Here is a 144179-nt window from a genome sequence, read left to right as displayed (position 1 = left end):
AGATTGAAATCTTTGGCACTGCATACTTTTTGAAACTTATTTAAATTTATACATTGGTCATGTGATTGCTTTATGTTATCGCCATTGTTAGATAGATGTAAATTTTTAATCTTGGAATGTGTGAGAGTCATGTTTCTCCCATGAGAAGTTTCGTGTGATATGGATCTTGATCCAAGTCCTAAAAAAAAATGGATTCAGTGTTTCTTTTTGTTTTCTTCATGTAACTCGCCTAGAATTTTTTAACTTATTTTAAAACAACTTTCAGTTATTTAACGATTCCATCTTTTGAGGTGCATCATACTTCTTTAAAAAAAATCATAATTTTTTAAGTTAAAATTTTTGGGGTGTTACATGCATACTTGCACATGTGAATACTCATGAATGATTTAGTACTATGAGAGCACAAATTTGTTATGTTGCATATGCTTATGATTGTTATGATGTAAAACATGAAAATACATGCATGCACATGTTGATGAATGAATATGTGGCTCATGCAACCAATGTAGTGTCATGTGTATATAAATGAATGTATGTAGGGCATGTGATTTCAATAACAAATAAAAATATGTCATGTGTCGTGGTTGTTCATGAGACTTTGAAATCCTATGTATGCATATTTATGCTCATGAGTGCATATTGTGCATTTGTTCCAAAAGAGAACCAGGACATACTGAATGAAATAAGCTATCCATGTGAATAAGTCACATTGACCCATGACCTCAATAAAGATAGCCCTAATTTGAGGATTTGGGGTATACCTTGCAAGGGTATATGTTAACAGAAATCCCAAGTCTACCTTGGAGAAGGTAGGTGGTATAACCCTTATGTGACCAAGTAGTATGTTTGGTGAGAGTATTGTTGTATTGCAACTCACCTAGTCTCTAGTCTGTAGCTGGTAGAAGACCCGAACTACCAATATTTGTCCTAAGTGGTATGCCTATATCTTCTACACAGGTTTAGGATGCATCTTGTTTGTTTAGTGGCCACTAGTGAGTTTTCTCTCAGCATTGGACCGCCCTAAATGGATCTGTCTCAATAAGTCACTCGTGAAATCTCTTTCGATTCATGACAGTGGCTTGCGAGTACCCACATGAATGGTAAAAAGAGAAACAATAACCTTATATTTGAATATATTTATTCTGTGAAAAATGTGAAAACATGCTCTGATAATTCAGATACATATTCATGAACTCATTCTTATTTTGTGACATGTTGCATAAATGCATTGGCTATGCATGCTCAGTTTAATGACCTATAATAATTATTAGCAAAATATGTTTTAAATGTTGTTAGATGCCATGTAATCTTAGTTTCGTATATGCATACATGGTTATTGTGTTTCCTACTGAGACTTATTAAAGTCTGACCCCTGTGTTTTATAAATATACAGATAAGGAGTGAACGAGTTCGAGTGGTTGTGGGATGATGCGGGAGTGCCATTGAACCAACCATTTGAATCCCAAAAAATTTGCTTTAATGATTGTCTATTATTTTCAAAGACTTATTTTATGAATAATTTATTTATTGATGAATGATATAAATTGATTTTTGAAAGGGTGATTATGTGTTTGAATACCTGTAAGTCACCCAAAGTTCTAACTCAAACCAAAATAAATATTTTTGTTGTGTATTATAAAAACACATATTTTGGGGTTAAAATTTTGAGGTGCTACAAAAAATCCTTTAAATTCCGCCCATTATAGGCTGGAGTTGACTCTTCAGTCTCTGAGCTCGACTCTTATTCCTCGAGAGTTGACTCTTTCTCTATAAGGGTCAACTCTTCTTATTTGAGAGTTGACTCTTGCTTTAAAGGGGTCGACTCTAATTTCGTAAGAGTCAACTCTTGCTTCATATGGGTCGACTCTTGGTTGCACAGTCATAATGTTTATATTTTGTTCTTCGAAAGTTGACTCTTCTTCCTAAAAATCGACTCTTGCTCTATAGAGGTTGACTTATGATTGCACATAAGCCATGTTTTCACTCAGTTCTTTGAGAGTCGACTCAGATGCTCTTTAAGAGTCGACTTTACTACTCAAGAGTTGAATCAAGAGAGTTGGGGGTCGACTCTTAGAGTGTTCAAAATGAAGTATGTTCATGTCCCTTTTGGGGTCGACTCATACGAATATGAGACTTTTCAAAGGTCGACTCTTGAGCATTAAGAACATGTATCTTTGTCAAATTTACTCAAAACTTTTTCAAATTTCTCCATCGATTATAAGTAACCTTTTAACACATTTTGGGATATTTTAATTACATTTTGAACTTTATAAATAATACAGATCAAATCCATGCACACTTAATTTTCAAATATTAGCCCTTGGAGAGTTTTGTAATCATAAAAATTGATCTAGAAACTCAACATAGTTATCATTAACAAAAAGCGGAAGGCATAAGAAGAGTTCCCAAGAAAATTTTGGTAGAACAGTGGTGCTAAGATCTACTGGATTTATGCCAAGTATCATATTGCTTTGCTCTTATTTTCTTTAGCTTGCTGTAAATAATATATTTGCACTTGGATTTTTTAAAAATAGCACTTCACCTAAAATACCAATGAAATTGCCAATTTTTGTTTGTATATAATTTTTGAAACTAGTTTACATTAGGCAGTCAAAAATTGGCTTGAAACAATATGCTTTTGTTGTTGATGTATGTTTATGTGCCATACTGATTTGACTTGTACATGTCTATAGATTCCTTTTTTTTAGGAGCATTGAATCAACTAGTGTGATAGGCTCTCGTTGATGGAAAAGCTGGCATCCGTTTTTAAATGCTCAAACAAATCCTCTTACCAAGTATTGTATAATTGAAATGTAAAATTGATTGAATGTGTGTATATTTCAGGTTGTCCAAGGGATATTTCTATGATTAACAGGTTTTTGGTACACCTAAAGTGAGCTATATATATATATATATATATATATATATATATATATATATATATATATATATATATATATATATATATATATATATATATATATATATATATATATATATATATATATATATATATATATTGATTATTTCAATAGTTCTTATACTTGTCTTCACAACATGCTTGGAAGTTCATATAAAGGGTTCCTAACGAGATTCTGGCATTTTCAAGACTAAATTGTTGCAATCAATGGTGTAAGGTTTTACACTAAACTTGGTTTGTGTAAAGTGACATAAACAACAACATTAAACCTGGTTTATGATGTACAAGTGATCTTAAGATGACTACTTATGATAAACAAGTAATGATGTTCTCACAACATCCATCAAAGAAATCCGCTCTGTTTGCGAAAAAAAATCATGAAAAGATCTAATGTCATATGGCAATGATACAAAATGCTTATTTAGTCATGTATAATGCAGCATTGGCTTGTTATAGGGGTAAAAACATGTAAGGCCTTTCCAATTATAAGACCTTGTCCATTTGTTTATCTCTTGACTCTTTTAGCTTGCTTATTTTATGCTCTATGTTGTTGATAATTATGTAACTAAAATTATATTTGGAAACTTCAAATCAAATGCATGTAGTGGTTTCCCTCGATGCTCTCATGTTCTCTAATGTTGGGGAGTAGTGCTGCTGAAAAGCACTGCATTGGAAATGGGGTTGGCAGCCCCAACACCACATTTCAACGCCTTCATCCTCAACTAGGGATGCACAACGAGCCGAGCAAACTCGGGCTCAACCCATTTAAGCTCAGTTCGAACTCGTTCGAAAAAATATGTGAGCCGATCTTCAATAAGGGTTTGGGCTCGGTACACGTAAATGACCCTTGCTTGAACAGGCAGTCCAGCTCGAATAAGCTCTGTAAGCCCGATTAAGCTCAGCTCATATAATTGTATAAAGAAATTAAGTTTTACATATGTATTACTTTGTTTATAATATGTTTATAAAAGGGGGTCCTACCTTAATGGGTAAGTCGTTGGTCTTCTTTGGAAGTGACGTGGGTTTAAATTAGGGGTGGCAATTTCTGACACGACCCGCCAACCCGCTTCTTATCCGGGTTTGGGTTTGGCTTAAACGGGTTTGTGTCATAAATGGGTCAACCCACCTAACCCGTTTATTAAACGGGTCGAATTCGTGTTAGGGGTATGCCAACCCGCCAACTCGTTTAATAAATGGGTTAGGCGGACGGGTCAACCCGTTTACCCGAATCCAACCCACCAACCTGCCCGCCAACCCGTAAACTTTTCAATGTAAAACCCTGAACCCGACCTGCCAACCCGCCAACCCGTTTACCCGAATCCAACCCACCAACCTGCCCGCCAACCCGTAAACTTTTCAATGTAAAACCCTGAACCCGACCTGCCAACCCGCCAACCCGTTTACCCGACCCGTTTATTAAACGGGTTAACCGTGTCATGTCGGGTTACCCATTTAATAAATGGGTCGGGTTCGTGTTTGCCACAGCCGACCCGTTTAATAAACGGGTCGGGTTCGTGTTGAGGTATGCTGACCTGCCAACCTGCCGACACGACCCACCAACCCGACCCGATTGCCACCCCTAGTTTAAATCCACCGTTTTCTTCTCTTTCAAAATGGCTTAATTTTGACACAAACTTCAAAACTTTGAAAACCTTTTTAAATTAAAGGTATTCAGGTCGAGCCAATCATGGGCAAAGGTTGTTCAAGCTGGGCTTGAGCTGAAGCTGAGCTTGAATAGCTAGATTTTCTTCTCAAACCGAGCCAGCCCAAGCTCAGCTCAAACCCAGCTCCTGTGCATCCCTATCCTCAACACTTACATTTTGGCAAAACCATTTTCGGCAACAGGTGGACATGGTGTTTCAATCCCAATACAAGATTTCCAATGAGAGACTAAAATACATGCCCTCTGTGATCACTTGAAACCGGATATCATGTAAATACCTTTGCTTCAGTGACCTTGATAGGAGTAAAAACTTGATGCATAATGGAATAACTTGATCAACTTGGTCTTCATTTATTTGTGTTTTTGAATTTTTTCTACTTAAAAGGAACCTACAATGTAAGAAAATGGAAAACCTCTGAATCAAGCTTGAGATTCCAAATTCACATAAGAATAATTTTTTTCTGAAAGTGAAGCTGGGTTAGGCAGATCCCTACCAGTTACACAACGATACCATTGGGTTTTGAACCTGCAACTTCCCATCACAAGGTGACATGCACTAGCTGCTCCTACCAGACAACTAAAATGTTTTTGTTATCCAAACAAGAGAAGATAACACCGAACTTCATACCAGAGCACCAAAATATTTGAGGGATATTATACATATTTTATATAATTTATGTTTTTATATTTACTGATATCTTTTTCAGATTTGCTTTAAGAACACTAGGATTTTGAAAAGACCAAGATTTTTTCTGGCCAATTTTTTCTTGTGACTGGTTTATACCATTTGCAGCCACAAACAGATCGAGCTGGGAATGGGTTTGTTTCACGCTAACCTGATTGTGGCAAGCTCCATTGCGTAGGGATGTAAACGGTTAGGATGCAGGTCTAATCCGGATCCATTTAGACAGATTGAGAAGCCATATCGGATCCCAACTTGGTATTAAGTTTTGCACCTGAATCCGAGTCCCAGTCTGAATAAAATCAGAATCCAACTAAGTTCCAAATCGAAATACGTTCAGATTTCATAGTAGTCGGGTCTGGATTTGGTTTTATCTGATGCCCATCTGACTCTGAATCTGACTATGGATCTGATTATGATAGGTTCGATTAGGTCAGACTTGGTATTGTCTACATCCAACTCGAGTCTAACCCGTTTACATCCCTAGTTCTTGGTCTACTTTCTTAATTCAAACCAATGACGCAAAACTAATTTCAACTTCGGGTTATCTTATTGAGGGAAAATCATGCGATAAATTAAAAGTTTTTTTGTGGGAAAACATCAGTAAAATATGGGTATATGTAAATTTTAGCAATCATCTGAAAATATAAGATATTAAAAATAAAATTATATAAGTATGAAATAGTAGAAGTACTCGATCGTGCCCAAATCCATGTATGTTGGACAGTGATCCAAAGGTCTTAAAGAAAACCTAAATTGTCCATTGGCACGAACCGAGTTTGAAACTCAAGCCAAACTAGGCCGGCTTGCAGTTGGCTGGTCCGAACAGCTGACCTTATTGGACTATTTTATATGTATTCTCGGGTAATAAACGTACATACTTTGTTACTTCTTAAACTATGTGTTGGGTTTGGGATTTTATTTTTCCGGGTCAACCTAACCTGGACCCAAATCTAAATATATGTTGTGTGTAAGGATCCAGGCAGAGGCAAACGGGATTTTGGGTTCCTTAGTGAAGGCAAAGTCATATATAATAAATAGTTGTTAATGTTGGTAGGTTATGTCTTAATCTAATTGACACGAAATCTCATATTGGATGGTAGTGGGGATGCAAGCGGATTGGATAAGGGCTGGATCAAGATTTGATTCCAAATGCGATCCAGTGAGCTATGGTTGAAACCCGTATCCGGATTTTATATGGTCACTCTAGATCTGGTTAAAAAGAAGAATGGTCAGAAATTAACAAGCTTATGAATAGAAGCATCATGACCTCCAGAAAACGAATAAAATTTACATATGCTTATAGATTATTTTTATTATAGATATGTTTTTTTTTCTTGATATTCTTCCAGACATTTTGTTCATGAGCCGGAAAGTTAGGCATTTGACTTTTGAATCAAGTGCCCATTTGATGCAGACAGTTTGGATCCGGAGCAATTAAATACATAAGAAAGTCCGATCCGGAGCAGCAAAAATATGCAAAACCTCTATCCTGGATCCTACACGTTTGCATCCCTAATTTGTTTCATAGGGTGCAAAAGGGAAGGCATGCCCATCCAGAAACAATAGGGCTTCCAACTATCGGCCCAAGTTTTCCCAGCCAGGCTGCGCACCCTATGAAAGTGCCCTCCACTGTGACAAATATCGCGAGATTTATGAAAATCTCGTGAGAATATCGTGAGAATTTGCCTGAAAGTTTAAAACGGCAATTTCTAGCGAGATTTACAAAATATTGTGAGATTTATGAAAAAACATAAATACTGCAATTTAAACGTGATATTTACGTTTTAAATGGCTATTTATCGCAATGTATTTTTATTTTTAAAATAATTTTTATTAATATTTTCTTATAAAAATATTTTTTAATTTTTTAATTAATTTTTTTATTGCCGAGCTTTTGCCAAAAAAAACACAAGATTTATGGATTTTTTTCAATTTCTCACAAGTTTTTTAAAAACGAGAAATTGAAAAATATTTTGCCAATAAATACATTTGTCACTATGGTGCCCTCACAGGGGGAGGGGGGGAATCGTGGGCCCCACATGGAGCCTTTTGTTTGATCGTATGCGGTCTTTGTTTCACTCATTGTGGATAAACGACCCATTTACATTAGGGATGCAAACCCTTCGAATCTGGAACAGCTAAATACATGGAAAAGTCGGATCCATTCGAATCTGGAACAGCAAAAATCTACAAAACCTTGGATCCGACCCATTTGCATCCCTAGTTTTCACACCATGAGTCGTGCTTCCGTGAAACAAAAGGAGTTGTAATTTGAATGACAAGAGTACATATGTTGTTTCCATTCAGCTGGATTTTTTTTGAAAGGCAAGCTGGGGTTAGGCAGACCCCACCAGTTATTCAACGTACCATTGAGTTTTGAACCTGCAACGTCCCACCACAAGGGGACGTGCACTGACAGCTCCTACCAATCACGCGGAGCACCCGTTGGTTCCAGTCAGCTGGATTGATGATGACTGGATTCTCCCCATGGCTTGTTTGATTGACCCAGTTAATGATTGACTCTTCAACCCAAGTTTACCAAATGTACGTGTTCAACCAATGAGCTCTTTGTTTTTGAGACAGGATCAGGTCAGAGTGTGTCCCGACCGTATTCTGTCAGAGCACTTTTGGATGCCGTTGATCTCAAGATGAACGACATCCAGAAACTGTTATGCAAAAGCAACCCATAACAAAAGCCATCACTTGGATCAGCCCCAATAACAAAATCCATCGACGGATTACCATCAGATCTGCCTCTGACCTCTGATCAGTTGTGTTGTTTTTTTGGCCAAGTCAAGAGAAAATAAACCTCTGCCCACCATCAGCTTAAGCCTTACAACAAGGAACACCTCTCGTGTGTTTCGAAATGGTGACTGTTTTTCTGTTTGATGATGTTCACAAGTCACACCTACCAGATGTGTGGACCCCTCATAGGCCAATGAAGTCTTTTTTGGCTTCTTTGAAATGTTCTATTACAGAAAAACTGGGGTCCATTGATACAGCTTGACCAACTTGGTCAAGCTTCAAATCATCAACTCGAACCACAATTTGGAATTGGTCGCAATCTGACACGGAATGTTGCCCGTGTAAGACTAAGATTATGAAGATTCTACTGAGCCAGAATGTGGGCCCAGTCCGGTTGGAGGCCCAGCTCAACATCTTCAACTATTGACATGAATCAAATTTTGAATGAAGACATGCAACTTAATGGACTGCACTCAAGTGGGTAGTAACCTGATCTGTTCGTGAAGGTTCTGCACTCAAACGATGAACACGTTGGCCAACTAGGTTTAGTTCTTAATTTTTTTTTAGTTTATGAACTGTGAATTGTGTCCCACCGTGCAAAGCCCACAGCTAAGTCACTAGACTTGTTAGGTTTCCAGCTCCCAATTATTACTCATCGCATGCAAAACGCTCAGATCTGATTAGAGTTCCTCTCTCAGAATTGTTTACGATAGGTGTAACATTCTAACAGTTCTCCTCCCGTCACAAATATGTAAATTAGCAAAATATGTAAACTAGTATGAACCAAGATTTTCATAGGTTTTTTTAATAAATTTAACTCTGCGGAAACATTCAATATGGTCCATTTGCTTGGAATCGACTGTTAGATCATCGTAACGGATCAAGAAATGTGATTTTGTATGCTTGAATATTTACGAAAATTCTGAGCTATTGATTTTCAAGCCTTAAAGGATCATTCTTATACATCGTAATAAGATGCTCTAATTAATATAAAATCAAACATACAAATCACATTCTTATGGTAAATATTTTAGAAAAAAATTAAAAAACCTATGAAAATCTCAATGCATACCAGTTTACATATTTTGTTGGTTTACATATTCCAGTTACCCATATATGCCCCATTTCTCGTTTTGTCCCATATGTTTCAAGTGTTTTATGATAGATCTGAACCGTTAGATGTGTTTAGCATGTTCGTTTTAGTGGGAATCAACTCTTGGATCATGTTTGACAAAAAAAAACATAATTTTTTTAGTCAAAAAAATTGTTACCTTCCTAGCCATTGATTTTGTATCACTTGGATACAGTAAGATTCTGGCGATCCAAAAGTCGATTCACACTAAACAAAACCTATAGATCATATCTATAGATGTGAGAAAAAAAATACTTAAAACTATAATTTTTGAAGGGGGCTCAACAAGACCTAACGAAAAAAGAGGCCTAAGGAACACACACACACACACACACACACACACACACACACACACACATATATATATATATATATATATATATATATATATATATATATATATATATATATATATATATATATATATATATATATATATATAGGGTAACTAAAATATGTAAACTAGTCAAGTATGTAAATTAGTATGAACCGATATTTTAATAGGTTTTCTTTATTTTTTTTCTAAAATTTCACTTTACAAATACGATCTACATGCATTGTTTTATAGAAACAAACTCTTGGATCATCTGATTACAATGTATAAGAAGGTTCTTTTAAGGGTTAAAAATCAACAACTCAGAATTTTCATAAATATGTAAGCATAAAAATCACTTTTCCTGAAAATCTCAGTTCATACCAGTTTACATATTTTGCTAATTTACATATTCTAGTTTTCCTATATATATAACATGTGAAATGCATCATTTCTCTAATAAACTTATTAGAAGCTGTGTTTTGAAAGTCTCAAATCTAAAATTCAAGGGAGATCTTTGGTTTTAAAATCACTACGTTTTCAAATTCAAAAATCTGGATTTTATTCACTTTATTTATGTTAGGGATTTGAGTGTCATGGGCATAGAATTTTTTGTAAACTCGTGACGTGGTAGACTGCTCAGTCTGGCCAACCTAATGGCCAAAGTCTATACACCAACACTTTTCCATGTGCTACCAACACTTTACCATATTCTGAATCATTTTATTGATCCTATGCACCACTTCGTGTGCAGCTGCCTAGCGAAAGCTGATCAAGCGCATCTCCAAAGGCATATTCTATTTGGTTCACGCACTTCATGCACAATCGTCCTCATACCGGCTATCACTTTCAAATAGTGCATAGACTGCCCTAGCCTCACTTGTCATGAAGCATATTGTGACTCCATACGCACGCTATAGCAAAACCTCACTACTGAAGGAATAAGACCTTGTGGCCCCTAGTCCGAAGACCAATTGATGATTGAATACATAGCGAAGAGTACCACCCAGAGTTGTTCGTCGGTGCCTAGGCATTCACTCGCCTAGCTCCGACTCACCTTACTCAATTGAAATCACCTAAGGTGATTCTTGGGAGAATTGGCCCTAAACCACGTGCACTTCCATGCGTCTAAATGCGACGTGTAGGACACTCATCCAAGTCTAGAGGTCCTTAACCAAATCTCCAAAGGCAATATCCTTTGATCCGCTGGCACTGCTTAACTAAACAATGCTCTACGTCTATGCCATCACACAGCGATGCATTAACGATGATATTGTTGCTTATCGCGTGCCATGATATCACTGCATATCACCAATCAAGCCAACGCATATTGCATGTTCCTACACTTGATGCATTTTTTACTTAGTAGAGTGCCACACTATACATTATCAATTTCGAAGGCTCAGTCTGAGACATTCTACCACATTAGAAATTGAATAATAGACGTCGGGTGCATGTCTCACAGAATGTGAGGTTCCTTCGCGTACCCGAAGGAGTAATAAGAAGAACTTAAAGACTAACCAATCACAGTTGACGTATTGTAGATGTTACCTTACTTGCTCTCTTGTTTCAATTCTTGTTACGTTTCTTTACTGCCTTAGTTACTTGTTTTGCAATTGCTCTAGTTCTGTTACCTGTTTCACTTGGTTAGCACTTGTCACATATGCACTTACCTGACACCGACACATATACTTGTTATTTCATGCTACTGCTTCATGTTTTTCCTCATAGAAGTGAGATATATATCGTTATTGTTTCTTCACCACCTCGCAAGAGGACTGATCCCGTTTTATGGGGAAGGTGATGAATAGGTACGGTGTTGATGCGACGGCACCCGGTGGAGGCTTGGGGACCCATACTTAGCTGCAGATCTTGCTCCTTTTGGTTTTGGGTTTTATAGGGATACATTCTCGATTTTGAGACTTGTCGTACTGTCACATTTTGTAACCTTTAACTGTTGGGTTGTATACCCCTCGATACATGTGATTGTACCCTTAATTTGTTTCATAGTCATGTATGTTGTACTTACCTGTGGTCGTCCAGACTTGCGGCCTAGCTACCCTATTTACCCTTTGTTTCTGTTGTTTTCAGTAAAACCCTTTAAAAAAAAATCCATAGAAAATCTGAGGTTTTTTTTCCAAGGTCGGGGTTTGGGGCGCCACACATTCTCCTCACTCAAACCATTGTCATCCATGACAATGCCGGTGTAGGTAAGAACACGACCTTAACTAATATGTCAGTTTCTCTTTGCACTTATTGTTAGTTTTCTTTTCACCCTACTCAACTTGTTCTGGTTTTCATCCACCATCGTTGTAACCTTTAGCACATCAAGTATCATTCCTCAATGTGCATTAATCACTTAGACAACAATCTTTCGCTTAAACATCTTCGAGCATTTTTCACTCGTAGGACCCCAGTATAGTCTCATACACAAATAGGCCATTCTTGCCTGCACGACAAACTTGTCATCATCATGCTCATGGTTGGGGTACCTTCCGACCTCAGCAAGAGCAATTTTAAACCCTTTGTGGTCTTCGCAGAGAAGAGTGACTATCAACGTGTGCCACAAGGATATCAACTCCCTTAAAATACCATCTTGTGGTTTTTCAATGGTCCAACCTAGTCCTCAAGTGAGGGATGCCTACTTACGTATCACTCCAAAGTGGTCCTTCAAAATGTCTTACTAGGCACTCATCTACACAAGGGGCAACATGACCCAGCGTTGCAACTCTCATCTGGAGCTAGCATGCTGCAACTCTCATCCGGAGCCAGCAAAATATTCCTGCATGAACCAAACTGATAAGCCACGAACAATAAATTTTTTTGCACACACTATCACATAGGAACTTCCAAACTAAAGGGACCTAAACAACGAGTATTTTGCTCAAGATGGACATTTTGCTAACCCACAAACTTAGGAGATAACATAAAAGTTTAATTAAGTCTCTCATACTTAAAGGTGCAAATCTATCAAACTGAATCCAACGTGCATTTTTTTCATACACAAGGTAAATGTTATGCTCCAGTTGTGAGTCAAACGCATAACTGGTATGAATCTTTGGCTTATCTGCGTTCCCTTAGCCAATTTAAAAGTAACCTTACACTTCTGTTTACCATCAACAAAATGACTCATACCACTTTACTAATAATTTACTTCTACACTCGGTTAATCACACTTCAGCTACGCAAATTTGCATAAATAAGACAAACCATCATTGTCCTCTTCAATGTCACACTGACTGAACAATAAGGTCGCCATGAATCTTTCTGCACTGATGACAATTTGTCATGGGCATAGAAATTTTTGCAAATCTGTGATGCACCAGACTGCCCAGTCTAGCCTTTCTAACGATCAAAGGCTGAACACCAATACTTTTCTATGTGTTGAATCATTTTGTTGGTTATGTGTATCACCTCATGTGTAGCTGCCTAGTAGAAGCTGATTAAGCACATCTCCAAATGTATATTCTACTTAGTCTATGCAGTTCGTGCATAACCATCTCATATCAACTATCACTTTTAAACAGTGCATAGACAACCTTAGTCTCACGTGTTATAGAGCGTATTGTGATTTCATGCATATGCTACAACAAAACCTCGCCACTGAAAGAACAAGACCTTGCGGTCCCCGGTCTGAAAACCAATTGATGATTGAATATCATAGCGAAGAGCATCATCCAGACTCATTTGTTGGTGTCTAAGCATTTACTCGCCTAGTCTCGAGTCACCATACTCGGTTGGAATCACCTAGGGTGATTTTTAGAGGAATTAGCCCTAACTCATACGCACTCTTGTGCATCCAAATGTCAATTCTCAAAAACACTCATCCAAACATCTTCGAGCATTTGTGGGACACTCATCCAAGTCCAAAGGTCCTTAACCCAATCCTCAAAGACAATATCCTTTGATCCGCTGACACTGCTTAACTAAACAATACTTTATATATGTGTCGTCATATGGCGATGCACTGATGACGATATTGTTGTCTATCGCATAAGCTAACACGTACTGCACATTCCTACGCTCAATGCACTTTCTACTTAGTAGAGCTCTGCACTGCACATGCCCCGTTCTGAAGGCTCGATTCGGAACAATGAGATCCTTTTCAATAACCATGAGTTTTGGCATGATGTTGACACTACATCAGCTTGCGCCACGCCACCTCGGTCGCCCAAATATGAGATCTGAGGCTTTCAATCGTCTCAACCCTTAGATTTTTAATGCATAACCGGAAAATAAAAAGAAAAAAAAAGCAACCCACGCTGGACAAACACTGCCTGAACAATCCAGGCAGCGTTCTGTTCTCAACGCAACAGTCTCACATGTGGAATATATGATTGCACAAATATTTGTGCACCCTCCATCTTGGAGACCGGGCCTGTCAGTTGTAGGATCCAAGGTCTGATGGAGGGCAGATACAACACGGCAACTGTCTTTTTTTTTCATGTATCAAAAGCTGGACAGCCTGGGCAGTAGGGTATGCCTCCGCCTGAGCATGTCCCACACATCAAACACCCCCTTAAGAGCTTGACACACCTAGTTACAGTTAACTGGGTCAGCTTAAGGCTTTCAACCAGATGAACAATCAGAGTTTAGTACCCGGGGTGGCTGGGAGCCTGAAATAGCCCTGGTTTTAACCACTTGAGGGTGGGCCACATGGCAGAGCATCATTTTTTTCCGGACCCACCACCTGAACCATAGGTTTCTGTATCTTAAAACACAAAGAATAAAAAACGAAGTAACTCTATTTGAGATTGGTAATGATAGAGTGCTCTCAGAGTACCTACTCTAGATTGTAAATTTTTTTAATCTTTTGTAGTTGATCAGATCCTATACAGATATGATCTATAAGCTTTATTCAGGAGAAAACAAGTTTTGGATATATATATATATATATATATATATATATATATATATATATATATATATATATATATATATATGTGTGTGTTTCAAAACCTTTAAAAGTCAACGGCTCATAATGTATCAAAATTTTATGACTTCAAAAAATTTATTTTTATATCAAAAAACATGATCCAAGGCGTCATTCCTATCAAATAAGCTATGTTGAATAAGGTTTAATTGAGAAGATACAACCATGATTTATAGTATGTTGGAATAGGTACACCACCTAAACATTACTCATTTGAGATTACCAAAATCTCTTGTATGCTTACATATTTTCTCGCCGTTTTCCATGGGTCATTGATATAGGGTGACGTCTACCCTTTGATGAGAAGAATAGCAAGAAAGGTTATTAAGTTTTTGCAACAACACCAGAGTCCAATGCAAAGTTATGTCAACATACACGGGAATACGAGCCCCATGTGCTTGTATAAGTAGTGCTCATTCAAAGCCCCGAACACCGTGGGATTCAGTGAATCATGGGGGGGCGAACATACACCACCCTCTCCTTTAATCCGATCACCTACTGTATTCATCCACCTTTTTTAAGAGAGAGAAAAAAATTGAGGAACTACAAAAATTCATCTTATACAGTTTACTTGGACAGATGTGTTTATCAAATCACACCAAAGAAATGTCATCACTCAACACACGAACAAAATAAACAAATGAGATAACACCATTCAGATAACTAATAGCTACAATGAGAGCCTTATTTTCTACATAACACTAACGATTTCACATATTACAGAAACAGGAAAAAAAAAAGAATCATAAACAATTTGATTTTCTCAGAAACAAGCACCGAGAAAGAAGAAAGGCAGCAATTCGACTTGAAACCTCAAAATCGCTCACCACTACCATCTTCTAATGATGCCAGAAATAGCACTCCTCCCTGAGAGCAAGCTCATCTTAGCTCTGAACGCTATAGACTTGCTTCTGAGTGTCTTAGCTACACCGGTTGTTCCTCTCACGTCGTCAACCAATACCTCCTCCAAATTCTCTTTACTCTCCTCCTCATCATCAAATTCAAACTCCACTTCCCTCCCACCAACCCTCCTCCGCTTCAACACCTCCATCCCCTCAGCGCTCACCCCTTTGCACTTCTTCACCTTCACCTTCACCAATTCCGGGCACCCGACGGCCAATGCGATCACGCCCGCGTCCGAAACCGGGCAACCCTTGATGCAGAACTTCCTCAACGACCTAAATTTTGCCGCCACCACCGCCAATTCTCCGTCTCCGACGGTTTCGCTCCCACAGAGGGCCAACCTCTCCAACCCGGGGCACCCTTCCCCCAGCTCCCCCAGGCTCGAGGCCGTCGGATTCAACCCGATCAACGCCAATTCTTTCAAATTCCGGCAATTCCTCGCTAATCCGACCAGACCCACATCGCCCATCCTGCTCATCCTCCACCCGTCCAGCCTCACCCGCCTGAGCCCCCTGCAACCGGCCACTAATCCGGCGATCCCAGAATCGGTGCATTCCGGCGTCTTGATGAGGTGAATCGATTCGAGGCCCGCGCACCTCGCCACGGCCAAGAGGCCGCGATCTCCGACGAAGGATCGCTCGAGATGGAGGTGAACCAACCCGCGAGCGCGAGCCGTAGCTTCATCTAAGATTTGGTCCCAATCTCCGGAGCAGCGGATGACGGTGAGGGACTCCAATTGGGTGGAGCCGACGACGAGGGGAGCGAGGGCGTCGGCGTTGAAGAGCTCCTGGAGGTGGATCCGGCGGAGGTGGGAGGAGGTGGAGACGAGGAGGGAAGGGGGGTCGGAGGCGAGGCCACGGAGGCGCTTGAGCGAGAGGGTGTGGAGGGAGGGCGAGGCGGAGAGGAGGGAGTTGAGGGAGGCGGCGCCAAAGTTGCAGGAGGAGGCGGAGAACTCGGACAGGCGGGGGAGGGAGAGGGATACGAAGGCGGCGTCGGAGAGGTGGCGGCAGGACTTGAGGCGGAGGGAGAGGAGGTTGGGGCAGAGGAAGGAGAGGGAGAGGAGGGTGGCATCGGTGATGGAAGGGGAGGAGCGGTCACAGCGGAGGGTGAGGCGGGAGATGGAGGGGAAGCGGGCGGCCAGGAGGGAGTGGGTGGGGAGGGAGGAGGTGGCGCGGAGGGTGAGGCGGTGGCGGGAGAGGGAGTCGACGGCGAGCCAGCGGCGGCAGACGAGGGAGCAGCGGTTGCGGTCAGGGGTTGGGAGGTGGTGGAAGATGAGGGCCAGGCAGTCGTCCGGCAGCTCCAGGGTGAGATCCCTCTCTGTGCTGCTGCTGCTGCCAGTGGGAGTAAGATGATTTGTTGATGGTGGTGGTGGAAGTGAAATTGTTTGGCCCATTTGAGCGAGAGAGAGAGAGTTTTTTTTTTAAGTGTTGATAGAGTGAAGATGAGGAAGAAGAAAGGTTGGTGAAGAGTTGTGACACAGAGAAGAAGAATGAGGTGGGGGAAGACAACTTAGAACCTCTTGTTGGTGTAGCAGGCGGAGCTCATATTATATAATGAGTAGCAAAAATTGGCATCATCTCCCTAGTCTAAATTTATTGGCAGAAGCATGGGTTAGTTTTCTGTTATTTACTGTTAGGGGCTTTTTGAGAGAGAGAGAGGGATTGTGGCAGAAGCATGGGTTGATTTTCTTAAGGAAAGTGGATATTTATGTAACAAAACAAGCAACAATGCAAAAAGTGATTTTACAGCATTAATATCATGATTAAAATGTGATAATTTAAAAAAACAGATGATATTTTGAAAATATTGTATTTTCTTAATAGGCTGTAATAGGAGACCCTTTCGTTGAAACTCATAAGTAGGGATGGCAGTGGACCTGGGCGGGGACAAGGTCTCCACCCCGCCTTGTTTCAAAATCCAAACCTCCATCCCTGCACCGGGATGGATTCTAACCTCCACCCCCGCCTCCATCCCCGTTTCATGTCCTCCATCCCTGGTCCAAACGGGGGCGATGAAGGGCATTCCCCTTAGTCTATAATAATTCCTTAAAGGGTTGGGGATGGGGCTAGGCGGGGATTGGGATGGGGGCGGGGCGGGGAAAAGCGTAAGTCCATCCGCGCTTCCATCCCTGCACGGGGATAGATTTTGACCTTCATCTCCGCCTCCATCCCCGGTCCAAACAGGGCAAGGCGGGGTGGAGCCCCGATGTCCCTTGGTCCACTGCCATCCCTACTCATAAGCGGATGTTGTTTTGACCAAGCCTGACCTAGTAGAAGTGTTTAGCATGGACAAAATGATAGGAAACAGCCATTGGATCGTATCTTTTTGACATACAAATGCAAATTTTTGATGATTGAAAATTGGTTACATTGTAAGCTGTTGATTTTTCAACCCTCAAAAAATCCAACATATGCATCAAAGAACATGATTGTAAAGATCAGTTTCTACCAGACCAAATATGTAGATCATATTGAGGGAGTCAAAGTGCAAAAAAAATTAACTCGTTTTTAACTGAAGGGTTTGGGACCCTGTGGTCAAACAAAAAAATAAAAACTAGGGTTTTGGAATCCACCAGGACAGCCATTTGCAACTGTGGTGCAATTTCATATACATGGCGGTTGCTGGTACACGGTGCAGTTGTTTGATAGCATGGAGAGTGGAAATCCTTTTTTTGTTAAAAGTGTTTGGTCAAGCAAGTTGACTCAAAATTGTTAAACTCGAAGGACGCCTTCAACGGCTGGGACACGGCTAATCGTTTTGTGGGCCTTCAACTGGTCAAAGTAGAAAAAGTCTCACACTTCCCACAACTCTGACCGGTTCCAATTGGTAGGTCCCCCGCTCCTGCAGTTGCCTCCAACCATTTACAGTCAACTGGTTGGTCGAGCTAATGTGGCGATCGGCTTGGATTCATGGGATTCAACTTACTCGATCAAATTAATTAGGTCAGACTGAGACTACACTGGGTTTGCTTCATTATCAAGGTTGGAAGGGTTATGGGTTTGGAGCTGAATTCAACGCCTGGGTCAAGTGAATGTTCAGAGTAGGGGTGGCAATTTCTGACACGACCCGCCAACCCGCCTCTTAGGCGGGTTCGGGTTGGGCTTAAGCCAACCCGTTTAATAAACGGGTCGACCCGCGTAACCCGTTTATTAAACAGGTCGGGTTCGGGTTGGGGGTATGCCAACCCGCCAACCCGGCTGACCCGTTTAATAAACGGGTTAGGCGGGTGGGTCAACCCACCAACCCGACCCGCCAACCCGTCTGCCAACCCGCCAACCCGTCAACCCGTCAACCCGACCCGCCAACCTGACTACCTGACAACCCGATTCAACCCCTATTAGCTAAAATCAGGCTCAACTGAATCGAGGTTGAAGCGGTCCTTGTTTCATTTTTTGTAATTTTTCACTTTTATGATTTTTTTTTTAATTTTAAAAAATTAAAGGAATCAATTCAGCCATTCAATTCGAGCCTGAATTGGCCTATCCTCTAATTCTTTTTTAAAAAACAATCCAGGTCTGAAACTGACTCTAACGTTGTATAAAGAAACGAAATCAGGGCAAGAATGAGATACCTAGATGGTTGGGTCGCACTGTCATAATTCATAAATTGAGGGTTCTTAGGATTAAATCATCCCCTAAGGGTATCAAAACTAAAACTAATAATAATAATATCATTATTATTAAAAGAATGGAGCGTCAAGAAGAAGAAGAAGACCAAGACATGCAGAGTCTTTGAATAATGGGTAAAATGTGGGCTCCACCATGTGGGAGGACATGAAGGAGGTAATGTTTAGAAGCATCTCGGTTCTTGGCACAAGCTTCTCCTGGGGACGGTGTTGTGTGTTCTTCCTGGAATACAAATTAGTGTGTTCCTGTGTGTAAGGGGGAATATCTTGGGACCCACGATAATTTATATGCCAATGTTGCTCACGATGATTTTAGAATAAAATAATATATATGAAAGGTAGATATGCTTTTGACAGAAATATCCGCTTGTAAGATAGATATGTGTTGGACGAAAATATCCTTCTGCTCCCCGTATATAGATTTGCACGTTTTGCCTTTGTTTTTAGCTTGTAATATAACACATGGCTGCCTTCTCGTTCTTACCTCGTGGAGATGACTATAAATCGAATGACTGGTTTGATCATTGGTGGGCGTCAAAAGGGGATTTGTCGGCCATCTCTTTTTACAGTCTTCTCTTGTTTATTTTCGTTAGGTAGTATGAAAAAAGCAATGACGCACAAACATTCCAACAAGTGTCATTAAAATGTGGTGAGTACATTTCCATATCATCATGCTATTGTTGAAGAACGTATGTCATCGTGAGTGTCATTAAGGTGTTGTTTTGTTATTGCAAGTAGATTTTTTTGTTTTAGCGGTTGGAAACTTGAAGATATTTGTAAGACGGTGGGATCTGTTGACAAGAATGCCTGGTTACAGATACGAGCAAGGGCCTCTACCCCATCCAGTATCGTCCATTCACTTAGTATATGCAATATAACGCAAATCGCGATTGTAGTAACATGTATATCGATTTGTGAGATATTGTTTTGGTTGTTAATATCGATTTGTAAGATATTATGCTGAATTGTTGTATATCGATTTGTAAGATATTGTGTGTTTTCTAGTGTCAATTTGTGAGACATTGGTTTGTTTGTTATTGTCAATTTATAACATATTATGTTGAATTGTCGTATACCAATTTATAGGATATTATATGTTTTCTAGTGTCAATTTATGAGATATTATTTTAGTTGTTAATATCGATTTGTAATATATTATGCTGAATTGCCATATATCAATTTGTAAGATATTATGCTGAATTGTCGTATATCGATTTAGGAGATATTATGTGTTTTCTAGTATCGATTTGTGAGATATTATTTTGTTTGTTATTATCGATTTGTAATATATTATGTTGAATTGTCGTATATCGATTTGTAAGATATTATGTATTTTCTAGTATCAATTTGTGAGATATTGTTTTGTTTGTTACTATCGATTTGTAATATATTATGTTGAATTGTCGTATATCGATTTATAAGATATTATGTGTTTTTTAGTGTTGATTTGTGAGATATTATTTTGGTTGTTAATATCGATTTGTAATATATTATGTTGAATTGTCGTATATCGATTCGTAAGATATTATATATTTTCTAGTGTCGATTTGTGAGATATTGTTTTGGTTGTTAATATCGATTTGTAATATATTATGCTGAATTATCGTATATCAATTTATAGGATATTATGCTGAATTGCCGTATACTGATTTGTAATATATTATGCTGAATTATCGTATATCGATTTGTAAGATATTATGTGTTTTCTAGTGTCGATTTGTGAGATATGGTTTTGTTTGTTATTATCAATTTGTAAGATATTGTGATTCAGGCAATCGTTTCTTTGACTTGCTTAACTAATCGGTAGTCGTTGTTATATGCATCCTGAATAAATCGTAGTAAACGTATGCGCTGGCTAACGCAAATTGATATTTTTCTCATAACAGTGTTGAGCATATCAACTAGTTGCAGTGAAGATGGTGTAACTCAATCATTGGAAAGTCATGGAGCAACAGACATTCATACTATTGACGCACCTGAAGAAGTGAATATGTGCACTAATGATGTACATGATAAGAATGGTGCAGGCATTGGAATCACTCTTGACTTGAATATTTCAACAGACGAAATGCAATTCGATAATGCGGTAGATGATCATGATAGTGCACTTGACAAAGGTGCAAGCACCTCAAGTCTACATGATAGTACACTTGACTTTGTTCCCATAGAGGGAATGCAGTTTAATAATGAGGAAGCTGCATACAAATTTTATAATGTTTATGCTTTAAAACTTGGCTTCAGTGTTAGAAGGTATTCTTGGGCAAAAAATGCACAGGGTGTTGTGGTGAGAAAGGCATATGTTTGTTTTGTTTGTTAATACCGATTTGTAAGCTATTATGTTGAATTTTTATATCGATTTGTAATATATTTTGCCATATGTATATCAATTTATAAAATTTTATGTGTTTTGTAGAGTCGATTTGTAAGCAATTATGCTGAATTTTTATATCAATTTGTAATATATTATACGATATGTATATCGATTTGTAAGATATTATGTATTTTCTAGTATCAATTTCGTTCACAAAGAAAGAGTTTTTGGATGAAGCCATTTTCATGAATCGTGAGTCACAAAAATAGAATTGTTAATATTTTTTTGGATTACCATTCATGAAAATGGCTTCATCCAAAAAGTTATGGAACACAGAAATGGCGTATGAATTTTGTTTAATAATGTATCATTCACATGTATAAATTGTTGTAATATGTATCATTCACATGTATAAATCGTTGTCTCATCTAGCATACAGAGCTACAATTTTGATATCATAGGTAAATCGCCATTGCTCAGTGCTTATACAATTAGTGAAAATCATTTTTTCATCTAGCCTTCACATATACAAATCGCTATACATAAACTATAGTTGAATCGTTGCTTAAAAACCATACTTTGTAGTTGGAAAAATATATGCCTAATTTTTGATATACTTCATGACAAATATGCTACAGTCGGTATCGTCATTCACTTAGTATATGCAATGTATCGCAAATCGCGATTGTAGTAACATTCTATCGATTTGTGGGATATTGTTTTGTTTGTTAATATCGATTTGTAAGTTATTATGTTGAATTTCTATATCGATTTATAATATTTTTTGCCATATGTACATCGATTTGTAAGATTTTATGTATTTTGTAGAGTCAATTTGTAAGCTATTATGCTGAATTTCTATATCGATTTGTAATATATTATACAACATGTATATCGATTTGTAAGATATTATAGGTTTTCTAGTATCGATTTCGTTCATAAAGACAAACAAAGATATATCATTGTCGCGGTAGCTACTTAAATCGATTTGTACTTTACTAAGTCTAAACATCATGTCGATTTGGGTACACATGCGTAAAACCCTATAAAATATAAAAACCTAATATAGATATATATATACAACCCTATCTGACCCGACCCGTTGTCCAGGTGTAAAACCCTAGTCTATTTAACCTCTCTTCATCTTTTATGCGGCAGCGGAACATTTTTCTTCTTCTTTTTTCTCCTCCACCTTCGTCTTCTTCTTCTTCTTCTTCAACATTTTCATCAAACGCATATTTGTCTTTTAGAGACTCTTGTTTTTATAGAAGAGATCACAAAAACATCAATATCGTTCATCGTCAAATTCATTTATTGTTGCAAAGTGATTCTATGTATAGCTACGGATACATCCTCTCCAAGAAAATGAGCTTATTAGTAATGGCAGCCCATTGTACCATTTTTCTCGGACTGAGGATAATTCTTAGAGACTCTAGCATTGGTGCACTCTTGATAATATGCTTCACCAACTTCAGCTCAGGCATTGTTTCCTTGAAGGAGCCGATGAGCTACATCATAAATCACTTTTAGGTATTTGTTTTCGATATACTTCATGACAAATACGTAAAAGCGATTTATGATATAGCCCATCGGCTCTTCAAGGCGACAGTGTCTGAGGTGAAGTTTGTGAAGCATATTCTTAAGGTGCACCATTGCTAGAGTCTCTATCAGTCTCACTCCGAGGAAAATGGTGCAGTGGGCGGCTATAACTAATGAGCTCATTTTTTTTAGAGAGGATGTACCTGCAGCTGCACATAGAATCGCTTTGCAGCAGAAAATGAACTCGACGATGAATGATATGGATGTTTTGGTGATCTCTTCTGTAAAAATGGGAATCTCTAAAGGATAGATATGTGTTTGACGAAAATATTCTCCCATAAATAACTTTCTACATTCTCGCACCTGGATTGCATTAGAAGCACATCACTATTTTGGACGTGGGTTTCATACTGGTGATGATATCTCTTTTCTTTCTTTATGACGGTCATGTATTGTATCTAAGCTAAACCATTGGTCATGATATATTATAACTAAATACTAATATTTTTTCTATATGAATGTGGTTGTAAATCATGTGGATTTGTAGTTACGAAGTTACAGCGAGAACGATATATCTTTGTGAACGAAATCGATTTATATCGTCGAAGTAAAACCCAAAAATCCTTAAACCTAAACCCTAAACCCCAATCACCCATAAAAGCGATTAGAAAATATCGTTGACATAGACATAGTCTGTAAAAGCAAATCGCAAGAGCACGTAGCCTTCATACGTTCTTGTGTAAATCGCGATAGTACGTGTCATTCACTTAGACAAAGCTCATTGTCTAAAAGACAGATGCCATTGTATAAATCGCGATTGTATAACGATTTACACAATGGCGTCTATGTCAACCACATCTGGATAAAAATTGCATTGTGCATGAGTACAAATCGTGGTAAAAGTGCACGATCAATGTTTGTGCAAATCTTTTCAGACGTTTATCAATCATTGTATAAATCGCGTTAGAAACACAACTCGTAAAAGCAAATCAATGGTATTTTTACTATACACAATGCTAAACACTTGTTTGATTTTTATTTACGAACGCCTATCATTACAACAATTTGTTCAGTGGCATTTGTGTGCTACACTTATAAATAAATCGATATTAACAAAAAAATCATATCTCACAAATCGATAGTAGAAAACACATATAATCTTACAAATCAATATACGACAATTCAACATAATATATTACAAATCTGTATACGACAATTCAGGATAATGTCTTATAAATCGATATACGATAATTCTGCATAATATATTACAAATCGATATACAGTAATTCAGCAAAATATATTATAAATTGATATTAACAATCAAAACAATATCTCACAAATTGACACTAGAAAATACATAATCTCTTACAAATCGATATACGGCAATTCGGCATAATATATTACAGATCAATATTAACAAACAAAACAATATCTTACAAATCTACACTAAGAAACACATAATATATTACAAATTGATATACGGCAATTCAGCATAATATATTATAAATCGATATTAACAACCAAAACAATATCTCAAAACATGTGTGCCATATTATATCAATTTTTAAGATGTGTTGATTTGCAAGATATTTGTATTATGATTTTAAAATGTGTGCCTGCAGAATTTACATTGTTACAATTTGCACGCTTGAGATGGCAATTTGCGTATTCAAAACACATGTCCCAGGTGCGTATTTTTGGTTTACAGTCGAGGTTTAGGGTTTTAAGGTTTTAGGGTTTAGGGCTTAGGGTTAGGGTTAGGGTTTTAGGGTTTGGGGTTTAGGGTTTAGGGTTAGGGTTTAGGTTTATGGTTTAGGGATTAGAGTTTAGGGTTTAGTAATATATTAAGGGTTTAGGGTTTAGCGTTAGGGTTTAGTAAGATATTAAGGGTTTAGGGTTTAGCGTTAGGGTTTAGTAAGATATTAAGGGTTTAGAGTTTAGGGTTAGGGTTTAGGGTTTAGAAAGATATTAAGGGTTTAGGGTTTAGGGGTAGGGTTTAGTAAGATATTAAGGGTCTAGGGTTTAGGGTATAGGACTAGGTATAGTAATATATTATACGATATGTGTACCGATTTATAAAATATTAAGTATTTTCTAGTGTCAATTTGTTAGATATTTATAGTATGTAATTGAAACCTGTGCGTGAGGAATTTACATTGTAGCGACATGAGGTGGCCATTTGCGTGTTCAAATCGTTGCTCATTTAGCAATTTCTATGAAAATTGCTTCAACATGTCGTACCTATAATTAAATAGTTGTCACATGAATCGTTATCGTCAACAAGTATAAATCGCTATTTCATCAAATGTATAAATCGTTCTTCTTTAAACGTAAATAATAAATCATAATCTCAATGTTCATTATATTTTGGTATTTTACATAACCCTCATATATATCGGATTGGTGGATGATTGGCGATAGGTGAGGTGGGAGAAAGAGAAACTTTGGGTGTGAGATGAGGGGTGGGAGGCACAACATCGACAAGAAGGGATGGTGGTGGTTGGAGGCTGAGGGGAGGCACAAGAGGCGCCCTTGCTTCTCAAAGCTGCCGCAGGCGACTTGTGTGGTAGTGTTGCGGTTGTCATCTCCATTTCAGACATCATTATCACTGGACAGAGAGAGACAAGGCGGTTGGGGAGTGATAAGAGGAAATGTGTCTAAAAAAGCCAGTGCGATATAGCCGTTACAGACAGAAAATAAAATATTGTGGCTTTTCTCCCCTGCTAGTTCAAAATTTTAAATCGATGTCATGTTCTCAACAGAAAACACATAAATTTAACTGCATCATTATATGTTACAACCGCCTTCCCAAGTATGTATTATTACAAATTAGCACATTCGTTACACAATCACCAACATTAAAAGTCGTCGCAATATTTGGCTTCATAAGTAAACATCGTAGTACGATTTAGCAAAATTAAGTACAAATCGAGTTAACTTCATAATTACACATTGCTACTGCAACAAACGTATAAATCGTTGTTGCTTCAAATGTACAAATTGCACCCTTCATAAGTACATATCGTTGTAACATTTTAGCTTCATAACTAAACATCATAGCACGATTTAGCAAACTTAAGTACAAATTGTGGTAACTTCATAAATCATAAATACACATGACTACTGCTTCAAACGTATAAATCGTTGCTGCATCGAACGTACAAATTGTTGCTTCAAACATACAAATCATTGTATAAATCGAACCCTTTATAAGTACATATCATTGTAAATCATAAATCACTACTGCATTAAATGTATAAATTGTTGCTGCTTTAAATGTATAAATCATGAATCATGAATCATGAATCAAAAATCGCTACTGCTTCAAACGTATAAATCGTTGTTGCATCGAACAAGTCGCTATTGCATTAAATGTATAAATCATTGTTAAATTCGAACTTACAAATTATTGTAGAAATTTAGCCTTCATAAGTATATATCATTGTAATGTTTGGCCTTCATAAGAACAAATCGTGTTAATTGTTTTTCGATGCCCAGAAGGTGGATATGTACAAATCGATTTGTTTCAGTATGAAAATAGGTATTATTTAGCATGAGTAGTACAACCAGTTATAAGATTTAGCATTCAGATTTACAAATCGATTTGTTTACATAAAACTCACCGAAAGGCCAGAAGTTTTGTTAATCCGACAATGGAGGAGAAACACCTATAAGGTAGATGCAGTCGATGGTGGCAATGGTGCTCTGAAACCACTCCGACGATAGCAGACGACGACAAAGGGGTTCTCCAGCGGCAATAAACGATGACAAAGGGTGCTCTAGCGGCAGTAGACAATGACAAAGGGTTCTCCTGCGACAGCGGACGACGTCAAAGGTTGTGTCATCAAAGGGAGCTCTTGTTACAATAGATGGTGCGTCATCAAAGGGTGATCTGAAACTATAAGGGATAACCCTTTCTAGCTGGAGGATATTTATGTCCTTTACTTAAAACATTGTTTTATGGCGCTAATGGCGGGAAAGGGTACTTAGGTCTTTGCAAATGCACCAGACTCTGATGCTAAGTGATGTCGACACAAACGGGGAAACAAGCCCCACGTGCTTACATACATGGCGCTCATTCAGACCCAAGAACACGCACCTGCGTGTTTTGGGGGGAAACATATAACCTGCTTCGCTTCTCTTGTGTAGGGATGGCAGTCGACCCTTAAAAACTGGGCTCCCCATCCCATTTGGACTGGGGATGGAGGCATAGATAAAGGTTAAATCAAAACTCATACGGGAATGAAGGCAGGGATGAACTTATGCTTTCCCTTGCCCCGACTCTAACCCCGTTAATAAAATAACTAAAATACCTTTAGGAATGGCAGTGGACCGGGTAGAAATGGGGCCCTGCCCACCTCGCCTCATTTGGACCGGAGATGGAGGACATGAAACGAGGATGGAGGCTAAAATCAAAACCTGTGCGAGAATGGAGGCGAGGATGGAGGGCAAAATTTTGAGACGGGGCGGGGGTGGAGGCCATGTCTGCTGCCCCCGCTTCGGTCCACTGTCATCCCTACTCCTGTGCATGGTGACAAATATCAGTGATATTTTGAAAATGTTACAAAAACAATGTGATATATTATCATATTGTTTTAAATTTTAAATTCTTACAATATTTTCAAAATATTGTGATATGTTTGGCAAAACCTAAATATCAAGGTCTTATAATAATATTTATGCTTTTACCGCACAATTTAAAATAAAAAAAGAGACCCTTGCTTTAAATTCATTTAAAATGCATTGAACAACATTATTTTTAAGTGAATAAATTCTCATTAGTTTAATTCATCTCTCTCTCTCTCTCTCTCTCTCTCTCTCTCTCTCTCTCTCTCTCTCTCTCTCTCTCTCTCTCTCTCTCTCTCTCTCTCTCTCTCTCATTTAATAGTAACAAAATTTCCTCTCATCCAACAAAAACATAGGAGTTTCTCGACAAGGCAGCTTTGGAAAGTGTTGATAATAGAAAATGTTTTCTTAAAATCTATCTTGAAAATTAAAAGCTTTAAATGCATTGAGAATATGTAAGGCCTCCTAAAGTCCAACATGTAAATTAAACTCATATTTTGAAGTTTTAAATAATTTTATTTAGAAGTTTCAATTTTGGACAAGACCTTAAACTCATATCATTTTCTAAAATATTTATTTTGCCTTATATTTATTAAATATTAATTAATTGATTTTTAGCTTAGATTTTTTCAAAAAAACAAGATAAATAACAATTTTCAAAATATCACAAGAAATTTTTTTGCTATAACTTGCCGTTTTAAACTTTTGTCACTATGCTCCCATGAGATGTGGTCAATCCAAAAATCTAAAGCTGCATGGTTAGTAGCTTTAGAGTTATTTTTTTTGAAAGGCAAGCTGGGGTTAATTAAGCTGACCCTACCACAACAACAGCGGCCCCACGTGACAAAGGGATTAGATCCTGGGCCTTCAGCTTGACACAGGACACGGCTTACCACATGGGATACCACCTGGGTGGTGTTAGTAGCTCTAGAGTTGCAGTGCAGCGTTTCTCAAGAATTAATTTTACACATGCGTGGGCTTACTCAGTAACAGAAGCCAGTTTATATAGCTTGATTTTACACGTTAACAAATTTCATGGAGATATACCGACGGGGGGGGGGGGGGTCCGCTTCTCTGGTAGGAGCAACTACTGCACGTCACCTTGTGTTGGGACGTTGCATGTTCAAAACCCAATGATATAGTTGTGGATCTGCCTAACCCCAGCTTGCCTTTCAAACAAAAAATCATGGAGATATTGAAAATCTGGCGATATAAAGAATATTCACTAGACGTATATCCCAATAATGTAGTACGGTTTTCAAAGGCGCACCTATTTCCAACATATAGCAGCATTATAAAAAAAGTATGGTTTTCTAATATTTGGATATTTATAAAAATTTCATACCATTAATTTTCAAACCCCCCATGAAAATAAGATGCAAATTACATGTTGATGGTCAGATTTGAACGCCAGACCACAATTATCATAAAGCGAAATGGATGCAGGAAGCGATGCGATCCAGAAGCGGAAGCAAGAAAGCGAGTATTAAAATCTTTTATGAAATGAGAAGCGTAATCCATTTTGAAAGCGATTGTGGAAGCACGAAAAAGAAAACATGAAGGAAACGAGGAAAAAACAAGTGGAAAGCAAGGAAAAGCGCAAAAAATAAATATTAACATAAAATACACACACAAAAAAAAAAGAGAAAACGAGGAAACAGATGGGATGCAAGGAAAAAACGAGTGAGAAGCGAGTCAGAAATGAAAGGATGTGAGAGAAGCGTGCTTCCCACATAGAGATAAAACACGTTTTCCTTCTTTATAGGAAAGTGGGGTGCTTCCCTCCCGCTTCAGAAGCGCGCATCTTTGCTAAACTGGAAGGTGAAACACAATTATCACACCTCAAGGTGTGCGATAATTTTGTCTTTGGTGCAACGGTCCAAGACGAGTTGTCTTAGACTTAACCTGTGTATGACCATGAATGACATACGAAAGTTCCTCGGACAGTGTTCGGTTTAGGGAGAGTTAGACCTAATCTTCTCTCTCCATAATGTAGGTAGAGAGGTTCATATTTGTTCTCTGCAAGGGAAAAGCTCTTAAAAAGTAGAGGCTGGATAAGTTGCAATCACCTCATAGGACTCCTTTGCACGAGACCTCGGCCCACCCCCAACTGCACGGGTAGCAAAAAATGGAGCGTTGCATCGAGACGCTGCTTGCTCATGTCATGGTGAGCAATTTTGTGTTGGATATTTTGGATCGGGTCACCAGGTGTGACCCGGTTTAACACTAATGAAGGCTTTAGTGGGGGATTAGTGGAGAAGGGGTTACGTAATTCAATATGGCATGTGAAGGGTTCAGGTACATGAATGCCATGTAACCCAACCCCCCCCCCCCCCCCTCTGACACACACACACCATTTTCCTCCCACTGTAAATTGAGGCATGGCTGCTTGATGAGAGCAACCAAGGTGTCATCATCTCTCATTGGATTCAGGTCTGGCTCACCATCGACTTGATAGTCTATGCTCATCACGAGCATCGATAAGCTGAGGAAAACACCGTGCACCTGCACCAATGCACATTTCATCTATGGCAACTACTGGTATGTATTCTTACTTTTAACATTTCGATTATCAGTTTTTATGAACATCAACATTGGGTTATGGGCCCACACCGTGCATCCAATCCACGTGTGGGTGCATCGGCGTTCATGCAACGCTCGTCGAAACTCTTATCGACATTTTTTCTCCCTCGTTGGATTCTCCACAACCTCAACCCATCTGCCGCCCAACTGGGCAGCCACCTGCTCGACTGCACCCACGTCGTCGTAGCTGGTCACCTGCCTTCAACAGGCATAGCTCACACGGGTGATAGGCTTGGGCCAGTAGACCCACCGCGTCCATGCTCAGCCGTAGAAGATCATCGGTCGTGGTGGGGGTCACCGTTGTCAGCGGCATTTCGGCTGACCATTGATGCCGATGACCATAGGTTAACGATATTGTGATGGGGAACGACTTGATGCAGGTGTGCTCGAACGGATCAAGCTTGATGAGGTCGTCGTTGTGAACTGCGTCGGGAACCTCCATTGGATCAAGCCAGGTGTAAAACCGTAGATTTTTCTTTGACAATTAAAATGAATAAATGATGAACTTTATGTGCATCTATGACATGAGTGCAATTTTTTGGTTTTCTTGAATTTCTTGATTTCAAATTATTATAAAATTAAGTTTCAAGTTATGAAGAACATTACAAGAATAATTATAAAATTTAAATATGTGGACTAAACAAAAATATAAATAATTTGTATATTTTTAGATTATGGATATTGGATTTGGATCTAAATCCTAGAATTCGGGTCCAATATGGATTTGACCTGTAAATTAAGTAGTGGATTTAACTCATGATATTTGGATTCAACCAAATTAGGTTGAATATAATTCATGACATTTGGTTCTAATTATGGATGAATTGAGAGTTTGATATAACTTAGGATATTTGAATCTAATATCATTGGATTTGACGCAAAGGGTGAGGCACTCCGAACAATATCATTATTGTTTCAATAGAAATTTCAACTGATTGGTGCCTCACCTATTAAATCAGAGTTGATCTTGACGTTCTTCATTTTGAGGGTATCAAAATTGACTATCTACATGCCCAAATTAGTGTTGATTTGAGCTTTTTATCATCGACCAAAGTTCATAGCTTATTGTAGGTTGAAAGTCAACATTTTTCAGCGTCGACTAAATTTTCTTGTCAATCTATGTGTGTACTGGTGTAAGTTTTATGAAATGAAATTTTAAAAGAGATATTTTTAATAAAAACAAACTCCGCCTGTGTATAACTGTTTAGTTATACACTGCCGGTCCCAAGCCCGGATAAAGGAGGAGGGTTGCGGTAGGCCTGTGACAGCCAGCATAAAAACTTAGTCATACCCTATGAATATGAACCAATATGAGAATTTCGTTGGGGTGTTCCCTACTGAGCGACGCGTTGTACTCTATAGGCCCGGAGGCAGTGATAAATGGGCAAGGGTTGCTAGGTCGTCGCCCGGAAGCAACGCGTCACACTGACGCCCGGGTGTGGTGTCAAATAGGCAAGGGTTACCTCACTTTGTTGGACGGGTGGGGGTAAAGAAGTTAGTCCAAGACCATAAAATTAGGTTAGCCACTTGGAACATAGGATCTTTAACTGGTAAGTTGGTAGAGTTAGTAGATGTTATGTGTAGGAGAAAGATTGATATTTTATGTCTACAAGAGACCAAATAGGTAGGTGAGAAAGCAAAAGTGATAGAACCTTGGGGATATAAGATTTGGTATACAGGAATAAATAGGAATAGGAATGGAGTAAGGATTGTTATGAGTCGTGAGTTTATAGATAATGTAGTTGAGGTCAGTAGGAAGGGTGATAGGATTTTACTTATTAAATTAGTATTAGGTACGAATATTATTAATATTATTAGTGTTTATGCACCTCAAGTAGGTTTAGATGATTCCATTAAGCATCAATTTTAGGAAGATTTAGATGAAGTAGTACAAGGGATATCTTATGGAGAAAGGCTTTTCATCGGCGGTGACCTTAATGGGCATGTGGGCATTAGTAGGGATGGATTTGAGAGTATCCATGGAGTCTATGGTATAGGAGAAAGAAACGATAGTGGAGAAAGGATTTTAAATTTTGGTTTGTCCTATGATATGATCTTAGCAAACACTTGGTTTAGGAAGAGGGAGTCTCACCTAGTAACATTTAAAAGTGGGGTTAATACGAGTCAGATAGATTTTTTCCTACTTAGAAAGAGAGATAGGGGTTGTTGCATCGATTGTAAGGTTATACCGGGAGAAAGTGTAGCTACACAACATAGAGTCTTAATTTTAGATCTTAGAATTAGACAATACCGCAAAAGGGATAGACATATGATAGATCCTAGAATTAATTGGTGGGCACTGAAAGAAGCTAAACAAGGAATGTTTGTAGAGCGGGTAGTTAAGGAAGTTGATTGGTGTTTCGAGGAGGATTCAGAATCTATGTGGAATAAGATAGCGGGTGGCATGAGAAAGGTGGCTAAGGAGGTATTGGGTGAGTCTAAAGGCGGTGCACCGCTAGGTAAGGATACATCGTGGTGGAACGAGGATGTCAAATTAGCTATTAAGGTTAAAAGAGAGTGTTATAGAAATCTAAGTAAAAATCGTGATAATGAGAATTTGGAGAAGTATATGATAGCAAAGAAGGAAGCTAAAAAAGTAGTTCAGAATGCGAGGGATAAGGTATATAAGGAGGTTTATGACAAGTTGGATACCAAAGAGGGTGAGAAGGATATTTATAGGCTTGCAAAGATGAGAGATAGGAAATTGAGGGATGTGGGTATGGTTAGATGTATCAAAGATGAAACACAAAGGGTTTTAGTCAAAGATGAGGAGATTAAGGAGAGATGAAAAGATTATTTTGATAAGCTATTTAATGAAAGTCATGCTCAGGATCTTGGAGACTTTTCAATTCCTTTTCATGAGATGAATCGTGACTTCATGCGCAAGATTCAAAAGAAAGAAATTGCAGAGGCTTTGAAGAAAATGAAATCAAGAAGGGCAGTTGGCCCAGATGGTATACCTATTGAGGCTTGGAAATGCTTGGGAGAGAATGGTTTAGAATGGTTGACAAATCTTTTTAACAAGATTTGGCGGACAAATAAGATGCCTAATGAGTGGAGGAAGAGTACTTTGGTGCCTCTATATAAGAATAAGGGTGATATACAAGATTGCACAAACTATCGTGGTATAAAACTCATGAGTCATACTATGAAACTTTGGGAGAGGGTGATTGAGTCTAGGTTGAGGAAGATTGCCATGATATCGAAGAATCAATTTGGTTTTATGCCTGGAAGATCAACTATGGAAGCTATACATCTTCTTAGACAACTTATTGAGAGAAATAAAGAGAGGAACAAAGATTTGCATATGGTTTTTATTGATTTGGAGAAGGCTTACGATAGAGTACCTAGGGACGTTCTCTGGTGGACAATGATGAAGAAAGGTGTTTCTCTCAAGTACATTAGTATAATTAAAGATATGTATGAAGGAGTAGTAACCAATGTCCGCACTTGTGGAGGGGTGACAATCAATTTTCCTATAACGGTTGGGTTACATCAAGGATCTGCTTTAAGCCCTTTCCTATTTGCTATAGTGATGGATGAGCTTACGAGATCAATTCAAGAAAAGGTGTCGTGGTGTATGTTGTTTGCTGATGATATTGTTTTGATTGATGAGTCTAGAGCTGGGGTTAATGCTAAGTTAGAATTATGGAGACATACATTGGAAGCAAGAGGTTTTAAGTTGAGTAAGAGTAAGACAGAATACATGGAATGTCGATTTAGTAAGCAACAAAGTAGTGATGGGAGTGTAGTGAAGCTTGGTGAGCACGAAATACCGGTAGATGATTCTTTTAAATATTTGGGATCTATCATTCAAAAGTTTGGAGAAATTGATGGAGATGTAAATCATAGGATAAAGGTTGGGTGGATGAAATGGAAGAGTGCAACTGGAGTGTTGTGCGATCGTAGAATGCCATTGCGGTTGAAGGGAAAATTTTATAGGACGACTATTAGGCCCGCTTTACTATATAGTACAGAATGTTGGGCTGCCAAAAGACATCATATTCAAAAAATGAGTGTAGCTGAGATGCGTATGCTGAGATGGATGTGTGGAAATACAATAAAAGATAAGATTTGGAACAAGGAGATACGTAAGAAGGTAGGTGTTGCACCCATTGAAAATAAGATGAGAGAGAATCGTTTACGGTGGTTTGGACATATTCGACGAAGGCCTAATGATGCTCCAGTTAGAAGGATGGAGAAATGGGAAAATATATTAGTTAAAAGAGGTTGGGGTAGGCCTAGGAAGACATGGATGGAGGTGATAAGAAAGGATATGAATGCTTTGAACCTCACCGAGGACATGGCATTGGATAGAAATGAATGGAGGAGAAGGATTCATGTGGAAGACCCATAATGATTTTCTTTGTTGGTTCATATCGCCGACCCCAATTGTTTTGGGATGAAGGCGTAGTAGTTGTTGTTGTTGTTGTATATTTTTAATAAAAACAGTGTGAAAGTCAGACTCCAAATACTAAAAACAGGCTTGCATGAGTGGTGGAGTCTGGGTTGATCTTAGAGAACGGGAGAAACACTTTGTATTCTACAGAAAACTAATTTACTCTTTATTGTCTTGAAAAATAAAAATAATAATTAATTAATTAACTAAAATTATGGCCCTCTGAGAAGGGCTTAAACAAATAATAATTATAAAGTGGCCTTATTATAAACCCAATAAATTAAAATAAAACCCTAAACTAAAAATGAAAGAAAAAGTCTTCAGTGCTTTGAGCTTCTAGTCCCTTCATTGAATTTGATTGATATTCTTTCTTGTCTATTTGGATTTTTTAAAACCCTTGAGGAGCTCTCCGAAGGGCTTGAAGGGCCTTTTGAAGTGACCTTTTAGGAACCTTAGAGGGCTCTTCAGAAGAACTTTTGAGGGCTTACCTCACGTCCAACCGCTTCTCTACAAAACAAAAACACAAAACATGAACAAAACACAAAAGAACTCGACAAAAATTCAATGTTAATTCAAAGAAAAATCACAAAAACAAGAATTTAACTACTAATAACAAATTAACTACATGTAACAAACTAAAGCACTAAATGACAAAATAACAAAACTAACTAATAATCAAGAAACTAATATGTAACAAACTACTAACAAAATGACTAAAAGACTAAAACTAATAACCAACTAAATGAATCTAACAAAAACTATATGCTATACAAATTTTCAGAATCAATCAATAAAACTGAAAATAATATAATAACTAACTTATGCCATTTACTCTAATTAATGACAATGAATAAAAGGAACAAAAAAACAAGAATCAACTATTGTTATTTAACTACCAATCTACTTCTAAAGGCTAGAAAAAAAAGTCAAAGCTACATTAAAACTAACGTAAATACAATGAGTCTAATCTAAATTAATATATTTAAACTAAGGTTATCTACAGAAAATACGATTAAGAGAAAAAACACTATCAACTATTCTAAAAATTGATAATTAAGAAAAACAGAAATTTGGCTAAATAATTTAAATACACTTACTTTGTACTTTCTAATTAATCTAATCATATATAAGAACATTAAACACTATCAATCTAATTACTGTAAAAAAATAAGAGTAAATGGAAATTAAACCTACTAATTAAAATGAACAATTAATTATCTAGTTCAGCTAAAACTCAAATATTTAATTAAAAATAATATTTACAATTCAACACTATTTTCTAAACTAAATAAAAGAAATATATGCTAGAATTAAAATAACATAAATAATTGAAAAAAATAGAGAATAACGTGCTCTATTAAAATCGGCTAAAATAAATAAATAAAATCCAGTTATTCTAATCTATCTAAACTATCGATTAATCTAACTATTCAACAAATAAATGTTAACTAACGATACTTAATCAAAACTAATTTAACATGAAAAACAAATACCCATAACATGATTCACTAAATAAACAAACTAACTTGGTAATAAATTCAAACCGGAAACATTAGATAAAAAACAAAAATTAAAAATAGTAAAAATTACTAAAATCCCTAATCGAATAACATGATTAAATCTAAACTAACTTTTAATTAAACCAATTGATGTCTAGTGAAAGTAACTATCTAATTCTGATAAAAATATCACTTGACATGAATTAAAATTAAGAACTAACTATATAAAAATATACTATTATCTAGCTCAGCACGTAAATCAAAGAAACAATTAAACTAAACTATTATATATATTTTTTTATATACATTCAGATGAAGAAAATCAAACTAATCTAAACTAGATGCGATGAATATGCAATGATTAAATAAAGTATATACAATGATATGATGTATGTATGCAGGAACTAAAACTACAAAACTACGGAGAGACGGGAGGAGAAGAAACGTACATTCTGATCCATTTTCGACAATGGGGTTGAGAAGAAGAAAGTTGTCTTACCTTTGAGTTGCACTTAGCTTCGTTGAGTGGGGGTAAGAAGAATCAGTGCCAGAGAAATGTTAAAAGTAAGATGAAACCGGGGAAGAAAGGAAGAGATTGAGGGAGAACTGATTGGAAACGAGAAGGAGGAGGAAGAGAAGAGAAGAGGCCTACAATTTCTCAAGAGACAAAAACATCCCATATGGCGAAAAAGCTACTATTTATACTAAAAATTAGGTTAGAAAACATATTTTCTAAAAGGCCCAATTAATTTTTGGAATTTTCAAAATAGTGCCTCTAAAAAAACATGTTTTCAAAGAGTGTACAGTTCTAAATTGAATGAAATACTAATTAAACACTTCTAAACTAATTCTAAGAATTAAAAAGTTCTAAACAAAACTAAATACTAAAAAATGCAACGAAGAACTTGAAATATGTGATTTTTTTTTTCAATTTAAAGCAGTTTCTTAAAAATACAAATAAGATTGAGTTTTTAATACAATTGTTCACTGGATCATGCATAAAATAGTATGAATAAAATGCAAAACTTATGCATGATCAAATTCTCCCATGCATATCGTTTGCTAGTCCTTGAGCAAACTGACCCTAAATAATAAAAACAAAACAAAACCTAACTCACTTTCATAGGAATAACGGTTGCATTTAGCATATGCAACAAACCCTTAAACCTTTGGGTTACCCCAGTGGACGAGTAAGGTCTCGTGAGGGTTTGTAGTGATGCTACCCACAAACATCTCTGTCATGTATGCATAAAGATTTCAATTTAAGAATAATTAGGCAATTAAGAAGTTTGTTTTCACAAATATTTCAAGCCATTACACTTTCAAAATAAAATTAGAGCCTTTTACATGCCACCATAGAGTAAAACTATTTCTTTTACTTTTCTAAGAAAAAGCATAATTATTTATGCTTTATTTTCAGAAAATCAAATATATACATGTCATTGTTTACTTATCCTCACTCATATGTTTTCTACACAGGTTTTCTTAATACTTATTCCTAAGCAGTGAACTTTTTCTTTATTGCTCTTAATTTTCTTTCTTTTTCTTTTTCCAGATTTTCAAAATTTCCACACTTTTGCTTTCTTTTGTTGAGCACTATACCAAATTTTCAGTTTTCATGACCCGTGCAGCAAGCTTTAGGTCACCAGATACAAAGTATCCCTCGGACATAATTGCTCGAGTCACTAGACCTTCAATTTTTATAGTTTTACGTATAGCTTCCTTCTTGTCACGTGCAATATCAATATCTCTTAGGCTCTCTATAAAGTTCATGTAACAGGCTTTCGGGTTCATGACTTTCAAGCTAGATGGCTTTAGGGCACCAGGTGTAAACACCTCTCTGGCTCTACTTGCTCGAACTAAATAGGCCATAGATATCAACTTAGACAGAGAAGTGATTTCCTTCGTTATCCTTTTCGGCATGGGAATCAAACACTTCAACTTGTGTCTGAGCCCAGCTACTAGAAAATACGAAGACATCAAGCAACTAAATGTATGCTCATTCTCACTTTTTGAGCTATTATTTTCAATATTGTTTATTTGCTTAGTTTTCAAAAATAAAATTATGCATATTCATACTTATGATTCAAAATAAACTCTAGCATGCAGTTATTGCTATTTATTTGAAATCCACATTAATAATCACGTTTTTCCATATCAGTATAAAAAAAAATTGTCGGGCTTAGAAATTCTCTAAAAATATTAGATTGTACAAAGCATTCAAATAAGGTCAAACTCATTCCTTAAAAACCTAATTTTTATGAGTTTTGAACAATGTGCAAGTACAAAGACAAAAAAAGATTTGGATGTGCTAACTACACCCTCCCCCATGCTTGAATGACATTGTCCTTAGTGGCACTTCCCCATGCTTGCATGAAACTATATGAATACACATGAAAAACAAAAGAAATAGGAGGAAAGTAGCATAACCCACCTGATCCACACTGTAGAATCTTACATGATGGTGCCTTGTACTAGCTCTACAGAGATTTCACATGTCTCAATGTTTACAACTCATAAAAATACACCAAATGCAATGCATACATGATCTAACATTCATGCTCATGAACAAAGAAAATGACAAAAAAATAACAAAACTACTAATATCACAACACTAATATGGGTTGCCTCCCATAGAGCGCTAAATTTTATATCTTCAGTCAGACAAATCTCTGGTGGCCATTCATCATCCATGAGATCAATGGATGCGAGGTCATGCTCAATCGGGAGGTCTGAGAAAAATGGTTTCATCTATGACTCTGCCCACAATATTTCCTCCGACTCTACCCCTCTGAGCCCTGCAATGGCTCTCTAGTCTGCTAAGAACGAGCTTAGTCTCCACGTGAAGACTAATCTCACATTATGGTGAACCATAAACTGAATTTCTATCTATGTAAGCATCCAACAGCGGATCAGATCACTTCCATTTAATGTCCATCACATGAAAGCATTTATCATTTCCTCTCGCTCTCGTGGCAACATCAAAAATGTTTATTCGTAGTCGCTTGTTGCCAAAAGAAACATCCATCTCCCCAGTACGATAATCAATACGAGAGTTGGCAATGGCCAAGAATGGTCTGCCAAAAATGATGGGGGTCGGGTGAGCGACATCAGTTTCCTCCATGTCTAGAACGAGAAAATCAATAGGGAAGTAAAAGTCTTCAACCTTGACTAACACATCTTCCAAGATTCTTCAGGGGAGCTTGGTAGACCTATCAGCCAACTGTAAGATGGTCGTCGTGGGATTTAAATCCTTAATCCAAGAATATCATAAAGAAAACCCGACAGTATATTTACACTAGCCCAAAGATCGAGCAATACACGCTTGACGATCATGTTTTCTATGACACAAGAGATGATTGATACCCCAGGATCCTTCAGTTTAGGTGGGGCTTGGTGTCAAAACACATAGCTCACCTGCTCAGTCAAGAAGATCTTCTTAGGCAGCGATCTTGACTTTATTTTATGTGTACAAAGTTCCTTAAGAAACTTTGCATAGTAGTGTACTTGTTGGATGGCATTTAGCAGGAGTTGGTTTATGTAAACATGCTTGAATATGTCAAGCATTTCGTACATTCTAGCCTCTTGCTTGCCAAAATCATTTAGTTTTTTCAAAGCCTAAGGAAAAGAGACTCTAAGAATATACGAAGGAGAAGGCATAAGTCATGGGCCCTACCCGCTTTCCTTGAGCCTGATACGGGAGATCAACTAGTCAATAGGTATGTCATTAGACTCTTCAGTCTTCTCCTGAGTAGAGTAGAGTTCTTTTCCACCCTGGAGGGTCATAGCAAAGTTGGCATGCTCTTGATGAGACTTTGTGAGATGCAGGTTGTGGTGCATGGGTTATTTACTTCCCGGGTTAACAACAGACTGACTTGAGAAGCTTCCCTCACTTCGCCTACTCAAGGCTTTAGCCAATTATCTCATCTGGGTTTCTAGCTTTACTATTGACTGCGTATGGGAATGGAGGTTGGCCTTGATGTCAAAGAAGGCATCGAGAAGCTTTTCCTAAAAAGATTGACTCGATGTGGGCTCTTAGGGAGAAGGCAAGCTAAGCTGGAAAGGGGCCTGTGGGTATGTAGACCCAGTAATCTTATGAAGGGTTACCCGGTCTCTGTTGTGTTCGGAAAGGCAGATGGGGTGTGGCTTGTGGATGGCTCCACATAAAGTTAGGGTGATTTCGCCATCCCGAGTTATAGGTGGATGTATATGGATCGTGCTCCGATCTGGTGAAACCTTGGGCATCACTCACTTGCTTCTAAATGAATTCAAGATAGAGTGGTACTGCCGAACAGTCTGAAACATAGTGTGCAGGACTAGCGCATAGCTCACACACTTTTCCTACATGATTTAATGAAACTGGATTGGCCAGTAATTGATCAACTTTCCTGGTCGACTGGTCCACTTTGATTTGCAATTCATGATCGGACCCAAGTTCATAAATCCCTTCCTTTTTATGACCATGTGGTCCTATCAAGTCTCAATGACAGGGTATGGTGCATAGCATTTTCACTCAATGTTTCGAATAGGGCATATGCCTCATCCTCGCTCTTGAGTATGAACGTGCCCCCACACGAAGAATCAACCATATGCATGTCCTTCTGTAAACACCCCAAATTTTTACTCTCATTCGGTGTTTACACTTCATGTGTCATTGCATATCATTGTATGTATTTGGCATATCATTTCATTGCATTTTATGGCATTGCATGTCATTGCACCTCATTATCGAGATCCAGTATCTTATTTTCAAAATCTTTTGAATCTAGATTTAAGTTTTAAAACTTTTCTTTCGAAATCAATTTCAAATACCTGGGTTTTAAATCGACATTCTACCATTTGCCAACCCCCAGAATCTCATATTTTAAAGTATTTTTCTCAGAAAACAATCTGGATTTGTTTTAAACTCAATTTCAACTTATTTCAATCCTCAGATGAGACCCATCTAGGTGGTGTCACTTCTGGATTCTTTCATTTATAAAATTTTTCAAAAATCACAGAGTCCTAGTTGGATCAGGACTCTGACTTTTCATCTTTTTAAACCTTTTTCAAAACTCCATTTTAATTTTAAACCAGATCTAGTCATATCTCTTGCCCATTCTTGTCATTTTTTGCCAAAATCTCAGAATTTCAGTCTGATCAGGACTCTTTTTTTTAGTCCTAGTTGGATCAAGACTCTTTTTCTAGAGTCTCAATTGGATCAGAACTCTATCTATTACTACCATTTTACCTATTTTTGAGAAAATCTTTCAAAATCCTTCATTTTGGCCAAAATTCTAGAGTCACAATCGAATTAGGACTTTTTCTCTGTGTTCTAATTGAATCAGGACTCTATCCCGATTTTATTCTTTACTTCTGTTCTTCACCTATTTTTGAAAACCTTCTCATCTGATTTTCAAAAGAGCCAAAATTCTAGAGTTTTAGTCGAATTAGGACTCTTCCTCAAAGTTTCAGTCGAATCAGGACTCTATCTTTTGTTGTTATTTTACCTGTTTTTAACCAAATTCCTCAAAATCTTTCAAAAGAAGTAAAAAACTCAGAGTTTTAGTTGAACCAGGACTCTGTTCAAAGAGTCCCAGTTGGATCAGGACTCTGACCCTGATTTCAATTTTGAGAGAATCTCTCCAAAATCTCTTCATTTATCTTTCCAAATTTCAAAATTGTTACACTTGTATCACAGGTTTTCAAAATTTTGGGATTCTATTCCAGAGTCCTGATCGAATTAGGACTCTATCCCGAGTTTATTTTCTCACTTCATTTTCACTGGTTTTCAAAAGTCATTTTTAAAATCTCATCATTTGCTTTAAAGAAAACCAAAATTCTCAGTGTTTTAATTGAGTTAGGACTCTTCCTTAGAGTCTTGATCGAACCAGAACTCTAACCTGACTTCAATATTTACCTCATTTAAACATGTTTTCCAAAATCCTCTCATTTGTTTTCTCAAAAAATCCAAAATTCTGAGAGTCCTAGGCAAATTAGGACTCTGCTTTCAGAGTCCCAGTTGGATTAGAACTCCGTCTTGATTTCACTATTTTTTTGCTATTTTCACTAGTATTGCAAAATCTTTCATCTGTTTTTCAGAAAAGACTCAAAATCTAGAGTTTCAGTCCGATCAGGACTTTGTCGCAGAGTTCTAATCTGATCAGGACTCTATTCTGAATCTTGTTTTACCTTCATTTTCACCTTCTTAACTTTTTTTTCAAAAGAATTAGGTCATTTTGTGGAGTTCTAGTTGATTCAGGACTCTATTTCAGAGTTCTGATTGAGTTAAGACTCTAACCCTCTCTGTATTTTCTGACTTATTTTATCAGTTTTGATAAAATCTTTCAAAAACTTCTTCATTTGGCTTTCAAAATCTAAAATCTCAGAGTTCTAATTGGTTCAGAACTCTGGTTCAGAGTTTCAGTTCGCTCAGAACTCTATTTTCAAAACCTTTGAATTTCATCTATCGATTTTAACCCCTTTTCAAAGCCATTTTTAGTCTTTATTTTGAATTTTTCAAAACCCTGATGTGAGGCCCACCCAGTTGGCGTCACATCTAGAGAAGTTCTGACCCAGTCAGGACTTCGTACCATTTCAAAACTTTCAATTTCAAGTCTACTTTTGAATATATTTTGAAAAAACTCTCATTTTCAAGTTTTAAAATTCCTTTTGAAAATTCAAGTGGGGCCCAGTCGAGGTGGCACCACATTTGAAGAGGTCAGGGTTAGACTAGGGTTAGTCAGTGTCCTACTTAGGTTAGATGTCTTGGTGAGTCAAAGTTTGTTTTTAAAACTTCCATTTTTACCTTTGTTTTTAACCTTGATTTTAAAGCTTTAAAAATTAGGATTTTCAAAAACCCAAATGGGGCCCACACTAGGTGGCGCCACATTTGGATCTTTTAGGGTTTCATTAGGAGTCATGTTAGGTATTTAGGAATAGGGGTAGGATAGTCATCTCCCATAGAAATCCCCCCCCCCCCCTAAGAAGTCCAATTATTAAAGAGTTTGGAATTTTTCAAACTCTTTAACTAAAACCTAAAATTTGCTATAAATAGAGCCCATAGGGGGGGTTGACCCCTATGCCTCTCTCTTGGATTTTCTTGGAGCTTTTCTCTCCTCTCCAGCACCTCTCCTTCCTCCTTAGCAGCTGCAGCCCCCAAGGTAAGACTCTTTAATGGTTTTTCATAATTTTTATTATTTGTTTTTCTGTTTTACCATGGATTTCACCATGGGCACTTCGTATTTCATGGATTTAAGCATGGGTTTCATCCAAGAATCCCAAAATCAAATCAAGAAGATGATCTAACTCAGTTTGAGGGTGTTTTACAGGATTCTAATCCATTAGAATCATTTATATTGTTGTTTTTTATATTCTTAACCAATGAAATATGTGATTTACCTGTTAAATGGGCTAAATCCATATTTTCAAAGCGTAAATCAATTCCATCTATGGATTCCCTGTATTTTTTTATTTTTCTTATTATATTAATGTTTATTTCATGTATTCCAGCATTAAATTAAGTTTTATTAGGTTGTTTATGTATGTTTTATTAGTTTTCATGTTCAAATTAGTTTTTTTAGTGTTTTATTAGATTTTTGTATGTTTTGATTCTAAGTCTGTAGAAATCATACTATTTCATGTTTAAATCTTCGTTGTAAAAATTTAATTTTTTTATATTTAGTCCATGGATTTATCGGTAAGTCCCTGTAAAAAAATCAGAAGGTTTTGGGTTCGGGAACTCTGTTAGAAAAATACAAAATCGAATCGTGATTCCTGTTATTTAAAATCGCTACTGATATTTAGATATAACTTGCAGATGAAATATTTCTACCATTTGATGTTTTATTTATTATCCGTAAATTGTAGTAGCTTTGTATTAAAATATATTATTTACTATAATTTTCTCATAATTTTCTGTTACTCCTGCTGTTTTTTCCCTGTCAGAAAGTAGAATCAACTTCTCATAACTCGTTATGATTTATTTAAACCTTAAGTTGAATTGTGTTGATCGTATCTCCCTAATCGGAGATTTGATCAATGATCCGTAAAAAAAGAAAATCTTTATCTGTCTATTTTCTATTCACTGATAAAATTTTAGAATTTTTTGATGTGGTTTGTTATTTTTCCTTGTATTTGAAATCAGAAGTATCTATTTTGATAGATTTCATATTTATTAAATTCAAGTACGGATTGTCGGAACAATATCTCCCTAACCGAAGATGATTTTTCCAATCTATAAATAAGAGGATCTTTGTTTTTTTATCTATTATGTCTCTGTAAAATTTTATGAATTTCTATGGTGATTTGGCCCCTGATTCGGGTCTGACACTATGACAGATATGTGCCCGCGGGTAAAAATAGCATATTTTAGGGTTTTTATACAATTTTCGTATTGGAAAATTGCCAAAAATAATTTTTTATAATTTTAATTTAATTTTAGGGTTATTAAAAATGCATGTGTCAATTTTTATTAATTTTAGAACTCATTTGATGCTTGAATCAATTATATTGCAAAATAGAGTGCCCGCAGGATCCTGAAACACTGGCAAAATCATGTTTTTTTTTCATAAAAGTTCATGTTTTTAGGGTTTGTTCATGTTTAGAATCATGCTAGGACAATGCATATTCGATTTGGCTTTGATTTGAGTCTTTTTGAATTCTAAATCCAAAGTCTTACCAAAATATTTTCTGAAAAAACCTGATTTCAAGGCCATAATCTTGCTAACACGAGCATTTTGGTTATTTTAACCCTAATTTTGAATTTTCAAACTTTATTTTCGTATTTTACATTTATTTTCAGCATTTATTTCTTATGTTTATTTCAAGGAGGTATGAATTGGGTTTATATTTGGATAATATCTGATAATTTCCCAATATTTTCGGATAAATCCAGATAAACCTACATTTATGTGCTAACTTGTTTTTTAGTTTTGCAGGAGGTATTCAAGAAGAAGATTTCATTTATTTTTTTATTCAATTCAATGTAATATCAAGATGTAATATTTGGAATAAGATTTTCAATTCCTATATAGAATAGGGTGCATTGCATATAGTTTGATTTCGTATAATTTCAATAAATGATGAATGTATAATTCATGCATATTTTTTCAAATCTACTATGGTTAACACAAATGGCACGTGCACAAGCTTTTAAAAAGTTGACAAACTCGGTGGAATTCGTATTTATGGTCATAGTCAGAATACGAATGAAACCCAGATTTGTGATCTTCATATTAGCCACATTCATCCTACACTCTTAGACTAACTTCAAAATGCACTGCATTTCTCAAAAGCTTAAAAGGATTTTCTCAATTCCCTCAGAAAGCATCTTTCAAATCCATATCCATTCATTTCAATCAATCATATGCTTTCAATTCAATTCAGAAAAATTGATTTTCTCAAAATTTTCTAAGTCTTGCTCAGAAATTGGTTTTCTCAGAACTATGAGTTTTCAAATGATATTTCAAGTATTTTCCAAATTCAAATCATGATTTTCCAATGTTTTGACATTCTCAATTTCATTTTCAAAGATCACAAATCGATTTTCTCAAAGTTATTGAAATACCTTTGAAACTGATTTTCTCAAAACTCTCAAATCCTCTTTAGAAATCGATTTTCTCAGAAAAAGCAGTTCAAATCTCAAAAATCAATTTTCTCAAAGTTCTAATCTTCTTGAGAATCAATTTTTCCTTCAAAAATTATTTTTTAATGTAATTCCTGATTTCCAATGAATCCCTTTTCCAAGAATTTCAAAATCTCAGAAGCAAACATCATATTATTCAAAATATGCATCTTTTAAGAACTTCATAGCTCTGTGCATTTTAGAAAAATAGAGCATGATTCAGATAATTGAACTTAGTTAAAGCACACTATTGATCATTGGTTCAATTACCTCTGATAAAGGCGCCAGGAACGGTTGAACCTCATACCGACAGGCGGATCCCATTCCATGGAATTTTCCCTCAAATTTCAAAAACGGAGGCGAGTAATTTTCAAAAACCGATTTTCAAAACTTTGGTCGAGTTTGACTCGCAGAATCATTTCTCTCTCTCACAGAGGGAGGAAAAATTTTTGTGATGATAACACCTTCTCAGTCAGACCATCGTAAAAGTATTGCACCAGTTGCCAACGAGGCACCTGGTGGTGGGGCACTTCTGGACAAGATCTTTCATCATCTCCCAAGTCTCAAAGAATTGTTCTCCCTCAATCTAAGAAAAGCTGGTGATGGCTTTTCGAAACTGATTCGTCTTACCAATTAGAAAGTATTTCTTGAAAAATTCTTGATGCTTGCATTCCCAAGTGGTAATTTGAACTGTATCTAAGGCCTTCAGCCAGTGTTTGGTTTTGTCCTTGAGGGAGAATGAAAACAACGTCAACCTCAATACGTCATCTTCAAAATTATTGATCTGCACCGTAGAGCAGATCTCGAGGAACTCATCGAGATGATAGTAGGGGTCTTCATTGCTAAGGCCATAAAAGGATGGCAACATTTGGATTATACTGGCATTGATCTTGAATTGTGGTGCTTCTATAATGGGTCTAGCGATGCAGGAGGCGGGAGTATATTCATTAAGAATGAAATACTCTCTCAGAGGATGGGTCAATTATTGATCCTCAGCCATGGGGCCAGGTTTGCGGGCTTTTCTAACAAGGGACTCGGGGTCCTCTAGAGTGTCCACAAGCTCGAGGTCAAGTGAGTGTTGCCCTTACATACACCTGAGGGTAGACCGGTGTAGAAAGCGTCCTAAAGAAGGGTTTTCTACCTACTTAATGTGCAAACGTAATCAAACCACAGCAAACCACAAAGCGGGTAAAATAAAATAAAGTAGAAAACAGTAAACACGCATCACACACTTGCACCCAAACAAATATTTTGTAAAAAAACAAATTATGGACACGATACCAATTGTGCATAGTCACCTCCTAAGAGGAAACCTACTAGGTGGGTCATGCAGGAAAAGTAAATTGGTCTCTAGGGGTCACAAGCAACGTGGTTCTAAAAATCTGAAATATAAAAGCAAACTAGCAGTCCTAGTTAATGAACAGGGAAAATAAACAAACAATCCTAAATATTATGCAGAAAGGAAACTAACAATCTTAAGTAAAACGAGAACACATAGAGGAAATAAAGTGAATACTCATTTCAATCATTGTTCCCCGGCAACGGTGCTAAAAATTTGGTATAAGTTTTATAAAATGATATTTTAAAAGAGATATTTTTAATAAAGACAGTGTGAAAGCCAAACACCAAATACTAAAAACTTACTCACACTAGTGGTGGAGTTCGGGTCGATCTCAGGGAACGGGAGAAGCACTTTGTATTCCATAGAAAACAAATCTACTCTTTATTGCTTTGAAAAATAAAAGAATTAATTAATTAATTAACTAAAAGTATGACCATTTGCGAAGAGCTTAAACAAATAATAATTATAAAGTGGTCTTATTATAAACCCAATAAATTAAAATAAAAACTCGAAACTAAAAATGAAAGAAAACGTCTTCAGTGCTCTAAGATTCTAGTCCCTTTCTTGAACTTGATTGATATTCTTTCTTGTCTATTTGAATTTTTGGGAACCCTTGAGGGGCTCTTCGAAGGGCTTGGAAGGACTTTTTGGTGACCTCAGAAGGCTCTTCAAGGGTATTTTTGAGGGCTCACTGCACATCTAACCGCTTTTCTGCAAAACAAAAACACAAAATACGAACAAAACACATAAGAACTAGACAGAAATTCAATGTTAATTCAAAAAAAATCACAAAAACAAGAATCTAACTACTAATAATAAATTAACTATATGTAATAAATATGAACTAACATGTAACAAACTAAAACACTAAATAACAAAATAGCAAAACTAACTAATAATCAAGAAACTAATCTGTAACAAACTACCAACAAATTGACTAAAAGACAAAAACTAATAACCAACTAAATGAATCTAACAAGAACTATATGATGTATGAATTTTCAGAATCAATCAATAAAACTGAAAATAATATAATAACTAACTTATGCTATTTACTCTAATTAATGACAATGAATAAAAGGAATAAAAAAACAAGAATCGACAATTGTTATTTAACAACTAATCTACTTCTAAAGGCTAGAAAGAAATCAAAGTCACACTAAAACTAATGTAATTACAATGAGTCTAATCTAAATTAATATATTTAAACTAAGGTCATCTACAGAAAATATGATTAAGAGAAAAATCACTATCAACTATTCTAAAACCCGATAATTAAGAAAAACAGGAATTCGGATAAATAATTTAAATACAATAATTGCTCTACTTTCTATTAAATCTAATCTAATATAATCTAAGAACATTAAACACTATCAATCTAATTACTGGAAAAAAACAAGAGTAAATAAAAATTAAACTATTAATTAAAAGGAACAATTAATTATCTAGTTCAACCAAAACTAAAACATTTAATTGAAAATGATAATTATAATTCAACACTATTTTCTAAACTAAATAAAAGAATACATGCTGGAATTAAAATGACATAAATAACTAAAAAACAAAGAATAACATGCTCTATTAAAATTGGCTGAAATAAATAAAAAAAAAATCTAGTTATTCTAATCTATCTCAACTATCGATTAATCTAACTATTCAACAAATAAAAGTTAACTAACAACACTTGATCGAAACTAATTTAACATGAAAAGCAAATACCTAGAACGTGATTCACTAAATAAACAAACTAACTTGTTAATAAATTCAAAGTGAAAATGTAAGATAAAAAAATGAAAATTAAAAATAGTAAATATTACTAAAAACCCTAATCGGCTAACATGATTAAATCTAAACTAACTTTTAATTAAACCAATTTATGTCTAATGAAAGTAGCTATCTAATTCTGATAAAAACAGTATTTTATGTGAATTAAAATTAAGAACTAGCTATATAAAAATATACTATTATCTAACTCAGCATGCAAATCGAGAAAAATAGCTAAACTAAACTATTTTATATTTTTTTCTTTTTAGATTTTTAGATGAAAAAAATCAAACTAATCTAAACTAGATGCAATGAATATGCAATGATTAAATAAACTATATGCAATGATATGATGTATGTATGCAAGAACTAAAACTACGAAACTACAAAGAGACTGGAGGAGAAGAAACGTACCTTCCATTTTGTTTTAGACAGAGGAGTTGAGAAGAAGAAAGTGATCTAACCTTTGAGCTGCACTTGCCTCTGTCGAGTGGGGGTAAGAAGAACTGGTGCCAGAGAAATGTTAGAAGCAAGACAAAACTGGGGGAGAAAGAAAGAGATCGAAGGATAATCGATTGCGAACGAGGCGGAGAAAGAGAAGAGAAGAGCGAGAAGAGGCCTTTGATTTCTCAAGAGACAAAAACATCCCATACTAAAAATTAAGTTAGAAAACATATTTTCTAAAAGGCCCAGTTAATTTTTAAAAATTTTAAAATTGTGCCTCTAGAAAAATGTGTTTTCAAAGAGCGGACACTTCTAAACCGAACGAAAAACTAATTAGACTAAGAATTAAAAAGTTATAAACAAAACTAAGCACTGAAAAATGCAAGGAAGAACTTGAAATATGCGATTTTTTCTTTTATTTTAAATTTAAAACAATTTCTCAAAAACATTGATAAGAATTAGTTTTTAATGCAATTTTTTACTAGATCATGCATAAAATAGTGTGAATAAAATACAAAAATTATACATGGTCATGAACGATTAAATCTAAGACTACCACGATGATCTATATTTTGAGGGCTATCGAATCAACTATTTAAACATCAAATTCTGATGAGTCTTTGGGTTTGTAATCCTCTCGAAAGATTACCATGTCATTAGAGCCCAAGTCAGGGTAAGAAGTTTTCACTTTTCTTCTCTAGATTAATTAATTTAAAAATTTAATGAATTGGGATTCAAAAATTATTTTTTTATTTTATTAATAAAAGAGATTAATAGATATTAACCTTTTATATTAGATATGAGACTCTTACCTAAGCCCATCTATAAATAGAGACACTTATGAAAAAGATTAATAAGGTTAATTCTCCCTCCCTCTCTCATTCTCATTAGAATTCTTCTTCTTTCTTAGAGCTTTTTCAGCAGCCATTGAAGTTGCTTCAAGGTGCTTGGACAAGAAACGAAGGTGTTGGTACATCTGCAAACACAATTCAAGTAGGATTCATCCTATGTGTAGCATAGATCGAATGCAAATGCATAAATCGTGCATCTTGCCAATTCTATGGGCTGATCCATGGTGGATCATATCTAGAATAGGTTTAAAAAAGGTTTTAAAAGTGTTTTTAATTCAATACCATACTTTAAAATGGATTTACAAAATCGTTTTTGGTAAATGTATGCCCGAATGGCTAAACCCGAAACACATAGTTTTATATTCCTACATAATTTTAGACAGTTAAATCTTTGTTTCCAGTATGAATGGATGTATATTTGCTTTCCTGCATGTGTTTACAATATTAATCATGTTCCTACAAATTTATTTCATGCATTTTATGGTGTTTTCGCATGCTAGCACCTTAAACTAGTTATTTTGTTCAAAAATCATGATTTATTTTGATAGTTTAGATTCTAATGCATGTATGATGATCATATGACATCTCTTTATGAATGTAGATAGAGTTTAGATAATGCTCATATGTTGGTGCATGATTAAAAATCGATATTCTACATTTTTGCTTGAGTTTTCTAGTTTTTCTCATGATTTATATTATATTTTGGATGCTTTCTTGATTTTCTTGATTGATCCATTGTGGCGAAATAAATATACCTCTCAAATCGGATCACTAATGGCCAAACCCTTTTATGAAGACCTTCCAAACATCTGGAAGGTGTCTCAAAAAAATATTTGGCCTTATTGGTGGTACGAAAGTGAGGGTTATGGCAGCTGCAACTCAAGACAAAAATTTTGTCCTACATGTAGAGCGATTCTTGATAGTCGGTTTTGCAGAAAATTTAATAAATCAATGGTTTTGAGTTGATGACTAATTTTTGGATATGTTATGCACATCAAATGAATAGATCTGAGAAAAATAAAATAAAAATATGTTTCATTCTATAAATCTTGAATACTTACACAAATCGTAAAAAATTCAAGATTCTTTAGAAAACCTCGATCCAGAACTATCTCATATAGAGTCTGGTCCAGATAAAATAAAAAATCCTTATGATGGATTTTTTGGCAAACTCAGATGATTCTGAAATCTAACAAGATACCTTTCACCAAAAAATTTGGGAGGACTAAATCACTCTCGGATTGGATATGGTGACTACTTTAGGAAGCAAGATTCTAGTTAGTTTTGTAATATCGCGTATTTTGGAACTTAGTCATTTTACAATTTTTGTCAAAAATTTGGCTAAGTTTGAGAGAAAAATCATTTGAAGCTCTATTTTTAGACTGATGTCTTTGAGTCTGGGCTTGGCACAAGTTCCATCGACAAGGTCGTAACGAGCCAATCGAAGCGAGATAAAGAGTTTTAATTTTGACCTTTAAATTCAAGTGAAATTTGAGTGCAATTCAAATTATTTTTAGGTAAAATTCAAAATTTGATATTTGTGTAATATGTCGTTGGATGCGTCTTAGAATTCTGAGCACAACGATATTTTACTTTCCTGAATTCGAGTTCCGGTTGTCCCAGAAATCACATTTTTTTTTTAAATTAAGTAGTTTATCGAAATGGTTCTAGAGTTGGATCGGATGGGATCCAAGGCATATGATCCGATTTATTATGGATTTGAATCTTATTTAAGACCTACTTAAATCTGAATTTAATCTAGACCTTGATCCATTTTCGTTTTGGGCATGGGTTTGGATTTTTAGATCTGGATCTGGATCCAAATCCAAGCCCCATAATTTTCCAGCTTTAAATTGAATATAAAGCTTTAATTTGTGGTCTAATAATGTTAGGAAGCCTTCTGGGTTAATTTTCGATATTTTTGGATGTTTTTAGATAATTTTAATTAATTAATATTAATTCTAAGTTTCTATTTTTGGGCTGAGTAGGACTTCCTAAAAGAGTCCTTATTATTACTTAAGAGAGGTTAAGAAAGAGTTTTAGAAGTTTTAAAAAGAAAAAAATACCAAATATGAAAAAAGTCAACCTTTAAAGAGTTTCAAAAAAAAAAGCTCGAGAGAAGAGTTTCCTAAAATGAAAACTCTCTTCTCCAGCCCTTTTAGAAAGGGCTGGAGAAGCGGGGGGCGTCACCCCCTCTCCCGCTCATTATATAAAGAAAAAAAACAGAGAAGGGAAAAGAGAAAGAAAAAAGAAAAGAGGAGAGAGAAAGGGAAGGAGAGGAAAGAGAGGAAGAAGAAGAAGGATCTTCTTCTCTAGCCTTCCAACCCCTTTTTCACCATTGTTTTTCTCGTTTCTTTTGATTCACTCAAAGGTATGGGTCTCCTCTTTTGAATATAAGTGAGAAATTGAATGTTGGTTCCATTTTATATAATATCTTGAATGAAATCCATGGGGAAAACGTTTTTATGGTTGATTTCTCAAAAACGCATGGGGGATGATCCATGGATCTTCCTCCATGGCTGGATTCTTGTTTTCTTGCATCTTTTTTATGGAAAAAAATTATACAGGTTATAACAGAATTTTTATTTATGTAGGAGTGGTTCTTTTGAACCCTCTTGGGTGAGAATCGATTTTCATGGGTGGATCTTGTTATAGGTTGATTAAATGTGTAAAGATAGATGTTGAAAACACGTTGTATGTATGTATTGCTCAAAAAACATGTAAGTAAAAGCATGTTGGTACAAATCTAATGTTGTTTAATATTTGTTTTTCATGCATATGATTATGTATAGTGCATGCATAGTTTTTTTTACAAAAGAAAAAGGGGGGGGGGGTTGTTTTTAATACTATTGTGCTCCAGCCGACCCACGGTCAGTTGAGCCTTTGAGCAGTCAGCCCCATCTAACCCAGTCGGTTGGGCTGCGTGACTGACCCTCTCAACAAGGTCAGCTTGGTGGAGTTTGGTTGTATGCCAGGCCCAGTCGACTGGGTCACATTTTTATCCAACAAAAAAAAGAAGGTTAATAATAAAAAAAAAAATGGTGGCTGTTCAGCCCTGACAGCACACACAGGCCCGAGCTGGGTTTGTGCCTAGGCTGTCACGCCCAGCCGATAAGGTCGGTTGGGCTGACTCGGCCAGCCCGGCCTAGCAGGGTTGGTTAGACCTGATCCAGCTGACCCAGGTCAACTGGGCTTGTTGGGAACCCCAGCCAACTATATCGGCTGGGTGTGAACCCTTTAGAAAAAAAAATATTGAGGGTGCTGGATTCTTGTTTGTTTACAAAAAAAAAATGTTGTATTATATGTTGCTTTTGTAAATTTTCAGATTTTTCCATTGTTAAGGCTTCAGCTATGTGTATGCTAGAAAGCAATTTTCATATGCTTATGATTGACTAATTTTGCATGATCAATATTCAAATGCAATGTTAATTACATGGGTATTTTGTGAGCATGTACAAATCTAAAATTTTAGATTATGTTGCATATGTATGGTTGCACAAGTAGTCACATGTTTAAAGAGATTCATGAATGAAAGCTTGCATGTGACTTAAGTATGTGAATTAAAGCATGCATTTGCCATGAATAAATACATTAAATGAAATCATGCAATTGACATGAATGTGCAAATCAAATGAAAGCATGCAATGAATATATAGTTGTGAATTCATGCACATGCATATTATTGTTTTAAGCACATCTTTAAATGGCATTTATGAATGTGCATTGAGAAGCAGTCAAAAGTAATGCATTGTGGTATGTCATTCATGATTTTTTCATATGGTGCATCGATGATCCAAGTGAATCATTGCAAGCCTGGAGAGCCTCAAGCATTGAATGTTCCTTCTTTATTTACTTCTAAATGCATCACAAAAATTATATTTATTTTTATTACATTGTATTGCATTGTTCTATGCTTTTCTGCGGGCAGTGATCTCGTGATGGCCCTCGCAGGGGTAGATGCGAGCTTTTGCCTTTGCTTTTGCATGCTGAATTGCAAAACTTAATAATTGGCTTTTAATAAAAGATAATGAATAAGAATAGTTAATATTGCATTCTGAGATCTCTCATCAAAAGAATGTGCATCTTAGAGGTTCGGTTTTGGGGGACCACGAGGATACAAAAACTTTGTGTACTTTACTTATTACCCTTGAACCCGATATTAAGGTTCTTTCTCCTGGCCACAGTTTTAGGGAGAGTCTGTCACTTGACCTAGGGGTGGTGTGTTAGACACAGTTGTTGTTTTGGTATACTAAGAAGTAGCACTATTGGATGTGGAGGTCCTTAGTGTCCCGACATTAGATGTGGAGGTCTAATATTCTGAAGGTGATTCGGTTGAGGGCTAAGTTTGGAACTCAGTAATAAAATACAACTTGTGTGTTAAGTTACCCTGGAAACCCTACTTGACCGCGAGAAATTTTACCCATTTGGTGTATCTGCGGGCAACGGTAATTAAAAAGAGAAACTTAAATTATGTGCATTTAATTGGGACATGCATATGAAAGAAAAACTATAATAAAAGATAATAATTTACTCATGCATTGCACTGAAGCCATGTATATTCCTGTTATGCATTACATCATGCACATTTACTTGTTCCCTTAATTGTTACATGTTGGTGAATACATAGTATTATTTTCCTAAAGTATGCTAAATAGTTGTGTTGCTAAATTTGTGATCCTTATTATTTATTAAGTGTTCCCTCATGCTTAATAATTGTTTCTTATTGCATGAATGCTTAATTGAATTATGAATTGTCATAATTGTATACTTTTAAGTTATTGCATGAATCTTATCTGTATTCTTTATGCTAATTTATTTCATTAGAGGGATTCGTATGCAGAATTTCTCGAATTTCTGACACCCTACTTCTGTAGTATTTTTTTGCAGCCGCAGGGGACCAGTGAAGCGTCTGACTTCTAAGAGAGCTACGAGTGTCACACTTTTACTAGACAGTTCACAGAAGGACAGTGTGGCTCAGTTTTTCTTTATTTACTTTTATGTCATTTAAATAACTCTAATATGTCTCTTGCAATTATTGTTTAAACACTCTTCCTTTCATAATTAATAAATAATGAGTTGCTATGGTCTAAGGTGATAAATGTAAGATCTCTTGTGGTGTGTTTAGTTATCCAATTGGGAGTGGAACTGTAAAGGCCAAGGGACTCTGAGAGTATTTTCGCAATGGTTTTAAAAAAAAAGCGCATTTTTAAGGGGTATGAGTTGGGGTCGTTACAGTTTCTCTCGTAACAGAAAAATAGTCTCAGGTCCGTGAATTTTTACCGGCAAACAAAATCGTCTTTCTGAGTTTCATCACTTATATTTGAAAGTTAATAGCCTCTGATATTACTGTAAATTTTTATAGAGATATATCTATTCATTTTGATGATCTGTCAGACCCGTGAACAACATACAAATTTTAACTTTATACAATTCTTGATTTTTTGATAATATCTTGACTTATAAACTTATTTTGCTAAAATCATATGTTTGTTTATTGAAGCATGATCATGTTTGCATGTGTATGCAACATTTATGTATACATGTGAGCATATGATATGAGATATAAATCATGTATATTCTGATATGAATTGTTTTATAAATATGTTGTATACAAGCAAGTTGATTATTTGTGCATGATGACATATGAAATTGCATGTTAAAACATGAGATTTAAGTATGATGATTGGGCCATGTAGTGCGCATAGGCATACATGTATAAATTACGTATGTATGACTTGAATGACATACATAGAAAATTGTATCACCCCAATTTTTAGATTCTGAAAATCTTAGCTTTTTTTTAAATGCTTTTATAACATTGCAGCGGAAAAATCAAATGGGACTAAAATTTGGGCACATTACTTCTTATTTACATTCACATTCATACACGTATTTGAACTTAAAAATTAAACATTCATAAATAGAATAAAAGTCCATACACGTCCAAAAGTAATTACAAAAGTCCATTTATCAAATTAAATAATCAGAGTCTTTAAGCAACTAAAATTGCTCTCAATCCAAACCATTTGGAGGTTTGGGAAATGTATGGCTCGGTCCCCGACGCAACCTCCCGCCATTGCACATGAGCTCACTCACTTCCTAAAAAAAATATTAAAACCATAGGGTCAAACAAAAATTTTGAAAATACTATGAATAGTTTTCGGCTTTGTAAATTGATACTTTGATCTTATGTTGATTCACATTTATAACCCGCTTAAAAGTCGTTTAAACCCTTGCATGATAAATATCAATTTCCGCTCATTAAAGTTTAAAAGAAAAATCTTAAATTTTTGCTAAATTTTCAAGTTTAGATTTTGGGGCATTACACAGATGGAAAATAGAGATCATTAATAAGGTAGTTGAGACCTATTTCCATTGTTTGGTGAGAGACCATCGAACTAAGTAACTCCAATTCTTACCCTGGCAGGATATGCCTATTCCATGAGTCATCACTCCTCCATAGACATAGCTCCTTTAAGGCATTGTATGGGTCCCCGCCCCCGTTGGTGGTTGCTTATGAGCATGGGAGTATTACATCTCCTAAAGTGGATAGAGACCTAAGGATGCGGGATTCGCTATTTTGAGACAGAATATTGTCAAGGCTCGGCAACGCATGAAACAGATATATGACGAAGGTCGATCAGACAAGTCATTTGAAGTGGGAGAATAGGTATGGTTAAAGATAAGGCCCAGAGGTCAAAAGACCCTCTTAGGTTAAGACTACTACAAGTTCTTGCCCAGGTATTATGGTCTATACCTGACACACACCCAAAATGGGTTGCTACACTTGAACCAGAGAATGTTGGTTTGACAGTGGAAGTGATGGGTTGTGAATGGGATAGAGGTGGAGAGGTAGGGGCGTGAGAGAGAGAGAGAAGGGGAGAGAGAAGGTTGGACATGTTTTTTTAAAAAATCTCTTGAGAATCCAAGAGACTTCTCCTTCTAAGGAGACCTATCCTACCAAGAAGGTGTTCCAAGAAATGCTGAAACCTCTCCAAATTAGAATTATATTCATATGATAATGAAATAACAACAAGAACTTAAATAAAAATGAAAGCACAAATGGGGGATCCAAGCTAGATGTTCCTATCCAAAAGAGATCTTCTCTCCTTTTCCTTCTTATTTAGCCCCTTAATTGGTGTCACCCCTCAAAAAGACCCATTTTGCCTTGGGAACTTGATAAGGCATAAAATATACCTTTTTTGCCCTTTTATATCCTTGCTTGCCGCTCTTATTTGCAAAAGTTTGAATTATTCTTTATCCTAACCCTTATTTCTCATACACTTACATAGATCATAATACTCATTTATCTAATAGGAATGTCTAGATCCAATTTCAACTTTATTTTAGGTCGGGTTGTTATCAATCTCGCCATCTTCAAAATGGCCTTGTCCTTAGGGCCAGTAATTAGGGATGTCTCCCCAAGTTTTGGTCTGTCCCATCCTCCTAGATAAAAAAAAAATTAGTGTTGGTCCTTCCTTCAGGTTGTAACAATAGGGCCTAACATTTGTCGATTGAGCTTCCAGAATAATATCAATTTGATGGAATATTACTTGGGAAAACTCTTTTGGTGCAACAATGAAGTCTTTAAAAGTATTGAGAATCTGTTCCAATTCATTTTAATGAGTTCTTGGGAACTTCTTCTTAAGGCATGAAGAAGGAAGACATGTACTCCTTGTTGCATGGATTTGGTCATGAACTTGGATTCCATGATTTCTAAATTAGGTTGGGGAGAAGTGATCTCAACCCGCTTGCCTCCTTGAACGAATTTCATGCCCATGGATTTGAAATCCCATATGTTTTGTCCTAGGGTCTACAACCACTACATTTCCAAAACTAGGCCTGGCCCCTTTCATGCATTGGCCAAAGGCATCTAAGTGGAAGTTGGTGCCCTGGAGGTTGATGGTTAAAGTTGGGCACTTGGCTTGGCACTTAAGCTTGCTTCCACTACCTTCTATCACATTGAATAGACTTGTGAAGCGGTTGAGAAATTAACCTTTTGGTATGTTTGGGGAGAATCATCTACTTGAGTGTCTTTGAAAGTTCTTAGAACCCGCTTTGTTTGTGGAACATCCACTCCAACAAGTGCATGGAATGAATTTATTGTGACTTCTTCTTATGGAAGCTTCTTATCTTCCTCTACCTCCTTTTTTTTATTTTTACTATTTGAGATACAATACGCATGCAAGGTCTTACAATTGTGGTTGGGGTGGCATATTTCCTTACAGTTGTAACATAGCCCATTGTTTTGCCTTTTAATCATTGCATCATTAGAAACTCTATTTACATTTACATACACATTGAAAGAAATGAAAGGTAGAATAGAAATAGGTTTGGATCCATTAGCATCAATTGAAAGCATTGGATCCACTTGATCAGCTCATGTAAGGAGGATGAGTTTGGTTCTGTTCGAATTCGAATCTGATTTAGATGCTTTTAGACCCTTGCTTTTGCAAGTTCTCCTATGCCCATCGTGTTTGCTGGAAGCACTTCAAAATGTTGGTTGGCTAATTAGGATGCACATTTTTAGAGGTTTCAAATTGTAGTGTCAGTGCTCATGCAAAGGCTTCCTAAGTTGGTAAGCTAATGTTCTTTTCGATCTAGTGGTAGCAGCGGGCTGCATCTTTTTCCAAATGGATGGAGGTGACAAACACATTTTCCATTTTTGGGGTTTGCATTACCCGAAAGTAATGTTTGGCCTTAAAGATCTAGTTGGTTGGATCTTTATTGATGAAGTTGGGAAACTTTAGACGAGGTTGCTTCATATGGTTCTCCCTATTTTTAAAAACTGAAAAGGTGTGAAGACTTGTATTGATCCTTTCTAAGAATAGACAAAATGTAACCTAACTTTCAGAAGACAATTCGGATTAACCTGATAATGGATTTTAATTATTCAAAATATAATTTAAAAGTCTGGAAATCGAAGAATCTAATACCATGGTGCAGATGTCAATGGGATCTCCTTAGAATGCCCAGAGAAAAGATCTGAATGCAAGTAGTTGTGGTTGGTGTAGATCACCTTTGACTGCGATTGAATCGAATAAACGGATACGAGAAGGGCTTGGGCCATTGCTGCAGAAAATTCTTTCAGTTGACAGAACGATTTCTAGATCTCAAGATGAAACTACTCTGATACCAAATGATACACACCCAAGGTGGGCAGCTATACTTGAACTAGAGAATATTGGTTTGACAATGCTAGTAATGGGTTGTAAATGGGATGGAGGTGGAGAGGTAGGGGTATGAGAGAGAGATATAAGAGATGGAAGGTTGGACAATTTTTAGAGAAATCTCTTGGAAATCTAAGAGCCTTCTCCTTTTGAGGAAGGAGACCTATCCTTCCAAAAAAGGATGAAACATCTCCAAATTAGAATTCTATCTAGATGAAAATGAAATAACAAATTACAAGAACTTAAATAGAAAAGAAAGCACAAATGAGGGATCCAAGCTGGATGCCCTTATCTAGGAGAGATTTTCTCTTATTTTTCTTTTCGTTTTGCACCCTCAATTGGTGCTATCTCTAAAAAAGACCTATTTTCCCTTGAAAATTTGATAAGTCATAAAATGTGCTTTTTCTGCCTATACATATCCTTTGAATTACCTCTACTGCCACTCTTATTTGCAAAAGTTTGAATTATCTTTTATCCTAACCCGTGTTTATCATACACCCACATGGATCAACAAACTCATTTATCTAATAGGAATATATCCAAATCCAACTTTATTTTAGGTTGGGTTGCTATCAATGCCTCATAGAGGAACGAGTAGGGAAGCTAGCCTACCACTTAGCCCTACCTAGTGAGGCGAAGATAGATCGAGTGTTTCATATATCTCACCTCAAGTCATTCCATGGTGAGCCTCTGACTGTTATGAATGTTTCTCATGATGAGGACTAGGAGCCCCAACTCACTGGTATTTTGAAGACCAAGAGACTTTGCAAGTATTGTTATATAATGTAAAAACATCTTTTAGAGTGGGAACATGGTGGCAAGGAGACTATGACATATGAGTGGAAATTGATCCCAAAAGGAGATTCCAGATTTGAGACCTTGGGAGCAATGTCAACCAGAGCAGGGTGGAGTTGTTACGAGCCTACTTTCAGCAAAGAATCTAGACCTAGGCTCTAGTATCTACACGCCCTGCCCAGTAGGCAAGAAGGATCATCCAGGCCTAGATGGAACCTAGATAGCTGATGTGGCAGCTGAGGAGACTCTTTCTTAGGGGGCTCAAAGCCTAACAAGTGTCATTGTATGGAGCAAGCTGAATCACCAAGTGGGCTCCACGAGGAGCGTGAATTGAGCAAGCCCTATCTTATTAGTTGAGTTGGTTGTTATTTTCTTTAAAGCTTCTTTAATCTTGTTTCTTGGTGGTTAGGGAGTTATGGTTAGTGTAGGTATTTATCTTGTTTAGTTTTTTGTTTCTTGTTTTTAGTTTATTTTTTGAGGAATTATAATTGGATATGTATTAGTCTAGACCTTCACTCTATAAAAGAGGGTTAGAAAATACTTTAAGATTATTGAATAATATTGATTCTTTCTTGAATCTCTCTTCCTCTCTTGCTTCCTTTTGTCTCCTCTCTCCTAGACGTGCCTACCCCCTAGACATCTCTCTCTCTCTCTCTCTCTCTCTCTCTCTCTCTCTCTCTCTCTCTCTCTCTCTCTCTCTCTCTTCTCTAGACATCCCTACCCTCAACATCTTGCACCTTCATATGCACGTTTGGCACATCCCTGGCTGATGACATATTCACGGTTTGCAGTCATTTTGTCCTATGATGTTACGAATATTATCCTAACAAGTTAAAAGAGAATCATAAGAATGCTATGATGAAGAAAATATCTAATTTATCATGCATTCATGGTGGATGTAATGATTTTATATATATATATATATATATATGTGTGTGTGTGTGTGTGTGTGTGTGTGTGTGTGTGTGTGTGATGTCATTCAATCACAAGAACTATAATACATGCATTGATAACTTAATATTTTCATGTACAAATCCATTCATTTGAAGTATGTTTGAAGCATTGATAACTTATCATTCATTTTCATGTGCAAACCCATTCATAAAATGATACATTCATTTGAAGCATATTTTCATGATATAATTTCACATGGAAGGTATAATCAAATTGAAAATAACTTCATGCAAGCATGGATACAGTCACATCAAATATTGCAATACATTCAAATCATTCATATCAAAACAATGTCAAACATGTATCTGTAGCAAACACACTTCAATATCCTGCTAACTACTACCATGACTAGCATGAAATCCAAACTCCAAAAACAAGAGCACTTTTATTTTCATACATTAAAATCATGCTCAGCATGATCTCCGAACTCCATCAAAGCAGTCCTAGATATCCACAACTAAGTGAGTGTGTAAACAAAAAATTGTTGTATCCAAGAAATTAAATAATATGTGATGCGCTTGCATCACTTACTCACCACGAGTATTTACCCGATTTGCATGCTATTGCCTTTGTATTTTTTTCTTATTTCTTTTTGCATTGCATTTTTAGCCGCATGCACGCAATTGGCTTAGCTACGCACCTGCAAAGCACATTTATATACAACAGAGGTAGCAACTCATCAAGAGGCGGTAAGGGCTCTGCCACCACCAAGCAGAGAGAGAGGCGGTATACCTGTAGACTCACCGGTGAAGGGCATTCGATTGCGGGTTGGCTGCGAAGCGAGACAGAGGCTGGGGTTACATCGAGCGAGCAAGGTGAGAAAGGGTGAGGGCGAGAAAGGGGCAACAGTCCCTATCGAAAATAAAAGAGGGGCTGGGGCTGATGGCCCTTGCCGGACAAAGAAGAAAAAAAAAAGAGGAGGGGGGGGATCCTGACCTCTTCCGTCGGCCCGCTGGGTGACAGAGGGCAGAACGAGAGAGAGATGAGAGGAAAGAAGAATGGAAGGGAGGAGACGTACCTGAGGGAGGAGGTCGTCGGCGTCGGTGTCAACAGACGAGCAAGAGGGAAGGAGAGAGGAGAAAGGTGGTGCTAGCATCGGCAGACGAGCAAGGTGGTGTCGACGAAGCTGCTGAAGAGGGAGGCGATCGCTGGAAGGGGGAGAAGGGAGGGCGAGCAACGGGGCAAGAGAAAGTTTCCGGTGTGCGAAAAGGGAAAAGAAAGGGGGCTCGCATTAGGGTTTTACGGAAAATTTAGTGACGAATTAGCGACAAAAAAATTCCATCGCAAATGTCGTCGTCAATTTGCGATGGAGTAGTGATGAAAAAATGGTGTCGATCATCCGTTGCAAAGTTGCGACGAAGTGTGGGACAGAATTTTTCTATCGCTAATCCATCGCAACGCAACTAATTCCAATTTTAGGGACAGATAGTTTTCTCTTGCCAATCCGTCGCAACTTTGTGATGAATTATTTTCATCGTAAATTTATGTCGCTAAATAGCATTTTTCTTGTAATGGTATTTGTATTAGTCCCTAGACCTTTGACTTTATCCCTGGTCCTAGCTTTTAGTCCCTAGACCTTTGACTTTATCCCTGGTCCTAGCTTAGCTGCAACTCTAACCAAGTCTTTATACCCTTCCGAAATTCAAACGTCATAAATCACACCTTGTCAACCACAATGTTTTTGTTGTTTGTCCTCACATGTATCGATTTTTTTCTGCAAACTACTTAACGACCCTAGATTTGACCTACTCGATTCGTTGTTTTAACCTTCATACATCCTAGACAACCAGCGTTAGAGGCCTAAGACCCTTAGGCCATTGTGTCAATTAGGGTACAATATCCTTGACACATCAGCCACAACCTGAAACAATAGGCATGATTCTCTCGCCTTCGTCGGGCTCCAACTAGAATACTAGTCTATTGGCTTCCTTCAAGTCTAGGTTTCGAACCTTCAAAACTAGATCTCGAGGAAGGCCTAACATTATCTCATCCAGTTTGTCTTGGTTTAATGTTAAGAGGGTATCTTGCGGGGAACCTCTTTAGCTATGACTTATTTTTATTATCTAATCATGATACTTTGTATTGGAAGGATAACTATTGGATTGGGATAATCATATGTAAAGTCTTTTATTACTATTAATAGATTCTGGAGAAAAGTCTCGAGTGTTTTCTCTCTCAAAAAAAAAGAAAGAAATTTCCGATGGTAATAAAAAAACTTGATGTTTACATTTAAATGAAAAAATGGTGGCTGACAAAATTTTCATGATGACTTCAAAGATATCGCGATACATGTGGGACCCACATGAATTGATTTGAGACATCCACAAACGGATCTGTTTCATAGCACCGGAAAACGAACCGAGCAGCTTGTGACTCAGCTTGCTTCTTCCAAACTCATTCTTGACCGAAACGTGCAGATGGTGCGCGGAGCCGTAAGCATAAACGCAAATTCAAACTGAGGGCACTTGGCTCCTCGGCTCATGTAAGCTCAAGAAATTATACAAGTGAAACATTTATTTTATAAAGCAATGTTACATGGTTGGTTAGAGGATATGGTAGGTAAAAAGAAGGCAAGATGTTCAAATCACACGGTTTTCAAATGCAAAAAAATAGACTATAATTTTTTACAAGAGCCACCTCGGACTCGGCTTGTCTGGCTTGGTCTGGAGCCAAGCTCCGCTAGGCACGAGCCTGCGCCCAAGCCCGACTTGTCTGGTAAATGAGCCGACTAACCAAACATAAAAGCTGGCTCGTTTACCGGCTACTAGGTGTGAATATGATGCAGTGAGTCATTGTCACAAATAACAACAATATTTTTTAATTTCTCATGTAAAATCGTGAGAAAATCCCCAGCAACATCATGAAAGCAATGAAAATGTTGTTTTTAGTATATCGTTGTATGACAAACGGGTTGGATCCAATTTTGATCTAGGCATGATGCGACATCCCGAGTCCATTCATAATGAAGGACCACTGATAGACCCACGTGACTCAATCCGTGGTCTTAACAGTCTAGATGGGGATTGATTCGGATCACAGTTTGGTGAATGGACCCAAACAAATTGTTCTAACATCACTGGATCGTCTCACAGCCATATATAGGTGATGTGCACCTCTCATGGACCCAGCTGATTTGGACTCTGAGGACACAAACAGGTCGCAGACCAAATGGATTGGGGCAAGAGGAAATCCAAATGCATCCACTCATGGCCACAGCCCCATAGATGGGTGATGGTCATCTGGTGTGGGGTCCAATCGAATCGGGATCTTGTGCATCCAAATAGGGGTGTCAACAGGACAGATTTGGTTTAGACCCAGGTGAGACCAAACCCAGATCTGATTTGAGATGCCAGTACTGGGTCCGGATCCAGGTCCAACCAGCCACACTGTAAGAGAAACCATAGCCAGATCCCATAAGGATTACATAAACCAGACCCTGACCATACCACATAAAATAATATTTTTAATATTTTTTACATTGAAAATTTGTGGATCTTAGTCAGAACTCAGTCAGGCCCCGGTCTGCTATGAAATTTCACAAACCATAGCCAGCTCCACATATTAATCAGACCTTTTGAGTGTGACCCGGATTCTAATCGGACATCCTTGTTTATCACCAAACCCTGACCCTATAGGGTTTTGGTATAGGTCAAGTCTGAGTCATACCCAACCCATTGACACCCCTAGTTGTTGACATGGAAGACGTGAATTTGGTGTGGGACCATCAAAAGTGGGTATCTGGATGATGAACCTATCATGTGATCTACAGGAACGATTTGCTGATTCGCATTCCCTGTGGATCTAAAACCTAGTAGAAAAAAGATATGCAGAGGCAGATCGTTGAAAATAAATTCATAAAATAGGATAAACTAAATGGGTCTGGATTGTCACGCAATCCAAATTCTTTGGGGGTTGGATTCGGATTAGGGCTCTCAATGGGTGAGATTTGTTTCAGGTATCCGAACCAACCTGAATCTGAATTCTCAGATGAATAAGAATACCGACTCAAATATAGCTATGGTCAAAGCTTGGATCGAGCTTGAGCAATAATTTTCGTCAGAGAGAGAGAGAGAGAGAGCAACTGCTCACAGTCAGAACTTAGCTGAACTTTGATTACTTGAATTTCAGTTCCAAAATTTGTGCTGAACTACACTTCTTACTGTAACTTGCGAGGAAAAACTATGAGCAGGATCAACCATGGACGGTAAGAGGCCCCAGCTATTGACTGCACAGAAGAGTATGAAATATCAAGCTACCTGAATGTAGCACTGCGGTTACCTGAAGCCGGGAAAGCCTGTCTCCGTCTTGGTGCTCGAGAGTCCCTTTTGCCCTCTTCTCCGGCAAGTTGACGCACTTGCTCACTTGCCAGCTTCTTGGAGTTCCTGGCACCTCTGGTTGCATTTTCCTCTTTAACCTTTGAACTGGGAGCCTCATTATCATTGTCAATAAGCCGCATTTGTTTCCTCGCTGCCGCAAAATCAAAAGGCTTAAACTTTAGGCCTTCATTACTTACTGCTGGTGATTGCTCAACATCATTCTTAGGGAGCGTCTTCTGGTTAACAGACTGAAAGCATTTCTGGAAACTTGAAGATAAATCTGACAGGGAAACGATCGATGCGGCTTCATCTGATTCACCTTTAGTCCATTCACTGTCAATGTTTCCTGGAGACTGTGGAAACCATCCCCGGTGTTTAATCTCTTTATCCACTGTTGAATTTGCAGATAGTTCTGGATTAGTTTCCAATGGAATAATGTCTTCTAAGCAGCTGATTTTGGTTTGTTCTTCAGTGTGAAGGATAGCTTCAACCTGCTCAATGCTGCTTCCTGGTGCGGGCATACTGCCTTCGCTTTCACCAGAGAACTTGTGGAATGGGAGGCTCACAGAAGATTTAATTTGTTCTACCTTACTATGAACATTCTGAAAGAGGAAAAAAAAAAGTCAGTTTATGAGACTAACATCAATCTTAGGAGAAAACCTGATGTTTCAGAAATTGCAACATATATTTTTATTTCTGATAAACAAGTTTCCATATTTTGTAAGGATTAAAAGTTAGAAAACAAAACATTCTGCAGCACCAAAATTTGAACATTTGCATTTGTTACCTGCTCTGCAGGATGTACTTTTAAATCAGCACCCAGCTTTCTCTTTGAATTTGAGTTTCCTAACAATGCTCCAAAAGATCGGCTTGGTTTCTTCTGCACCTGGACAGAAGCTATATTAACCTGCGAACAAAGATATTATTGGCGTTAGTCCAATGCTTTGAAGAGCATAACCTGGCACAGAAACAAAAAGGAAATAATAATAAAAACTTAAAAAAAAAAAGCAGCCTATGATGTACATGCTTCAGTGGTGGCAACGACTGTGTGTTCTCATCCAACTGCCCTGAATGTACGCCTGATCCCTTCTCAGGCAAATTATGATCAGCTACCTGATTAATTTCTCCAGCAAGACCAGTTACCTTGAATGAGGGTACTAGCACCTCTAAACCAGACGGTCCTCTGCCCTCTGACAAGCATCCTCCAGAAAATGGATCACATGGAAGTTTGCTGATAATGCAGTCACCTATGGGTTCAAGTATATCATTTGTCAGTTTCAAGGGAATTACTGTGCTTCTGAGAGGTGAAATCAAAGAGGTTGGGGGAGTTGGTGTTACAACAAGCAAGTCCACTTCCAGTTCCTCGTTATTTCAACATATCAGTAGATCAATCACCTTCTTGTACAGGACACAGACTTGCAGGATCCTCAGGAACAGCTTCAGAATTGGATACCCCTGTTTCCTCATTTATCTCACGTGCCTGTCAATGTGACCCAATTATTAGATGGTAAATGGAGAATGACTGCACATCTGCAAGCAGAAAAAACGTCTTACAATTTCCATGCGCCCTCTTTTCAGTTCTTCACTAGCACTTTTAAAAGCGGCAGCATTTTCCATTGAACTCTTTATTACACGAACAACAGCACCAAGATTACGTTCAACAAGTGAGTGCTTTGAGTTTACAATTCTTCGCAGCATGCTTGAAGTGACGGGCATTTGCCTGGCTTTAAATCCGAAATGCCAAGAAAAGATGAAACTGAAAACTAATGCAAGGCAATACAGTACGGAGAACTGCATTAAAATTTTCTATACAGAGAATCACATTAAGATTTCTCAATACCTATTTCAAGCAAAAGTTTGTTTGGTAGTACATAGCCTGTACTCTCATCCTCTGCACGGGCAACTTTATCTCTCCATTCACAAAGCCCCTGCACCAATACAAAACCATAAGTTTATCAGGAACACATAAATAAGCATCCAAGCACGCATGAATGAACAAAGAAAAAATAGAAATTAATCTTTAACTATCATGTAAGCCTAAGCAAAAGGAGAACAGACGCTGACACAAATAGTAAAAAGAAGATCAACATGCACTGAAGATCAGGAACCAACCGATACAACAGCAAGCTGCTTTGAATCCAGTTCTGCATCTTGTAACCTGTCACAAGTGCATTATTTCAAAGATTATCAAGGAGATACAGATTAGTTTATGGGCCGAATGCAAAGGGATAAGTAACAAACCCATATATATGAAGATATGAAGCATCTGTCAGGAGCTCTTTCTCATATAGCTGCATGCATATGTCATAGCTGCGTTTGTAAACCTGTCCTTAATAACAAAGAACATGATATGAGCTTGTGTGGAAGAGATGCAAAAAATTACAAGGGAAATACTGAAGCTCCCCAATTGTTTTGCGATGAAGGCGTAGTTGTTGTTGTTGTTGTTTGTTGTTGGAAATACTGAAGCTGTTTTTTGTTTCAAGATATAAATATTTAGCCAGTAATGTAGATGAAACACAGATTAAAATGCACAGATTTATGTTTCATATCAAATATCAACTAGAAACAAGTCTTTGAACATTCCAAACAAATTCCTTTGGCTAGAATAAACAAATTTAGACAGGCGCAATGAACACCAACTTGAGAAGATGTGGTTAGACATGCAAAAGGATCTTTAGAAAGTCACAAAAGGAAAACAACCATCATAAGTGTATATTCCACAAGTGTATGAAATGAAACAAGAAGTGCACAATCACAATGCGAACAAAAGCCTATACAAGTGCACAATCACAATATGGTCTCTAAAGGACCGAATATAATCTCATAAAAGAGATGAAAAACCCAAACTTCACAAGAACAAAAAGAACAAAAAGAACAAAATAAATGTTCTTTGTATTCTTTATCAAATATGCTTGAAAGCATATCCTAGCAGGTTTACATAAGGCTCTATTTATAGAACATGGAATACAGCCAACGGTCAGAATTATGACCGTTGGGAGCAGTCCAACTACTAGTTGAACTGATCCCAATCAGTCAACATTGAATTACATAATAAAATAAGAAAACAAAAAAACTATATAGTCCCTATTGGACTGCATATATTGCAATATACAAAAAAGACTAAAATGCCCTTGCTATATATATATATATATATATATATATATATATAAACAATGCATTTTAACACTCTCCCTCAAACTTGTGGTGAAATCACCGAAAGTTTGTTAAGAAAAAACAAAAATCATGGTAGAGGAGGAGCTTTGGTAAAGAAGTCCGCAATTTGAAATTCGGACAGGACATACGGTAACGTAATCGTCCCCTTCAAGTATTCTTCTTAAGCATAGTGACAATCCATTTCGATATGTTTTGTTCATTCATGAAATGTGTGATTGTTGGAAATGTATATGGCACTTTTGTTATCACAGCATAACTTTCAAGGTTCTTAAACATCAACACCCATATCTGAAAATAACAATCTCATCCACACGACCTCGGTTGTTGTTTTAGTCATCGCCCTATATTCAACTTCTATGAAAGATAGACACTTTCTGTTATTTTTTGCATCTCTGAGAAATGAGAGAAACGCCTACAAACACACAAAAAACCGTAGTTAAGTGTCGGTTATTGGGATCTCCCCAGTCAAAATCAGTATAAATAATAAGATTTAAAGATTAAGAAAAAGATAGGAATAACCTTTTAGATATAGTCTTCTTGATGTATCAAACTATTCTTAACACGGCACTCATGTGAACTATCGTAAGTGCATGTTGAAACTGACTTGCAGTATGCATTGCATGTATTATATCTGATCTAGTAATAGACAAGTACATTAGTGATCCAATAAATTGCCTATAAGGAGTTGGATCATCTAATAAAACATTATTTTCAGCTCTCATTTTGGCAGTTATCACTTCGGAAGTGTCAACATATTTTGTGTTTGTGATTCCCGAATGTGCAACAATATCGGCTACAAACTTTATTTGAGACAAAATGTATCCTCTTGGCAAATATGTTACTTTAATACCTAAAAAGTACCTCAAAAATCATGTAATAAAATGGTGGTCTTCTACAAATGCACGAATAACTCACAAAAAGGTGTTTATTGGAGACAATACAAGCATGACCCTTGAAAGGGTATAAATGGAAGAACGCTCAAAAAATAAATAATATTTTATTCATACACAAAAATCTTAAGAAGCATTGATACTTACAAAGGAGGGGATCATCCCTATTTATATAAGGAAGAGAGCTTGAAAGAGCTCTTAGCTCTTAGAGAGCTCTTCCAATAGAGTCGTTGGACCTAGTCCAACGGCTCTATTTCTAGCCGTTGGACTAGGTCCAATGACTAGTGGTTTAGTCAAGATCTAAATAGATCTTGATATGTAGTTCAAATTGAACTACAAAAAGAACAATAATAAAAAGAATAAAAGAAAAAAATAATAAAATAAATATATATATTATATTATTATTTTATTATTATTGTATATATAATATATATTACATGTTTACGTTTTAACACTCCCCCTCAAACTTACAGTACAATGAGCGAAAGTTTGTGTAAGAGAAAGTAAAATCTGAGAGCCGAAAGAGGTTTGGTAAAGAAGTCTGCTAATTGATATTCTGATGTAACATATGGCAGATCAATGATTCCACGTAGATATTCCTCTCTAACGTAGTGACAATCCATTTCAATATGTTTGGTGCATTCATAAAATGTTTGGTTGCTTGCAATATAGATTGCACTCTCGTTGTCATGGTAGATACATGAAGTTTGTGTTGCTTCAACTCCCATGTCGGCAAGCAGACGTCTGAGCCAAACTACTTTCATGGTTGTGGTTGTCATGACTCAGTATTCAGCTTCTATGGACGAGATCGAGACCCTCTTATGCTTTTTGTATCTCCACGATATTAACGATTCACCTAAGAAAACACAAAAACCAATGGTTGAGTGTCGGTTATTGGGATCACTTCCCCAATCAGCATCAGTATATACAATTAGATCTAGTAAGGAGGTAGAAGACAAGAAAAGTCCTTGTGAAAAAATGACTTAATACACAGAACGGCTCCCATGTGGACAAAATGTTGGAACTGGCTGGTTGTATGTACAGTGTGTGCTATGTCTGGTCTGGTGATGGAAAGATAGAACAAAACTCCAGTAACGTTGACAACTTTTGGAGTGTCCATTGAGATATTAAATACCCACGAGAGGAATAAGCAACTTTAATTCCTAAAAAATATCTTAATAAACCTAAATCGGTCATTTCAAAATGAGTTTTAAGAAGCTTTTTGATGTTTTCAACTCCCTGTGTATCACCTCCGATGATGTTCATGTCATCCACATAGAGAACTATAATCGTTGCATCAGAACTCTTAATAAACAAAGTAGTGTCAATCAAATAGGATTGAAAACCAATATCAAGCATAACCTAACTAAACCTACCATATCAAGCTTTTGGGGTTTAAGATCATAAAGAGTTTTTTCTAAACGAAAAGTTTTACCCTTGAGAATACTAACACCAGGTGGGGATTCCATGTACACTTTTTCAACTAGATTTTCATTTAAAATGCATTTTTGACATCTATCTGAAATATGGGTCATTTTCTAATGAAAGCCAAGGCAAATAAGGTTCTAAGAATGGTCATATGAGCAACTTGAGCAAAGGTTTTTTCATAATCGATGTTATTCTTGAGCATAGCCTTTGGCCACTAATCGGACTTTATATCTCTCAAGAGTTTCATCACTCTTGGTTTTAACTTTGTAAACCCATCGATAGCCTATAGGTTTCTTACATAGAGGAGGATCTTGAATAGTCAAAATAGAAGCTTGTTCAAGTGCAGCTAACTCAATTTTCATGGCTTCTACACATTCTACACGATTTTTGGCTTGAGAGTACGATGATAATTCCTCATATGAGTGTATTAATGCAATAATTGCCCTATATGTGGGTGAAAATGATTCGTATAATACAAATTTTCCAGGAGGCTTCGAAAGTCAGGATGACCTTCTGGTGGATACTTTGAAATATTTTTCTAATGCACATGGAAGATTTGACTCTATTCGTCTAGAGTATTATAAATTAACATCCCTATGGACTTGTTCTTTATTTCTTCACTATCGTCATTGTGTTCGAGATCAATAGTATTTTGATCATTACCAAAGTCACATTCAAGATCATATTTAGTAGGTTTTAAGGTCAAATCTATTAGGAAGGAATATTCAGTGACTTGGGTTTTTCAAAATCAAAAAAGCTTTCTTTTTCAAGAAAGGATACATTTCTTTATATGTATAGTTTTTTATTTAGAAAGTCAAAACACCTATAGCCTTTTTTTATTATTGGCATATCCTAAAAAGGCACCGGGAATCGCACGGGGAGAGAGTGTCGTTTTTGTCAGTGAAAACAAAGCATTTGCATCCAAACACTCTCAATCTAGAGTAATATGGAGAAAGATTCACTAGCTTTTCAATTAGAATTATATTTTTCAAAGAAGAAGATAGCATTCAATTAATAAGATAGGTAGCAGTCAGGACCATAGTGACAAATATCGCGAGATTTATGAAAAACTCGCGATGATATCGCAAGAAATTGCCTGGAAGTTTAAAACGGCAATTTCTCGCGAGATTTATGAAAAAAACCTAAATACCGTGATTTAAATGAGATATTTATGTTTTAAACAGCTATTTATCGTGAAAAAAATGTGCATTTTTATTTTTAAATAATTTTTATTAATATTTTCTTATAAAAAATAAATTTTATATTTTTTAATTTATTTTTTTATTGCCGAGATTTTGCCGAAAAATGCTAGATTTATGAAAAAATTGGAATTTCTCACGAGTTTTTGAAAAACAAAAAATTGTCGTTTAAAATGTTTGTCACTATGGTCAGGACCGCTTCTACCCAAAATTCCTTTGGAACATGATTAGCTATTAATAAATTCCTAGGTGTTTCCATGATATTGTGATGCTTTCGTTTGGCCAGTCCATTTTGTTGCGTAATGTCATGTAAACTTAGATAGTTTTTTAATTCTTTGGACATAAATTCTCCCCCTGAATCTGTGCAAAAAATGGATATATCATTTTGAAATTTATTTTTAACCATGTTATGAAATGTTAGAAAGTACAAAAAAGACTTCCGATTTATGTTTAAGTAAATCCAAGTATGTCTAGAAAAATCATAGGCAAAAATGTCAATATGCAAATCCACCTTTCGAAATAATTGGTGCAGGACCCCAAACATCTGAATGTACTAATTCAAGTGATCTGGAAGAAACAAATGTTCTATCATAAAAAGGTAATCTTTTCATTTTGCCAAGAATACAATCTTTACAAGAAAAGTTTTCATAATTACAAAATTTTTCAATATTAGGAAAATGTTGGATTTTAGCTATGTGAGGATGACCAAGTCTTTTGTGTCATAAATCCAACTCTATTTTCTGAATATTATAATAAAAAACATTCTTAGGCAATTCCAAAATATTCATACAATAGAGTCCTCCTTCTCTATGGCCTTCCCCAATCAGCTTTCCTAACTGGCAATCTTGTACCCAACAACCATTAGACGAAAAGGAGACATTACATTCATAATTAGTTATTTGAGAAACAGATAAAATATTTAAATTTAGTTTAGGAATATATTTAACATCTGGAATAAAAAAATTCTTAGTTTTATGGATCCTTTCAAAAAAAAATTATTCCTTCTATTTCAAGAGAGGTTCCATCAGTTGTAAAAACTTGACACACTTGACTTATTTTTAAAACATTCGGATAAGCTATTATCATTTGGGGTCATATGAAAGGAAGTATCAGAATCAAGAAGCCAAGGAAAGTTACCTGGATCGGAGAAGGATGAAACAGTTGCTCTAATTGAGGCTGCAGATGAGGAGGAAGCTCCTTTGATAAGAGGTTGGAGAATCTCCATTAATTGAGCTATAAAAACTGGTGCATCTTGATCTTTGGGTTCCGATCAACAGTTGTTGCTCTCCTTCTCTTAATTCTCTAAGTTTAGGACATTGAGGCCTATAATGCCCTGATTCATGACAATTGTGGCAAATGACTTTTCTCGTGTCAAAGTCACCATTTGATTTGTTCAAGTGAGGTGGCTGGTAAGAGTGCACATGATTACTCAATCTAGACACAGCAAGAACGGAATCATCTTCTGGTTTTAAAGTATTCTTTCAACAATAGAGGAAACTTTTCCTCGATGAAGAAGAGCTGATTTAATCGACGCAAATTCTGGTCTTAAACCGCTTATAAATTGATAAAAATGCTCCATACCAAGTTGTTTTTACGAAGCTCAATGTCTTCGGGACAATGCCATTTTGGCTCTAAAAGAGCCAATTATTCCCAAAGTTCGGACAACTCATTGTAATATTCTCAAATGGTTTTATTTTTTTGAGTTATTGTTTGAACTTTGTCTTGTAGATTGCACACATGTGCAATATCTTTAAGGTATTTTCAGCATGTTCGAACTTAGCAAGACTAGAGCATTTTTTAATGTCTATGCTATAAATTAGCCATGACATAATTTTTGCATGCCCTATCCTCCACTCTTTTCATTTCTTTTCATAAGTGGTTAACGCCTTGCTCTTCTTGTCTTCCGTTAGAGGAACCTCTTTATCACCCTCTTTTTTGGTGAGAGATAGTTTAGGTTTTAAACGAAACTATCCACTATACCCCATAACCCTTTTACCCAAATGTGGTCCTTCATAATCGAAGCACATACTACATAATTAGTATCATTTAGCTTCATAGGTAAGATGGTCATGTTATCATTGTCATCCATCTTTTACAAGGATAAGAAAGGAATAGATGGGAGAAGAGAAAGACAAAAGAGTAGATAATAGAATAAGAGAAGATAAAATACAAATTTTTGTAGCACAAGTCCTCTTTTCTTCAAACGAATCTTCTTGAGCCAAGAACAAAGTGATGAAATACTTTTTACAAGTGAGGCACGAAAATCGAGGCAAAAGCTCTTCAAGATCTAAGGTCTCCACGGCTCTGGTACCATGTAATAAAATGGTGGTCTTTAACAAATGCACGAAGAACTCACAAAAAGGTGTCTATTGGAGACACTACAAGCATGACCTTTGAAAGGGTATAAATGAAAGAACACTCAAAAAATATATAATATTTTATTCATACACAAAATGCTTAAGAAGCATTGATACTTACAAAGGAAGGGATCACCCCTATTTAAAAAAGAAGAGAGCTTGGAACAATAGAGTCGTTGGACTTAGTCCAACGGCTCTATTTCTAGCCGTTGGATTAGGTCCAACGACTAGTGGTTTAGTCAGGATCTAAATAGATCTTGACAATGTAGTTCAACAAAATAAAACAGAAGAAAAAGAATAAAAAAAAAGATAATAAAATAAATACATATTATTTTATTATTTTATTATTATTATATATATAATATATATTACATGTTTACATTTTAACAAATCATATCAAAAGATTTCTTAAGCATAATTTTAATTTCTTCAATTTCCTTCTGATTATTCTCAGTGATGATCATAGCATCAACATATAAGAGCAAAATGGTAAGTGAAGTACCTGCAGATCTTATAAAAAGAGTTGTGTCAGTATAACATTATTTAAATCCAAAATTAACCATATTTCTACTAAACCAATCATACCATGATGTGGGAGCTTGTTTAAGCCTATATAAAGTCTTTTGAAAACGAAAAACCATATCAATTTCAATAGTCAGACCAAGAGGATGATCAATGCAAACTTCTTCATTTAAATTGTCATTTAAGGCATTCTTAACATCTAACTGATATATATAAGTCAATTCTTAATGGATGTTACTACAACTAGAGTCCTAACCTTGGTAATGTGAACTACTGAGGCAAAGGATTCCTTATAATCTACACCATATTCCTGAGAGTATCCTTTCGCAACTAACCTTGTTTTATATCTTTCTAGTGATCAGTTACTCTTTGTTTTTACCTTAAATACCCATCTACATCCTCTTGTCTTTTCCTAAGATGTTGAATTTCTAAGTATGTGCTTTATATAATGCATCTAATTCTATTTGTTTCTACCCATTCTTTTATGTATTTGGCTTCTCTAAAGTTGAATAGATGATATAAGTGAATGGATAGAAGACATGCCCAATAATTTGGGGAGAAAGATTCATAGGAGACAAACCTATTTGGAGGTCCAAATATCCGTTCAGATCAGAGTTGTCAGTCGAGGAAGCGGAAAGCATAAGAGGAAAGCAAGGCACTTTCAAAACTTTAGCAAGCGAGAAGCGTGGGACGACTTAGAAGTGAATCAGGAATCGTCTTGGAAGCGACCTAAAAAGCAAACCGGAAGCGAGGGGGAAGCGAAAAAAGAGAAAAAATAAAATAAAAATAACAATAAAAATACAAAAAAATGGAAGTGAGGGGGAAGCGCACTTCCCAAAAAAATTGTGCTTCTCCAATGCCTTTGGCGTTTTCTATAACTCTGGTTCAGATCTTTTAACACTAGATTCTTCCATATTTGTTGATTGTCTATATTTTTCAAGGGATACTCCCCATTATCTCGTCTGGAGTATTGTATAATGTTATGAGTTGGTTTTTCACTTGGTTCATCATTTGTTTCAATATTATCACAAATTTCATCATTCTTTTCAATGTTGGATTTAGGCAATAAGTCAAACAAGAAAGCATACTCGGATTCTTAGTTTTTTCAAGATCAAAACTCTTTTCTTTTTCAAGAAATGTTACATTTTTAGATACATAAAATTTATTATTTTTAAAATCATAGCATCGATAGCCTTTTTTATTTTTGGCATATCCAAGAAAGACACATTTAATAGCTTTAAGGGAGAGTTTGTTGTATTTATCAAGAAGCACAAAACATTTACATCCAAAAACCTTTAATCTTTTCAAATCGAGAGTATTCTTAAAGAGTTTTTCAATTGGAGAATTGTTTTCTAAAGTTTGAGAAGGCATTCTATTTATTAAGTAAACCGCGGCAAGGGCGGCTTCGACCCAAAACTTCTTTGGGACTTTTGAAATAAAAAGGGTCCCCGTAGTTTCAATAATATGACAATGTTTTGTTTTGTTTTTTAAATTTCATTTTGTTAAGGGGTCCTAGGATAAGATTTTTGATGCAAAATACCATGGGTTTTTAAATATGATTGAAAACCATATGAAAGAAATACTCCCCCTGAGTCAGAGCAAAATATCTTAACATTTGTTTTAAATTGACTTTTAACAAGATTATAAAAAATTTTAAAACACGAAAAAACTTTGGATTTGAGCCTAAGAAAGTAAATCAAAGTGTGTCTACTAAAATCATCTATGAATGTGACATAGTATGAATAACCACCTTTTGATATAACGGGTGCGGGACCCATACATCCGAAGCACTAATTCAAAACTTTCATTAGTCAAGAAAGTTCTAGATCAAAAAGGCAACATTTGCATTTTTCCAAGTATGCAATCTTCACATACAAATTCCTTTTTCTAACAAATTTTTTCCAAAAACAAAAAAAAAAAGTTTGGATACACTTGGATGTCCTAGTCTTCTATGCCAAAGATCCAAATTAATTTCTTGAATATGATTACAAAAAGAATCTTTAGTTAGACATAAGTAATCAATATATTAAAGGTCTCCTCTTCTATGGCCTTGCCCAATCAACTTCTCTGCCTAGAGATCATGCACCCAACAAGCCTTAGATGAGAAGAATACACCAATAATCGAAAAATTGATAAACCAAAAAAAGGTTTAAATCATGTTTTGGAATAACCCTAACATTTAGAACAAAAAACCTTTTGAATTATTGTCAAGAATTTCCATACTTTTAACCTTTAAAGAAGTACCATCGGCGGTTGACACATGAAAAATATGAATTAGTGCAATCGGATAGTAGGAACTCATTATGAGTCATGTGAAAAAATGCTCCCGAATCCAAAACTTACTCGAAAGAGAAGAAGATACGGTGACATCGAAAGTAGGAGTGGCTTTTAATATTTGTGAAACAGCTTCCGCAAGTTGGGCAATTGTCAAATCATTGAAGTTCCCCTCTTTCTTTGATTCTTGAAGTTTTTCACTTACCACGGCCACCTTTTTTAGTTTAAGACAATCCAGTCTTACATGCCCCAGTTCTTCACAATAGTGGCAAGTAATTTTTTCTCCCTTATATTCTTTGATATATCCTCCTCCATTGAATTCTCTCAAAATGAGGAGGTTTATAAGTTTTAACAATGTTACCAGGTCTTGATACGGCAAACACCTCATCACTAGACTTATGGATTCTGAGTCTAGTTTCGGCTTGACATATTTGAACAAGCGCTTCACTTATAGAAGGAGTTGAAGTTCTACGAAGTAAAGAGGACCTAACTTGCTCAAATTTCTGTCAAAGACCATATAGGAAAGAAAAAAATCATCTTTCAACTTGTTTTCTCATTTCAATTCTCGAACCTTCTCATTTTGGTTCTAACATAGCCAATTCATCTCAAATAGGTAATAAGAGACCACAAAAATCTCTTACACTTTTATCCCCTTGCTTGGTTGTATATAGTCTAGCCATATCCTTTGAATGAAAGAGCTCTTTAAGAAAATCCATGCATCACATGCTTTTTTGAACTTGATGATGTTAGTGTCAATCTTGAACTCCATGGTATTCATGAACCATGAGTATTTGAGTGTTATTAGCCTCACAATCCTCAATTTTATCTAGATAGTCTTGCAAAGTCTTCTCCTTTTCTTTTTCAAAAGGAGCTTTGATTTGATCTCCTTCTCTTCTCATTAGCATTAGTTGAGATTCATTAGTGGCCCCACTAACAAAAGCCCAAAGCGTTTTTCCCTTGACGTGGCCACATCAATTAGTTGTTTTCGTTGAGCTTGTAGAAGATGATGGAGGCAGATTCGCTTTCACCCATTTTAATGGTGAAATGATTGGCTTGAAGTGGACGAACAAAGCTTGAAGACCACCACCACAAAGAGATAACACCCAAGATGATTTTCAACACTATAAGAGCCCAAGGATCTAATACCATGAAATAAAAAAAGAAGTGCACAATCACAATGCCAACAAAAGGCTATACAATTGCACAATCACAATATGGTCTCTAAAGGACTGAATACAATTTCATAAAAGAGATGAAAAACCCAAACTTCACAAGAACACAAAGGATAAAATAAATGTTCTTTGTGCTCTTTATTAAATATGCTTGAAAGCATATCCTAGCAGGTTTACATAAGGCTCTATTTAATACAGCCAAAAAGGAGAAGGGAGGCAGTCCAACAGTCGGACTGCCTCCAACGGTCAGAATTATGACCGTTGGGAGCAGTCCAACGACAATCAGTCAACACTGAATTACATAATAAAATAAAATGAAAAATAAAAAAATAAAAAGATTGTACAGTCCCTATTGGACTGCATATATTACAATACATAAAAAGACCAAAATACTCCTGATATACGTATATGAATAAATATATGTATATCAGGTATATATATACATGTATATATATATATAAACAATGCATTTTAACAGTGTACACATTTTGTTTCCAAATAATGACTATAAATATCATCAATTAGAAACTCAGATGGAGAGCAAAAACAAGAAATCTTCCAAACAGCAGCACAAAAATATTCATCTATTGCATCAGTAATATCTCAGCTGCTTGTTATTACTGAGCATGAGCGAAATTCACAATCATGGAGAGCCTTGAAAGCCCAGACAAACCTGCTTGATTGCCACCGTGAGGTGATTAATTAGGGGCTGGGGATAAAGAGGGAGTTGTTTCGGAAATTCTTATCCAATGGTTTACTTGCATTTCAATCATAAACCGCCATTCAAATAACAAAGGACATGCATTAGTAGAGTAGTTCACAATGTTAAGGGGGATGCATACATAAAAGGCAATAACATCATGCCATAAACATCGATCTACACATATTTTTTCTTTGATCATTGTGGCAACATAAAGAATTCATGACTATCTTATTTCATACTTTGTTAAGAACCTTCATCATTGTGAACCTGTGTAAACATTTATCAAGATAAGATTTAACTAACAAATGTGTTTCTAGGCTAAGGTGGTTTCAATAAGCTCTCTTTCCATCGGTTACATAAGCAGCAATAAAGTCCATAATTTCCTGCCTTGTTCTGCTTGAGGATCAGTCATCTCTTATGAGATACGTTTTGCATATTCTTATCTATTGAAGTTATATCATAATCTCCAGCCTACTGACAGCTCAGACTATGGTCTTTGTTGGTTCTTGAAATGTTAAAATATGTCGTCATGTTTCAAAAAGATGGAAATAAAAAGAACAGATGGGAGATTTAGGAGGGAAAACTGTATAACAAACAAGCAATCATAGCTTAGAACAGGAATAGAAAACATAATTAAACATGAAAGTTTAGAAAAACTAAACTTTTGAAAATTGCGTAGTATGTAGTTCTATATTTCATATATGCCTAATATAGCAGCAACTAGAAGCACCCATGATTATTGGCACTAACACAAACATACTGGGCATTTTGAAACACTCACATTTAGGGCTGGAAAATGAATTGAGCTGCTCGCAGCCTGGCTTGGTTTGGCTCAGAGTTACCGGAAGCGCCTAGGTAAGTGGGGAAGCGTGCTTCGGAAGCGCGAAACGTCGCACTTCCGAAATGTGCGGGGAAGCGCCCTTTTTTTATGGGAAGTGCGCTTCCCTTTTATGGGAAGCGCCCATCACGCTTCCCCCGTGCTTCCCCCTCGCTTCCCCCCATTTTTTCAATTTTTGGTATTTTTTATTTTTTCGCTTCCCCCTCGCTTCCTAGGTCGCTTTCGGTTTGCTTCCTAGGTCGCTTCCGAGACGATTCCCGGTTCGCTCCTAAGTGGTCCTACGCTTCCCGCTTCCTAAAATTTTGAAAGTGCCTCGCTTCCCGCTCCCGCTTCCCGTATTGCTTCTTGCACCTGCTTCCTCAACTGGCAACCATGGTTTGGCTTGCATAAAGCTTGTTTGGACTCATCAAATGCACTCAACTGGCCGAGCTATGAGCAGCTCGAGTACGAACAATGGGTGTTCAGCTTGGCTGGGCTTATTTAGTCTCGTTTAGTCGAGCTTACATAGTATTTGTGGATCACAGTGTACAAAACAATCCCAGTAGCTCAACCAGTTAGATCTTAGATGGTTCTTGTGGTAAGCAAGAAGTCTGGGGCTTCGTTCACATTATGGACCCTTTGAACAAAATGGGTTTTTTTAATCTAAGCAACCAAGCTCGAGCTTGGCTCAGTTCACATGAGTCAGACAAGCTGAGCCTGAGCAGTACCTGGATGCAAACAAGCCCAGCCCAAACAGCCCATGTTCAGTTCAGCTCCTTTGTCAGCCTACTCATATTACATACGTAAGGAAGACATTAAATCTACAGAGCAACACATTGCCAGGATCTTGTGATTTGGAAGCAGATTAAAGACAATAGAATCATCAAAGAGACAAAGATGAATTGTATAGTTACATAGCCATTCGTGCCTATATTTGAAGAGAAATTCAAACCTGGACCACATATAGAAATGACCAAGGATGGACACTTCTTGGATTGGGTAATCAATAGACACGTTCTTTCCCCACATTTTGTAGATGTGATTGTTCTTCTGTCTTTCTTTTTTTAATGCCGATTAAAGACAGAATAGAATCATCAAAGAGACAAAGATGAATTGTAGAGTTACATAGCCATTCGTGCCTAAATTTGAATAGAAATTCAAACCTGGACCACAGATAGAAATGACCAAGAATGGACACTTCTTGGATTGGGTAATCAATAGACACGCTCTTTCCCCACATTTTGTAGATATGATTGTTCTTCTTAGTTTCTTTTTTTTAATGCCTTGCATATCTTTCATATTAATGCCTTAGATATCTGCACTGACGCAATATCACCCATTCCCTTTATGTCATCACCAAAAATTTTCTTTATGTACTCCTAGTTACTGATGATGATGATAATCATTTTTTAATGTACTTTAAGTGACTGATGATAATGATAAGCATAATAGATTATTGTACTAATTTTCGAGCACTCTTCCACACAACATAGAAAAGCAGTTCTTATAGATGATGAAAGATACTATTCATGGGATTTGCTATCTTCTGTTCCAAACTACTCTTGTTAATAGTAGGATCAAGGTGACAGGATGCTCCATTGCATGGTTACGGGTGAAGCCTGTCATTTTGGCCACCCAGGGCTTGCTTGATTGTCCAGGATTGGACAAAATGAACAAAAAAATGGACAGACATTGGTTCTGTTTGTACCGTAACAGTAGTACCAAGTCCAATGTTTGTTTAGACCGTACTCAGATGCTTTGTTCCAAATGTCTGTTGTTTGATGACAATGTTTGGACAACTTGGACAGACATGAATAATGGGTTGGATTACTTCGTTTTGGATCGTATGACCTGGTCCATCCGCCATTTTACATGTTTTAGCATGTTTATTATGGATTTTTGCCCCGGATATGGATCCAATTACGAACATATGTCTAGAATTATAGATTTTTGCCCCGAATATGGATCTCGAATTTGATACAAATACCATAACATAAAAAATGTACGTAAAACAAATACGCAACAATTTTTCAATATCACAACGTTATAATTGGTATCGGATATGGATCCAATTAAGAACGTATGTCTAAACTCATGGATTTTTGCCCCAAATATGGATCTCCAATTGGATCCAAATACCATAACATAAAAAAATTGTTTAAAATCTAAAATCTCGAATTTGATCTAAAAACTAAAACATGTTTAAAATTTGAGTAATTTAAGAAAAAATAAGAATTGTTATTTTTTTAATATATAAATGATTTAATCAATGTCATTACATCTAATTATGAAAGTTTATCATAAAAATATCAAACCCTAAAATCAAATTAACTATAAAAATCAAATTATCAAACCCTATTAAATCATAAAAGATTAACATGCAAGAAAATAAATCATAATTTAAGAAATTTGATTCAAAGGCCTTATCAATGAAAAAAAAAACTCTAATCAAATCAAAGAAAACCCTAATCAAATTAACTATAAAAAGCCCTCATTTAAAAACTTTGATTCAAAGCCCTAGTTAAAAAAACTAATCAAATTAACTACAAAAAGGCTTAATTTAAGAAATTTGAATTAAAGCCCTAATTTAAGAAATTCAATTCAAAGCCCTAACGAATGAAAAAAAAACAAAAAGAAAAATTTAATGAAATCAAAGAAAACCACAATCAAATTAACTATAAAAAGCCTTCATTTAAAAATTTTGGTTCAAAGCCCCAATCAAAGAAAAAAAATCTTAATCAAATTAACTATAAAAAACACTAAATTAAAAATTTTGATTCAAATTCCTAATCTATGAAAACCAAAGAAAAAAACCATAAAAATCAAAGAATGAAAAAAGAAGAAGAAAAATGAAGAACGAAGGAGAAGAATGAAGAACGAAGAAGGGGAATGATAAACCTATGAAGAAGGAAGGAAAATGGAAAACGAAGAAGGGGGAGAGAGAAAGAAGGAAGAAGATGAAGGAGAGAGAAGAAGAAGAAGAAAAAATAGAAAACGAAGGGGCAAAGACGAAGGAGAACCTGAGCGTCGGGGACCCTCGCTGCCTCACCACGGGCGCCAGCCACGACCGGCATTGGCTCATCCCTCCAGCCTCCACCTCGCTGCAAGAGAGAGAGAGAGGGGGAACCCTCTCCCCTTAATTTTTTTTAATTGTGTTCCGCCTGTCCTCGTTCTCACCATAACAGGGGTTGGAACAAAAATTACATAGAAATAAGGACACGGCGGACATACGGAATGCATCCGCCACGTTCCGCACATCCGCCGCGTCCAATGTTTGTTGAAAACACTGTCCCCACCGTGATTTTCATCCGAAATCATGTGGGGACAGTGCATCAAACATACCCTCAAGTATTGTAGGCATTGTGCCTGATCCTGGGAAGGACACACAAACACAAGGGAGTCCTAAGAAGGGTTCAAATCAGATTTTTTCTGTAGATAAAGATGGTCACATATTACAGCCACTTACATGTACAGATCATGAAACAAATCACAATTTAATATAAAAAACCATTCATGCAGAGAAGCATATTGATACATACTTCTACTCTATGTATGCAAACTAAACATTCCATCATAAACATACCAAACAGAATAAAAAAGGTAACAGTGAAAGTCCGCTTCAATAATGGATCTTTCAATAAAAGCACCATATGATGTAGTGGTAAATGGAGTAGAATACACTAACAAAAAAGGTGTGCATTTCAAATTTTACAGAAAATATCTAAACGTATAAGGTAAGCATGTATGCTTCCTCGCAGGTTACTACATGCATGAGCAATTAAATGAAGGACTTTGTACCTCTAACAGAGCATCCTTATTTTCACCGTCATTGGCAGTGGACATCAGCCTCACTCGCATCAAGTCATATATGTACAATAGATAGTGTGTATCCTCCCTGGCATATCTGTCAACAGGACATTACACACAAAATATCAGAACATAGTTGAAACAACCCATATCAATCATTTTATTAGCATAACAAAAATAATGAAGAGAAAGAATCACAATGGTGCATCTCCCTTACTTGATCATCTCATCAGGCAAAGGCCTCAATCGCCAATCTGCAGTCTGGTATCTGAATGAATGGAACAGTGGAAAGGAAAATATGAGATGGCTCTAATACCTCAATAGTCTTTTACAAGAAACATACATAATGCTGTTAAAATATGTATCTATATCGGTGTTGTTAAAAATGTGCCTCAAGGCACAAAAAGCGTGCCTCACCTTAAGGCGAGGGCCTTTTTGCCTTGAGAAGCCTCATGCGCTATGAGTCATGCACCTCGGGTGAGGCACACCTCAAGCATGAGGCGTGCGCGTCACATTTATTGAGTCAAAGCCCCCATTTGACTCAATTTTAGGGCTAAATAGCCCAAAGTCTTCCTCCCTGCTCTCTCCGGCTCCCTGCGTCTCTGGCAAAGAAGAAGAATAAGGCACATCTCTCTCTCTCTCTCTCTCTCTCTCTCTCTCTCTCTCTCTCTCTCTCTCTCTCTCTCTCTCTCTCTCTCTCTCTTCCGTCTCTCTCTCCCTCCTCTCTCTTTGTTTGTCTCTCTCTCGTCTCACGCTCTTTGTCTTTGTCGAGAGTCTTGCCTCTCTCTAGCCTTGTCTCTATCTCTTTTCATTCTTTTTTTTTAAAGGTAAGTTGGGGTTAGTCAGATCCCTACCCATTATACAACTATACCATTGGGTTTTAACTTGTAACACCCCAACACAAGGTGGGGTGCACTAGCTGATCCTGCCATACAAGCCGAGCCTTTGTTTGGCTTTTTGGCTACTTTCCGAACATTTCCATGATTGCCTTTGATTTTTGTTTATATTTGAATTTGTTTGGTTTTATTTGAATATTAAAATAATGTCATTTTTTGTTGTTTAATGTACAATCAATATGGACAATAAGGAGTCATCCTTGATGTGACTACATTCAGATCTCATTTTTTTGTTTAAATTCATTGTGATATATGTTGAATATGAATTTGAATTCATTGCATTGACTCAATTTTTTTTAGGGGTGCCATGTGACATTGAGTTTTTATAAATTTCAGTGTTAATATAGATTTTCTTATATGCATTTTTGCAGTTGAACAATAAGAAAAGATGAGATGGGATCATTGAGCTAAAGTTCAAATTTTCACTAAAGATCCCAAACTCATAGTACATATAATTTGCAATTATTGTCATAAAGAGACTACAAGAAGCATCTACAAGCTAAAACATCACTTAACTGACACAAAACACGGTGTATGCTTGTTCAAAGCGGTTTCACCTGACGTGAAAAGGTTTTTTTCAAAATCATCTAAGGGATCAGAAGCAAAGGAAACAAGAGAAGAAACAAAACAAGTTAGAAATTGGGAGTATTTATTTTTTATCATCAACCGGCAATGATGTGAACAAAGAAGAGGAGAAACAAAACAAGTTAGAAATTGGGAGGAGTATTTATGTTTTATCATCAATAGGTGATGATGTGAACAAAGAAGCCAGATCATGTAGTGTTGCAAAAACAAGCCCAGCTGGTCTCATGGACCTCTATGTGAATAAAAAAGCACGACCGACCACAATAAACATTGTTTTCAAAAGAGATGAGATAAAATGTGTATATCGTGTCATTGGTAGATTTTTTTATTCCAATGCCCTATCATTTAATCTTTGCAACAATCCATATTTTGGTCCAATGGTAGAAACTATTGTAAATTATGGGCAAAGGTTCAAACCACCATCTTACCACGAGATCAGAACGTGGATTTTGAAGGATGAGGTAGATTGTACTCATAAAATTTTAAAAGAGTAAAAAAAAAAATGGCTAAAAGTTGGTTGCAGCATTATGGTAGATGGTTGGACAGATAGAAAAGAAAAAAACTTAATTAATTTTCTTATGAACAGCTCATCTGGAAAAATATTTTTAAAGTTTGTTCATATTAACAACATAGAAAAAACTATTGCAAATTTGTATAAGTTGCTTGAAGAAGTTGGTGCAGGAAATGTACTATAATTCATTACAGATAATGCACCAAATTATGTGGCAGGTGGAAATATGTTAACAGCAGAAAAAAACGTTTTTGGATACCATGTGTGGTGCATTGCTTAGATCTAATGTTAAAAGATATTAGAAATATATCAATTTCTAAAGATACAGTAAAAAAGGCAAAAAAAATTATAAGATATATCTATAGTCATGCATGGATAATAAATTTGATGAGAAAGTTCACAAGGAAAAAAGAACTTCTACATCCAACAGTCACTTGTTTTGCCACAGCATATCTTACACTTCATAGTATTGGATGTTACAAGAAAGAGTTGAAGTTGATGCTCTTGTCTTCAAATTTTAATTACTATAAGAAATCTTATGCTAAGAACAGTTTTTATATTGTTCTTAATGAACATAAGTTTTGGGTTGCCATATCATGCGCAGTTAAAGCTACGCTACCTCTCGTAAAAGTGTTGCGATTAATGGATGCAGATGAACCTGTTATGGGATTTTTGTACAAGGCAATGGATAAAGAAAATGAGAAAATTGCTTCAAATCTTGACAATGTTGAAAGAAAATATAAACCTACTTGGGACATAATTGATAGACGATGGGACTTGCAACTCATAAGCATTTGCATGCAATTGCCTATTATTTAAATCCTCACTTTTATAATGTTGATAACTTCAACCCGAATAGAGAACTTATAAGTAGCTTTTATGATTGTATTGAAAAATTAGTTTCGGATGCAAATGTTTGGTTGAAAATTACAACACAAATCGATCCATTTAAAAAGGCAAAGGGGTTGTTTGATAGAGAGACAATCATTACAACAAGAAAATTTTCGGGTAAGTTATTATGTTGTTATTTGTTAATATTTTGTTTATGTTTTATTATTTTTTTTGTTAATTGTGACATTCTTAATGGTTTTATCATCTTTTTATTGTTTTATTTAAATACAGCTAATTGGTGTAGTTCATTTGGGCACAAAAATTCTGAATTGATGAATTTTATAATTCGGATTTTAAGTTTGATATGTAGTGCATCGGGTTGTGAGAGGAATTGAAGTACTTTTTCATTGGTCTGTAACTTCGTATTTTATTTTTGAAATACATTTGTATAAGTTTAATTATTTTAAAATTGATTATCAATGATTTAGAATTATAGGTGCACTTTGTGAAATACATTTGCATTCATTGTATGCACTTTGTGCTTGAGTAGTGCCTTAGTACATTTGTATTGTCGCTTAGTGGACTTGGGTACATCATATTCTTTGTTTTCGCTTGTTTCATTACAATGTATCAGAGCCATAGTACTCTTAGAACTTTGAAGAGTGACCATCACATGATCGTGTTCATGAAAAAGTGCTTGTGTGATCTTGGTGTGGTGCTCAAAAGGAATATGTGATTGGCACTATTCTTGAACCTCAACTCGTGCTCACAAAAGCAAGAGATCAAGAGAAGGCTCTTGAAGGAGATGATCGTGCCAAAGTCATTCGCGACTATAAAGCCAAAATAGAATATTGAGAGAGTAATCATGCCAAGATCCTTGCATGGTTTATGAACAATGTTGGCATTAAAATGTGTGTCAACATTGCAAAGTTTAGAAAAGTCAATAAAGCTTGGTCTTTTATGAAAGGAATGTATACTCAAAAGGATCTTGCAATACAATTTTTCTTGCAAGAGAAAATACGAAACATCAAACAAGGGGACATGAGTGCCCACGATTATTTCATTGCACTATCCCCTCTATGGGATGAGTTGGCACTTCTTGAACTCAAGTGGGTTGATAATGAAGATGTGGAGCTAAGAAAAGAACAATGTTTACATAGGTTTCGCCCCAAATTTGAACAAGTGAGATCTTCACTTTTTCGTAGATCCTAACCTTTACCTCTAGAGGATGTTATAGCCGAAGTTTGCCAAGAGGAAACTCGTCTTGGTATGACAAAAATTGGAGATGAAGTGTTGGCGGTTTCTAGGTCCGGCAACAATATAAGAATCTACAAACATTCACGCTATGGAAGGCAAAATAACTATAGTCGAAGAAAAATTGTTATTTATCATTTTTGCAATGAGTCGAGACACATCAAACCGGTTTGTCCCAAACTCAATGGTACTTTCAAGAACAAAGTAGCTTCCATTGGAAAATCCACACACAAGATGGAGGAGACAAGCAAAAAATGAGACGTTAAAAATATTTTCTCTCTCTCAATTAACGAAGGCTCTTCAATAAATTCTCAAATCCTTATCTACATCAGGTGTTGCCATTGCTACTTCCTCTCCTCCAGGTATGTGTTCTTAAATCATTTACTCGAGAGCCTCTTTTCATATGACCCCTCATGAGAACTCTCTTTTCGATATATGCACCAACTCAAAATTATCTTATGTTTCCACCGTCGATGGAACTTTAAAAATTAAAAGTATTGGAATCTTACACTCAAAAACTCCTCAAAATTTCTTTTTTCCAAAAGTTAGAATAGTTTCTAAACTCTAACTTAAATCTTTTCTTGGATTCTCAAAGAGCCGACCATGGATGTGAAATTTTTTTCTCATCAAAAGGTTGTGCAGTGCAGGATCTCTGGTCCGAGAAACGGATTGGGCAAGGCCATAGGAAAGAAGATCTTTACTACATGAATTTTTTGTCTATTCCTCCTAAGCTATGTCACCTGGGTACATGTGTCGATGCAAGTATAGGTACGGATACAGAGGGTACGACACAGCAATTCTAAAAATTGTGGGTGTAGGGACATGGTTATATATATACATACATATATATCACATAAATACAAAATAAATTCAAAATAAATTGAATATAATTTGAATATATATGTTATATCTAAAATATATATTATATACTAAAAATATGAAGCTATAAAATGAAAATATAGTTATAAATTATAAATTGAATACAAACTTTTATGTATGGAGGGTAAAATGGTATGTTTGTGTGTCAATGTGTGTCGACATGAGGATACGCGTGTCGACACGGGTACGAAGGGAAAATGGAGTATCTGGGCACCATAGCTTCTAAGTCATTTTGTAATCATGTCCAAGAAAAGGATATTGCAATTTGGCATAAGAGACTTGAACAACCTAGCATTTCAAAGATGTATCTTTTTTTTTAAACTTGTTGGAATGAAAAAAATATTACTTGTAAAGATTTTATTTTTGGGAAAATGAAATCTATATCGTTTTCTCATAGAATTGTTGTTTCAAAGAGACCTTTTGAGTTAGTGCACTCAGATGTATGGGGATCTTCTTTAATCATATCAAATGATGACTACTCTTATTATGTTGTTTTTATTTATGACTTTACAAGATATGCATGGGTTTACATGATTTAAAATCGGATGTATTCTCTTTCATTAAAGAATTTTATACAATGATTAAAAAACAATTTCAATGTGATATTTCAATTTTTAGACCCGCCTCGAGAGGTGAATATATGTCAAATGATCTTCAAGATTATTTGGAGAAAAATGGTATTTGTCACCAAAGATCTTGTCCTAAAACTCCTTTACAAAATGGGTTAGCAGAAAGAAAACAAAGATATAATGGAAACTTATAGAACCCTACTTATTTCTAAAAATGTTCCTAAGAAATTTTGAGTTGAAGTCGTTTTGACTTCAACATACTTGATAAATAGAATGCCTTCTTTGATAAATGTTTCTCCAATTGAAAAATTGTTTAAAATGTCTCCCCGATTTCAAAAGACTGCAATTTTTGTTGCAAGTGCTTTGTGCTTTCCCACAAAAGGGATAAGTTACTGACAAAGGCCATCGAATGTGTCTTCCTGGGATATGGTAATAACAAAAAAGATATCAATGTTTCGACTCTAAAAACAACAAACTTGATGTGTTCAAAGATGTTACCTTCTTGAAAAATGAAAATGGATTTAATAAAGATAATAATAAAGTAGATTATGCATTCTTGTTTGACCTCTTGCCAAAGCAACAAATTGATTTTTGTGATTCAAATGAATGTGAGGTAAATTGTGAAGATGCTTTAGATAATAATGCTCTTGATGAGAGTCACAATAGTGGTTCGTTAGAATTATCTTTTGTTAATGACCACTTAGTAGAAAAGCCTTCTCAAAATATTCAAGTTTATGCTTGGCGGATACATGAAGACCAAACATGTGCTTTTAGAAAATATTCTCAAGACTTTTCGATAAATGAAACACCTAGTCAAGATGTACCTCTAGAGAATACCACACTTAGGAAATCTCATAGAACTTCCAATCTACCAAATTGGTTTGTATCTTATGAAACTTTCTCACCATACTATAGGGCATGCCTACTAGCTATTCATTCATATTACGAATCCTCTCATTATAATGAAGCCAAAGATAGTTCTTGTTAAGTTGAAGCTATGAATATAGAATTAGAAGCCCTTTGAAAGGCCCATACTTGAGAAACAATAAACTTACCTTTAGGAAAGAAACTCGTACGTTGCAGGTGGGTGTTTAAGGTTAAGACTAAAAGTGATGAAACTCTCAAAAGATACAAGTCTAGATTAGTTGTCAAAGGTTACTCACAAGAATATAGAATTGGTTACGAAGAAACCTTTGCACATGTAGTTAGGATGGCTAGTGTTAGAACTCTCATAGTCGTTGCATCCATTAAAAAATGGTTTATTTATCAATTAGACGTAAAAAATGATTTTATTAATGGTGATCTTAATGAAAAAAGTATACATGGATCTTCTACCGGGATTTAATATTGAAAAGGAAAAATTTGTAAAACTAAGAAAGGCATTATATGGTCTTAAACAAACCCCCAAGGCTTGGTACGACAAATTTAGTAATGTTATGATAAGTTTGGGTTTCCGGTCTTGTTATGTTAAGAATAGAGGTACAAATATTGTGATATTGTTATTGTATGTAGATGATATGATAATTATCGAAAATGATAAAAAGGGAGTTTGTCAAATTAAAAATGTTTTAAAAGAAAATTTTGATAAGATTTGGGTTTTCTAAAATATTTTCTAGGTATTGAGGTCGCCTATTCTCTAAGAGGTTATATCCTGTTACAAATGAAACTGGCATCTGACATTTGTGCTAAGTCAGAGATTTCGGATGATAAGAAGGTAGAGACTCCTGAAGTTGCCAATGCAAACTTAAGGCTTGAAGATGGGATACTGCTAGAAGATCTCACACCATATCGGCAACTGATTGGATCTTTCACATACCTATCCATTACCAGACCTGGCATAGCTCATGTGGTTTATGCTCCAACATGCTCCAACCATTATGCATATGAGTGTAGTACTAAGGATCATTAGATATATTAAGAATTCAATAAGCAAAGGGCTTTTCTTATCCTCATCCTCCACTCTAGATTTATTTTTTATATTGATGCTGACGGGGGAGAAAATCCTAATCATAAGATCTCAACCATTGGTTTCTGTGTGTTTTTAGGTAACTCTCTAATCTCTTAGAGGTACAAGAAACAACATAAGGTCTAATTATCTTCTACTGAAGCTGAGTGTCGGGTAATAATTATGATAACAATAGAAATTTTATGGTTAAGGAACTTTCTCAAAGACATGGGAATTGTCATTGCAAAACCATTGAAGATGTGTTGCGATAATAAAAGTGCAATTTATATTGCGAGCAATTATACCTTCCATGAGCGTACAAAGCACATAGAGATGGGCGGCCATTATGTTCATGATAAATATTTACGTGGAACTATAGAATTGTCGTATGTCACACCGAAGTAACAGCTTGCGGTTTCTTCACCAATGTTCTTGCACCTAGGTTCATTTTCTTCCCAACTTTTGGTGATCTCACCATAAGTTTAAGGGAGAGTGTTAAAATATGTATCTACATAGTTATATATATATATATATATATATATATATATATTTCTCATTATGTAATTTGTATTGACCATCCTTGGCATTTTGGTCTTTTCACTCTTGTAATAAGTATTGTCCATTGTGGAATAATTTTGTCTTTTATATAGATTTTCTTTTTTTATGTCCTTTAAATATTGTACGAGGGCTCTATAGTTAAAAGACCATAGAGTCGTTGGGAGCAATCCCTCCCAATGATCAAATTAATGACCTTTGGGAACCGTTGGAAGCTCCCCAAGGTCCCCACTTGTATTAAGCTCTTTGAAGTTTTTGTATGCCTTGTGTGGTGCCTTAGTGCATTTGTATTGTGCCTTAGTGGACTTGTGTATGTGTTTGTGTACATCATATTTGTTGCTTCCACTTGTTTCATTACAAATGCTAACGATTGCAAGCAAATAGAAACTATTATGTGAAATCCATTGCCTTAAGTCCTGAAATAAAGGACTGATCTCCAAGTCTCACAAAACAGTCAACAATTTCCTTCAATCAGAATTATGTCGTCTACTACAATGAAAAGTAACAATTATTCAGACATTTCTCATGCTCTGAAAAACATTCCCTAGGATTGAATCTACAAAGAAATGTAAGGCTGTCATGATGTTCCCATTTTATATATTGATTCTTCATAAACCTTTTCAGAAGATGAATATTTCAAAACTTTTTATGTTGGTCCAAAAGTTTCTAATGATCTCAGTTCTTAGTCATTTACAATCAACAGAACATTGAGTTATTCATTAGTATGATCAAGAATAGTCATCTTCTTAACAGGAAAAATATATGGTAACAGTCAAATGGTCTCTCTCTCTCTCTAAGAAAGGGAGGTCATCAGTCAAACCCCCAGTGGGGCTATCATCAATTGACAACACCCCACTCACTCCCCCCGCCTCTAGTTCGGCCTTCTCTCTGGTTGACCCCCTTTTCTTGGCCAAAAAGGGTGGTTGTCGAATCCCCCCCCCCAGTTCGGCATGCCCCCTTCTGTAACGACCCCCAACTCATGCCCGTTAAAAGTGGTGATTTTTTGTTGTCGAATCCCCCCCAGTTCGGCATGCCCCTTTCTGTAACGACCCCCAACTCATGCCCGTTAAAAGTGGTGATTTTTTTTAAAACACTACGGAATATTCCCAGAAACACTGTGGAATATTCCCAAAACCACAAGGGATCGTACACTACCATCTCTGAACTCAAAGCAACTTTATTTCAAATAATGTCACAAGGTCTGAAGACTAGGAACATGAACAAAAACAATATTAAAATAATCAGTCCCAAAAGTAGAGCCCCTCTGTTCCAACAGAACATTGTCCAGCAGTCGTGTAGACCTCCTAATCTCTTCGAAGTAGCAAGTCTCATCACTGGGTCTTCGAGGTTGCGGAAGAACACCAGAAACAGGGTGTCAAAATATAAAATCTTGCGTACGAATTCCTCCATCAATTCAAATAAGTAGAAAGGACCTAAATTAGATTCAATCAATATTTTCTTGAAGAAATATATAACTATTTCATGCTTCAGTAAATCACTTATGCATTCTAAGAATTATGTAACAGAAGATATTACATACCGAAAACCAATAAAATTGCATAATCTAATGCAGGACAATAAAATGCATGGATTCAATGCACATGCATGAATATTTATTAAGTTATTATCATGGGTTTTTTTATTGTATGTATGTCCCTATTAATGCACATCATTTTTGTTCCTCTTTATCATCATAACCCGCAGATACACAGAACATGTACAAAATTCTCGAGTTTAAGTCGAATCCCCAGTTGTAATTTAACACACAGTTTGTATTTTCTTACTGGGTTTCCTACTTGACCCTCGACCGACTTCAGGATTCAGCACCCTCTATCGAAACATTAGAACTCAACATCTAATGTCGGGACATTAGGGAAATTGACATTCACTAATGTCATTTTCTTAATATATCAATAACAACAGCGGTGTCCTACACACCACCCCCAGGCAAAGTGACGGAATCTTCCTAAAACTGTGGCCGAGCGGTGAACCACCTAGTTAAGGTCAGGAGCACAAACGCACATGGAGTTGTTGTATCCTCACGGTATCCCCAAAACCATAGTCCAGGAATCCCTCACAGAAGCAGAGACATCCAGAAAAAAAAATTAATTACATTGTTTTAATGTTTAGCTTTTCATCATGATTTATTTCATTTTCTTGTTTTGCAACTCAGCATGCAAAAACTAAACATTTGTTTCATAAGTCAACCTGCGAAAGCTCATCGTGGTACCATGGCCCGCTTCCCTATGCAACAGTGTAATTTTTCATAAGCCATTAAGTCGATATGTATTTTTGATGCATATGGACAATTAAATAAGGAGCAACTCTGCTCAAGGCTCTTACAACCTACGATGATCCACTTTTGATCATCGAATACATTCAAGCACAAAAGTCATAACAAGGATGTTACATATGCTACGTTTTCGGGAGTTATCTGAAATTCTGCATTCATATGCAAACCTTGTATTTATGTTGCATCCAAGTGCAATTTTTGTGTGTACGTGAACATTCTGCATTCAAGTGAAACTCTGCATTCATGTGCAAATTTTGTATTCATGTGAAATTCTGCAGTAAGTGAAATTTTGTATTCATGTGAAATTCTGCATTCATATGCAAATCCTGTATTTATGTGAAAATCTACATTCATATGCAAATTCTGCATCCAAGAGAAATTTTTGTGTGCATGTGAACATTTTGAATTCAAGTGAAACTATGCATTCATATGCAAATTTTATATTCACGTGAAATTCTACAATCAAGTGAAATTCTGCATTCATGTGAAATTCTGCATTCATATGCAAACTTTGTATTTATGTGAACATACTTTTCTTTTGTTTGACAAGAAGCTGGCCCCAGCCGACAATCGGTTGGAGTGCCACTCCCTCCCCTTTTCTTTACAAAGACAATTGTCCAGCCTTGCACTGGACAGTTGTCTGGGACCGGACAGCAGACTGTCTTGTCCCAACTGACTGTCCAGGCTGGGACTGGATGGTCGTCCGTTTTGTCCCACATATCTAATAAATATTTTTTTTGAAACAAAAGATTAAGATTGCAGTCGATAATTCCTCGTTACAGACCTGTACAGATCTGTCCACCTCAATCTGTCCACCTCTGCAGTGGACAAATCTGTCCAAACCTATCTGCGGGTGCACTAGGATAGACCTGTCCTGACCATCCTATTTGTCTAAGAAAAAGAATCAGACAATCCATGTTTGTCCAGATCTGTCCGAACTTGATAGTGGGTACACTGGGACAAGTTTGTCCTGTTTGTCTCAGCAGTCTAGTTTGTCCCATAACACAGGACACACCCGAATCAAATCTGAGTTTGTTTCTCAGCATATAGTATCCCTTCAGGTCTGACCAGATCTATCCACCCTCACGGTGGACAGATCTGTCCAAAATAGACAGCAAAAATAGGGGTTCTGATCTGTCCATGATTGGGACGGACCAAATCGGTCCAGATATGGTCGACGATTCACTGAACAGACTTGTCCAGGTACAAGTATCTTTGTGTTATGTAGTTGCATACATGTACTCAAATTTTATGATGCAAAAGCATAAATCTTTCGTGTATCCATATGTGCATAGGTCAAACATTTGTTCCACCACAGTTCATTCCACAAGAATCAAAGGACGATAAAGGAGATGCTTCAGTTAACCTTATTTTAAATCTTGATTTTACTGCATGGATGAAGCGTGATCAGACATTAGTTGCATATATTACTTTCACTTTATCTTAGGAAGTATTTATATATATTCCAGATGATTGTACTACTGGACAATTATGGAAGAGACTTGTGCAAACCTATTCTCAGATTTCAAAGGCAAGGGTTTTATTTCTAAAAAGGGAGTTTCAGACTCTTAAAAAGGGCTCAATGTCAATCATAGAATTTTCAAACAAAGTAAAATCAGTTACAGATCAGCTTGTTATTGTTGGATGTGTTGTTTCTGACAAGGAAAAAGTACAGCAAACTCTCAATGAACTAGGTCCAAAATATCATGTTCTTTTCACTTCTTTATTGGTTCTACCTGTGTTACCTAGCTTTGAGGATTTTTCAGCTAAACTTCTTATGAGCTCATAAAACATCTGACAGAAGGTAGTGAACATGCAAATGCACATAATGTTCTAGCATCAGATATATCTCATGATTTTGGACGTGAAAGTAGTAGTCTTCAAAGTGGTAGAGGTAGAGGTCATTTTGGTCAAGGAGGTTGTGGTATTCTCCCTACTCCTAGCATGCTAGGATTTTTCAAAGCAGAAAATCAGAAAAGAGTGCCTACTTGTTTTCAGTGTAATAAGAATTGACATGTGAAAGTTGACTATTGTTGGTTTAATCTTCAAAACAAAAGAAAGAGTAATAAATCAGGGAACAAAAGAGAATCTGATGGACAAAGATCTTATGGAGATATGCAACAACTTTTGCTTTCAGCTTTATCGCAGATGAATGTTAAACAAAATGATCAAGGAAAATGGTATGTGGATTCTAGAGCAGCCACCCATGTCGTAAAATCTCAAATTTAATCTCTCCCTATTTCGAAAAAGGTAGTATAGTCACTGGAGATGGAACACATCATCACATTTCTCATGTTGAAAGTGCACAAATTCTTGTGTCCAATACTTCTCTTAACCTCTTCGATGTTCTTTTTGCTCCCAACATTAAAAAGAATATTGTTTATGTATCTAAACTTGTTGATAATACAAATTCTTTTATTGAATTTACTCTCTTCTATGTATGTTAAGGATCTTCAAACGAAGGAGACATTCGCTGAAAGGGAGCGACGAGGAAACATGTATATCTTTAAGGAGGATCCAACTTCTCATTCTTCTTTTGCCTTAAAGTCACCTTTTCGACGCCGACGTCTCAAAGTCTCAAGTCCTGTCATAAAGATGTCTTTAGTCTTTGCCATTGTAAAAAGCCAAATTTGTGGCACGGTCGGTTGGGTCATTGTAGTCATGGTTTTATTAAAAAACTTGTGACAAAAAATTTGATTCCGGAGTCCTGTTTAAATTCTATACTAGATGTTAAAAAATCTTCAAGTTGTTAGTTATGTAAGAGTCATGTTCTTCATTTTAATCTTGTTAATAAAAAGCCTTAAAAGCTTTTGAAATAGTGTATTCTGATGTATAGGGGCCAGCTTCAGTATGTTCATCATCTGGAAGTCAATATTATGTTTTATTCATAGACAGTTATTCTCGTTTCACCTGAATATACTTTATGAAACATAAGTCCGAAGTTTTTAGATTATTTCAAGACTTTTTTGCTCTTGTTAAGAATTGTTTCTCTTCCAATGTTGTGCATTTTCAATGTGATGGTGATGCAGCGTGGGGATCAGCTTCTTGACGCACGTAGGTGCCGGAAAGGGAACACGACTCCCACGATCGTGCGATGAGCAGAAGGACGAAATACACAGGCGCAGTAATGAACAGAACTTGAATTTATTTCATAGGCATAATCAAAGAACACGTAAAAGTTGTATAACTGAAGGAAAATAAAACAATAGGAAACAAGAGAATAACAGAATAAAAAAATTTGCAGGCAAAAGAATGTCAGAGAAAGGCTTGGCTGAAAATTTAATAACGTCTGCCCACGCAACCCTAAAACAGGGTATTTATAGATTGCAAGTGGATCTGGGTCTTGGGTCCGGCCCCTGGACCCAAGACGACTTCAATCTGTTGATGGAACCGGGACACCTCAGACCTTCACTCGCCTGGAGTAGGTCGCAGGGCCACATCCCTACCTCGAGGTACCTTGCTTGTGATCGGATCCAACTCCTGGGTCCGATCGTCCATCCCATTTGGGTCGGGTTCCCTGGGGGTCGTGCTTGGGTCACGCTGTACAGGCCCGATCCGATCCTGCTCTGCATCATTCTCCCCTCGTTGGGAAGAAGTTGGCTCTGACGACTTGTTGTCACCATAGTAAGAATATAGATCAGCCATATTGAAGATAGGTGAAATGTGTCAATCTTCGAGCAGTTCAAGGAGGTAGGCATTCGGACCCAATCGCTGGAGGATCTTGAAAGGGTCATATTTCTTAGGACTCAACTTGCCATAAGTACTCACTGGGAAACGCTCAGGACGTAGGTAAACCCATACTAACTGACCTACTTGAAATTGGACATCACGACGACCTTGGTCTATGAAAGTTTTGTAAGCTTCGTAATTTTCAACAAGTTTGGCTCGGACCTGTCGGTGAATATCACGCATGTACTCAACAGCATCAAACGCGTCTAGGGTGAAAAGAAGCCATCGTTGGGTCTTGGACCCAAACCCAACCCGATTCATGTATCGGATCGGGTCAAGATCCAAACTTTGTATAGTGTATTTTAAAACTTATTAGAGGGTATTTTCGTACCCTAGAATTGTACACTAAACATATATATTATTGAATGAGAGACGCAGAGACCGTGGTCCTTCTTTTCTACAGACTCTTCTCCCGTCTCTTCTTTTCTCTCTTTTGCAGAAGACTGCGTGAAGGCCCCTTTTCTGACATGGTATCAGAGCCATAAACTTCTGGGTGTGAAATCTCGTAACAGGGTGAACGTGAACTCCCCTCCTCGTTATCGTGAAGTGCTCGAACTCTTCTCTGGACAGCGTGAAGTCTGCAGCATGAAGTCTGCAGCGTGAAGTGCTCGAACCCCTCTTCTATTCCTCATTTCCAGCCCTCATCGACAGGCTGCTTCATCTGTGTGAAGTGCTCAGCCATCGTGCCTCGTTTCCAGCCTGCTCTAGAACCCCTCTTCATCGACAGGCTGCTTCATCTGCGTGAAGTGCTCAGCCATCGTGCCTCGTTTCCAGCCTGCTCCAGAACCCCTCTTCATCGTCGACAGGCTGCTTCATCTGCGTGAAGTGCTCAGCCATCGTGACAACGTGAACGTGAACTCCTCTCCTCGTCGACAGCGTGAACTCGAACCCTTCTCTGGTATCTTCGGCGACAGGTTCCTCTATTCCCAAGTTACTCTAATTCCTCCCATCTTAGCCATCTGTCGACACTGTCTCTTATAAATATCAAGTCACTCTAACATGAATCTGAAACTCAGTCCTGTCGTCTTTAATTTCTTGTTTTGTTTTTTATTAAATTACTGTTGTTAGTTATACATTTTGTGTTTTGACGCTAAAGCTGAACCGAGTCCTATACACAGTCCTGAAGTCATACCTTTAATCTCATGATTTCATTCCTATTTCTGCCCAAATCCACTCCCAAGCATTCAAATGGATTCACATCATCCACAGTCCGGACTTTCTTCCAATTTCCTTGGCCAATTAGTCTCTGAAAAACTGAATAATACCAACTTTTTAACCTGGAAGCGACAGATTATTCCATTTATAAAGAGCCAGGATCTCTCTGGTCATCTGGATGGATTCGTCATACCTCCTCCAGAATTCACTTCGCAGGAAAGAACGGACGATAAAGGGGCGCAATCTATTATTCTTCTGAAGAATCCTGAATATGTCACTTGGATGAAAAGGGATCAATCGTTAGTGGCATACATCACTTCAACTCTCTCACAGGAGATTCTTGTAGCCATTCTTGATGACTGTTCGGCCAAAGAGCTGTGGGATAAACTAGTTCAAACATATTCGCAGATATCTGAGGTGAGAATCATGTTTCTCAAGCGAGAATTTCAAATGTTGAAGAAAGACTCCATGTCTATTATGGAATATCTGAACAAAATGAAAAGTATCACGGATCAACCGGCTATTGTGGGGTGTCTCGTCAGTGAGAAGGATAAGGTGCAACAAACCTTGAGTGGGCTGGGACCAGAATATCATGTCATGACGACGACTTTATTATGTTTACCAGAACTTCCGAAGTTTGAAGATCTTCGCGCGAAATTGATGCAATATGAAATGACTCTGAAAGGATCTTCTGAAGATCTTCATGGACATGCAGGAACCCAAGATGTGCTCGCCACGGAAATGACTTATGGTAGAGGTCGAGGAATTTCCTTTCGAGGAAAAGGAGGCCAAGCAAGAAATACTTTTGGAGGACGTGCAATACTTCCAACGCCCAATATACAAGGACACAGGCCCATTTCCACCTGTTTTCTATGCAATAAGAAAGGGCATATTAAAGCAAACTGCTGGTTCAACCCTCAAAACAAAGGAAAATGTCCACAAGCAGAAGCTAGAAAGGATGGAGAAGTAAAAGAGTTGTTGTTGGCAGCATTGGCAGGCTTGAATATGAAGCAAAATGATAAAGACATTTGGTACGTCGACTCTGAAACAGCTACCCATATCACGGGTGATGCGGGTAAACTCTTGACTCTTACTCCTTATGTTGGTAAGAATAGCATAGTCACGGGAGATGGCTCTCATCACTCTATCTCACATATTGGAAATGCCATTATATCGATGTCAAAATCCCCTCTTAATCTTCCAAATGTCATTCATGCTCCTAATATTCAAAAGAACATTGTTTCTGTCTCAAAACTTGTTGATGATGTTAATGCTTCAGTTGAATTTACTCCCTCTTCTGTCTATGTTAAGGATCTTCGCACGAGGAGGACATTCGCTGAAGGAAAAAGATTGGGCAACATGTACATTTTTCAAGAAGATCCTTCCTCTGTTCGGTCTGACTATTCATCCTTGAAGCCTCACCAACATCAACTCCATGTTTCTTCTGAGTCTTTGTTTGCCATATCTGAATGTAATAAGCCAAGACTTTGGCATAGTCGTCTCGGCCATTGTGGTCGTCATTTTATTGAAAAACTTGTCTCGAATAATCTCATCCCTAAGTCTAGTTTGAGTTCGGAAGTCATTGATATGAAGTGTTCTAATTGCCATTTATGTAAGAGTCATGTTTTGTCATTTAATTCTATTAATAAGAGAGCTTCAAGGCCCTTTGAGGTCATCTATTCTGATGTCTGGGGTCCTGCCCCAATTACTTCTCTTTCTGGCAGTAAATATTATCTTATTCTTATTGATAGTTATTCTCGCTATACTTGGATATTTTTCATGAAACACAAATCAGAAGTCTTTGGATTGTTCAGGAAATTTCATTCCTTTGTTCAGAATCATTTCTCTACCAACATTCTCAATTTCCAGTGTGAAGGAGGAGGTGAATTCTCTTCGAGTGACTTTGTTAATTTTCTTCAACATAATGGGATAAAGAGAAGAGTGTATTGCCCACATACACCTCAACAAAATGGGATTGCTGAGAGGAAGCATCGACATATTGTTGAGAGTGCAATGAGCATGATCCACGGGAGCAATCTTCCTGTAGCACTATGGATTGAAGCCTTTCATTCCACTGTTCATGTGATAAATCGACTACCAATGACCATTTTAGAAAATAAGTCACCATATTTCTCTCTATTTGGCATACAACCTGATTATCATGAATTACGTGTATTTGGATCTATTTGCTATGTTCACATTGACAGCTCACTGAGACATAAGTTTCAAGATAAAGGTTTGTGGGATATGTTGAAGACTACAAAGGATATAGGTGTTATGATCCTTTGTCTAAGCGCGTCAAAATATCGAGAAATGTAGTTTTTGATGAAATGAATTTTGATGATCAGCCGCCTAATTCAAACCTCCATGTTGCTCATTCCAGTCCTAACATTGAGGTATATCATCCATGGTTAAATTCAGAACTCTTCTCCAGTGATAAAGAATACTGCCCAGTAAACTGCAATCGGAAGGAGATACATGAAAAATCAGCAAGTGAAGTTCAAACGGAAGAGATTGTTACTCAAGACTTGGAGCCAAGGCATGAGGGCATTGTATATACCCGGCGAGAGAAAGAGCTCTCATTCATTCCTCGTACAGGTTCGGATTCCCCTAATCCTGCTTCTCAGATGATGGATATCAGAAGATCCTCACGGATTCGAGAGTCGCTCGACAGGTGGGTAAGTTATAAAAAAAATTCATTGGATTTTCAGTTATTTTTTACATCCATAAGTAAAGAGGATGAGCCTCTCATGTTCTATCAAGCTGCAAGTTCTAAAAGATGGGTTGAAGCAATGAATGAAGAAATGGAAGCCTTACATGAATGTGGGACATGGGAGATTGTGCCTAGACCACCAAACAGAAATGTCGTTGGGTCAAAATGGGTATACAAGATAAAATATAAACCAGATGGAAGCATCGAAAGATACAAAGCCAGATTAGTAGCCAAGGGATTCACACAAGAACAAGGACAAGACTTTGATGAAACCTTCAGTCCTGTAGTAAAGATGGGAACTATTCGCATTGTTTTGAGTCTAGCCAATGAACATGGATGGACATTGAGTCAGCTGGACGTTAAAAATGCCTTTTTACACGGGGACTTAAAAGAGGAAGTCTACATGGAACAACCCACTGGGTATGCATAACGAGACGCCAAGAAGTATGTATGCAAGTTGAAGAGGGCACTATATGGATTAAAACAGGCTTCTCGTTCCTGGTTCGAGAGTTTTTCCCTAGAGATACAAAAGCATGGCTTCTCTCTATCTTTTCTTGATCACTCGTTATTCATTCACAGTGAACAAAGCGTCACTACTCTTTTATTAATATATGTAGATGACATTATCATCACAGGAAACTGCAAAGATCACATTGAGAAGGTGAAGAAGTTACTAAATCAGAGATTTAAAATGAAAGATTTGGGAGAGCTGCGGTATTTCCTTGGGGTGGAAGTTGATAAAAGATGTGATACACTTACGCTTACTCAACACAAATACACGTTGGACATTCTCAGCAGGGCAGGCATGACAGATTGTAAGCCATTAGCAACTCCAAGTGTCATTCATCAGAAACTGAGTTATAGAGAAGGGGATATATATGGAGATCCCCTTCTCTAGAACTGATCTGTCTGTGGATCGGTTGATGGAACTATTGTAGGCGAACTCGGCTTGTGGCAAGACTAGATCCCAAGTTTTGACATTCTCCCCAACTAGGTTTCTCAGTAGGTTCCCTAAGGTGTGGTTCACGACTTCGGTTTGGCCATCGGTCTGCGGGTGGTATGCATTGCTGAACTGGAGCTTGGTTTTCAATAAAGTCCATAATGATTTCCAAAAATGACTCATAAAGCAAATGTCACGATCTGAGGTGATCGTGTGTGGCAATCCATGAAAGCGAGCCACATCCTTGAAGTAGTACGAGGCGTCAGTGGTTCCCTTACACGGGACAAAGATAGTCATAAGATAGTCATTTTGGAAAACCGGTGAACCACAACTAAGATGGAGTCAAAACGACCGAGGTTCTGGGAAGACCCACAATAAAATCCATGGAGACACGTTCCCAAGGCCGCTCAGGGATGGGCAAAGGAGTATACAGACTGCTATTCTGACGTCAACCATTGGACACTTGACATACTCGACAACTCAGAACAAACATCTTTGCGCATTCATCTAACAGCGCGAACGTCTTATCATATCCAAAATGCTCAGCTAGTCCCCCTTCGTGTAACTCAGAAATCAATTGTAGCCTAAGGGAGAAGACGTGCACACATAGCTTATTACCTCGAAAGAGGTAACTGTTATGTATAACGAACTATGGGTCTGCCGTGCTGATAGGGGAGAGGCACCCTTCCCAGACCTGCTGAAAATCAGGATCCGTCGGGTACAACTCCTTGCACTGCTCAAACCCAATGACCTGCACGGACATAGTCATCAAAAGATTATTCTTCCTGCTAAGTGCGTCAGCTACCTTGTTCAGAGCACCAGATTGATGGCGAATCATGAAAGTGTACTCTTACAAGAAACTGACCCACTTGGCATGTCTAACACTCAACTTCTTTTGGCTATTTAAATACTTAACGCCTCATGATCCGTGTACAAGACGAACTCCTTATAAATGAGATAATGCCTCCAATAATGAAGGGCTTGCACAACGGCATAGAACTCGACATCATAAGTGGAGTACTGGCACCTTGCCTGAGTCAGCTTTTCACTAAAGTAATGGGCTTGTGGTTCTGACTCAAGACGGCATCAATTCCCACTTTAGAGGCGTCGCACTCAACCTCAAAGACTGCGCTAAAATCCGGAAGGGCTAGGACGACGGCACAAGTCATTTTCTCTTTGATGAGTGTGAAAGCCTTGCCCGCGGTCGAAGTCCAATGGAAACTAGTACCCTTTAGGCATTCTGTGATAGCAGCCATGAGGGTGCTAAAGTTTCTCACAAAACAACGGTAGAAAGTGGCTAGCTCGTGGAAACTACAGACCTCGCTTATAGTCCTTGGGGTAGGCCATTCTACAATGGCACAGACTTTGGCGGGATCCGCCTTAACTCTATCAGACGACACAATAAAACCCAAAAATACCACACTTGACGTCATAAACTCACACTTTTTGGCATTGACATACAGCCTATGTCACACGGACTCGACTCCAAGGTCGCCGCACCCGCGTCGACACGCACCGACACGGGTGCGGCTCGGACTCGGTCAACCCGACCCTGGGTGTGGTCAACGCACCCAGGGTCATTTTGGTCCATTTTTTGAAAATTTTTTTTTTTTGAAATTTTTTTTTTAAAAATTTTCTGGGCTACCGCTGTAAGGAAAAAAACCCATCACAACTAAAAAACCTGTACACTTTCAAGTTTTAAGTACAGAATGGGCACAACTCAAGTTTTTGTGGTTTTTTCCTGTATGAAGAAAGTGAATTATTACAGTGTATGAAGAAAGTGCCCAAAAGTGAATTATTCCTGTATGAAGAAAGTGTACAGAATGCCTTCACAACTCATCACCTGTCTCCTAATGGGCACAACTTTGACCGAGTCTTATATATATATATATATATATATATATATATATATATATATATATATATATTTTTTTTTTTTTTAATATATATATAGCCGAGTCCCCGTGTCCAAAATTTTTGAAATTGCGCCGCACCCGTGTCGCACCCGCACCCGCACCCGCACCCATGTGACATAGCATACAGCTTCTCCTTCCTTAAAATCTCTAGGACTTGACGCAAATGACTCAAATGATCAGACAACGAAGAACTATAAACCAAAATATCATCAAAATATACAACGACAAACTTCCTTATACAAGGACGCAACACTTGGGTCATCATGTTTATGAAAGTACTTGGGGGCATTTGATAACCCAAATGACATGACTAATCACTCATACAATCCATCACATGTCTTGAATGTCATTTTTCACTCATCCCCCTCTCGGATACGGATTTGGCGGTACCCACTTTTTAAATCGATTTTGGAGAAAATAGAGGCATCGGCCAACATATCAAACATGTCATCCAACCGGGGAATGGGAAAACAGTATTTGATAGTGATGTGATTGATCGCTCTACTGTCGACACACATGCGCATGGAACCATCTTTCTTAGGAGTGAGCAGGGCGGGCACTGCACAAGAGCTCACACTCTTATGAATAAAACTCTTTTGCAGTAACTCTTGAGCCTGTCTCAACAGCTCGGCATGCTCAGATGGATTCATGCGATACGCGAGGAGGTTAGGTAGACTCGACCCCGGGACAAAATCAATGGCATGTTGCACCACCCTCATCGAAGGCAGACTATCAAGAAGGTCGTCTGGCATAATGTCGTGAAACTCCTCAACAAGGGGCGTGATGTCCGCGGGAATAGGCAACAACGTAATCATAAACGGCTTAGCCACCAGAGCATAACAATAATCGTCCTCCCTCTAATGGCTCAAGAAAATCCGGTATGATAGGCCCGCGAGCCGGGGAACTCGCTCAGGCTTATCCACAGTGGGAAAAACGGTCTCCTTGATAGGGAGAAGGATTATTTTATGACCCTTAAAAATAAATGAGTATGTGTTCCTACGGCCATCGTGAATGGTCTTGCGATCAAACTGCCACGGACGTCCCAAAAGAATATGACACGCACTCATAGGGGCTACATCACACCACACCTCATCGTGGTAATGCTCCCCCATGGAGAACCGAACTAGACAACGCTGGGTAATGGGAACCGCTGGGTAATGGGAACCTTGTTTCCTCTGTTGAACCACGCCATCATGTATGGTTGAAACAATTTTTCCATTTTCAGATTCAGGGTGGACACAACACTCTCGGAAACCATATTCTCACAAGCCCCAATGTCAATGATAACATCGCATGCATGACCCTCATAGTTGCACCGGGTCCTAAAAATGTTGTTTCCTAACCATCTTGCAGGGGTCGACTCTCGGGGTGCGGTCAAAACATGATGGATGGACAACAAATTTTCGACGTTACTGTCGAACTCTACAACTTCCCTCTCATTCTCTCCCTCAACCGATGACTCACTCTCACTATCGAATGCTGACTCAACAATACCCTCGATGAAATGGGCGTTCTTGTTCACGGTGGGGCACTTGGACGCTACGTGTCCTAACTCCTGACACCTAAAACAACGGATGGTAGATTCACTAGGCTTGGCCTTGGATCTGGTATGGTATGCTAGTCCGGACTCGTCAGACTTGCTAGGGTCTACTCTTTAGGTGGACTTTGAGTCTTCCTTACTAGGAGAGCTCGCTCCCCTGCTTGGGAAACTCGACTTGGGTCGACTGGACTGGTCACTCCGGGAGACTCTATACTCCTGCCTCCTTTTCAATTTTTCCTCCACATTCATTGCATAATTGTTGGCCCGATCCAATGACTCGACTGTGACACTGAAATCATCAGCTAGCAGGACGGAGACCAAAAATGTATCTCGTGACCTGCTGGTGGGCGGTCTCCTCGATCTGCACTCGCAAAGATAGACGATGGAACTCAATAGTGTATTCCGCCACGGTACGGGTGCCTTGACGCAGGGTCAGGTACTCCTTGTAGGCCCTCTCGGCATGGTTTGAATGCACGAACTTAGTCTTAGACTGCATCAACCACTGCATCTCCTCTCATGTCTGCACGCGCTCTTGTCCCTGTCGTTCCCTCGACCTTTGCAGCTCAACCTGCCATGTATGCGCTAGGCCTCTCAACCAAGTGGACGCTAGAGAGACACGACGGTGCTCAGCTACAGTGTGGTAGTCGAAGAAAAATTGTAGTGCATAGGCCCAATCGAAGAACTGCTCTGCGTCGAATCGTCCTGCGAACTCCGAAAGGTCGAGCTTCACCCCGTAGGTAGATGGGTGCGTTGGCGCTCTCTGCTGACGAGTTTCCACCATTCCTGCAGGATACTCGTTCCAGAAAGTGTCATTATCCAACAATGCATCATCACCCCCATCACGGTACTGCTCGCCTGGAGGCTGGTGCTGACGAACTCCAATGACGTGTGGTCGACGCTCAGGTCGCGTCGGTCCCTGCTAGATCTGCCTCAGTCTGGCCCTCCCGAGGGTGGGAGCCATCTGCGACCGGTGTTGAGGCACCGGTATAACAGAAGGTACTACTAAAGGTGGAAGGGTTGGTCGGTTCACGGGTTCTAGGTTGGTGGGAATGTGATAATATGGGTTTGGATTATGGGTTGGGCTAGGGTAGAGGTAGTGTGTGGGGTAGAGTACTGGGTTCTGGATCGGGGACGGATTTACAGATTGGGTTTGGCATGGGTATTGGGTCGGGTTGGTGTAGTACTAGGACGACTTGCCCGATTGGATATGGATCGGGTCAAGACCTAAGCTATTCTTCGGACCCAGAATGGGGTGGATAGGATCATGGATCGAGTTGTGGTGTGAAAAGACCTGGTTAGAACTCGATCCTTGATCCATAACAGGATGGGTCTGGTTTTGACCCGGCTCAAATTCAAACTGGAGCTCTGTCCGGGTCCGATATAGGTTTGGGTTGGTAGTGGATCTAAATTTGGAGTTCAAAATTAATTGGTTGGATCTGGTTCAGGGCGACCCGCGAACCGAACCCAACTGGGTAGGTCGGGTAATGGGGTTCAAGGCTCGGACCCAAAGGATGGTCCCTGAGATCCGGGTCTGGGCCCCGCTACCAAAGGTTCCGGTTCGGACCCTCTTAGGTTCGGCCTGATCCACAGGGGTCCACCTACACCTGCTCGCCGGTGTGCTGCAACAGGGCCTCCACGCGCAGGTTCAAGAGGGAAGGGAAGGTCCTTCCTGGGTCGGGCTGACGAGCCCACGCCTGCAGCAGGGCCCAGCATGACGTTGGGGTCCTGCAGGCCAGGCCAGGCCTGCGACATAGCCACTGTGGCTCGAGGCCAGGTCTGTAGCGCATCCGAGTTGATGTGGGGGGTCCAATCGTGACCCCTTGGCTCGGCTGGAGGGTATCGGTTGTTTGATTCACAGCCGCTACCGAATCCGAGTGGAGAGAAGGTATAACGTGCGAGAAGTTGATGTGTCCTGCATCCCTGTGCAGGGTCATCTCAACGCCCTCACGTCGCACGACAGGCTGATAATTCAGTTGGCCTGGGTCAATCGTTGCAACATCGGCGAGATTGACAGCACCATTGCCCACTCTCGTACTCATTTGTTGTGTTGACGTCGTGTGCGGCTCCACTGGCGACTCAAGAACGAAGATCCGACCTTCGACACCATCCAAGCGCTTGGACATGCCGGCTACATCCTTGCTTACGCGTAGCAGATTTTCTTGGTTCTTCGTCATCATGTCGATCATCTGCATCATGAGGTCTTCGTTGACGGTATCGGATCCCTCACGCTCCTTCACATTCATAGGATCGTCCCTAGCTTCTTGCGCCATGTCGTCGACCAAGAAGGAGGGGTTGCGCTCTGATACCACTTTGATGCAGCGTGGGGATCAGCTTCTTGACGCACGTGGGTGCCGAAAAGGAAACACGACTCCCACGATCGTGCGATGAGCAGAAGGACGAAATACACAAGCACAGTAATGAACAGAACTTGAATTAATTTCATAGGCATAATCAAAGAACATATAAAAGTTGTATAACTGAAGGAAAATAAAGCAATAAGAAACAAGAGAATAACAGAATAAAAAAAAGTGCAGGCAAAAGAATGTCAGAGAAAGGCTTGGCTGAAAATTCAATCACGTCTGCCCACGTAACCCTAAATCAGGGTATTTATAGATTGCAAGTTGATCTGGGTCTCGGGTCCGGCCCCTGAACCCGAGACGACTTCAATCTGCTGATGGAATTGGGACACCTTAGACCTTCGCTCGCCTAGAGTAGGTGTGCAGGGCCGCGTCCCTGCTTTGAGGTACCATGCTTACGATCGGATCCAACTCCTTGGTCCGACCGTCCCTCCCATTTGGGTTGGATTCCCTGGTCGTGCATGGGTCACGTTGTACAGGCCCGATCCAGTCCTGCTCTGCATCAGATGGTGGTGGTGAATATTCTTCAAATGACTTTCTTGATTTTCTTTGAAATAATGAGATAAGTAGGCGTGTTCTGTCCACATACTCCTCAACAGAATGGAGTGGCTGAACGGAAGCACCGACATATCATTGAAAGACACATGAGTATGCTCCATGATAGTAACATTTCTATTAATCTTTGGAGAGAAGCCTTTCATACTGCAATACATATGATTAATCATCTACCCATGAGAATTTTAGAAAACAAGTCTCCATATTTTACTCTTATTGAAAAACATCTTGATTATAACCACTTGCGCACCTTTGGTCGTATTTGTTATGTTCATATTGACAAAACTCTGAGGAATAAATTTCAAAATAAAGCTATAAAGTGAAGATTTGTTGGATATACTAATGATTATAAGGGATATAGATGTTATGATCTGATAATCAAGCGTATCAAGATTTCTAGAAATCGTGTCTTTGATGAATAGAATTTTGAGAGCATGTCATTATTCCAAGAGCAGAACTCATCTCGAAATGTTGAAGTTTATGATCTCTAGTTAAGTGCTGAATTGTTTGAGAGTGAAAAGAGATCTTGTCAGCCATCCTGTGAAGAATTGAATTCAAATGAACAATATCTCAAACCTCCTCACTCTTCAGAAAACGAAATGCCTAGAGAATTTCGGAGATTCTCTGGTCAAGTTTATGTCAGAAGGGCAAGAGATCATGTCATAAACAATGTTAAGGAGGATATGAGTTATTCTTCTTTGAGAAGATTGAAAAGGATACGCCATCCAGTTCAAAGATGGGTCAGCTATGATAACTTTCCCATGAATTTTCAGTTTTTCAGGTCTCAAGTAGAGAAGCATGATGAACCTGTTAATTTTCATTACAACAACAACAACAACTACAACTACGCCTTCATCCCAAAAAATGTTAATTTTCATTAAATCATTAAAATGCATTAATGGATAGAAGCTATGAATGAGGAAATGGAAGCTCTTCATGAATGTCAAACCTAGATAAGTGTTCATAGACCTGAGAAGAAAAATGTTATTGGGTGCAAATGGGTTTATAAGATTAAGTATAAACCTGATGGATGTATTGAAAGATATAAAGCAAGACTTGTGGCATGTGGTTTCACACAAGAATATGGGCAAGACTATGATAAAACTTTCAGTCTTGTTGTGAAGATGGGAACAATACGGGTTGTTATATCTTTGGTTGTTGATTATGGTTGGCAGTTAAGTCAGCTTCATGTAAAAAATGCCTTTTGCATAGAGATTTGAAGGAGGAAATCTTCTTGGAGCAACCTCCTGGATATGCTGAAGGAGAACCCAAGTATTATGTTTGTAAACTGAAAAGAGCTCTTTATAGATTAAAGCAAGCCTCTCGTTCTTGGTTTGAGAGTTTTTCTCTCAAAATTCAAAACTATGGTTTTCACATATGCTCTCTTGATCACTGTTTATTTTCAAGGATAAGGATGTTACTACATTATTACTTATATATGTTGATGACATAATTCTCACAGGCAATTCTAACGGTCATATACAGATTGTGAAGGAATTATTGATGCAAAACTTCAAGATGAAAGATCTTGGTGACTTAAGGTATTTTCTGAGGGTTGAGGTGGATAGAAGAGATGATATTTTAACTCTTACTCGGCATAAATCTTTTGAGCAGGGCAGAGATGTCAGATTGTAAGCCTCTAAGCACTCCTTGTATTATGCATCAAAAGCTGAGCTCAAATGATGGAGAATTATATAGTGATCCGACCAAATATCGGAGTATCGCTAGAATGCTTCAGTATCTCACTTTTACAAGGCCAGACATCGTATATTCTGTTAATCAGGTTTCTCAATTCATGCATGAGCCAAGAACCGATCATGTTGAAGCCGCAAAAAGAATTTTAAGATTTTTGAAAGAAACTATTGGTGATGGTCTTCTTTATCAAAGAAATTGGATTGACAACAAGGGACATGAGATCATTACTTATACTGATACGGATTGGGCTGGAGATCTGAATGAAAGGTGATATGTTTCTAGGTATTGTATATTCATTTGAAAAAAATTAGTATAATGGAGTAGCAGAAAACAAAGAGTCATTGTTAGATCCAGTACTGAAGCTGAATATAGGTCTATGGTAGCTGAGACCGCTGAAGCTACAAGGGTCAGACATTTTTTTGTTGATCTCAGAGAAGGAATCTCACAATCATTTCTGTTGTGTGATAATCAAAATGCTATTAACATTGCTCATAATCCTATACAGCATGGTCGTACAAAGCATATTGAGATAGATCAACATTTTATCAAACAAAAAGTTGAAGACAAAGAGATTGAGCCTCGTCACATTCGTACAGAAAGCCAAGTTGCAGATTTGTTCACCAAAGGCCTGACAAAGCATCAATTTTGGTTCTTAACGAATGTACATGGTCCATGACCATGCACAACTTGAGGGAGGGTGATAAAATGTGATTCGATGTCATCGGATCTGGATCGGATCCAGATCCGTGCGTCTATCTTTCTTAGATTGTTCCCTTTATGTAATGGCATTTTCGTTATTTGAATGTATTTTAAACCCATTGTTTTATTTGTTCATAATAAGAGAATTAGGGCATGTCATCTTATGCTTGGTTGCCGTTTCTAAGCTTCTCCTCTCTCTCTCTCCTTCTTCCTCTTATTCATTGAGAGCTGAATGCAAACTGTGGTAAATTCTTACACCATGTACATGAATCTGTTCATGTACATGAATTAGACCAACTGATATTATTCATGTATGGTTGATCTGATCATGCACATGAATCTGACCAACACAATATATTTTCTGCATAATCGATTTGAGTACATGAATCTAATCATGTACACGAATCTGATCAGCACCTGCAATTTTCTGCATAGCCGATTCATGAATATAAATCTGATTATGCACATGAATCTGATCAGTACATGTATGTTCCCGCTTAGCCAATTCATGTTCATGGAACTGAATATGTACATGAATCTGATCAGGGATTTTGTGCCTATTCCTGCTTAGTTGATTCATGGTACATAAAGTTGATCGTATGTATGTTTGCAATCAGCTGGTCATGTACATGAATCTGAACGAAAAATGTATTTTCTAATTTGATATTATTCATGTATGGTTGATCTGATCATGCACATGAATCTGACCAACACAATATATTTTCTGCATAATCGATTTGAGTACATGAATCTAATCATGTACACGAATCTGATCAGCACCTGCAATTTTCTGCATAGCCGATTCATGAATATAAATCTGATTATGCACATGAATCTGATCAGTACATGTATGTTCCCGCTTAGCCAATTCATGTTCATGGAACTGAATATGCACATGAATCTGATCAGGGATTTTGTGCCTATTCCTGCTTAGTTGATTCATGGTACATAAAGTTGATCGTATGTATGTTTGCAATCAGCTGGTCATGTACATGAATCTGAACGAAAAATGTATTTTCTAATTTGGTACATAAATCTGATCCTAAATTGATCTTTGCATGATTGTGATCATATGCATGTTTAGTTAATCATATGCATAAATTTTGATCATGTATAGTGTGGTCTGCAAGCTCTCTATGTACATGTATATGTGATTGGCTTAATGTGCATTCTTTTTGTGTTTTGAATGTGAATAGTGAACATAAATTGTGAAATTGTGTGTGTTTATATTTGCTAAGAATTTTGCAATTTGCATAAATTACTTTTTGAAATATGTTAGTGGTTACGTGTGAACCATTGCGGGCCTATGTAGGCCAGGAGCGTGTGTTGCTCCAATGTTATTAAATTGTTTATGCATTGCAAAATAATTTCTGAAAATTATTAGCTTTTCAAATTTAATTACACTATTAAATTGTGAGGGTCAGGGCCCGAAATGGTTTTTGCATGTTGATTTTCAAAACGGTTTTTATGTAAAGAACTTGAAATTTGATTTAAAATGGTAAAAAAGATCAAAACAGTGTAATTAATCTCTTCCTTGATGTCTTTTCCACAATGTGGGAATCTTGGATGGCAGTCATGGGAGACCGTAAGGATATTAAAACTCTATGTGCATTTGTGCCCCAAAACCACTGTTTTCGAAAGCTTTCAGTCACTTTGCTTGGGGGTGGTGATGTTGACTCAATTGTAGTTATTGGTATACCAAGAAAGTGGCATCGGTGGATGTTGATTTCTCTGATGTCCCGGCATTAGATGTTGATTTCTAATGTTCTGATTGATGGTGTTGATTCCTAATATCAATCGAGGAACAAGTATGGAACCCAGTAAATAAAATACAAATTGTGTATTAAGCTATGACTGGAAACCCAACTTGAACCTCGAGAATTATGTTTGTTTTGAGTATCTGCGAGTTTAAGGAAAAATAAAAATTAAATTTGTGGGCATTTAATAGGGACATGCATGCAAAAGCAACTTTGATAAATAATTTAATAAGTTATCCATGCATGTGCATTGAATCATGCATATTTTACTGTTCAGCATTAGTTTATGCATCTCTGCATGTTTGATTTTGCATGATATTTGGCTGAAATGGTAAGATAATTGCAGTAGGTTATTGCCTGTGATTTTCTTTGAAAATTTATGCATGAGTTAATTTATGTTATTTCCTTTAGTGTTGAATTTTTAGAGGAATTCGTTCGAGGACTTTGGTTATTACATGTTTTCTAAAACTACGTTGCAAGCACATATCTAGGACTGGATAGCTAGAGGATACACGAGATTTATGACTTGGTGTTTGAGTTGGGCACAGAACTTTGAGAGTTGATTTCTACATTTTTGACATTTGACTTATTTATTTAATTAATAAAGTTTGATTTATTACTTCAGGTTGATTCAATGTATGGAATGGTTTATGGTTTAGTTATATTAAATTTGTGATGTACCCTGGGTCCCTGAGAGGTTTTTCACAAATGCTTTTAAAAAAAATCACTATTTTTAAGAGAGTCGGTTGGGATCGGTACAAGCACCCTAAGAAATTATATGATTGATGGAAGAGATGCTATTTCAAAGTGTTGCTTCATCCCTTAGTTGTCAAAGGCGGCACCCAGGCAGCACAAAGGCAGCCTAGTCAGCCTAGGTGTGGCCCTACCAACTGAGGATAGGGTTTGGATGGTAAGGCCCTATTTTAGCGCATGGGTGTCGCCTAGATTACCTAGGCGGCACCTGGGCGTGGATCGCCTAGGCTGAAAAGGTGTATTTTTTTAAGTGCATTGACCACGGGTTATAAAAAGGGAAAGGGCGTGTGATAAAAGGCCCTTTCCCTTCACTCTCCCTTTGTCGACGGTGCAAGGTACTCTCTCTCTCTCTCTCTCTCTCTCTCTCTCTCTCTCTCTCTCTCTCTCTCTCTCTCTCTCTCTCTCTCTCTCTCCAGGGAGATTATGTCTCTGTTTTTGTGTGTGTAATCTGTATATGTAATATGTATATAATATGTGTATGCAATTTGTGTAATCTTTCATAGTTCACACTTCACATGCACATTCTATCTATTTATGTAATTCATGTATAATTTATTTGACTGTTTCTGCTCTGAGTTATATTTTTGGTTGACAGACTGTTTAAGAGTTATAATCTGTTTGTGTATGTGCAATTTATATATAATCTGTTATAATCCATTTTTTGTACATTGTTCATTCACATTGTTAGTTGTATGGTTTGGTTATTAAATTGTTCATTTATTTTTATTTTTTTTAAAAGGTTATCAATTGCATGGTTTGTTTATTCAATTGCTCAATTCTTCTTATTTGCCTATTGCTTATACTACGGCTATTGTTGTTAATTTTTTCGTATACATGATTGTAATTTTTGTATATTGTTCAGTCACATTGTTAGTTGTATGGTTTGTTTATTCAATTGCTTATTTATTATAAGTGCTTTACAGTGTTGGACCACATGTTATGTTTTTTCTATTGCTTCTTATTGATTGATTTTATGTTGTATACATGTTTATTATTAATTTTAGCAGTTTGTTTACATGTTTTGTGTTTTTATTTATTTTTTTTAATTGGGGTATCGACTAGTCCGCCTAGCCCTCACCTAGTCTTTTTAGGGGCTCACCGCCTAGGTTCTATCGTCTTTGACAACTAAGCTTCATCCAGAAATAAAGTTGAACTTCAACAAATTTTCCAAGTTCAACCAGTCAAAATAAGAGATGGATCCAAAAGGTGCCCTTTGACTTAGTGATACACAATGTTACCAATCTTGGAATTTGTAACCTATTATGACATGGGAAAGTCTCCACATATGGAAGCCTGATTCCAATGTATACTTTAGCAAAGAGGATAATGTGATTTCATTTGATACTGATACCTTTTCTTATTTTTTTTTCTTTTTTGGTAATCACAGCCATTGCCTATGGCATTTGTGTAATGTAATCCGAGGCATGCTTAAGCCCCCTCCTAGATCAGCTGATTGACACACAACTGATCAACCATAAACCAGCCAGCAACTAATCAACCTAGTCATGCACTAGCTTTATGTATCATGTTTATTGCTTCATAGTGCCTGACACATGGATACAGCGGGTGAACACAGGTATAAAGCCATTTTTAACAAGTTCCAAATATGATTAATATAAGGAGACATGAAATGGGAGCCAAAATGGAGTATCCATGTGACAGCAGATTGCAGTTAAAATCAACAGCCTGTCGTCACTTTTGATTCAACGTTATAGACCAAAATTTGATAAAAAAAACAAATTACTGCTTAGATTAATCAAACAAATAAAGCTTTTTCCAAGGAGTTCACATACATATCCAATTAAAAGGACAAAAGATACTGTGTGAGAAAAAAAATACAGGCAGTTGATCAAAGACACAAGGCTTGTAAATGAATAAAATGAAAAAAATCAAGAGGGTATGGAGCAGAAGTTACTCTTTGTTAGCAATTACTTCACAGAAGTGACTCAACACATGCTCCAAACTGTTCCTTTCCAGTTGCAAAATCCTTGAAGCCTATGCATCAGGTAAACATAATAATCCACTCACCAAAGCTATCAATTTTGTTGCTAACATATGAGGAATAATTCTGATCTCAAGAACTCAAGCCAAAATGGTACTCATTTTTTAGATAGTACATAAATTGAAATGAAATGATCACAGAAGTCAAGAAAACTTCCACATGGATAAAAAATTAATAGAGAATAGGGCATTTCTGATATTTCATTTGAGTTGTACTGAAAATAATATTGATGCAACTTAACAGGGACCCTAAAGACAAAATTATATTGGACGCTGTCACACAAAGCTAGCATTTCAGAAGGTGTGCAATTAATGGTCAGATATTAATGTCAGCAGAAATAAATTAAAGGATGAGAAAAAGACAAAAAGGAAAGAAGAATAAGAAAAGGAGCAAAGCATATTATTCACAATGTAACAGACTACTGAAATTCAAGGCAGAAAGTTAAAACATGATTGAAAAGACAGAAAAATTCTACCTGAAAGCTAACAAAAGTTAACTAAAAAGAAGAAAAAATAAAGAAAATCATTGAGTTATAGTTGATACAACCCAAAATATTAACATAAGAATGATTTGACATATGTGGTGAGGGCCTGATTTTTTGGCAGGAAAATGTAAATAGTTCAATTCAAATTTCCAGAAAAAGAACATCTAGCCATTCAAAAACAGGGAAAAGAAAATTAATGCAAGAGAGTAAGTATTTGATAAACAAAGTTGCAGATTATCCTATCTAGGATAGAAGTCCTGGTAAGGTTCCTTATTCCACAGATAAGGGAGCAAACTCTTGCCCATATAATGCTCTCAACTAGATGCAAAAATGACTGAAGGAAATCGCTTTGATATAGCTAACTATAGAGCAGATGCATGTGTTGTGTGTGCATGTGGATTTTGTGTACATACGCACACACATGCACAGCTACATACTTGCACCGCAACTAATAACCACAGCTTCTGGTGAAAGTTATTTATTAACATGCATCGCCCATGACATGGTGACATGGTGGTGCTGTCTCTTTGGTTGATACGGACATGGATATTGTTGTAAGTAATATAATGTTGCAATCACCTTTTTAAAAGACTCCCTAATCTCGCAAATTCATAACTCAGAAAATGTGACTTTAATTATTGTAAATTTACAAAATTTCCATTGAACATTAACATGGTATGCAGTGACAAATGAATGGGGAAAATAATACCTCAAAACCTGATATAAAAGAATGCACATTTGCTATAAAACTAAATACAAATAACTTTAAATTCTTCTCTTCCACTTTCCACTCCATATTCAGTATTTTGCACATGATTTTATGAAGAATCAACCATATCAAAAACCTTAACTCATTATGCCTTTGGTTTGGTAAGGTGATCCACTCTATCTTACTTGGACACTTACATGGGTGTCAATGTCGGACACCGCAGGTTTTGAAATGGCTATATATATGTGAAGAGAGAGAGAGAGAAGCAATTAAGTAAAAAATAAAAGAATTATTTTGGAAGAAAAAGAAGACATTCTTGGTTCTTGTTTCCTTGTATGTGGCACTGCACAATTCATCAAAATTGTGAAAATGGAAAGTTAGTTCTTAAATGGGATTGAGCAAGGCTAGACTGTGGTAACAAGAGTCTTTTTTTACCAACTAGTTGACTCCTTGATCAACTGAGAGAGACCCAATAAATATATAATGAGAAAATAGGATTAAAACAAATTGACATAAAGTGTCCAACATCAGACATTTTGTGTCTAAGACACTCAAAAGTGTTGGAAACACCAAGTGTCCATTTTTTTCTTGGACACTTTTATGTTGAAAAATCAAGTGTCCATGGAGTGTCAATGTCGGTGTCCAAGTGTCGAACACTGACACAACCCTCCAGAAATGTCAAGGTAATATAGATCCCACTCAACTAAAATAATGCCTTCAACCTAAAACCAAGAACAAAGAAAACCCTTTATGGCTTCACCTTGGTTTAACATTTTAAGCATGACACAAGTATCATGAAGTAATATGAAGGCCATAGAAAGTGTCTTGTTTGTTCCTACCTGATAAGAATAATACTAAATAGTAGGACATCTTCACATTCATTCCCATTGGGCTATTCTACGGTTTCTACCAGTACCTGGGTTAACTACAACTTTACATTTCAATATAACAAACAAGAAAAGCTAATGACATCAAAACAAGGTCTATAACAAAAACAAAATGTGATGGTTCCAGGTTAAAAACCTGCTGAGTGTCAAACAGATTGCAAAGATATATGCTGAAGTCCCTTTGAAGCCACAAAACATCTCGATCAGCTCCATGCATAACCTGACAAACATAAAACAGGAGTATACAAAATGTTGGAGAAAGATCAAATTCAAGCCAATAAGGAGATCCAGCAGTAGCACAGTGCCTCTTGTTTGACCCAAACCAAACCATGCATGGAGATGGCATTTTTTATGATTTTGTCCAATGAACTGAGAGAAATAAAACTCATTAAAACAAACAGAAAATCACCTTTCTCTTGGAAGGATCAGCAAAAGCATCCCTTAGATGAGGACCAATATGATCCCGTAGCTTTAATGTATCAACCACAAAGTCCTCTGACCTTGTAGAAATTTGCATCAAGCAAGTAAGCCCTTGAAATGTTCGGTACTGATTGTGTTCCAAGTCAACCTGAACAAGAAAAAATTAGAATAGAGAAAGGAGATGCAATAAATGCCAAAACAAAGGAAGATGTCCATGAATGGAATACCAGAAATTAGTCATTGTATCTAGTGTGTAATCTTCTAGATGAACTATATGAAATTGTGACTAATATAGAAAATGCATAACATCACTAGTGTTCAGGCAAAAGCAATTGCATAAACCACTGTAAATGGAGTAAATACAATATGATGTGAACAAGCTTCAGCTGGGGAAAAATGAGGAAGTACATCTTGTATTGTACTGTCCAAATAAATAAATAAATGCAGGCACGCTCATATGCACTCATCCATGTATATGTGTTAATGAGCAAAAGGAGAGCCAAGCTCAAGTAGCTTCACTGAATAACAACTAATATCCGCCGTGCACATCACAAAAAGCATGGACATACACAAAAGATAAGCTTCAACTCATGGTGGCTGGAAGAAAAAAAAATCATAAGCCTAAATTACTAAGAGACAATGTGGGTAGCCCTTACCGCAAACTCATAAGCATTGTGCAGTTTAGCAGCTAAATCTTTCAAACTATGAACATCCGCAACAAGTGTAAATGGTGTATCCTCTAAAGTAAGTGGTGGTACTGGCTTGATATCTTGAACATTTTTATCAACAAAGTCCAGTTCAGAGTATTTTTCCTGCAAGCGTGAATTAATTAGCCCATCAAGGTCAGAGAAAAAATTGAATAAAATATTCAGATTTGCATAAAAAATGGTAGTAGAATGCACACAATGTTTTAGCTCCAAGGCAAATGCTCAAAACTAATAAAACTAAAGAGAGAAGGAGAAAAGCTATGTAACCGCAACATGGCTACATAGTAGCAGTACCCGTGTCAACACAGGCGTGGTACGGGGTGTAGTGCGGTGGGTCAGGTCGGGTCTGCACTACACCTTGTTTCGGGTCTTTGGAAGACCCAAAACGACGTGGTCAAAAGTTCAATCAAAGGGGAAGGGCCATTTTGGTCCCGCCCCATCCGACTCTTAAAACCCTCTCGAGCCCCTCCCTCTCAACCCAAACCCTAACCCCTCTGTCTCACTCCCCTTCTCCCTCCCCTTCTCGCTTCCTCTCTTTGTCTCCATCTTGTTTCCCTCCCCTTCTCTCTTTCCTTCCTCCTCCTCTGTCTCTCTCTCATTTCCCTCCTCCCCTTCTTTGTCTCCCTCTCTCTCTTGTTTCCCTCCTCCCCTTCTCTGTCTCCTTCTCTCTCTCTTGTTTCCCTCCTCCCCCTCTGTCTCTCTCTCGGCGACTACAACTCGAAGGCTAGAAGGAGCTCACCTCCGGTGACTGCAACTCGAAGACTCGAAGGAGCTCACCTTCGGCGACATTCAGCGACCTCCGGCAAGCAGTGATGAGGTAGGACCAACATCTTTTGTTTTATCATTTTTATTTCAGTTTATAACTTTCAGTTTAGGTTTATTCTGTTTGTATTTAGTATATATTTTCAGTTTAGGTTTTCAGTTTGTATTCAAATTTTCAATTTATAATTTATATTTTCAGTTTTTAAATTATAACTTTATCATTTATATTCAGTTTGTACTTTGTATTCAGATTCATTATTTAGTTGGGTATTATCATTTATATTCAGTTTCTAATTTATATTTTCAGTTTATAATTTAGATATATTTAGTTTATATTTTCAGTTAGTATTCAGTTTATAACTTTATAGTTTATATTCAGTTTCTAATTTTCAGTTTATACACAGTTTGTATTCAGATTCAATATATATTTTCAAATTATAATTTAGATAATATTTAGTTTAGATTTTCAGTTAATATTTGGTTTATAACTTCATAGTTTATATTCAGTTTCTAATATCATTTATATTCAGTTTCTAATTTATATTTTCAGTTTAGATTATGTAGATATATTCAGTTTATATTCAGTTTCTAATTTATATTTTCAGTTTAGATTATGTAGATATATTCAGTTTATATTTTTCAGATATTGCATATATATTTAGATTATTTCAGTTTATATCAGTTGACACTTTACATAGGTTAGTTTTTTATTTTGTCAAGAATGGTTTGTTGATTTATTTTATTCTTATGTGGTATTTTTGCTTTGAATTTTTTGATTGTGTGATAAGATGGCTGATAAAGGAAAGGAAGTTGCAAGTGCAGCAAGTGCGAGTAGCAGTGAGTGGGCCTGTGTAACAAAGTTGGGTAGATGTCCTGGAGGAGGGAGGAATATGCAATTTATGTGTAATTTTTGTAAAGCGGAGTTTAATGGTTCATACACAAGAGTAAAAGCTCATCTCTTGAAGATTAAAAACCAAAGTATTAGGCAGTGCTCTCATGTTGATGATGCCACACTTAAGAAGTTGAGGAAAGAACAAGAAAATACTGAAAAAAGAAAGTCTATGGTGGCATCAAGTTGTATTAACACACCACTATCTAACCATAATAGTGGTGAGGCTACCAATATCATTTCGAAGAGATGGAAATTAGATGTTAGCCAGAAAACAATTGAAAGCTCGTTTAATGAACATGGAAGGGAGGAAATGGATAGGAAAGTGAGAAGATTCTTTTTTTCAAGTTCCATATCATTCAATGTAGCTAGAAATCCTTATTGGAAGGATCTAATTACATCCTTGGCAAACTCTAACTTGAGTGGGTATGTGCCTCCTGGTTCTGAGAAGTTAAGAACAATCACTTTGAAAGATGAGAGAGCAAATGTGGATAGATTATTGGAATATAAAAAAAAATCTTGGGCTGAAAGTGATGTTTCTAGTGTTTGATGGGTGGACCAGTATACAAAGGTGCCCTTTGATAAATTTTATGGAAGCTTCAATAAAGGGGACAATGTTTTTGAAACCAATAGACACAGCTGGAGAGTATAAGGATACAGAGTATATGAAAGGACTTTTTTAGAATGCATCAAAGAAATTAAAGAAGACAAAGTTGTTCAAATCATTACTAACAATGTGCCAATATGTAGAGCAGCAGGTAAAGCTGTGGAGGCTGAATAACCTAACATATTTTGGACTCCTTGTGTGGCACATAGTTTAAATTTGGCTCTTAAAAGTATATGCAATTCACCAAGCAAGGAGCAAGATCTCATTGCTTAGGAGTTATGTTCATGGATTCAGGAGCTAGAGAATGACATTAGGAACATTAGAAATTTTGTTGTAAACCACCAGAGGGCACTAGCTATTTATAATAAGCATTCTGATCTAAAGTTGTTAAAAGTTGATAAGACTCGTTTTGCATCTGTCATTGTTATGTTTAAAAGAATTAAAGAAGCTAAGAATACGCTATTTCAAATGGTTACTAATGATGATTGGGTTTTATATCGTTCTGATGATGTTGCAAAAGCTCAAGCTATCAAGAGATGCATTGTTGATGACATATGGTGGGACAATGTCATTTATTTTCTTGAGTTCACAAAGCTAATTTGGGAGATGTTGGGGGTTGTTGATCGAGATGTACCTATGCTGCATAGGATCTACGAGATGTGGGACACCATGATTGAAAAAGTAGAAACTGCAATTTTTAAGCATGAAAAGAAAAATTCTGCCCTTGAAGACTCGGCTTTTTATAATCATGTACACAAAATATTCATAGCACGATGGGACAAGAGCAACACCCCTCTGCAGTGCATGGCGCATTCATTGAATCCAAAGTACTATAGAAAAAAGCGGCACTATAAAGGTGTTGGTCAATTGCCACCACATAAGGATTTAGAGTTGGCACGAAATAGGGTTCTATGTTTCAATTGAATTTTTCGAAATACAAAACAAAATATGAATGTGTATAATAAGTTTTCAAAGTTTCTATGGAAAAATTTGATGGTTTGGAGGGATTGATAGATAAAGATGATGACTATCCTCTTATATGGTTGGTCATATATGGATATGACTAACCTTTACTTCAGCATATTACTTTCAAGCTATTATCACAGTCTACTACATCTTCTTGTTGTGAAAGAAATTGAAGCACATATCCACAAATTCACAACATTAAAAGAAACAAGCTTACTAGCAAGCACGCAAAAGATTTGGTGTTAGTGCATTTTAACCTCCGATTGCTTTCACGAAGCAAAGAAGAATATAGGTATCCAAATTATAAATTTTTGTGTTTACTTCTTTTACAATATCAAGTATTATGTTTTTATTGCATATCTAATACATAATGACTTAATTCTTTTGAAGGCAAGGGAGCACCAAGTTTTGGAATGTTAATGTTGAAGATTTTGATATAAAAAAGACATGACTTTGAAACTCCGAACATGAAATTAGATTATCATATTCTTCTATCATTCATTGTTATGGGTGATGATAATGAAGAAACAAATGAACCATGACTTTTTTGTTATGGCCTTTTTGAAATTGTAGACTTTTTTGTCTTTTTGGTAAGCTTGTTATTTGTTTAGTTGATACTTGATAATATATAAATGAATGTTTTTCTATTTTTTTGTTTGCCAAGTGCTAGTTGTTAAGTACTATTATTTGAAATTGTTATTAGCTTGCTATAACTTGTTTCTTCAATTGTTAATTTGTTAGTTGCAGCTTGCTTCTCAGTTCTTACTTGAATTTTGATTCTTTGAATAAAAGTTGTTGTTAGACTATTACTAGTTTAGTTGTTAAATGTTAAATGTATGCGAATTTAGTTGCAGCTTGCTTCTCAGTTCGTACTTGAATAGTTGAATTTTGATTCTTTGAATAAAAGTTGTTGTTAGCATGATACCAGTTTAGTTGTTAAATGTTAAATGTTGAATTTAAAAATAGACGTGAACTAAAAGATTTAAACACCAAGTAAAATACACCACGCATGCAAGCACGCATACTCACACTTTGTGCATGCATGCATATTCAAGCATGCTGCCTAATATACTGGAATATTTAAAACGTGCAAGTACCTGAGCTAGCATGTGCACACACACACATAAGCACGCCCACACGCACGTAGACACACACATAAGCACGCCCACACGCACGTAGACACACACATAAGCACGCCCACACGCACATACACACACACAATTGCATATGGACATTGCACATGTTTCGGAATGCAAAATCGCTTAAATACTCAAGGAATTCAAGTCTGTGGAAGACACAACATGCCTCATCTCGAGTAGGCATATCAACATACAAGGGAAAATACTGACTACACTTATTAGTACTGTACCCCCAGTCTCCCGTCCATTTTCACTTTTCATCCTAAACCGTGACCTACGTGGTTTGTTTAGCAGAAAAGGCATTTTGCATCGCCTGATTGTGGTGAATACAGGTTTTTAAGAGAATTAAAATTGAACTGTTCACAACGCACAGAAATTTAACGATTGATAAAAGTCAGACTGCTCAACCCAAAGTGCTATTCCTAATAAACGAACCCATTATGAAATCGTCCAAGGAATGAAATTGATCAAACAAACCTCACAACCTCTGACTTTTTGCTAAAGAGTATGGCGCAATCTAGCGTACCAAATGCAATCCCCGAATGTAGAAAGACAATCGCTTCTACCACACTACCAAAGAACCCAACCCAACAAAGTGGTGACAAAATCAAACAACTAGGAAACCGCTGGGATGAACCAATCTTGCTGCAGTTATATATCACAAAGAAACAATGAGTACTGAATAAGAAAAATCCGCTTATTTAGACAAGGTGAATAAGTTGGGAAAGTTCAGTGTTGAGCACAAAGCAACTGCCCAACTTATCATACATTTTCTGGATAAAACGGTACGTCCAAAGGCCCTCAAACATGCAAGAAAGATCATAAAAACAAGAAAAACGCGAAACATTCAAAATCTCGGTGCAGAAAAGACACAAAATACAAAGAATAGATGGTATCATACCAATGGATGTATGTATCTCGACCCATCCTCGCTCTTTTGCAACCACACATGATTGAACGACTCCTTCGAATTATCGGCCCATATATTGAATTCGTCCTGCGGGCGAGGAATACTCGCGATATGGAACGGCACGCGCGCACGCCCTGCAGAAGTCTTCTCATTCTTCGTCTCTGAGTGGCCGCCCGAAACCGGAGGACCCGCCTTCTCGACTCCCTTCTTCTTCGTCTTCTTTCCATAAACCGTACGAAACCCTCCCTCGAACTCCTCCCTCTCCCTGTCGTCCATCTTCTTCTTCGTCCTCCAGTACTCGTCGAGGGAGACGTCGAGCCGCTCGAAGACCTCGTCGTGGACATCGACGAGCCAGTCGTAGGCATCCTCAGGGTCGGGCGGGAAGTCCACGGCCGCCGGGCGGCTGCCCCAGAGGAGCGGCGACGCGCCGATCTCCCTGAGGACGGCGGCCGACCTCTCGGATAGCTCCTTGATGGGGAGCTTGAACTCCTTGAAGTTGCGATAGAAGTGGAAGTCGCGTTCGGAAGGGAGGGCCCGGGCGGCGCCAGAGAGGCGCGCCACGGACGACGCCAGAGCACCGGAGACGAGCTCCTGCAGGGCCTCCGCTTTCCCGCCGTCGGTGCTCCCCTCCATGGCTAAGGCTTTTACGGCTTCTTTAGGGTTTTCTTTCTTCTTTCTCTTAGGGTTAGGGTTTCTGGTTCGCCGTGGAGGAGGAGGAGAACTCTCTCTCTCTCTCTCTCTCTCTCTCTCTCTCTCTTGCTGCTTTCTTTGTCACGGGAGTAAGGGCGAGGTTTATACTCAGGATGCACTTGACCTTGAATTGCACGCAAAAAAAAGTTCCAGATATTCAGAACCTGACATTTGTTGGGATGCCGGCCTGTCAACGGTCAGACCTATACCGGACCCCAGTGGGTGTAGAACCGGGTCCAACTTTCGGATACCCCTATCAAATCTGGGTCCAGGTATGAACGGACTAGAATATGTAGAACCAACTTGAGTCTATTTATGAATGGCATCAATAAGGTCCAATGAAATATTAACTTTTTGTATTTTTTGTATAGAAAAAAGAGGCTGCTCTTAATTAGGGATGTAAATGAGTCGGATCTTGTGGATGTAAGATTATTGGATTTAGAGTCACATTCAAACTCTGACTTATAGAGCTTATACCGATTCTGGATCTGATTATAGTGTATACCTTAATCGATTGGACCTATACATAAAATTGGGTTGAATCTTGTCCGATTTTTAAGTATTTTGTTTTAAACTCGGATATGAGAATGTTACATCCAAATCCGAATCCATGTCTGAGTCTGATATATGATTTTGTGTTTAGTTCAGATTCAACCAGATATTCAACCTGAGCCCGAACTGTTTACATCCCTGCTCTTAATTGGAAGTTGTGTCTGGCAGAACAAAAAATTATTGGAAGAAACCAACCTTAGTGCAAAATGTTCACTACTTTTTGGTAGAAGAATCACATCCTCATGAATTTAGGAATGATAAGATTTAATCATCTTGGATCTTTACTCAATTTGGAGATGGTGCTCATTTTTTAGCTTTACTAAGTTATGTGAATGCAAGAGCATGCAGGAGCACATGCACATGCATACAAGTGCAAGTTTTTTTCTTTCCTTTTGATAGGCAAATTGAAAATAACATTTTTGAAATTTGAATTCAAGACTTTTTTATTATGATAGTTCAACTTAACCATTCAGCTATCTCGTTTGATTCATTGCCCACAAACTTTTAATGTGGTGGTTTGGAAATGACAGGTGACTGCCTTTTAAAAGCGATGGAACAACTAAAAAGTTCTTAGCTTTTTTCTTGTTTTGAAAGGCAAGCTGGGGTTTGTCCTTCCAATGAATTTCCTGAATAACAAGATACAATCATGCAAGATAACATACCACCTGATTCGCCGATTTAGAAGCATTACTGATTGCGTTAAATCTATACAACCTATCTGACAACATCGATGGAATACAAAAGCAACCACCACGACCCTCCAGTGCATTCCTAAGAATCCATGCAATGTCCCTCCTGTAGCTTTCAACATAAATCTTCGTGTCTTCGTTGATGGAATGAAAAACACCTAACCAACTGCCCCATTCACGGTCTGCCAAACAACAGAAGCAGCAGCCCACTCAAACAAAGTTGCCTTAGGTCATCGCCAGCCGAATAACCCACTGTGGATCCCTAGTTTTTTTTAAAAACTAAAACGATGGGTTTTATCCAAAAAAGTATTTTAGATCGAAAACTATTTTTGAATATAAGATGAGAGAGTTGTGGGGTCTGCTCTTCAAGTTGTGCATTTTTCCTCCTTTGTTGAATAAGGATTAGCCGTACCATAAGCTCAAAATCTTCAATGTCAGGCATATAATTAGTCATACCTCATGCGAGAATCTTAAAAAAATGTGAGGTTAATGGTGAATAGCACCACCAATACTCAAAAAAACACAAAAACATGACAAATATGATATTCATTAGAAAAATATATACTTTTATAATAAAATAAATATGATAAAAAAGTTTAAAAAAACTAAATCTCACATCGAGCTTAAGTAGCCCTTTCTTATGACGATTGTGAGTGTGATAGAACTCGGACAACACTTCAACTAAGTGCGAGCTCAAAAATACTAGGTGAGATAAAGGATTTTGGTCATAGGCTAAGTTAGATAGGTTTGGATAGGCTAAACCTACCTAAGTAGAGTTAAGGAACTAGGTTGTAGAAGGCTAAGGTAAGTATAGATTTTTGTAGAATAAGAGTGCTTCTAGATTTCAAATTCCTGCTGCTAGATTATGGATATAAGATCTGTAATTTTTCAGTAAAAATTCTGAATAAAACTAAAAGGTATATATTTTATGTAAAACTATCATATTGACCTGGAATGTGAAACAAACAAATTTCAATGAGCCAATTATACTTAGGACATATATATTCTCGAGGATATATACTCAAACAATCAAGCAGTCATAACTCTCTCCCTAGAGAAAATTAGGAGATTTTAATGAGCTAATCTGCTTCATCTCATCGATACAAAGAAAATGATCTACTCGTATTTTTTCGCAAAAAATATCAATGAAACCTCAAAATTACATGGGCTCCCACGAAAATATCTCACAAAAAATATCTTGTGAGCCCCACATAAATATCTCATGAAAATATCAAGTGGGCCCCAAAGAGACATAGATGTCATAGTTACTTTGCCATTAAGTTTGGATCTTAGATCAGGTGGGCTATTTGAATCAGAACCAAACCACATGTGGATTCAAGATCCATTTTTTCTATAAGAAGAAACCCTTTCCTTTTAGAAAAATTTTTAGCCCTCTCTCTCTCTCTTCTCTTTCTCTTTTCTCTCTCTTGGTTCTAGCCTAGGTTAAGCCTAGTTGACTTAGACCAAGCCCACTTTGAGGTGAGCTTAAGCCTGCCTAACTTAGACTAAGCCCACTTGGGTTAAACTACTTGACCTACCGGGTTAGCTTTTCTCTCTCTCTTTCTTTATTTTGGTATTAGCCTAGGTCAAGCCCACTTAACCTAGACTGAGCCTACTTGAGGTGATCTTGGACCCATCTGACCTAGACTAAACCTAGTTGGAACAAAACCCCTTAGCCCTGACGGATTGACCTACTCTACCATTTCCTTCACTAGGTCTAACCCATCTGACCTAGCCTATCCCACTTGAGGTAGGTTCAAACCTAGTTGGACCTAAACTAGGTTCAATCTAGTTGTGGTCTAAACCTTATTGTTTTGCCACACCGTTGAGTTTTGCAAGAGACACTTTTGGTTGTGATTGTACCTAACATAAAAGATGTGTCGACCACAACCTAAGAGTGCCTCAACGCTTCGTTGAGATACTGTCATCGATCCTTAGTAGGATTGCACACCAAACAGTACCAAAGCTCTGCTTTTCTTGATAGATGCTTTGCTTATGCATTTTATCTTGTTGTTGTGCTATATGGCGTCAAGGTTTCTGCTTTCCGTAATATATACAAACTTTACTTGTGCATTTTGTATTATCATCGCATCGAACAGTGTCAAGGCTCTTGCTTTTTGTAATATATATGTATTTTGCTTATGTATTTCGTATTGTCGTCGCACCGAATGATGCCAAGGCGCTTGCTTTTCGCAATTTTTTTATGCACTTTATTTATGCATTTAGTATCATCGTTCATGTTGAATGGTGTTAAGGTTCTTGCTTTCTACAAGTTATTTAGTTTGGTTTCACTTGTCGAGCCTTACATATACTTTTTACATTATCGACACTCTATTATATGCATAGGCTCCCGCTTTTCTAAAATATAGATGTGCATAAGTAAGCATACAAATGGGAACTGCTCTCTATTGCCCAAGCAATTCTAAATACCATTCCCTATTCAAAATGTTGTTTGGCGAAGAAACCCCTATTAGTAAGGTTTCACAATTTACCGAAAACTATTTTTACGTAAACATCTAAGTTACTAGCGTATGACTTAACTAAGAACTAGGTTTTCAATAAACCATGATAGATGCAAAATATGCATAACGGTGTGTATCTATCCTTGAATAAGCGTAGCGCTTTCTTTGTTAAAGAGAGGAGGTGCTGCCGAATTTTTTAAAAAGATGCTCACCAAAATTAATAGGGCATAGCGCTTTCTCCATCAAACATTGAAGGTGCTGCCAAATTTTTTGAAAACATGTTCACAGAGCTTAAAAGAGTGTTGCGCTTTCTCCATCAAATAGAGAAGGTGCTGCCAAAATTCTAACATGTTACCTTCCATAGTAAAAAGGAACACCATGCTTTCTTCGTCGAATAGAGGAAGTGCTGCCAAAATTTATGGCAAAATACCTGCCTGAGCTAGTATGAATGGCACGATGATACCCTCATTGTCTGAACCCCGTCTGGATGGCTCATTTCACTTCTGCTTTTAAGAACATCATACTCGTAAGGGTCTATGCGCCAGAGTAGCCATTGTGCCTTGATTAGGCCAGTACTCGTTACAGCTACATATGTCGAGCAGTCGATCCAAAGCGATCGTTATCTATGCATGCTTATTTGATACATGGTATTATAACAATACTCATAAGGGCCATTGTGTCAGAGTTGGTTGTCCACTTGCAAGGGATGAAGTGCTCATGAAGGCCATAGATAGCAAGAGCGAGGTCCTCTATGCATATGAATAAAACATAATTGTAGTCCCCTGATCATACGAAAACTGACCCATGCTTCGAAAAACTGAGTGGGGTTTGAGGTACATGTTTCGTTAGTGCAGAATGCATTGGATTGCCTATGTGACATTTGACATCCTAATAAAAAAATTATGTCATCGAATCCCTTTAGGACTTATGCTCACCATGGTAACTCGGTGATGATACCACCTCAAGTGACTTGTATGATGTTATGGATCAAAGAGTTCAGGTGACCTCACATCACTCAGAGGTTAGGAGGTCAGGTTATCCTTAAGATCTAGGGATTGAATCCTGCTACTGCTTGGTGGGGTCTCCCAACATGAAAATTGTTGCCTCACTATGGATAGGGTCACTCAGGCCTCTGGGGTATACAAAATACATAGCATAATAAACCCTCAGATGACTTCATTTGATGCCAAAGCTATGTTCTCTCACGTACCAGGGGTGAACGAGTAAATATCAAAACAATGCAATAGTTATAGGTTAAGTGATGAATGAATGAATGAATGTGTGTTATTATTATTCATTCATAACCATGTAAAAGGTATTGATATTGGTATACTGTTAGACTGATCGAGCAAAGGATCCAAGTTGTATCTGCATGGTTAAGCTAAGCTCGAGGAGCTTTTGCTTTGATTCGTGGGATACCGGTATGCTAAGTCGTAGAGACTTCAGCTATGATATTCCAACTGTGGCCCTAAAGAGGCTTCTCATGTTTATATGCAAAGTCATGGAGACTTGAGCTACAATATTCCAACTATGGCTCTAAAGAGGCTTTCCGTGTTTATACGCTAAATCATGGAGACTTGAGCTACGTTATTTCAAACTATGGCTTGAAGAAGCTTCTTATGTTTTCAAGCTTTATACTTGTTAGAATTTGAATGCTTTCCTACCAAATCAGTGATGATTCTGACCCTGTTTTATAAAGGATACAAGTACTGAACCTACAATGTGATATATGGAGCAGAGTGATATCAAGTTTCAGGTTTTTTTCCAGACTATGTTAGACATTTCATTTATAAAACGAGTTTTATAGAATATTGCTTTACCAAGAAGTGTTATTTGTAATAAATAACTTATTTTAGTTTACGTAAATAGAATACTTTGGTGGTCAATGAGTGCTTGGCCACATACCTATGACTTATCTGGAAAATTCTTAAACTCACGACTAACTATCGTATATTTTTGTTGCTAAAGACCTTTCTAAATTCTGTTGCAAAGAAAAAAACAAAGAAATCCATAAATTTTTTACCAAGTTTTGTTTTGAAAATTTGGGGCATTACAAAATTGGTATCAGAGCTTAAGTCTGAGAAACCTGGTTTGAGATCTGTCATGCTCGTGATATCGCGCTATTCAAATTCTAACTCTAGAAAAATTTTTGTCAAATATATTTGACAACTTACAACTCGAGGGGTTAAGACGATGTGACAATAAACAGGCCTATCAGAGGCAGTTTATGTCAAAAAAGAAACTCAATTCTTAGAAATTGGTCGTGTTTTGAGTTAATGGACTCATGTGGGAGGCTTTCACTGCCTATGTTTGTCAGTAAGACATGACTTTTGTAATTATAGCAATATGTGTTGTTTGCTCGGTAATATATATATAAAAGTAAATTTTTACTTTCCTATATATGATTGAAAAACTGAATCATGTTAGTTGTATGTGAATAGACAAATAGCTCCCATGACGAGGAGAACTGCGTCAAGCGAAGAGTTCCACACTTAGGGGTTTCTACTCAAAACCCTCAACAACTTGGTTACTGTCATCCGTGAGATGAGGCAGTAATCGACCCAACCTCGCAATGAGAATACTGGAGGAATTACTTACGAGAAGTTCTATAAGCTAGACCCACCAGTCTTTCCCGGTAGAGCCAATCCAGAACTTGTGAAAAGTTGGATCGAAGAGACGAAATGTGCGTTCTTAGTGCTGGGAGTACTAGAAGAAAGAAAAACTAATTTTGGCACGTACTGATTAAAGGACAGTTCATGAAAGTGGTGGGACACCACTAAGATTATTTAGTACTCGGGATACGAGGTCATCTCTTGGGGTGATTTTCAAAGGGCCTTCCTAGACAGCTACTTTCTGATACACTCTAGGAATCAGAAGAAGATAAAATTCTTGGAGTTCGAATAAAGTAGTATGAGTCTCATCGACTATACTATAAAATTTTAAAACCTCGAGCGATACTGCTCCAGGTTGTTTAAGACTAACCATGAAAGAGCTGACAAATACGTCAATGGGTTACGGGAAGGGTTGTGATCTCATGTAATAACAAACGTGCCCAAATGTTTCAAGTTGTCGTGGCGGCAACTTCAAGGATAAATATAGACTGTAAGCGACCCAAGAGGATCACAAGAAAGAGATAAACAAAAGAGGATGATCTCAGGTGGGCAGGAATCATGACCACCTTTTTTGTAAGAAGAAGTTCTGAGCAGAAAACTTCACTCTAGCAACCGAAGGGCCACTACAGATGGAAGAACCCATTTAGCTCTACCAATAGTTCAATTTTCATTGCTCAAGGTGTCACACACATTACTCCAAAGCGGCTTGTCTCCGCGATACAAGTGGTTGCTTATATTGGAGCAAAGAGGGCTATCATATAAGAAAATATTGTACGAAGGCCTTAGACCATCAACAGAGAAATATGGGATCTGCATGACCCTCCCAACAAATGCAACAACGTCCCCCATTCTAACGGTCGTTGTAAGACCCATAAATTTTCTTGAATTTTAATACAATATAAAGGAATTTATGTGTGAAAATATTGATTTCTATATTTAACTTAGCTAATTAATGTTTATATTTTAAGAATATATAATTTTTGGTATTAATTAACCAAGAAGATCAAACTAGTAATTATTTGTTTAATAACCTTAGTTAATTTAAAAGCAAGGTTTAATTAAGTCTTAGAGTAGTTAATTCTTTTTTAACAATGCCTTAAGCTATGATTTCACTTAAAGGAAAATATATTAAAGTATTTATGTAAAGTTTTTGACCTAATTGGATTAGATCAAACTGAAAGATCCAAAGTAGAAAGAAAGTAGTAAAATGGAAATTCAAAAAACTAAAGACTTAAAATAGAATTTTAGAAAAATAAAGACTCAATATAGAATTTCAAAAAAATAAAGAATCAAAATGAAATTTTAGAAAAATAAAGACTCAATATAAAATTTTTTAAAAATAAAGACTCGAATTAGAATTTCAGAAAAATAAAGACTCAAAATAGAATTTCAGAAAAATAAAAGACTTAATATAGAATTTTAAGAAAAATAAGATCTAATATGGAATTACCATGATTTGAGGTCGTTAAATGGGATATTAACAAATAATAAAGTAAAGAGAAAAGGTAACTAGATAGTTAAGATAGTTTGATTTGAACTAAATCAAAGTATAAAAAAGGGGGTGGGGGCGACTTTTGCTAATGATGGCTTTGGGATTTGAAATCCAAGTGAGATCCACTAAATCCCAAAATGAATCTCCAAAATATCATAAGTGGAACAAAAAAAGTAGAGAAGCTTGAATCTTTAGCTTGGAATAGGTTTTCATATTAGGAAAAGTTTACATGTGATATGAAGGTCAAGGGTTATGGTTGAGAGAAAATTTTTGAGAATTAAGATGGATAGATCTCAATCAACCCTTTATTCCTTCTAAAAGATTCAAGCCACACATCTTGGATGTAATCATTACCTTAAGCCTATAAATGCTTCATCAAATAGTGAAGGAGAGACATCCAAGAGTTCACAAACTCTTTATCTCTCTTGCTTTTTTTACTCCCATGATTTTTGCATTTCTCTTCTTTTTCCACTTTAGTGCAGTGAAGGGTGCCATTAAGGAACTCTCCTCTACACCAATTGTGAGTTGAAAGCTTCAAGGTAAAGAAGATCAAGCTTAGTTGCATTCATAAGTCAAGGTAAGTGGACTTATGCCTTATGCATGTTGATAATTATTCAAACTTTAATCTCTCTTTTATTCTCTTTCTCTCCTCAACCCATATAAACACGTGTTTTATAATACATGTGAATATGACAAAGGAATTTACATGTTACTATCTCTTTTCCCTCATATGCATATATTTCTTGAACCACATGATTTTGGCAATGTTCATGTTTAAAATGAAGGAGCATCAATTTAAATAGTTTTTTCTCATTTCAAGAATCATGATCAACCATAAAAATTAACTGGTTTTTATGAATTCTTCATTCTCGAAAATTCAAGCATCTCACGAATTCTAATTCCTGCCTAGGCATACTTAAGAAATCATTATGCGCCTTAATTAATGTGATTCTTGAAAATCCATGTGAATATGGAAATTAAAACTTGATTTCATAGAAATTCATGTGAAGATAATGAGATTTTTAAGTGAATTATGCTTAGTTCTGCTATGTTATATTGCATGATTTAGATGTTATCTGAAAAAGTGCCAATGCTTATTTTTGTAATTGAAATAATTGTGTTCACGTGGTTTGGTGTTATCTAATGAGGTTGTGGTCTAATACCTCTACTTATAATATTTCAAGTAATGAGTAGGCTAGAGGGTGATGTCAGTAGACTCAGGGTGGTGCCAAGAGGGTCACAATTCTTTATGGCTATTGAGAGGACTTGATTTATGTTATTATTTGATTATTTTATTAAATCCTATAAACTCTGATAATGTTTGAGACTTTCAGTTGTTTTAGTTTTAAAAGTGTGGGTGATATTCGTAACCCGCCCAAAGCTTGAACCTATTTGAAAAAAAGTTTCTGCTTTATTCTTAAAAATCATGTAAAAGGGTTTAAAAAAAATCCTAAAAAATTTAGTTTCAAAATTTGGGGTGTTACATTTATCGTGCGTTCCTCATCCATGGTGTATGCATTAAGGCAGTAGCGCTCTAAGCCCCAAAATTTGGTGATGTAATATGCCAATGCCACTCCGCCTTGTTGTAAGTCCAAAATTCTTACATCTTTCGACTTTTCTCATGTTTTAGAAAATAAGCTACATAGAATACTTCTATGAATTATTACCATAATATCAGTCCACTAAGAAATTTGACCTCAAGGGTCATAGCCCACCATCTTTTCACATTTTCCTTAAGCTGGTATGTTTCAAAGTCAACCTTGCTGTTTTCGAGGGACTTGTAATACTTGGAAGATTCTTTCTATCTCCCATACCCAATTTTTCGCTACTTCAAGGTCGAACTTTCTCATGAAAGAAGGAGAATTCATGTCCACGAACCTTTTATATGAAACTCCACCAATCTCTATTGGCACTGGTGTTGCGTAGTCGTGGACAATCTGTTAGAGGTTGCCCCCCATCGCACGCATTGCTTTGGCTTATTACCCTACAACCCCTGTAAGGTTGTTAAGAGTATCCATGATCATCCTTGCCACACCATCTAAATGATCATGTAAGAAAGCATTTTTAGGAGCTAAGAAAATTTGTTCATGGTGTCACAACGTACTATAAACTTGTCATTATTGCTATAATAAGATAATTATAATACCAGAAGTATGCAAATATAAGTCATATATTCATATTAGTCACATCACTAACATTCACTTTATAGCAAAATAAGTTCACAAAAACCCAATAGTCCTGGTAAAACCTTAAACTTAGAAGCCCAAAAACTAGTTGTCATCTGACTCTTAACACAATTGGATGTGCCACTACATTCTAGTTACGTCCAATGTAATGCCTGTGGTACTTGATTGGGTGTATTGTACGCCTTCACTTAGCTAAAGGAAGATGTGATGGTGATGTTGGTGTATACTTTGGCAAAATTGGAGTAACATATGCCACTTATGAGTAAACAAAGGATGCTAGTGTGTAGATCGGCGAATCTGGTCCTACTTCCATAACCATCTCCAAAGGATCAGGATCCGCAAGTACCAATAGAGCTGGAATGGGACTGACTCAAGAAATTGCATCATCGAGGGCTGCTGCATTCACTTGCCACATGTCTTGGGTAATTTTCAATAGGCATTCGTCTATAATATGCCCCATTATGCCACAGTAGAGACATTTACCAAGTTACTACAAATAAATTTATTTTGCGTGGTTTTGGTGACACCTTATACAGGATTGTGCTTCCCGCATATGCTACGCTCTGAATCATCTGGTTTAGATGCTTGGCACCATATGCTAGGTCTTAAAGTGCACCTAGCATCATGTTGCATCTATCTTCCCAAGACATCTAAACACAAGCAAGTCTGCTAAGTTCATTACATGTAAATCATAGCTATTTAACTCACGATGAAGCAAAAAACTTAAAGTTGGTGATATTTACAATGCAATGTCAATGTTGGACGAGCCTTTAACCATTTTCTAATACGCTCTGATACCAAAAATATAACGCCCCAAAATTTTTAACTTGTAATAATCTAAAATCACACCCAATTTTTTTTTTGAAATATAACACAGTGAAAATAGTTTGGGTTTAAAAGTTGGACAGCTCTAGGCAGGTTACAAAGATGAAAAGCTTAACTGGACTGGATCCAATTCTTATTAGAATGTGAAACTGGATCTACCCCCACCTATATTACAAGAAAAAACATATCTATTCCAAAATCATATCCTTTGTTCAGAATTTAAACAAGTTTGCAGAATTAAATTCAAGCATCTTAGTCTAGCTGAAATACATCAAAGTCAAAAGATCAACAAGGCAAATAGAAATATGGTTCTCGGCCTTGCTGCCACATCGCGCTGCTTTTCAAACATCACCTGCACCCCATGAAACAGGGCCAAACTCTTTCAAGTAGGTAAGATATACCACAATCATATATGCAAGACCCACAAATTTCTGAGAAATTTTTAAGTATTTTGAAAATAATTTGTGAAAGGTTAATATAAACTTAAGGTTTATAAGAAATATAAAATTTTAATTTCGCATATTCAAAACTATTGGGGTTTGGATCTTGATCCAATATTGAAAATATCTGAAATCAGGATCCAGTACTTGGATCTAGTTTATAGGTAAATCTGAGATTTGAATATATATATATATATATATATATATATATATATATATATATATATATATATATATATATATATATATATATATATATATATATATATATATATATATATATATATGGGACAAATTTTGGACATTTGATCCGGGTCACAAAAGGATCTAAAGTGGATCTGGATTCCAAGATCTGAAATCCAAATTGATTTCGATAAGTGTATATATATATATATCGACTAATAAAGTAAGAGGAAGAGTAAGACATTAAAGAGGGAGAATTCTCTCTAGTGGACCCCACTTAAACCAAAGGAAAGAAAAGAAAAGAAAAGAAAAATAAATAAATGATAAAATTTAAATAAAAGCCAAAAGAGACACGTTTTGGTTTAAAATAGTGGGTTGTAAGAATGGAGGGGTTACAACAGCTAGAGTGGTGGGCTGAACCACACCCCATTCACGTGAATGGGGGAAGTTACAAACGAAAGTAGGAAAAAAACTAATATATATATATACAAGAGGGCTTTTGAGATTCTTAAAGCCCCATCCACTTCTCTCTCTTATTAATCCCATACGTGAATGATATCCTAAGCTAACTCCCTCCCCACTACATTATATAACTCTAGGGGAATGAAATTCCCAAGCTCTCACTAATTGATTTTGTAACTTCCACTCTCTCCCACTCTATATAAAGCCTACATGAGCTCTCATTTTTCTGTACGTTCCTATATGTATCTCTATATTGTGGTAGCTAGATTGTGGTGGAAGTGGCGACCGGTAGCCGGGTTCGCAACCAATCACTAGTATCCAGTCAACGAAACAATGATTCGAGGTAGGTACTCTGACTTAGTGTGTGTATGAATTTAGGCCATGAATGTCGATTTTCTTTCATGTTGTAAGTTCCTGGAATTTTGTATTTTAATCAGCCATGTTAATAATTGTCGTTTTGCCGTATTATAAATTTCTGAAACTTTCATTTCGATCGGCCATATTATTGTTTGATGTAAAAATGTAATTTGTGTTTGTTGATTTTTCCCCTATTGTGAAATTCGGGAATTTCTTTTTTAAACTACCATGTTATTAATTAATATAAAACATTTAATCGGTGTTTGTTGATTTTCTCATATGGTAAGTTGCTGAGATTTTCATTTTTTGTCAGCCTATGTTATTGCTTGGAAATAAAAGTTTAAATGGGTAATTTCCTTGAGAATGATATGTGATATCATTATTCAGGGGAATATGCACACAATTAGATTCAGTTTATGTGTGTAAGCATAGGCGGTCTGGTGAAAGAAAATTTCCATGTGGTCTGGACACCTATGTGAATGCAAAAAAAAAAAGAGAAACCAGTTTTACTTAAATCATTTTTCATTGAGAGTATAAGACAAGTTTTTTTTTTAGAAACTGGATTACCAGTAAAATGATCCAACCGGTGTGTTGGTTTGGTCATACAGAAAAGGTGTAACATACGATCATTTTTAGCATAATCAGTTTTTGAAACGGGCTTATAAAAGAAACAGAAAAAAAATGCCACAATTCATGACGTGCAGCTAAAAATCTGAGTTCGTGTAAACCCTGATTTGGATTTGAATGCTTACTTGCAATCAGTGAGTTAAGTCAATGTATTTTATAAAAAAAATGACACGTGTCAAGATTTAAAATCTGCAATTTAAGTATTTGTTTATGAAAAAAAGGTTATGACAAAATTCGGCAAATTAGAACCTATTGGCCATGCTGATCTAGTAAGCCAATTTGGTTTAAAAACGAATTCAAGGTTTGATTTATGTTTTGAATATATTATAAGTTCTAATAAAAATCAGCAACATTAGTCTTGCTTATATGTTTTAAGTTTGTTGGCTTAGAAAATGGTACCAGTTTATAAAATGGACTTTGGTTTAAGATGTACGTTTTGATGAAAAACGGTTACATTTGTTTGCCTAAGTGATTTTGAAATGACATATTTTCATTAAGTAAAAGACTAAGGGTTATGTTTGCTTCGTATATATATATTATGTACTTTTACCGTAATTCTGGTGATTTTTTTTTATATATCATAAATGTGATTTGAAGAATGCGAAACAAATATTTTGCTTTATGAAAGAGCACTTTTTCAATTAAGAAAAAAATTATTTATTTGGGTGATGCATATTGTTTGACAACCAACTGGATGGTGTTAATTGATAAGTGCAAAGAAAGTATATATGCCCTATGTGTCATGAACCTCCGAAAAGGAATTTGTAATATGTGTGCCCCAAAGTGGTGGTCAATGATTGCATGATAAGTTTAAAGAAAAATCATGCATATTTATGCCAGATAGAGGCCATTATAAGTTCGAAAGTTATGTTTAAGTACGTATGTCATAAGAATTAACTAATTCAGAATGTGAATGTTAGTTCTCATGTGGCTTACAATGAGAGAGTAAGTGGTACGATTGGGTTCGTGGGGTATTATAAAGCACAAACGGTTGCTTCTCCAACCACGAAGATAGGGGATAGCTACACCCGATGCCACAAGGTGGTAGTGAATAAGGCTTTAGTTGAAGAAAAGATTGGTATACAAGGTTGAGGGTGTTTGGATTTCTCTCTCGATAAATTTCGTCCCTCATCCAGGGCCAAAAAGGATGTGCAAGGCCAAAGTAATAAGACACAAATTGTTTAAATGTACCCCTTGGTCGTGTCTTCAATTCGGATAATGTCTTTGTCGTACCCATAGATACTGTTAACAAGATGGACATAAGTATAATGTGTATTTTGATAAAAGCATCACATGCATCATTTAAGAAATATCACCTAAATGACAGAATCGTAAGCCACTCATGTCATAGATGTATACTCTATTGCATTGTTAAGTCACGCAGAACATCTCGGATCATGCATATGTATTAAAGTGTTTTTAGTGGATTTGTGATTTATCAATGTCTATTTGAAAATGGTGTTTCCTGTATGCCTACTTTTATATACATGTACTTTGTCATTATATTGTTACTGGAGTATTTTTTGACCCCCTACACAATTACAAAAACTAAATAAATCACTGAGGCAATGACGGGGAGCTGTGGCAGAGTCTGGGAGTCATTCTATTTTCCTTTTCCAAAGACTGGACTTTGTATTGTTGTTATTTTGTTTTTATGAACTTTTATATGCTACAATGAAAGTTTATAAAGAGATGTTTCTTCGTTTATTAAAATATAGTACTAGTGTGATTAACCGACCATAACTCTTCCAAGGTTTTTGACTCGAGATGTTGAAAATGTCTCCACTGACAAAAAAAAATTACTCAAAATTTTTGGGTTAAAAATCTTGAGGTGTTATAATATAGATAATGAACAATACCATAACATCTATCACATTATGCTATCATGACTTTACAATTTAAAAGTTGCTAAGCAAGATGAATATATAAAGAAAAATAGCTATCAACAAATATTACAATATGAGATCAACTAGCAATAAATATAACAATCATTGAGGTCAGATAACATTAGTATAAGCTTTATTTCTCTTGATTATGCCTTCGGGTACATAAAGGATGACTTCATTGTATTTGTTGAGGATACTACAGTGTTTATTATGTCATTTGATTTATTTTTCTGTAGCACCTAACAAACTGGGCCCCTACCACAAGCGAACGGTCCGTGATCGAGAAATCTCTGCAAAGGTTAACTAGATTGCAATCTATACTACTGCAGTAGATGAGATATACCCCTTTTGGATAACCCTGACCTCCTTAACTTTGAGTTATACCATGAAATATATCTAGAATACTGTGGTTATTAAGTAGCATAATGTATTGATTACTAAATGAATGCTTACATGATTATGCCATGAGATACATACATTATGACATGGATGAGATGCATTATAGTTTTGAATAGCATGATGCGAACATGTACACTAGAAATTTAATGATTGTTTGATTTGGTTCTAAATACATTATGCCATGGACTAGATGTAATCTCCTATGGCTGTTTGAAAAACATGATGCAATGATGTACACCATGAGATAAATGCAAACATGAGTATGCTATGTGTTAAATATATCATGCTATGAGATGATGTATGTTCGTTATGTTGAATACTCTCTGAGTAAGACATAAGGTTCAAGAAACTTCATGAATATTTTGATTATATGTATGGATTGTTCTATCAAAATTCTTACTTGCAATGCATAGCTAGTTGATCACCTATGAGCTCGAGTCGGATATGAACCCATGGAGTGCGAGAAGAAGTTTTATGACACACACACTACATGCTTGCATTCACATTTAAAATTTGTTATTTTTACCTTCACTAGCAAGGTGCTCATATGGGCTAAAGGCACCAGAATATATAAATGGGTTGGGTGCAAACAATGTCATGACATGAATACTACCTTAAGAGGGTGAGAGGGTCACTAAGCCATATTGGGCTTGTGAATCGAGGGGCATGAACAACTAACCACCTTAATAAAGGAAAAAATAACCCAATAACTCATTCACACTATGTTGGTCCACCTTAGAAAGGGTGGAATGGTACAACCTTGAGTGATGATGTCACATATATATTTCACCTATATGTCATACCGACTTGAATTCAAGAGCAATGACATCCTTGGACCTCCTGTCACTCGAAGTTAGGGAGGTCAAGTTTATCCAAAAGTGGTACACATCATCTATTGCACTAGTATAGATTGTAATCTAGTTAACCCTTGTGGAGATCTCTCGATCACAAACCGCTCGCTTATGGTAGGGACTCGATCTGTTAGGTGCTACAAAAAAATAAATCAAATGGCATAATAAACACTGTAGTATCCTCAACAAATACGATGAAGTCATCCTTTATGTACCCAAAGGCATAATCAAGAGAAACAAAGCTCATACTAATGTTATCTGACCTCAATGATTGTTATATTTATTGCTAGTTGATCATATATTGTAATATTTGTTCATGGCTATTTTCCTTTATATATTCATCTTGCTTATGCAACTTTTAAATTGTAAGGTCATGATAGCATAATGTGATAGATGCTTTGGTATTGTTCATTATATGTATATGATTGGGGTTTATCTTACCTGCTCGAAAGAATCTGACCTCGTTTCATGAGGTGTAGGTGATGCTTAAGAAGTAGTGTGATGTTGCGATATGATGGCGAGGCCGGAAACCATATTTCTATTTGCCTTGTTGATCTTTAGACTTTTGTGTATTTCAGCTAGAATGAGATGTTTAAATTTAATTCTGCAAACTTGTTGTTTAAATCGTGAATAAAGGATATGATTTTAGAATGAATATGCTTTTTTATATAGTGAGTGGGGGTGGATCCAGTTTCATGCTCTGATAAGAATTGGATCCAGTTCAGTTCAACTTTTCATCTCTATAACCCACTCAGGGTTGTCTAACTTTTAAACCCAAACTATTTTCACTATGTTACTCTAACGCCTCAAAAATTTTAACTTGAAAATATAGAATTTTAACCATTTTTTTTAAAATAGCACAACAAAAATAATTTGGGTTTTAAAAAGTTGGACAATCCCAATTGGTTACAGAAATAAGTTACGTATTTGAAAGAGAGATCCATCTCACAAACCAAAGAAGATAATTTTCATTCCATGAGTCTCATATAGTTTGAAATATTACACATCACCAAATGTTAATAAAACATCTCATTTAGAGAAGGATGGATCATGGCTTCGTCGCACATCACGTCTCGCACTGCATCATCATTTGTTACCTGCGCCTCATGAAATGGGTTCAAAACTCTTGCAAGCCGATAAGCAAATTTACACAACATGCATTATGATAGTCGATCAAATATCTATTATAACATGCTTCATGGCAGTCATGTGTTTGCAGATAATTCATCATTATATCATGGAATCTTAAGCAATATGAGTAACATGATCATAATTTGGAATCTCAAGTATGCAATATGAATAACATGATCATAATTTGAAATCTCAAGTATGTAATATGAATAGCATGATTATAATTTGAAATCTTAAGTATGCAATATGAATAACATGATCATAATTTAGAAACTCAAGTATGCAGTATGAATAACATGATCATAAGTTAGAATCTCAAGTATGCAGTATGAATAACATGATTAAATTATAACTATATTAGTCAGTTAGCAGTGTTAGAAATTTTAGTTTCGATAGGCTTACCTCCTCTGGGTACGCAGAGGCAATTGTCATCATGCTAACTAAAGCATACTATGGTATTCATTATGCAAATTGTATATTTTGTCGTAGCATCTTAGTGGCCGGATAAACCAACCCAAGCCCGCGGTCTAAAACCAAGAGATTTTCGGCTCAAGGGCAAACTTGGATTGCAATCCCTACTGCTGGAGCCGCTGAGACCTACCATTTTAGGTAGCCTAGACCTTTCTAACTCTAAGTGATTGAAGGTCTAAGGACGTCTTTGCTCCTTAAGTTTCAAGTCGGTATGACATGTAGCTAAAACCAACATGTGATATTTCTTACTTGAGGTTGTATCGTTCTTCCCTCTCTAAGGTGGACCAGGGTGTGAATGGGATACATGGGTAGTTTCATCTTTATTAGGGTAGTTAGTAGTCTGTGCCCTTGTTTCATGAGGTAGTTAGGCTCAATAGCCTCCATACTCCCCTCAGGGTAATATACATGACTGTGATCATCGCAAAATTTTTCCTCTCTTGTGGTTTCTCTCTCTTCCTTCTCTTTTCCTTTTCTAACCTCCATTTTCCTCCTTTTTGAAGGGAAAAGAATAAAAGAAAGAAGAGAAAGAGAGAAGAGAAAAGAAAGAAAGAAAGAGAGAAGAGGAACTATTTTGTGCGGTCTCACTTGACCTTGATTTGAAAATATTTAGCAAATAACTCGCCTCCGTTTTGAAATATTGCGGGAAAAAATGGAGAGACGGGATTCGCTCGTCGGTACGAGGTTCGACCATTCCTGGCGCCTTTACCAGGGGTAATCGAACCAAGGATCGAATCTATGCCTTTTGCTTTGCCTAAATATAATCTAAGAATTTAATCTAACTCTAAATGCACAAAGAATCATGCTTGTGCAATGTAAAGATGTATGCTATTTTGAAAAACATGTTTTGAAAATTTCCAAGTGTTCTGAGATGAACTTGATAAGGGAATGAAGAAATGTTTGAATCTAACTTTAGAACTTGAGATAGATCAGAGAAGTTATAAGTCTTCGAAGTAAATCAGAATTGGAAGAATAAATCTTGATTTTGAGAATGACTTAAAGCTTTTGAAAATGAAAGGAAATGAAACTTCAAAGTTGGAAATGAACTTTGAATTTGAACTTGAATTTAAGAAAGGAAATGAATACTTGAGATGGATTTGAATTTAGATTTTGAAATTGGAAATCTTAAATTTAGAATGGATCTAAGAAATCTAAATGGTGTAGAAATGAATTTAAGAAATCCAGATATGATCTGTAAGTGGATTTAGATTTGAAATCTAGAAGTGAAATGGGAATTGGATCTAAAAAAAAAATGGATTTAAGATCCGATGTAGAATTTGGGTTTTGGATTCTAAGATGGATTTGGATCTGAAGTCTGAGATCCAACAGGTGATTGAATTCTGGATCCTAAAAATGGAACTGGATCTGAAGTCAGAGATCCAATGTAGAGTTAGACTCTGGATCCTAAGATGGAATTGGATTTGAAGTCTGAGATCCAAAGTAGAATTGGTTTATGGATCCTAGGAATTGGATCTGAAGTCTAAGATCCAAAGGTAGAATTGTATTTAGAAAACTAGATCCGAGTTGATCTAATTTTGGATTTGGAATTTCCAAAATTGATTTAAGAATTTGAATTTTGAATATGCAAACGAATTTCAAAGTCAAATTGGACTTTGAAGCTTGAATCTGGAATCTAGAAGATGAATCCATATTTCCAATTTTGAATTGAATTTGGAAAATGAAATTTAGGAATTGAATCTTGAATATACAAATGAATTTCAAAGTCAAGTTAGACTTTGAATTTGAAGTTTGAATTTGAAATTTAGAAGATGAAGAGAATCTCAAAGTTAAATTGAACTTTGGATTTGATTTGGAGTTTTTGAATATAAATGAATCTGGAATTTCAAAGTCAAATTGAA

The 144179-nt window shown here is 36.8% G+C and overlaps 1 protein-coding gene and 1 pseudogene across 2 annotated transcripts; both read right to left on the bottom strand.

Moving 5' to 3' along the window:
• Positions 1-15220: 15220 nt before the first annotated feature.
• Positions 15221-16687, bottom strand: LOC149837400 (F-box protein SKIP2 pseudogene; annotated as a pseudogene).
• A 48141-nt stretch (positions 16688-64828) lies between these two features.
• LOC149837399 (protein RRP6-like 2) lies at positions 64829-124769 on the bottom strand. Of its 2 annotated transcripts, none has more exons than XM_090006017.1 (15): positions 124000-124769; positions 118685-118840; positions 118018-118176; positions 117745-117828; positions 115442-115521; positions 83617-83667; positions 83391-83496; positions 67298-67380; positions 67169-67214; positions 66897-66984; positions 66611-66819; positions 66452-66536; positions 66080-66303; positions 65844-65963; positions 64829-65658 (listed from the first exon to the last, which is right to left on the bottom strand). In XM_090006017.1, the coding sequence occupies exons 1-15, from the start codon at positions 124639-124641 to the stop codon at positions 64993-64995; spliced, it is 2799 nt and encodes a 932-aa protein (XP_089862143.1). In that variant the 5' UTR covers positions 124642-124769; the 3' UTR covers positions 64829-64992. The 2 variants fall into 2 exon arrangements, with proteins under 2 accessions (XP_089862143.1, XP_089862144.1); XM_090006018.1 differs by having other exon boundaries at positions 66611-66780.
• Between the last annotated feature and the right edge of the window lie 19410 nt (positions 124770-144179).

This window comes from Nuphar pumila, chromosome 5 (assembly GCF_984573655.1).
Source record: "Nuphar pumila chromosome 5, dmNupPumi1.hap1.1, whole genome shotgun sequence".
Taxonomy (NCBI): domain Eukaryota; kingdom Viridiplantae; phylum Streptophyta; class Magnoliopsida; order Nymphaeales; family Nymphaeaceae; genus Nuphar; species Nuphar pumila.
The sequence above is the reverse complement of the archived record's forward strand: the minus strand, read 5'-3'. Positions and strand labels throughout refer to the sequence as shown.

Coding starts and splice junctions, on each gene's coding strand:
- LOC149837399 (XM_090006017.1), bottom strand. CDS start 124,641: ATGGAGGGGAGCACCGACGGCGGGAAAGCGGAGGCCCTGCAGGAGCTC. Junction 118,177..118,684: donor ACAATGCTTATGAGTTTGCG/GTAAGGGCTACC, acceptor TTTCTTGTTCAG/GTTGACTTGGAACACAATCA. Junction 115,522..117,744: donor ATCTGTTTGACACTCAGCAG/GTTTTTAACCTG, acceptor CCTGATGCATAG/GCTTCAAGGATTTTGCAACT.